General features: G+C 32.0%; 12 protein-coding genes and 1 long non-coding RNA gene across 31 annotated transcripts; 7 read left to right on the top strand and 6 right to left on the bottom strand.

The window, feature by feature from the left end:
- Positions 1 to 5,101: 5,101 nt before the first annotated feature.
- Positions 5,102 to 12,477, bottom strand: LOC100801366 (pentatricopeptide repeat-containing protein At1g74850, chloroplastic). Of its 2 annotated transcripts, none has more exons than XM_003525436.5 (4): positions 10,583 to 12,477; positions 6,473 to 6,787; positions 5,900 to 6,007; positions 5,102 to 5,632 (listed from the first exon to the last, which is right to left on the bottom strand). In XM_003525436.5, exons 1-4 carry the CDS (start codon positions 12,394 to 12,396, stop codon positions 5,296 to 5,298), a joined length of 2,574 nt encoding a protein of 857 aa, XP_003525484.1. In that variant the 5' UTR covers positions 12,397 to 12,477; the 3' UTR covers positions 5,102 to 5,295. The 2 variants fall into 2 exon arrangements, with proteins under 2 accessions (XP_003525484.1, XP_006579551.1); XM_006579488.4 differs by having other exon boundaries at positions 5,102 to 5,635.
- A 9,105-nt stretch (positions 12,478 to 21,582) lies between these two features.
- LOC100783348 (uncharacterized) lies at positions 21,583 to 27,408 on the top strand. Its single transcript, XM_003525068.4, has 4 exons — positions 21,583 to 21,798; positions 22,004 to 22,180; positions 23,367 to 24,710; positions 27,078 to 27,408. The coding sequence occupies exons 1-4, from the start codon at positions 21,784 to 21,786 to the stop codon at positions 27,111 to 27,113; spliced, it is 1,572 nt and encodes a 523-aa protein (XP_003525116.1). The 5' UTR covers positions 21,583 to 21,783; the 3' UTR covers positions 27,114 to 27,408.
- Positions 27,409 to 34,975: 7,567 nt separating this feature from the next.
- On the bottom strand, positions 34,976 to 38,480 carry LOC100789197 (TORTIFOLIA1-like protein 3). 5 transcript variants are annotated; one of them, XM_006579490.4, is made up of 5 exons: positions 37,304 to 38,480; positions 37,089 to 37,197; positions 36,069 to 36,619; positions 35,486 to 35,884; positions 34,976 to 35,314 (listed from the first exon to the last, which is right to left on the bottom strand). In XM_006579490.4, the coding sequence occupies exons 1-4, from the start codon at positions 38,084 to 38,086 to the stop codon at positions 35,492 to 35,494; spliced, it is 1,836 nt and encodes a 611-aa protein (XP_006579553.1). In that variant the 5' UTR covers positions 38,087 to 38,480; the 3' UTR covers positions 34,976 to 35,314; positions 35,486 to 35,491. The 5 variants fall into 5 exon arrangements, with proteins under 5 accessions (XP_006579553.1, XP_003525126.1, XP_006579552.1 ...); XM_003525078.5 differs by having other exon boundaries at positions 34,976 to 35,365; XM_006579489.4 differs by having other exon boundaries at positions 34,976 to 35,368.
- A 12,669-nt stretch (positions 38,481 to 51,149) lies between these two features.
- LOC100792365 (histone-lysine N-methyltransferase SETD1A) lies at positions 51,150 to 56,078 on the top strand. Of its 8 annotated transcripts, none has more exons than XR_005891716.1 (6): positions 51,150 to 51,386; positions 51,497 to 51,563; positions 51,651 to 52,514; positions 53,682 to 53,737; positions 54,525 to 54,578; positions 55,774 to 56,078. XR_005891716.1 is itself a non-coding variant. In XM_041015893.1 (4 exons), exons 1-3 carry the CDS (start codon positions 51,312 to 51,314, stop codon positions 52,505 to 52,507), a joined length of 999 nt encoding a protein of 332 aa, XP_040871827.1. In that variant the 5' UTR covers positions 51,150 to 51,311; the 3' UTR covers positions 52,508 to 52,514; positions 54,525 to 55,275. The 8 variants fall into 8 exon arrangements, 2 of the variants coding, with proteins under 2 accessions (XP_040871827.1, XP_003525132.1); XR_005891715.1 differs by lacking the exon at positions 55,774 to 56,078 and adding an exon at positions 53,175 to 53,297 and having other exon boundaries at positions 54,525 to 55,275; XR_005891712.1 differs by lacking the exon at positions 55,774 to 56,078 and adding an exon at positions 55,039 to 55,275.
- Positions 56,079 to 58,781: 2,703 nt separating this feature from the next.
- LOC121174944 (uncharacterized) lies at positions 58,782 to 67,229 on the top strand. Of its 5 annotated transcripts, none has more exons than XR_005891718.1 (4): positions 58,782 to 60,064; positions 60,549 to 60,666; positions 63,826 to 64,057; positions 66,753 to 67,220. XR_005891718.1 is itself a non-coding variant. In XM_041015895.1 (3 exons), exons 1-3 carry the CDS (start codon positions 59,984 to 59,986, stop codon positions 66,755 to 66,757), a joined length of 321 nt encoding a protein of 106 aa, XP_040871829.1. In that variant the 5' UTR covers positions 58,782 to 59,983; the 3' UTR covers positions 66,758 to 67,214. The 5 variants fall into 5 exon arrangements, 2 of the variants coding, with proteins under 2 accessions (XP_040871829.1, XP_040871828.1); XR_005891717.1 differs by having other exon boundaries at positions 58,782 to 60,067; positions 66,753 to 67,212; XM_041015895.1 differs by lacking the exon at positions 60,549 to 60,666 and having other exon boundaries at positions 58,782 to 60,067; positions 66,753 to 67,214.
- A 1,096-nt stretch (positions 67,230 to 68,325) lies between these two features.
- Positions 68,326 to 70,866, bottom strand: LOC100527518 (uncharacterized). Of its 2 annotated transcripts, none has more exons than XM_006579317.4 (5): positions 70,492 to 70,866; positions 70,329 to 70,405; positions 70,161 to 70,238; positions 69,845 to 69,915; positions 68,326 to 68,807 (listed from the first exon to the last, which is right to left on the bottom strand). In XM_006579317.4, exons 1-5 carry the CDS (start codon positions 70,643 to 70,645, stop codon positions 68,555 to 68,557), a joined length of 633 nt encoding a protein of 210 aa, XP_006579380.1. In that variant the 5' UTR covers positions 70,646 to 70,866; the 3' UTR covers positions 68,326 to 68,554.
- A 9,405-nt stretch (positions 70,867 to 80,271) lies between these two features.
- Positions 80,272 to 83,568, top strand: LOC100798704 (splicing regulatory glutamine/lysine-rich protein 1-like). The gene is made up of 6 exons (NM_001289377.2): positions 80,272 to 80,879; positions 81,446 to 81,497; positions 81,960 to 82,043; positions 82,554 to 82,618; positions 82,719 to 82,874; positions 82,954 to 83,568. The coding sequence occupies exons 1-6, from the start codon at positions 80,376 to 80,378 to the stop codon at positions 83,002 to 83,004; spliced, it is 912 nt and encodes a 303-aa protein (NP_001276306.2). The 5' UTR covers positions 80,272 to 80,375; the 3' UTR covers positions 83,005 to 83,568.
- Positions 83,569 to 85,305: 1,737 nt separating this feature from the next.
- LOC121174945 (uncharacterized) lies at positions 85,306 to 88,204 on the top strand. Its single transcript, XR_005891720.1, has 3 exons — positions 85,306 to 85,854; positions 86,032 to 86,123; positions 86,505 to 88,204. It is a non-coding gene; the product is annotated as an uncharacterized lncRNA (long non-coding RNA).
- Positions 88,205 to 90,012: 1,808 nt separating this feature from the next.
- On the top strand, positions 90,013 to 93,649 carry LOC100806151 (E2F transcription factor-like E2FE). Of its 2 annotated transcripts, XR_414175.3 has the most exons (12): positions 90,013 to 90,301; positions 90,383 to 90,450; positions 90,533 to 90,585; positions 90,665 to 90,742; positions 90,824 to 90,883; positions 90,996 to 91,104; positions 91,772 to 91,839; positions 91,948 to 92,020; positions 92,115 to 92,176; positions 92,292 to 92,697; positions 93,115 to 93,203; positions 93,291 to 93,646. XR_414175.3 is itself a non-coding variant. In XM_003525109.5 (11 exons), exons 1-11 carry the CDS (start codon positions 90,222 to 90,224, stop codon positions 93,377 to 93,379), a joined length of 1,146 nt encoding a protein of 381 aa, XP_003525157.1. In that variant the 5' UTR covers positions 90,016 to 90,221; the 3' UTR covers positions 93,380 to 93,649. The 2 variants fall into 2 exon arrangements, 1 of the variants encoding a protein (XP_003525157.1); XM_003525109.5 differs by lacking the exon at positions 93,115 to 93,203 and having other exon boundaries at positions 90,016 to 90,301; positions 93,291 to 93,649.
- Positions 93,650 to 94,462: 813 nt separating this feature from the next.
- ALDH10A1 (betaine aldehyde dehydrogenase) lies at positions 94,463 to 98,785 on the bottom strand. The gene is made up of 15 exons (NM_001251498.2): positions 98,598 to 98,785; positions 98,376 to 98,518; positions 98,221 to 98,301; positions 97,988 to 98,136; positions 97,775 to 97,867; positions 97,535 to 97,658; positions 97,174 to 97,239; positions 96,926 to 96,992; positions 96,692 to 96,768; positions 96,471 to 96,584; positions 96,003 to 96,080; positions 95,746 to 95,897; positions 95,578 to 95,638; positions 95,386 to 95,492; positions 94,463 to 94,837 (listed from the first exon to the last, which is right to left on the bottom strand). Exons 1-15 carry the CDS (start codon positions 98,704 to 98,706, stop codon positions 94,747 to 94,749), a joined length of 1,512 nt encoding a protein of 503 aa, NP_001238427.1. The 5' UTR covers positions 98,707 to 98,785; the 3' UTR covers positions 94,463 to 94,746.
- A 5,666-nt stretch (positions 98,786 to 104,451) lies between these two features.
- On the bottom strand, positions 104,452 to 105,102 carry LOC100813287 (uncharacterized). Its single transcript, XM_003525123.5, has one exon. It carries the CDS (start codon positions 104,888 to 104,890, stop codon positions 104,648 to 104,650), a length of 243 nt encoding a protein of 80 aa, XP_003525171.1. The 5' UTR covers positions 104,891 to 105,102; the 3' UTR covers positions 104,452 to 104,647.
- A 9,188-nt stretch (positions 105,103 to 114,290) lies between these two features.
- Positions 114,291 to 115,761, top strand: LOC100801906 (protein JINGUBANG). Its single transcript, XM_003525437.5, has one exon. The coding sequence runs from the start codon at positions 114,382 to 114,384 to the stop codon at positions 115,564 to 115,566; it is 1,185 nt and encodes a 394-aa protein (XP_003525485.3). The 5' UTR covers positions 114,291 to 114,381; the 3' UTR covers positions 115,567 to 115,761.
- A 3,742-nt stretch (positions 115,762 to 119,503) lies between these two features.
- On the bottom strand, positions 119,504 to 125,518 carry LOC100818428 (ribosomal RNA small subunit methyltransferase G). The gene is made up of 7 exons (XM_003525133.5): positions 125,155 to 125,518; positions 124,885 to 125,077; positions 124,683 to 124,792; positions 124,203 to 124,281; positions 124,044 to 124,111; positions 123,079 to 123,145; positions 119,504 to 119,868 (listed from the first exon to the last, which is right to left on the bottom strand). The coding sequence occupies exons 1-7, from the start codon at positions 125,347 to 125,349 to the stop codon at positions 119,756 to 119,758; spliced, it is 825 nt and encodes a 274-aa protein (XP_003525181.1). The 5' UTR covers positions 125,350 to 125,518; the 3' UTR covers positions 119,504 to 119,755.
- Positions 125,519 to 138,449: the final 12,931 nt, after the last annotated feature.

Consider the following 138,449-nt stretch of genomic DNA (forward strand, 5'->3'; position numbering starts at 1 on the left):
ATTTCTTATCGCCATGGAAAATTATTAAATATTGAATTAGTTTGTTTAAATTTTTTAAAAAAATTAAAAAATATTTTTAAAAATTTATTTTTTAAGAAGGAGAAAGAAATTATTTCTTTCAAAAAAAGCAACATTGATTTTTTTTAAAAAAATTGTTTATACAAACGCATAAAAAATAGATTTTTTAATTTATTATTTTGTAAAAAAAATAAGTTTTTTTGGTACATGAAAAAAATATATTTTTTAATTAAGTTTAATTAATTTATAAGAAAATTAAGTTTAATCACACTTTGGCATTTTCCATTTAGTTGGATTCACTTATTTTTTTGTTAGAGCTTTGTGCTTTTAATTAATTAATTAATATAGGGATATAAAATTGATTATCGAAGACAAATAAGATATATATAGGTCACGCAAATTAATATCTTAAAAGGTATTGTTAACAAATTAACAAAAAAAATAATCAAATACAATAAAAAAATATTAATAATTTTTAATAAATATATATCATTTTCAATTCTTTAATCAGCCTCTTTAAAACACTAGCTCGTTAGTACTTATCGTAATTTATACTGAAATTAGTCACGTGACTATAAAATTTTGTAAATTGCTTTTAATGTACAATATTGATAAAAAAAATAGTTGAAGTTTATATATCTAGCGAAAATTTTGTTCAATGATATAGTGTACACAAATTGATATAAAAAATGTGGTGGAAATAAAAAAATGTTAAAAATAGTTAACTCTATCGTATTGTAAATATTGTAAATTTAATACCACTTTCTCATACAGCAAATGTGTTTGAATTCCTTATTATTTTTAGTTATAAAAACATTTTTAAAACTTTTTCATATGGTAAATATGTTCGAATTCCTTATTATTTTTAGTTATAAAAAACATTTTTAAAATAATTTTATATTACTCAATAATTTTTATCCAAAATATATCAAGCTTTGAAAATTATTTTCAAAACAATTGTTTTAAAACTTAAAATAAATAATTATGAGATATTTTCCTATAATAATCTTTTACTATTTTATAGTCAATTATCGAGTGTGTGAATTAATTAATATAAAATTATTTTAATTTAATCGGTGATTTCAGATTGAAGTTTTAAGCATGAATTTTAAATATTTTGAAAATTTTTCTGTTCAGAGTTTTTTCTTACTTGAACATCTTGAACATGACTTCTTCTAAATTATGATAAAAGAAATCTATGGTTTGTATAAAAAAAATTGAACATGATTGCTTCTAAATTATGATAAAAGAAATCTATGGTTTGTATAAAAAAAAATTGTGGCAAGTTAAGAATGTGTGTGAAACTTGATCATAAATACATCAGAGTTGATTTTGCAAGATGTATTCATAATTAATTTCAAATTTTGAAAATAGAAATCAAACACAATATTTTTTTTTTGTATATTCACGCTAGAAATTAGAGAATGCATGCCGCTACTAAAAATGTTCGCATATGAATAATTGTTCAGTTAGAGTTTAATTTCTTGAATCCCTCTTAAGCCTTAACCTTGGTTTGATTGTGAAGAAAGAATTACTATTCAAAGAAAATTTTTCAAAAAATAATATAGATCTCACACCTTTATTATATTATTTTAATTTAAATATTTGTTCTTAATTCTCTTCCATTTTTATTTTTTTTCATACTACCAAACTCATCCTAAAACTTCTCGATGGATGATACTCTATCTCTAGCGTGAATGTTTTGAGTTATCACACAAAGTCCCATTGAAGCCAACGACCAAAAGCATGTCGCTACCACCCTTTTCAGGCTGCTTCGCAGACTTTAGCATGAAACTTGTTCTTCTTTTTTGTATTATGGATTATGAATGATGAATCTACCCGGTAGTATCCGTCAATCAAAAGTGGTTTCTTAATTGCAAAGAAAATGAGTTACGTCCACATTTTGACCACAGTACGTAGTATGCACCATGCACTTCCAAATTAATATATCACCTCATTTACATATTGAATCCAAACACATTGTAATTTGCAACCTGCTTCATAAGAAATCACATTTAACTTTTGTTCAATACCTAATTAATGCAATGAACTTTTCAAGATTGAGTCGGCCAATTTGATGTTTTGGACAATGGTTCAATCCAATTAATAGCTTCTTATGTATGCGTTTGCAGCTTGCAGAGGCAAGACCAGAGGGACTGGTTGTTGTTTTTAAAAGCAATGGAATGTTTTTTTTGTTAGGATGGAACTTTTTGGCTGTTTTTGAACTTATATTAGCAGTTTCATTATTTTTTTTGTTTGAATAAAGCAGTTTCAAAATTTGAATATAAAAATAATATTATCTATGATGCAGTATATAATTATTTTTATTTCACGTTTTTATCTTCTGCGCATATGTGTATTTTAAAAACAAATTCTAAAATTAAAAGAACAATTTTTTATTGTCTATTTTCATTATTCATAAAACATTTTTATTATATCATGATTTCTGTCTTTTTTCCATTTTATTTTTTAAATGAACTCCTCCACCAGGAGCAGAAAGATTATTCTTTTTTTGTTTAACATTTAAAGAAAAAGGTAAAAAATAAAATGTACTATCGTGGGTATCACGTAGCCTTAATCACTTTGTTTCCCTTTTTAGTTGCCTGAATCAAACTTAGTTGAAGAAAAGCTAAAGCCTAAAGCGGGTCAATGACAGACACGATCTCAGTTCCTCACTCTCTAAAGTCTAAACAACTATTTTTAAAGCGTCCTACACGTTCACGAGTCACGACGACAAATTTACTTTGCAACATTAACTTATTGCCCAAACAAATGTTACTTTTGGTTGGGTAAAAATTAATTAAAACTCAAAAGGAAGAAAAATATAGATAATGATGTTTTCTTTATTTGGTTAGAAAGAAACTAAAAGTGGTTAGATCATCTATTGTGCGCAATGAGTTTTAAATTTGATTCACTTGATCATGACACTCAATTTTAATTTAAACATAAAATTACAACTAAAAATATTATTTTATTCTCAGTAGGTATGTGAAAAGAAGATTAATTGAGTATCAAATAAAAGTTTTACATACCTCAATTACATCAAAAACAATAAAATTAGAGATAAAATTTTGATAATTTATTTTTACATTTTTTTTTCTTTTATTTAATTTCTTTTCTTTGTTTTACATCTACTCAGTCAAACAAACTTTAATTTGGAAAAACAGAAATAAGGTGGAGAGGAGAGAAAGAGATAGAAAATTAAAAGGTAATTATGTTTGGTTAAACAGAAATAATAAAGGAGAAAAATAAAAAGACGTGAGAATGAAACTCATTAGATATTTTTATTTTATTTCTTATTTATTTTATGTACTTATTTATCTCAAAAATAAATTATAAGAAATAAGATTCTTTTTAAAGAGAAAAGAAAAGCTTCCCGTCGCAGGGGGAAAGTGTAAGACGGAAGTCTTTTTAAAAAAATAGCCTTTTTAACAATAAATAATAAATAATTTTATATTATGTAAGAATGATATAATATAAAGTTTCAAAATTTTCAAGTTAAACTTTTTAATAAGTATTAATATTTTAGTATAATTTAATTATTTGTTTTTACTATCTTTTCTATTCATATAAATAAATATAAAAAATCTGTATTTCATTCCTACTTATTTTTGTCCATGCAAATAATATATTTTCTGTTATTCCTCTTTTTTTTATTTTTCTTATTTCACTCTTAATCAATGGAAGTGGAAATGTCTTTATGGGCTCGACGAATCCCATTTTTCAATGAACGAAGAACAACTTATATAAGCTAGTGAATTTCACATGGTTGCACACAAGACAACTCCCAACAGGCCACCCATGGACACCCTGGCCTCCACCACTTTTAGAACAAATATCTAAAGATCCAAGTTTAAATTCAAATCGATGTAAAATAAAAATAAAAATCAACTAAAAAATTGAAAACTGAATCAAATTAATATATTTTGGATTTGTTTGGATGATTGTATGCTCAAACCAATCGATTGTTGTTTGTGACTTTGAAATCAATCTAATCCATAATACTTATATTGTTTTATTGTTAAGTGTGTTTTATATCATGTATTTTACTTGCATTTTACAATATTATGTATAATATAATGTGTATTATTTTCTTTTTCACATATGTTTGATTTAAAATTGATAAAAATGTAAAAGACTTTAATTATAGAATTTTTATTAACTAATTTTGTAGATTGTTATTAGTAATTACTTTTAATATGATTTGATATAAAAGATGAAAAGAAAGTAAAAAAATTTAATGAAATAAATATTTTAATAAAAATTGCATTTCTAGCATTTTTTCCCCCGCATCTTACTAAAAACTGTTATAGCAGGTAGCGGGTCACGCATCTTAACCGTCCGTTATTATATAAATATATCCAACGGACAAGAAAAACTGGTGCAAAATGGACCACATTTTTCAATGGTCCACGCTAGAATCGGCCATAATTTTAATATATTAAAATTTAAGAATGTTTATATATTCACTTGCTTTAAAATAAACTCAATTTAAAAAATATTTTCTTAAGTAAAATCATCTTCAGTAAAAAGTAAAAAATCATTCTCATATCCAGATCTCTCTGGTATGGTGTACATGAAACATATGGAAAGAAAAGGAAATAAAAACTTTTATTTGCAAGATTATGGGAAGGTTTAAAAGAATTTCTTAAAAAAATATTTTTGAATTATGAAAATAAATTAATATTTAATTATTTTAATAATTTTCTATAAATTTATTTAAACATTTTTTATAATTAAATTTATAACATAAATAATTACATAATGAGCTTATTGAACAAACGCTGTTTACTTCATCTCTGGCAATATTCAGGCTGGTTTGAATAGAAAGTCATAACAGGAGCAATCCCTCTCCTCCTATACCGAACATGTGAAAACTCATTTCATCAGAATTTGTCATGAAGAAACTTGTAAAAATGTTTTTATGCGTTCTTAATGTTAAAAATGTAATTTGTTGCAAGTTTGTCACAGATGTATAATAGGAGCAAATAAATATCCCCAAAAAGAAAAACTAGTATTTTTCGTGGTGTCCCCTATGCTATGCAGAATCAGGAAATCAAATACACAGGTAAAAAAATATTGGTGACGATAGACAACTGTTCAGATAGATTATACCTTGAGAATATATATACCAAAATTTCGGCGACCTGAAAAAGCCAGTCCCACTTGGGAATATTTCGTGGAAGTGTAACAAATAAGCCCCAATCTTAATTTCAAATAGACCAAAACAGGGCATGGGAAAGTGATGAATGTAAATTCTATACTTTCTAATCTAATCTAAATTGCACTCGTTAGAAGCTCTGTTCTTGTACTATCGGTTCTAGAATCAACACCATTAGCTTTACCACTTTGCGCATCAGATTTGGATGTTATGGCTCCTGCAGTAGTCAATGGGGTATTACTTAAAGATATTAATTTATCCATTTTTTTTCTACTAGATGATGATTCAGTGCCCGACAGAATTCGTCTCAGTTGTGACTGCTGACAAACAATGCGACCTTTGTTCCATCCAGGGAAAGCAAAGGACGATGGTACATTATCCTGCAAGAATGAAATGGCAGCCTTTGCGATAGGGAAATCTTGGGCATCTGTGGTTTTCTCCATGTGACCCCGGCTGCTTAAATGGGAAAAACACATCAATGTTAGAAGAAAGCACTAACCGGTGATCTAAATTCAGGTACAGGATATAGCCCCCATTTTTTCTGATAAAAAGAAATGCAGATCAATGTACCTTCGACCCACATTCATAACCAAGGTGGATCAGATGCGAATCTATTATGCACCATTTTTTAGCACCTTATTTCTAACTACAATGGTTAAACTAAGGTGTGTGGTGCAAAAAATAAATAAGATCAAGTTTTTAGAGGCAAAAGCAACTTACACCACAACAACTGTTGCAACCTCGGGAAGATCATCGCCGGTCATGGACATTTCATGCACATTGTTCAGCCAAACTGACAGTGCTGTTAATGCACCACCTTCCGACATCCTGCAAGACAATTAAGTCTTAGATTTTACATAATTCATTGAAGATAAAAATGCATATAACGTCAATTTGGAGGCTAAGAAAATTAGAGTTCTCAATTTTCAATTTCAATGACTCTGCCCCTTGAAAATTGAAAAAGGCTTCAATAGTCCCATTCACCCATCTTTTTAGTCATTTCATCTGCATTATCGTACTCAAGCTTAAATTTCTTCAACTAACAATTCGTCTATTGGTGCTTTAGAGAAAATGATAATTCAGTACTAAAATCTGCAAATGTTGATCATTCTACATTAACATAAATTAGCTATGAAGTATGGAGACCTCAGAAATTAAAAAGGCTAATTACAGAATCGCCTGAATTGAAAGCTGAGGACTCTTATTTGTCAATGACTCAACACTGAGGGGGGTTTGTATATGTTTTCCTTTATTAAATAATAAATGTTTTAAAAAAATTGATTGCCACTATACCTGTGTACATCCACAGACCACACAAGTTTACTTTTACGAAAAAGTTCAGGGAACAGCCCTCGCTTTGATGCTTCGTTGAGCACTCTAGCAGCCCTTTCTCTCTGGAACATGCACCAAAGAGCTTCTAACAGTGCATTGTAGAACCTCATTCCCAATCCACACCCTTCAGAATTGAGTTTGTCAAAGACATACTCCACAATCTGCCAATTAGACTCATCATCAAAATCTCCCTTGATCATTTGTCCAATTACTTGATGAATATCTGACACCCTCATCGTGATCATCGCATCAATCAAATTATAGGCATCATTTAACCTGAAACCAACAAATTAGGGAGGTAAGCTCAAATAGAAGTAAAATGCAATTGATAGGTGATAAAGTCAAACCAAAGGTTCAGAGTTTGGCCTTTACTTGACACAAGAATGAGATAGCAAATTGAAAAAATAATTAAATAAAAAAGATTTCGCCCTAAAATGGAATGTTTTAAATTATAGGGATTGAAAGGAAAAGTTGTTGCAAGTTTGCAACTATAGGGACCAAAAGGATAATTAAACCTTAATTTTATTTACTTATTTATTTATTTTGGTTACAAAGGTACGACCTAGTATGGAGAGAGAGATGATAGGCTAATGTGAAGTAAATGGCTTGGCTAGGATTCATCCAAGGATCTAGTAGTCCCCAAAAGGGACTTGGTGCCACTGAGCTAAGGCTCTTAGGATATTTTAAATTTTAGACTGTCAAAACAAATTCTAGCACACTAACTCACATTACTAGGACAGCATTACTCATTAAGAGCACGCTGGAAGTGTTCCTGCAGAGCTGATCTTATCATATAAGCAATTTATAGGTTTTTTATTAAGATTATAAAAATGACTTACAACACTCCTATAAGCTTTTTTAGCTTATTTCAATAGGCATCAACATGAAGTCTATCAACATAAGTTAATTAAATAAGTGCTTAATCGAGATTTTTGAACTAAATGTGCCCTAACATGAGTTCAGTGATACAAGCACACTAGAAAATGATGTCATAACATGTATCAATTGAATGTTTGAATGCAAAACCAATTTTTTCCATGAAGTTCTCCAGTACCATCATTTTCAGGGGACCCGCTGCCACAATTTAATTTCAAAATTGCCAATCGGTAAATCACATCATCTATACTAAGCTACGTAAAATTCATATACAATTAACACCACTAATAGAACAATGCATGAAAATCCCCTACCATGTAAAGATGCTGAATAATAATGTACAAATCACTGCAGAAACATTGAGTTTGCTATACATAACAAAGCAAAAAAGTTAATTGTAGAGGTACAATGTATTGGGATGTGGAGGAAGAACTTACTACGATGATAGGTAAGCCCCATAGTTAGTAGAATAATTAGTTAGTTAGCTACAAGGACAACTGAAGAAATAAGGCATGTTGCCAATAATAAGAAAAGGGGTTGAGAGGATGATTTTATCTTGTGATTTGAGAAGAAATCATATTGTTGTGGGAGAGTCCAGGCCTCTTGAAGGTCCTGGGAATCATTTGTACTCTTCTCTAGTAATAGAAACTTTTCTTTCTATGATTCTGATCCAGGTTATATCAACTGGTAGTATCAAAGCTCTCTGATCCAGAGGGAGCAGTATGGTGTAGACAAGAATGGAAGCAAGAATGAAGATCCCTGTGTTCTCAGGTGAGTACACCTATGGGTGGGCCACCAGAACGAAAAGATATTTTCAGATTGAAGTAATAGACCAAGAAGAAACAATGCAATGGGTGGAAGCAGCTATAGAGAGGGGCAAACTTTGAATTGGTTTTAACGGTGGAACTCCTACACCCCCAAGGCCACATGGGGCAGTATTCAAGATTGTTAAAATTAGGAGGTTTCAACCATCCATGATCCAGAACCTTGATGAAATCTTTTTGGATTTGACTGAGGAAGAGGTGAGGACAAGGCTGAAGCTGCCCTCTAGTGGATCACTATCAGCAGTGACAGACTTGGTGCAACTCATAGATGAAGGACCTTTGATGCAAGAAGACAAAAGGTAAGATGAAATTTTGAAGGAAGGGGGAGGAACCAAACTAGAGAAAAAAATGGAAGAGGCAAATGGGCTAATCAATGGAGACAAGAATGGAAGGGAAAATGATCCAAGCAGGTGGCTGCATAAACAAGCAGAGGTCGAAAGAACAAGTGACAGCAGCGGAGGTTAGGGGTTTAATGATCAACACATCATCACTGATAGAGCCACAATATTCAGGTTCTGCCATGGAGAGAGATGGGTCATCAACAATGACTAAATTCTGGAACTCGCGCATCTAAGCTTCCCCTGACAGAACCACCATACCTTGGGGCTTGGACAGTGGCTGATGTTATGTTGGAGTTAGAGACAAGAATGAAAATTGGTATTGTACCTCAATTCTAGAACTGCAACAAGCATAGGTAAAAGTCAAGATGTGGAGATGAGGTAGAACTATTGGGCCCAACACAAAGGCAGATCAGGCCAGCTGCAAAAGGAAAGGGAGGCCAAGATCCGAACACTGTGGGTGAGGAAAGGGAAAGGGCTGGAATTACAGAAGGCAGGTCAATATTTTGACAAAATTGACCAGTCCAAGACCATTAAAGTTGTTGGAGATCCCACATTGATTAGTGATATGGCCAAATTAAAGTACATAAGTGGGGGGCAACCCCTCACCTTACAAGCCGGTTTTGTAGGTCCAAACCCTGAATTCTAATATGATATCAGAGGCTATTTTTAGCTATTGTTGTTGGACCTATTGTCCCACTCGCTATTGAGCCATAACAAATTCTCTCCCACCACTAATGGGATAGGCCCAATGAAAAGAGGCCAGGAAATGGGTCTTGGAGATGGAGGAAAAGAGAAATTGGTAAATGCTAAATTCTTTTTCTTATCTAACAATTCTAACCCAACTAAGGAAGGGGAGGGCAACACAAATAATCAGCTGCTAACCTGCTACAACTTACAATCATACAATTTGCAATGGGGGCCATGGGATCTCAGCACAAATTCAGAGGCATAAGCACTGTTTCAAGGTCAAAAGGGCAGCAGAAAACAGAGCACCTGAAGAGAACAAGCGCATTTACATTTTTGTGTTTGACCCAGGAGGAATCAGAGCTATTTTCAGTATTTTGGGATGACAGTGGTAGAATAAACACGCTTACATATTGTGTTTGATCCAGTTGGAACCAAAGCTATTTTGGGACTGCAATGGTGGGGTTGGCTTGCTTCCAACTGTTGGGACCCCAATGGCACATGGTTTCAAATTCCAAAGTCTATTCATCAAGAGGACAAGGTGAAACTTTAGGGGAGAGTATTCATAGGTAATCCCCATAGTTAGTAGAATAATTAGTTAGAGAGACAGAATTTGGGGCAGGGATAATTAGAGAAATAAGGAATGTTGTCTATAAATAAGTAAAGGGGTTGAGAGGGAGATGTTATCTTGGGAATTGAGAGAAAATTCAGATTACTATGGGAGAGTCCAGGTCTCTCAAAAGTCCTGGGAATCACTTGTAATCAGATTACTAGGAATCATTAATGGAAACTTTTCTTCCTATAATGCTGTTCCAGTTTGACAGTTTCTATCAGAAGAGATGCAAACTGTAGCTAAATAAAAATCTATAAAGATTGTGGTATAAATGAACCATACTAGAAAATTGTAAGGAACTTCAAGATCTGAAATTCATAATTTAGCAAAGGTTAATAGATCTAATCGTGTGAATTCATATCAGTTGCATCTGGTATTGGTCACATGGGTTTATTCAATATTCCTATGTTCAAAAACAGAGAAAAAGCAGTCATGCTTCAAATAATGAGCCAAAAAAATCCTTGCACTTGCACTGATAATTTGTTTCTTTTTAGTCCAATCTCAGTCTCAGACTCTCACAAACAAATAACACAATGTACTGGAGTTGGGTTTTTTTTTTTTTCTTTTGCCGAATAATGTACTGGAGTTGGTATCATTACTACTCAGCTGTTATTTTATCCTATGTTGAATTCAGTTATTTTCACAATTCTATTAGTGTAAAATGCTTGAGGTCATTATAACTTCAAACTCAGATCAGAAAGTAGCACAGCAATAACTTTAAAATAATGCTGACCTGTCATTCTTTGCGTAAAGAGCTAGCATCATGCAGTAGCACATGACACTGGGCAGTATTCCTGAAGCTTTAATTTCTTGGAACTGCTCCTCGCCCTCATCAACAAGACCAGCGGAGCAGTATATGCTTAACACCGCTTCAAGTGTCAGCTCATTAGGTTCACAATTTGCTTTTTCCATTTCAACATAAGATTTTACAGCCTCTTCATACTGACCTCCTTGCCTAAAAGCTTCAATCACACCATTGAACGAATGTACATCCCGTTTTAAACCAGACTCATTCATCCTGGATAAAATTGCTTCTGCTTCTTTGTACAGTCCCCCCCTTGCAAATGCATGAATTAACGAATTGTAGGTCTCAACAGTTGGGTTGCTTCCAACTTCATTCATAGTGTTAAACATGACAAGAGCCTCTTCATACAAAGCAGCCTGCCCAAACGCTTCAATCACCCCAGTATAAGCCTTGGAACTCGGCACTACTCCTTTCTCATTCATATGCAGTAAAATTTTCTTGGCATCTTCATAGAGCCCTCCCTTCCCACAGGCAAATATCAAGCCCTCATAAGTCTGCATGTTCGGCTCAACATTCTCCTCCGCCATGTCATGAAACAAAGTGACCACCTCCTTAAAGTACCCACCCTCCCCAAAGACCTGTATGAGAATGTTGTAAGTCCCCGCATCAGGATCCGTGTTGCTCACTTTCATCTCAAGAAAAAGATCGCGAACATCATCATACCTCCCATGCTTCCCATATAAATTCAACAAAACACTATAAGTGGCCGCGTTCGCCACACACCCCGCAGCCTGCATCTGCCTAAACACACCCATCGCCTCTTTGATAGACCCCAACTCAGCATAAGCCTCTAACAACACATTATAAGAAGTAATATCCGGCAAATTACCCCCGCACTCCATCTCCCTAAGAAGCTCCGAAACCTTCTCAAGCCTATTCAACTTCCCAAACGTCTGAACAAGATAACTATAAGTATTAATATCAGGAACAATCCCACTTTCATTCATGGTCCTAAACACCATTTCAGCCTCATCACCTAACCCCCTATGAGCACAAGCACCAAGCAAAGTATTGTAAGTAATAACATCAGGCTGAATCCCTTCATGCCTCATTTCAGCAAACAACCCTAGCAACCCTTCCCAATCCAACCCACCCCTAGCACAAGCATTAATCACAGTGTTGTAAGTCAAAATACTCGGCGAAACCCTCTCCTGCTTCATTCCGTTGAGGAGTTCGAGCGAGGCGTGGAACTGGCCGTTGCGGCCGTAGGCGTTGATGATGGCGGTGTAGGAGTAGACGGTGCGGACGACGCCGTTGGAGGGCATTTCGTCGAACACCTCGCGGCACTTGTCGAGAAGACCCTCTCTGCCCAATAGCGTGATCATGATGGTGTGTATGTGCTCGTTGGGCTTGCACCATATCTGGCGCTGCATGTACTTGAAGAGGCGCAGGGAGCGCTGCCAGTCGCCACGCTGCGCGAACTCCTTGAAGACGAGGGCGAAGTCGTTGAGGGAGAGCTTGTTCTTGAAGGGGTCAAGGCAGCGCGCGATGCTGCCACGTGGCGGAAGCGCGGTGAGGCGGTTGATTAGGGTTTCCACGTCGTAGCTGTACTTTCCTTTCTCCACCGTCACCGAGGGGTTTATGGGGATGAGGACATTGGGCTTCGCCGCACGTGCTTGGAGTAGGAGCCTGCGTTTCGGAGACGGTGTGAAGTTAGTGAAGAGGAGTTGGCGGAGGGTGGTGGCCGGAGTGAGGAGCGTGGGGGAGAAAGGTGAAAGCGTAAGTGTCATTTTAAGCGGCATGTTCTTCTTGAATGGAAAATGGACTCTGGAGACTGAGGTTCGTAATTGGTAATTGAGGAAAGGCCACGTGCTGTTCTTTCTGGATAAAGATCTGTTTGATTTAAAGGAGTTTCATATTCTCATGAAAAATACATGAGATGATGGAATAATGTAAAATGATTATTATGGAAGTCTAATTCAATTTATTAAGAAAGATATATAAATGTTATAAATTTTTTAATACTGTGTTTGATAATTATATATTAAAAAGAAGACATATAAAATGATCAAATTCATTGTTGGGTAAAACTAATTTCTAAATGAAAATAGTTATTTAGTCAAACTAATCATTGGTGATTGGATCTCATATATATTCTTAATATTTACAATTTGAATTACACCATTCCATTTTTTTTTTGTTCTACCTAGCTAATATTTCATATTCATGTGGAAATTTAACTCCTTTTTTCATTTTTCAAATGGATAATTATAATTCAAAAAATTGATAATAAGTTTGAAAGGAAATTTACGGAAATATGAACTATATAACTTTCTAGGCAAACATAAGTGTATTCAGAATGCATGCATTGGTGAAAGCACTACAATAAAATGCTTAAAATAATTTGTCAAAGGATTGAACAGAATATTTGTGATTGAGTACTTGAGTAACATGGAAGGCATGTTAATATTTACCAAAAGTATAGGGTGCAAATAGGTTTCTGGACATGTTAGGCATCAAGAATGGAAAGATTGTCTTATAAAGTGAAAGTGTCAATTTTGTCAAAGTGATTATAGCAAATCAACTATTATCGTATAAGCACAACAACATCACAAGACTTTATGTGCCTTGCATGCATTATTTGAATGATGATTTTAAATATCTTATTATAGTTTTAAAAATATTATTTCAAATAATTGAAGATACTAACAAGTTTATTTAATTGTATAATTAATTGAAAAGAAATACTTAATTTATCACTTTTATGAGAATGAGGTGTTGATAACAGTAATTATTTAAATTCATAATAAAAATTTCATTTGTTTATTTTATTTTATTTTCTATGCCTTTAGAGTAATAGTTAGGAAAATATATTTTCTATATATTCAATAAAACATATTTGATATTTTACATGAATTGATAGCAACATGGTATCTTTCAAGAGAAATGTTGGGATATTTTTTCTTTGAGATTCTTTTTTAACATTATTCATTGATTAAAATTTATTGAAAATCATCAATTTTAGTATGTTTCACACTAGAATCATTAAATGAGAAATAATATGTATCAAAATGAGTGATTTTTAATAAATTATAAAAAAATTATTAAAAAATGTTAAAGAAAATACATTTTCCAATTCATTCAAATACAATTAACTAGATAAAAAAATATTAAATTTACATATATAGCATTTTATCATGGATTATGTGATTTGGAGTGTTAGTATAATTGTGTTACTTTTGATTTAGTGTGTTTGAAAAACGGTTGAATTAACGTAAATTGACTTTTAGACGAAAATTACAACATAATTATTTTAAAAAAATTACATTAAAAGATATATTTTCTGGATTGAAGGTGATTTCAATTCTAATCCAAAGCACACCTTTAGTCATGTAAGTATTTACTATGTGGTTGAAAGAGTGGACTAAAGAATGAAGATACTATTGCATTGTAGGCTTGTAGCAATGGACCACACTTTTTCTCTTTCTCTCAAATGAAAATAATTTTTCTTACAGAAAAAGAGAAGATTAACCTCTGTGGCCCCAAATACCACCGCCAACTGTCAATTACTTTTCCCAACGCACCACTTCACTTTCATAATGAATATACTACTAACACGTTGAATTATTTTTTAAGAATATTTATAATAATTTATTATAAATATAATATTATCGTTGTAATAATAAGTTTCATGTTTATCTACTACAGTAGCTAAAAAGCAATTTTAAGACAGTTTATTTATTTAAATTTTCTAAATTAATCAATTTGTGCAGTCAAGTTAATGTTATAATTTGTTTTTATAAACAATACATATTTTTATCACATAACTAAATTTATATTAAATAATTATTCTTTAAAATATAAATTGTTTTATAATTAAATTTACAATAAATAAATATCTTTGAATACATAGATTAAATTTTAATTTTATAATTAAAAAATTAAATCCTAGTGAGATATTATTTTAACTATTACAATTTTACTTTGAAAAAATAATGAATAATTTAGAAACAAAAAATAAAAAATAATGGAATGAGATATATAAGTCATTAAGAATATAAGGTATACAAATAAATATAAATATAAAATACAAAAAGAGGATGAGGAGAGGTGATTTTTTCTTTTGCTAGTTACCTATGTGAAATGCACATCAAAATGAGAGAATAAAAAGAATTGAATGATGAGAATACCTAATTAAGAGAGTAAAGAAAGTGAGAAAATTATTAAAAAAAGACATTACATTATTTGTAATAGTCAAAATTGTATTCAAAATAGTTAAATTTTTAGAAATAAAATGAGAATTTTTTTTCTTTTCTAAAGGGTCTAATTCAATTAGTTGAACAAGATATATATATTTTATTATGAAATTTTCTAATATTGTCTTGAACTCTTATCGATAAAAAAATAAAATAAGAAAATAAAAATAATTATTTGTTACAGATAAATTATTAACTTTTGGTATGTTTGGGTGAAAATATATAATTATTAAAGATAGTTTAGGTATGATTTTTTAAATAATTATTATTAAACTCAACAAATTGATCATGTATAAAAATATATAATTAAATGTCAATATATTTAATTTTAATTTTTATACGTTAATATTTATTAAGAAATATGATAAAAAAAAATAAAATTAATTATCTCAAATTCGATCAAAATGCATAACTTTTTTATAATATATATTTTTTTAATGCAAAAAAAAGTAAAATGTAATTTTATTGGAATTTTTCTAAAATTTTATTAAGTTTGACCCAGCTCGAATGTACCCGTTGATATGAATTTAACTTTAGTAAATGTCAAAAAAAAAATCTCTACAAAACTTGTAAACTTAATTTTGCTGGAATTTTTTACCTAGATTTAGTAGTATATATCCATGATCACTCCTATTAAACATTGTTGAATCATGGGACTAAAAACACTGGAGACAATATTCCTTATTATATACTCAGCATGTTGGGTCAAGTTTGGTTTCAAGGAAGGGATCATCTCTAGTGAAACAAAATAAAATCAAAATGGTCAGGTGTAATAATTTTACTATTTATTCTTTTTTAGCGTATACTTTTTATTCTTTTAAACTTTCACGTTACAATAGAAACATATGATATTAATAAGATTTATTAAGGGTTATAATCTCATGCTAATGTCACAAAAGAAAAAATTCATTTTCCTTATTTTTTATGACAAAGAAGTGTTTGCAATATATTCTTTATTGTTTATTAAAAAATTTTGAAATAAGAAATTATGAGTAAGACTCATTAAATAATAAGTGAGAATTATTTTTTATTTTCAATAATTTTATTTTTTGTGTGCAAAGGTGAAATATTTGACTTCTTAATTGATATCTAACTCTTGTCTTTTTACTAGTCGATTCATCTTTTTTTAATAAAATAATACTTTCATTGAAACTCCATTAAACTCCAAACATTAGCCAAAGGTAGGAACACAAGTGTCAAACCACTTGTGTCAACTAATTTTGATAATTTCAACTAATAATAAAGAGTGTATTAGAAAGTATATAATTAACATTTTTCTCTAGTCAGCATCATTCGATTTTTTCAATCTCATTTAAAAAATAATTTTTTTTCTAAACTATTCTACCTTGAAACTCACACTAATAATAAAAAAAATATTAAAAATAAAACTCTAATTAAATGAAAAGTGTTTTAGAGAATGTCTCATCAAATAAGATAAAATTAAAATTAGTAAACATTTACTTATATACGAGATTAACAACATATATATATATATATATATATATATATGTGTGTGTGTGTGTGCGCGCGCGCGTGCGAGTGCGTGCGTGCGCGCGTGTGCTTATATTTGAAATTGGAAGGAATAATTAAGTTTGAGATAATTATTTTCGTCAGAAGACTTAGTCATTTTTAGTGAAATTTTCTCTTTTAACTATATTTTTTTCATCTATAAAATTCAACATTACTTAAAAAATAATCAAATTCTAATCAAACAAATGACATATTGATAATTTAAGGAGACATCTGTTTCGTGATTTGATATTACATTTTTTTAAGGATGTGGTGCGTTACACTCTAAAAAATATAATGATGGAATGATATTTTAAAATATTTAAAGAAAATATTTTTAGTTAATTACTAAAATTGTTGGGAATTCTTTAATATTTTCTAAGAATAATACAAGTTAATGAAACTAAACAATGAGGATATATATAATTTTCACAATAGAACTTATCTCCACTACATCAGAATATAACATTCTTATCATGTTCACTGGAATAAAAAGTTGGTCAAATACAAAAATGTGACTTTCTTAAAACTAAAATATACCTAAAAATATTTGTTCATAACCGTCTAGTAAATATGAAAATAATTATTTTCTCCTTATACATCACAGTCATAAATAATGAGTCATTTTATTTAGAATCATAAAATGTGATTTTAAAATAAGAACTTTTAGAAAATATTTTTTTTAATAAGTAGAGATGATCTTATCTGCTTATTAAAATAAATAAAGTTTTCTTAGTAGAAGCAATTTAGACAAACACATTTTTTATTGTTCGTAAAACCTTAAATCATCCCTAAAAAGGAGGCGGTTATAGAATTAAGGGAAAAACAAGAAGAAAAAAGGCCTTAGGAGGATCTAACATCACAATTGGGCATGACATAGGTAGGCATGAGAATAAATCAAGTAAAACCAGACATAAATAAATCTGATATGTTTTTTTTTTTAAATGAGGACATAGGCCTTGCTTACCTGACTTCTTTAAAAACTCGATCTAACCTATTAGTTTGTTTAAAAGCCTACTTTGTATAAAATTGTTTTTTTTAATTACTTGATTAAAAAAATTGTTCATTCCATGTTATTAAAATACAAAATCCCAACCTACCAAAACTTTGCAAGATTCATCTAACGTACTCGTAGAGGAACTACCAGTAGCAACTACCAAGCGTATTTGGCCCTTTAATTTTTCTTCTCATGCAAATAGTTTAGGCTCATGTAATAATAAATTGCCTCATTTAAGTGACAATCAAATCCCAATTCACAACATCTTGTATTATCCAATAACTATATAAAAAGCTATCAATTAAAATTACACTGAGAACCGAGATGGCGAAGCAACCAAAGATGTGTTTGTGTGTTTCTAACTTGGTGATCAATGATTACACTATCAATAGTAGACCACTAGTTTGACTATAATAAATTTTATCTTGATCTTATAAATTTATTTAATTGATAATATTATTATTAGTGTAATGTGTATTTTTATTTTTATAATATTATTTAGATAAATATGTTGACTTATCAAGCTTAATATATATATTTTTTTATAATTTTAAGCGTAATTTATTTAAGTTAGACTAAACTTTAAATATGTCATGTCATGGGCCCTTATTTAAAGCCCAGCCTATTCCCATCATTGGGCAAGACATGGGTTACACAATTAGTTTATCTATCATCAAACTTAAAAGAAGTAAACTAATCACAACCAATGTAGTCGAAGACTTTGAGGGCAACATGTAAATGAGTTGTTCGGCAAAAGGAGATTTTGAAAAATTTGAACTAAGGAAAGATTATCCATTTCACACCCAATGTGATTGAAGCATTTCTTCCATGCCTTTTGAAGACCATGAAGAACAACCATGATTTCAAACTTAATGGCCTCCCTACAACCATTAAAGGAGTAAAAGCCTGCACATGAGATCCCTATTGATGATAGCATAAGACCAAATCATCATTCAACAACTTATCTTGATCAAAGTTCTTGTTACTCATCCATTTCTAAATCCACACAACGAAAGCGACAAACAGGAATCCTCTATCACTCAGCAGTTGCTCCTTGAGCCACTTCTTGACACAGAGATGAGAAACCTTGGTTAAGAAAGGAACCCTAACCGCAACCACACTCCAATATAGCGTGAGGGCAACTACGAAGACAGTGCAAGGCTGACTCGCTAAGCTCAAAACAGTGAGGGCAAGCAACATTGGGAACCGTGTTTTTTGTGGTATCTAGTAGCATTAGTAGGCAAAGCATTATAGATGACCAACCAAAGAAAGATTTTGATTTTCTCCAGGATCCTAAGTTTCCATGGCCATTTGAAGTGAGCAAAAGGGATATAGGTGCCAATAGTCACTTGAGAAGTCAGCCATTTATATGTTGAAGAAGGATAGTAGTTGCAATCACTGATCAGGAACTGTAGGTGCGAGAACAAGATCCACCTTCCGTAAGGCTTGAAGAATATTATAGGGAAAGATAGTATAAACCTGCTTAATATTTCACGAGTCATTGTAGATAATGTCTCTCATACGCATATCCACTTCTAAGAAGTGCACAAAAGAAATTTTATGACAAAGAGGACCATCTCTTAACCAAGAATCATACCATAAGGAGGCGTCACCCTGACCAATTACGAAATTGAACCCTAGGACTAGTTTATCCTTGGTTGCAATAATACCTTGCCAAATGTATGGATCCTAATGTTTAAAAGAAACATCAACCATGTGACCCTTGTTAAGATATTTATGAGTGAGAAGCTTGACCCACAAAGCATCACAATCATCAACAAACTATCCACATTAATTTTCCTAAAAGGGAAATACTAGTTTAATGAGCCTTTCTAATCCCAAGCCCACCCTGAGCCTTGGGTGCAAATATCCCAATTAACAATGTGCCAACCACGTTTCCTAGGTTGACTAGGCCAAAGAAAATTTCGAGCCACTCTATCAATATGCTTAGAAATGGACTTTGGGAGAAGAGAAAGCTGGATAAGATAGACGAGGAGGGAAAATAACACATATTTAATAAGACATAATCTACCTCCCTATTAAGTATTTTTCCTTTCTAAGAAGCTAATCTTCTCCATAATGGGTTCAAAGGTCTCTCTAGTAACCTTTCCCTTTAAGAAAGGAAACCTAAGATACTTGCTCAAGTGATGAACTTCCTTAACACGAGGTTGAGACATATATTCTTAATAGCTCGCTGATCCTCGAAAACATAAGTTTTGACTTAAGGGGGTTGACTTTAAGCTCAGGCTCCATGCAAAATAGATCCAAGGTGGAGTTAATCATCTCGAATTGAGGCTCCTTGGCCTTAGCGGATAGGAGAATATCATCTGCAAAAAGCATATGGGATATTTGAGGATCACCTCTAGAAATAGACATTGGTTCCCAAACGTCATCCTTTACAAGTTGTTGGATATAAAGTGACAATCTCTCCATACAAATGATAAAGAGGTGGGGTGAGAGGGGATTTCCCTGGCGCAAACCTCTAGTCGAGCTAAAAGGCTCAGTTTTAGAACCACTCCAAACAAGACAGATGGAACAAGATTTGGTACACCACATAATGAGAGAAACGATAATAGGGGAAAACCAAAGCCCAAAAGACCCCTCTTCAAAAAATCCCAGCTAAGCCTATCATAGGTTTTCTCTAAATCAATCTTGAAAGCAACATGACCCTTCTTAGATTTGGAACGATTCATAAAATGGATGAGCTCCTAAGCAACAATAGCATTGTCAGTTGTGCACCTCTTAGGCAAAAAATCCCCTGAAGAGGACTGATAATCTCCTCCAGAAAAGGTCTGAGACGATGCACTAGGACTTTAGTAATAATCTTGTGGGTAACATTACAAAGGCTAATTGGCTTGAAGCCCTTAAATTGTTTAGGATGATAAATTTTCAAAATCAGGGCAATAAGCACTTCCACAATACTAGCTTCATAAAACCCATTCACAAAGGCACCACGAACCAACCTCCATAAATCCTTTTTAATGATGTCCCAGTATTTCTTAAAGGAGAAAAGGTTGAAAACCATTTGGGCTACGAGATTTAAGGATTTCATAATCATAAGTGCCTCTTGATCTCTTCCAAAGTAACCTTAGTTGTAAGTAACCGTGTAGCTTCCTTAGGGAGAGAAGGGATATTGCAGTTAGGAAGTTAACTACCATGGTGATAACAAGGCAAGAAAAACAACTTACGAAAATAATCCCTAGACTCAGTCTAAACTAAAAAATATCACTGCACCATATTCCAAACGTAAGCTGAATAGTGTGGATGGTGTTGTGCCTTCACCTCACCACAGTCTGGGTATGGAAAAACTTGGTGTTGCGATCCCCTGACTTGATCCACTCCTCTCTAAACTTTTGAAACCATAGGATCTCTTCCCGCTTCAAGACATCCTTATACTCAGTCTAAAGATCAACCTCCAAGGCTAGCATGTCAGAGGAATGGTTGTGGTCCAACTCCCTTTGAATACCCCTAACTTTAGCTTCCACTATTTTCTTCCTGCGAAGATATCACCAAAAATGTGATCATTAAACCATTTAGATTTGAGCCTCATCCTATCAAGCTTTCTGCACACTTGATGGTCAGAAACATTCCAAGCTTCTTGCACAATAGCTTGGTAGTCCTTATGCCTGGACCAAGAAGCTAGAAACCTGCAGGGACGTTGAAAGATATGAGCAACACTCAAACAAACACATTAAAAAAAAAATAGAAAACTACTTATTTTATTAAAATAAACATTTTTTAACAAATAACTTTAAGCAAATTGGACCAATAAGTGATAAGTGAGACGGCTTTGAGATATATAATAACTTTATTTGAGTCAAATAGTGTTGAAACTCCAAAGTAGAAGATACATGTGTTTGTTGATGTGTTGGCAACTATGACTACTAGTATTGAGGATGAGTTTGTGATGTATGGTTTGAGGCATATAGCTTAGGGTCTCTTTTCCTCGTTTAGTTATTTTGTAATTCTTTCCTTTTCGATAGGATAAAACATGGATTTTGCGTTGAAGCGGGGGCTAAAAGCAAAAACGTGGGCGTTTAAGTCCCCTAGTTTGATGGATGGATCCACGTTAGCAATCTGAGATGGAGGTGGTGGAGCATAGCAGAGCAGGGGGGTCCACTCTGGAAAAATATAAAGCAGGAGAAGCGAACAGCGGGCCCCGCTCCCGTGTTACAGTTTGTGATTGCGACATGGTAAAATGTATTGTTATTACGCGGAGGGCAATCTGGTCATTCCCCTTCACTTCCTAACAGACACATACAGCTCCCTCCCACACTGTGAGAAGACGAAGAAAGAAAAAACAGAAACAAACTCCCATCATTTCTTCACTTCTTTCTGTTGTTGTTGTTGTTGTTGTCCGTGTTCTTCTTCTGGTTGGTCTCACAACTGAACCACCCAAAACTCACTCTCGGATGCATTAGACAACAATGGAGGATTCCGAGGTAAACTGTTCAGTTCCGTTCCTTTTCAACTGCTTCTCCCGCCGCCAACCGCGGTTTTTGTTTTCTTTTTCTGTTGTTGTTTTTGTTTTGTATGAGGAACATCATCGATTCCGTTTCTTTTCTCTGGGGAATGGGGATGCGTTGTTTGTGATTGGCGCGTTTGGTGTTTTGGGTTTTCATTCCGTGTTTTTGCGTTTTTTATCAGAAATTGACGGCGTTGAAGAAGGCCTACGCCGATATCATCCTGAACACGGCGAAGGAGGCGGCGGCGCGAATCATGGTGTCGGAGCGGAAAGTCACGCGCTTTCAGCAGGAACTTGTTTCCACTAAGGAAGAGGCGCTTCGGATGCTTCTCAGACTCAAACAAATGTTCGATTCTAAGGTTTGACAATCACTGTCTCCCAAAGGGGTCTTTTTTTTCCTTTTTTTTTTTGCCCCTTTTCGCTTCGTTTTTGTTTTTCTTGGAGTTGTTCTGTGTTTGATTCTGAGTTTATTACCCCACTTGTGCTTTGTGACGTTGGTTTCGTGTGTGTTCTTTCTTACTTAATTAAGAATGTTTCGAGATTTCCGTTTCACTGGGTTGATTCAGATTGCTGGCTAATTGCTTGCATCATTATGTGGAGTTCAATGTAAAATTCTTAGCAAATAGGTGGGAGGAAAATAAAAGAATTTTTCAGATAATGGAGATAGATTATTTCTTTGTGGAGTACTTGAAACACCTTACAATTGATTAAATGTGAGCTGCCTTTGTAATGGTTATGCTTGAATGACAGTATTATTTAAGTTTAACTTGTGATTCCATTGATATCGTCAGTGTTAGAAATTTTGGATATCGCTGATCAAGAGTTCTTCAGAATTGTCACACTGTTGTGGTCTTTTAAGTTTTCAATCATTAATTCTTACTGTTTTTTTCATCTTTGAAACAAAGGGCTGTTTAATTCTTGTTAAGAATTAAAAGGACTGAATGTATTTTTTATGTGACATTTGTTGTGGTCATTAAAGGAATGCAATCAAATATATGTTTGAGAAAGTATGTGATATAGTTGTGACTTGGTGTCAGAGGGATCAACTGGCACTTCTGCAATTGCCTAACTCTCCAACTTACATGTACATCTGGTTTGAGAATGAAGCTAAGTTGTTTGTGACTGTAGGCAAAAGATTATTGCTGGATACTTTTCATGTTTGCATATTTTTGCATGCTAAACTTGTTCCATAGCTGTAGAATCCTGTAAAGAAATATACATTGTATAATTGTTTCAGTTTTTTAATCGGCATCCTCAGTCCGTATGGTAATTGTCTTACAATTAGTCCATAACGGACTGGGTTTGATCCTGCTAAAAGAGCATGCGAAAAAAATTTGTTTCAGTTTTGTAGCCAAAATTCAACTCTCTTATAGCAATGCAATATTGCAATTGCTTTTCAACCTTGGGAGATTACTACCATTATAACACATGTCACATGCTCACATAACAGTTATTAATATGCCACCCAAGCAATGGAGTGCTATAAGTAAATCATTTGTCTTGTCTCTTATCTCCTACTGTGTCTGATTAATGGCTATTTTACAGGTCAGTGAAGCGGAGCTGATGTCATTGAATCAGCAGAAGAAGATTGAGGAGCTTGAAGCTCAGCTCCAGGAAGCTGAGGAAATAGTTAGAGATCTAAGGGCAGAGTTGAGAGAAACCCAGGCTGAGCTGGAGAATGTGACAAAACACCAAATGCAACCCCTAGTTGAACAAAACACAGAGGCTGAAGTTGCAGCTCAGGAAAGTTTTCTGCAAAAGAACAGACTTGATCCTTATGATGGATCTATATATTCTGCACCTGGTTTACAGTTTGAATCTGTCTCTATTTCTGAAAATAGGAATCCGATTGTAAATGGATCAAATGATAGCAGTAAGTTCTGTGGGTCACATGATCATACAAACAACTGCTACATTCATAATCCAGATTTTGCATCCATAGTCATTAGGAGGAAAGAGCCCAAGCTCTACAGAAATGGTTGCACTCAGAGAATACATGCATTTGAAAGGAGCCTTTTTGATGGAAATATGTCTGTTTCAGGAAACTTAGATAATGTACAGAATGAAAATTTAGTCAGTGTACATGAAGAAGGTAAAACAATGACTGTATCAACTAATGCCAAAGCTGATATTATTTCTGAAAAGGAGAAACCAGATGAACTTAAAGTGGTGAAAGCAGTTGCTGACCTTGTCAAAGTTCCAGTTCAAAGAAAAAAGAGAAAATTTGGGAAAAGGAAGGCTATTATTAAATCCATATTACATTCTAACCAGGTTAAGGAAACAAATAAAGAATCACATCTGTCTTGTGCCAAAGATTCTACACTTGTATTGGATAACGATGACCCCTCAAGGGTGAGTTCTTCTATGGCATGTGAAAATGAAGCTCAGAAGGATCTAATGTCTCCTTTTGCTGATGTACCGACAGACACAACTGCAACAAATGAGAAATCAGGACCTCATAGCAATGCTGAAAATGGGGAAGTATTTGTTAAAGCTGGCAGTGCTTGGAACATAACTAAAGATGACAAGGAATCGTTGGATAAATCAGATTTAACAAGACAAGAGAGTTTGTCTGCTGAAAGTGTGGAGGTTCCGGCTTGTAAAGATGTTGAGGCATCTAATGGGTCACTGGATAAAATGGATTCAAAAGTATCTGATTTAGATGAGAAGGTTTCTAATCGATCTACAGGCGATAAGTTTAAGTTCACATTCTGTAGAAAGCGTAAGAAGGAGGCCATTAGCTGTGATGATGTAGATTGCTCTCAAGATAATACCAGTTCAAAGAAAAAGTGTGGAGAGAAGCAAGATGATCATGTGGAGCCTCAGAAATCTTGCACAATGACTGAATCATCTCGGGACAGCCGACGACTAGCACAAGTTGCTCGCCAGGTAGGTGATTTGTTAATGGTTGTTTCTATCTTTCACTGTTTTGAGCATGCAATTATGCATGTTTCTCTTTGCCTATCCATGTGTGTACAAACTATGTGATTGTGTATCAGTGTTAAATAAACTACTTCTCTTTTTCAAACATGGTCATAGCATTGTAGAAGTTATGTTGCTAGTTGCTGACAAGGGTGATTACCTTGACTGATCTTATAAATTTTTGGAATACCTAATTAGAAATATACACATGTTTCTATAAGTGGTAATTTTGTAAGACTCTTATTATACTCCTATGTTTGGTTAAGAAAACTCTTGAGCTGATGATTGATGATCGTAACTTTATTCAAGTTCTTTTTGAACTACTGTTGAATTCCCTAGTTATTCCTCAAGTCCTTCCCATTCTCTCTTTCACTAGCCACTGATCTCATTTTTTATGATTAGTGTGGCATTCCAATACACAGGCTAAGAATCGTGAATTATGGTAGTATGTATAACTAGAATTTTTTTACATTATGATGGTTGAATCACTTGAACCTAGCTGTATACAAATGTCATTGCAATGTTGTGCTCATCATGTCATATTTTGTTGGAGTGGCCATTACAGCCCACTGTTGCTGCAAATCACAGCTCAACTCCAATGACAATAACCCCACCTCAACTCTAGCTTCGCGTTCTTGCTTGTGACCATTTGTACTTCCACCTCCTTCTCTCTGAGCCGACATGCCACCACCTCCTCTGCCATGTTCAATGCCCGCTGCAGTTGCTCTCCCTGATATTCTCACACAACAGTCATCATTCCTTTCACTCCTAAAATAACTAAAATTTCTATTGCAAAAATTAAAATAAAATCCCCTTTTTTTATTTCACTCTTTCTTCATTTTATTAAATTTAAATTGAAATCTGAAAGGAGGAAGATTTGGTACATGGGCTTGGAGTAATTGATCAATTTCATCACATAGAGTGAGACCCATGTTGCTTTTGCTGCTATTTTGAGATTGATTTTGATGAAGTTGTAGTCTTTGTTGTTGTTGTTGTTGAAACTGTTGGTATGATTTTGTGCTTCAATTATTTTGATTTGGTATGATTTTGTTTTTCATTTTTTCTGATTTGGTAAAATTTTTGTTTAGAATGGTTTTCTTTTAACATGAATTCTGATGTGTGGTATGAATTCTGGTTTAAGAGAATCTGGTGCTTGGTTTCAGCAGTAACTTGAAGAGAAGGGGGTGGAGAAAAAGGGGTTTAGTTTAGGAGTGTAAACCCCAGGAGAGATCTGTGTAATTTACTCTATAATGTATTATCTTACCTAAGCTGACCTTGGCACCTTGCTCTTCAATATTTGTTAGTGAAGATTGGGTTTTCCCCAAGGGTTTCCAGAAGTTCCTGTGTTAACTTTAAAGGTTTTGACACCAATAGAGATGCTAAGAGGCTTTAGCTTTATTCCCTATTTGCAGTTGTTTGGTGTATATTGTTGGGAAGAAATTCTAGAGTGACTCACTATGGTGTTGCTGCTCAAGTTCATTTTTGGACTGAGTAGCCCACTTAGCTTCTTTGTGTTGTCCTGCCAGTGAAATTTTCAGGAGGTGTCTTTGGTAGATTTACAGAGATCAGCGTGCTATGTTACATGTATATCATGTTCTTAATCTTTTTGTTTCCCCCCATTTCATTCTTTGTTTAGTTTTTAAGGATTTCTTATCCTCTAGCATATGTATCTCTCCTTTTTGTTTATTACAAAAAAATTCTGTCCACCATTTTGCTTTGAATTCCTAGCATTGTTTAATGCTAGCAATGATTTGGGTTCATTCTATTTCTATGTTTCTAGCAATCTATTCATTTTTTATTATTACTTTTGTGTGAAGTATGGACCTCCAAATGCACTAACCTTCTTTATAGTTAAAGTAGTCGTAGATTCTCTAGAGTAGCATTGAAATTTCCACTTTACGTATTTTTGCATTTTCTTCCCCAAAATGACCTTGGCATTTGGTTCTACATTATATTCCCATATAATTGCAATTAAAATAGAAACTCTGCTATCAGGCTAGAGATTGAGATTGTTTGTGCTAATCATTCTTGTAGCGAACTACCATAAAAATCAAATACTTGTCTCTGATTCTGACATATCTGATTGTTGAAATTTTTATGATGGGTCCCTTATTTTGCGGAAGCAAGCTTCTCATTGACTTTGAATTAAGTTCATCTAACTACTAAAGAGTGAATTGGAATAATTCTATTTAAAATCAATTTTGTCAACGTTCATCCAAACACATTCTAAATGACATCACAAAACAAGGTTTGCTTGGTACTACTAGAAAGATATTTTGTCTTCTGAAAAACTATTGGGATAAAGCTAACATATTTTTTCAATGTTGTTGGCAGCTCATATCTTTGTCTGAGAAGAAATGGTGGCAGTAGATTCATCTATTTACTGTGATGAGTTGGTTGGATGGGAAGAGACTCAAAGCACAGTCCAATGCGCTATTGTTTCCGGAGGTGGCGCTTTTTAAGGATGCTTTACGTTGATGGAGCGTGTGTTAATAGTAAATTATTACTATTATTACTATAACTATAATGTATATCAACTTTTCTTTCATCCTTAGCTTAGAAATTTCTAGCATTATATCATATAAAACATAAATTATATATACTATTGCTACCCTTTTCTGGGGGTCTTGTTTGCAATACAAATTTTGCTGATGATAATATTTTATATTGCTTGCTTTTTCATTATTTTGCCTTACAAGAGTAGGTGCCCTTTCATTTTCCTTTTTTCTTTGTTTGGCTATTTTGCTTTAAAGTAGTACTGTACAATCAGGCTGTGTTTTGCTGATCGTTGCTTATAACAAGAGAATCAATAACAAGGTAGAGAACGGGGTCTGAAATATTTACTCGAGTTGGGGTGAGATTTCAGCAGGTTTGAATCTGTTCATTTTTTTGTTTTTATGAAAGTAATTGTGATAATAATGACACCCGTGAGTAAAAGTAGAAATGAATCGAGTATCTCCTGTAAAATTTTACTGTGTCAATTGAAGAAAAGAAAATGGGAGAAAACAAAATTTTAAAATTTGAATTGAAAATAAAATAAGAGGAAAGAAAATTTTAAATTTTTGTCTCTACAAGTCAAACAATTTTCTTCTTTTTCTTTTATTTTTCTCTTCAACCAAATAAAAGAAAATGCATTGATATTCATGTTTTTTTTTCTTTCTTCCAAACACAACAGTAGACTCTTGCAAGTAAAGTTTAAACTTTTGAAATACATCGAATTAGCTTTTGAACTTGTCAGTACTAGACAGTTTAATCTTTAAAATTATAAAGAGTAAATTTATTTTCTAAAATTATTAAATATTGATCATTTTAATCTTTATATTTGTAATTTAGGTATTAAACACCAATAGCTAAGATGATGTTAATTTTAAAAATCTAAATGATACTTTTGTAGTTAATAAAATTAAATTTAGCAGTACTCATAGTCTTAAAGACCAACCTACTTTATTGTTTAAACTTTAAACAATTTATACTAGATATCGATTTATTCATTTTATTTTTTTAATGCTTTTAATGGATTAGGAGTGAAATGTGTGAAGGAAAGAAATAGAAAAACAAAAAGAGATAAATAGAATAAAGAAAAAGTGTTGTTTGAATCATAGTTGTCAATCTTAAATAGCAAAATGTAACTAACTCTGGAAATTCTATAGTGGGATGACTACTGTTTTGAATATTATAATATAAATATACATGCAAATACTAAAAAAAAATACAAAACAAAAAAAATCCAAAATTAAAGAAATTCACGATAAATAACAGGTCATAGTTTTACACACACAATCGCCATTGATCTAGGAATAATAAGAACATAATATGAAGTCAAAAAATGAAAAATGATGGCAAAATTAATAAAAAGAAGAACATAACAATTATATAAAAAGTAGGAAAATGTGAATTGGGAAGTCAGTCAATAAGAAGAAAAAACAAACCAGGGATAGAAAATAGTCATGTGAAGTTTGAAGGAATAGAAGTCAAAACAAATGCAACTTTTTGTAGAATACTTAATCCAAAAAAACCCAAACAATCATGTTTCAGGGGCACAAATAGGTTTTTAAAGTCTATATTTTGGCAATGTCATTATACAACTATATAAAGTCTTATTTCATTGGATGAGGTTAGTTACATAGACACATATTCAATTGCTCCTCTCACTTTGAATCCCATAGCAACCTAGGGATGCTACACTATCGTGCTATAGAGCTACTATTTATGACTTGGACGGATAGAGTAAGAAAAGAAATGAAAAAAAAAATCCTCACTTATTTGAATGAGTCAAAAAAGAGTGAATAAAAATTATACAAAATATTTTATCACTACATTATTTTTCTTGATATAAAATCATCCATTTATTTATTATTATTATTATCATTATTAGTATTATGTTATAAAACCATTTATCTTTTAAAAATAAAACAAAAGCATTTGACTTTGAGTGAAATAAGAAAAAAATTGCTCAAAAACACATAGAGAGAGATAGGACAAGAGGAAATATAAGTGATTAATATAATTGATGATTTAACGCGCAAGAAGAGATATATAAATAATAATAACAGGTATTAAGTAGTTGTTTTTTTTAATTATTTAAGTGTTCAAATATCAGATCCAATGAATTTTTTTTTGAAGGCAAAGAACAAAAGGCCAAGAGAAAGAGATTACACAGACTCAATTAAGGTAAGAACATCAACCCTTGAAGAGTCCAACACAAAGGGAGGAGGGGAATTGTAAAAACAATTTTGTTGCTTAAAGACATCCCATGTTTGGCCAATACATCTGCATGACAGTTGTTTTCCCTAAGAATATGCTTGAAAACAAAACCCATTTGAGCTTGAGAGATATCGTGAATAGCTTTTACAATTGGATAGCATGCATTCTGAGTTCCACATTCTGTATTAATAAGCTGAATTACTTTGCACTTCAATCTGCATGTATCCATGTTCCCTTGCTAACCTGACCTCATTCAAAATATTACTCTTTACTCTTCAAGGATGACTTTCACGAAGAATTAAGATTTAGGAAGGAACCTATTTCCTTGCCGGTATTACTGTAAATATCCTATTTTCCTTTCCTTTCATATTTAAACAAATAAAAAAAGTTAATAACTTTTATCTTACTTCCATCTTTCCTATTTCTTTCATCTTAATTCTTTTTAAACAGAGTGTTGAAGTGTAAAGAAAAGGGGGCCTCATTAAAATAAGCCCATGGCACACGTGTTTTAACTTATAGTCAAAGATGACTTGCAGAGAAAAAAAAACCCTGTGCTAACCCACTTTGATCATTATTTGTAGCTAAACAATTCCCTTTTGGCTACCTATACCTGCCTAATTTGAATTTCAGCTGAGAGTTAAATAAAATTTGATGAAAAATTATTTTCACCGAATTCAGATATTATTAAATAAATTCAATCTTAACTTGATTGTATTAGTCTCTAATCATTTGATTATTTGTTTGTTTATCCATTTGCTAACGAATATTTATGCCTTCAAAATGTGTGCTTTGATCATCCAGGTCCAAGCCACGCCCTTGGCCTCAGCTATACTACTACAATCTAAAACAGATCCAGTTTCTTTGTAGTTAAATTTTAACACGTTTAATGCATTTAATAATTGGACGCAACATGGCTGTACATTTATTTAACAGTTTACCATTCGTCACATCATTTACTACAACAAATACTATGAATAATGATAATTTTTATAACAAACAATACTCAAGTTTATGTTAATTAAAAAGTTAGAGTTGGAAAGTTGAATTTTGACACAACAAATAGTTTTATTTAGTAGTTATTTGAATTACTTTGTTTTAAAAATATTTTACATTTTTATTAATTATTAAATTATAAAAATATTACCTTATATCTAATTTGAAAAACTTTGCACATATAGAATACTTTAGGGTATTACTACTTACTAGTTATTATTATATATATATTTTTGCAAAAAAAAAAAAAAACACAATTTTAGGGTATAGAAATACGCAGAGAATAGAATAGAGGGGGAAGTGCGGAAACCCTAGTGGTAGTGGAGTTGGGTGAGAATGGGAATAGCAGGTAAGGTTGGGGATTATGCTTTCAAGGCATTCACCGCCACTCTTGGAGTCGCCACTATTTACCTCACTGCAACCTTCTCTGTCAACGTTTACAGAGGCCTCTCTTGGCACAATGCTCAAACCGTACTCCTCTCTCTCTCTCTCTCTTACTCTGCTTATTTACAATTACTTGCTTCGATCAATCTAATTTGGTTCTGTTTGTTGAATACCTTTCGATTCAATCCATCATTGTGTCCAATCAATAGCACTCCCTGCTTCAATTCGTTGCTTCCTATGCGCTGTTTGAATGAGTGTTGGTAAAATTAATTTTGAATGAAATTGATTTTGGTTAAAATTGATTTTGAAGTTTTGTGTTTATGCTTAGATTTTTCATTATAAAAATAAGTTAGGAGTAAAAATCAGTGTAAAATCTTTTATTCAATGCAAAAGTTACCAAAGTTACTTAAGCTCAGAATCAATTATAATGTCAGATTCAATTATTGATTCGAAATTTATCTAAAATCAATTTTGAACTCAAAATCAATTCTCCAACTAGCATCGCGTTGTGTTAATGTGTTCGCTTTTCCTCGATTGTTCTTGTTTTATGCGATTCCTGTTTATTCAATTTCTGAAACGTATTTTGTAGCCTTTTGAGAGTATGGAGTCGCATAAATTATTTGTTGCTTCCTATTGTATAATGCTGTTGTCTATTCAGATTAATCGTTAATTGATTTTTTTACATTTGTCTCTGCAATGCGTCGTGTAATGATTGTTGTGGTTGAAATCTTGAATCTCGTTTCAAGTCTGCGCTATTTTGCTTTGTTTGGCTGTGTTTTTATCGAATGTTGGCATTGACAAAGTGTAGAATAAGGTCTTTGTGTTGGTTTGATATTATGGATTTTGTTATAATGTCTTTGTGTTGGCATTGGCAAAGTGTAGAATAATGCAATGTGTTGTGTTTATATTATGAATTTTGTTATGGTGCCGTGATCTTACTGTCCAATGTACTCGAGCAGATATATCTTTACGACTTCACTTAATGTTTGATGACTTTGTTGCTTTTGTGCAGAAACTTGACAAACAAGATGCTGATGAGCAAGCACCGTGACTTGATCTCATAAGCCCACCATCTTAAATTTCAAATCATGTTGTGTAGAAATATAATGTGAGTTTCTTTCTTACAATTTTTCACTTAATTAGCCAATAATTAAATGGAAAATCACGAGTAATAACCTAGTAAATTGGCAAAAGTAGATTGTGGTTTTTGATAGATTGTACTTATACATTATTATTTGTTTACGTGTTATATGGACTTCCTGGAATCGACTTCTGATCATATACGACATACGATGGTAGACAATGAAGTTATATTAAGTAGGGGGTGTCAATCACCCTAGTTACTGGTGAATTATTTGAGTTCAGCTCATTAATACCTCATTATAAACAAATAAACTAAAGCTTTTAATTAGGTTTGATAGTTTAAATGAGTATAATCTGAACTTTGTAGATTTTATATTTATATAACTCTCGTGCGCGCGCGCACATATATATATATAGAGAGAGAGAGACTATTAGATCATATTTGAATGATCAAGATTACAGGAAAAATGAACATGACTTTTATAAGTGTTTAGCTCACCACTAACTAAATTTTAATTTTTACTATTCATGTATGAGTCAAATTCAATTATTCAAGTTTTGAAATTTTTAACTAAATTATTTAAACTTTAATTTGGTTCAGTTAAATAATTGAGTCGAATTTGAGTATTTCTTTTACAAGTGAAGCTTAAATAAGTGTCTTGCTTGATTTATTAATGGTGTGTTTTTGAAGAGGTTATGTGTATCTTATTTGAGTTTATAACGAACACTTGTGAAAGTGTTTAGGGGAGTTTATAAAAATAGCTTATGATATATTCGGAAGCTGCTTTTAGCTTATTTTAGTAAGTTATCCAAGATAAGTTGTAAATAAAACTTACAACTTATATAAAAATAGTTTAACATAATTTCTTTTTCAATTATAGAAACAACTTTATCCATAAATATTTATATGATAAAGTTTAATTAAGATCCAACACACTAGTATAAAGAATGTTTCTTTTTTATATATAAAAAAGTATTAAGAATGTTGATCGGCTATTTTGTAGTCTAGTTTATTGGAGATGGAAAAAAAGTTGTCTTTCTTGTTAAGCTCTTGTGACTTTTCTCTCATGGATTTGTTGCTTTAAATTTTTTTGGACAAAATTTATATAAAGCTTTTTTGCATTTTTACCATCAACTTTTATGATTATATGATATGATGACACATTTTTTTATTCAAAATTGTTACATATATTTAGTGTAAGTTATTTATTATTGAAAAAATATATCTGTATCATTATTTGAATGGAGGATTTGATAGTATGGATACATGGAACTTGATTTAAGTTTTGTCCAAACTTTTTTTTCATTGCAGTTAAAGTTGTATAATTCCATGTAATGAGCCGTTTCTCGGATTGACTTCAAATCACCGTTTATCTATTCCGGTTGTAACAGCTTTTCGTGGCAGCATTTAAATTTCAAATATTTTTTTATGCATTTTGTTAAACATACGCGTTGTATGAATCTGTTATGACTTATATGGGTCCATTTGTTCAAGTTTTTTTTATTTATTAAAAAGTCACTTCTTTTTTAAAAAAAATAATCATTTTTTATCTGCTTGTATATATTCTCCTAAAGTTAACTACTTTTAAGTAGAGTAATTATTTCTTATTGTAAACAAACATAAGTTAACTTCTGGCTTTTTTAAAATCTCTCAAAATATAATAATTAAATTATTTTATTCCAGAATTACTTAAACAAACTGGCCCATAATCTTTATGGCATGAACTCTCGACTTTTTTTTTTATTTTGATATCTAATCGATAATTATTCTGTTTTTCTTTTAAGTTAAAAATTTCAGCAATGTGTAACCTATTTAAATGGCAAAATGTAGTATAAAGTGTGAAATTATAACAGTTGATTAAAATATTAGAACAGTTAAGACTGAGATTGCAAGCACGGTAGAACAATTGGAATTCAAGCTAAAAGGCGCAAGCCGAGTAACTAAAGCAATGTAAGAAGTGTGGAAAGGGTCAGGTCGTCATGATGTATAGAAATATTATCTTGTTCCTGCCGTTGGAGCAAGGATCATCTTCAGGGAGAGTAAAAGAAACAACCTTGAACATTGGCATCATATCCCTTGTTCCTGCCTTGATATTCAATTCCATTGAATCCATCATGGAAGTAACATCGTCATCATCTTCTAATACAAGAGTTGATATTCATCTCGTTATATAAGACGATACACACGGACACGCCTGGCACATTTGCTTAGAGTTTGGATTCAGATTGAATTCTTGTTTTTTTTTTCCCGCAGAAGCTTGAAATTTGTAAACACGTTTGTTGGGTATGGATTGGTTGTCATCTCCTAGCCCAAGGCCCCTTGGTATGGTTGCTTCATGACTTATGAATGAAATGGGAAAAAAAATAAAATAAAAACTTAAATATATTTTTTAAAACCTATAATATATTCTCTTTTCAGTTTACTACCTAAAACATTTTTTTAATTTTACTGTCTAATAATTTTAAAATTTTACTTTTGATACCACATGATCTGTTAAGTGATAATATGATAAATTAATAAAATATTATGTCATCATTTAACAAATTTAGACTAACGACATATATTAAAAATAAAAAATTAGGTAATAAATTAAAAAAATATATTAAGAATATAAAAAACATACTTAAGTCAATAGTAAATATACATTTCAAGTATTTCCTATTTAAATATTTTTGTAATAAATAGGATATATATGTATGAAGTTATCTTTTCAAGTTAAATCTTTTTCAACTTTAAAGACTATACACCTTTACAGCATTTTAACATAACATGTAGAAATATTTGTCATTTAGTAATATTTCTCTTTTTTAAAAAAAAAAATTAAAAGTGTCAAAATATTAATTAGTAAAGTAAAATTATTCTTTTTGTCAAAGTTTAATTTTTAAACAAGTAGAATAATCTAGTAGGCCAAATGTGGAAGCGACAACCTAGAAAGCGCTAGATGGGGGTTTGCACATGACAAGAAGCTATTTTAGAGGCCTAATCGTGACTTACCGGAAAAGAAGCTAAACAAAATGCACAATAGACGGCACATGAAGAATAATAGACTAAAAGCATTGCTATCAAATGATGAAATGCCGATAGTGCATGCCAGTGTAGAGAACCTTTAACATAACTCGAATACATTATACAACGCAATACTTAAAAATAAAAAAATAAGCAGCCTCTCACTCCTCTGTACATATACAAATTCACCCTTATTTTAAAATAGTGTGGTATGTAGTCGCGAACTCACTCCAATGTGCTGTTCTTGTCCAAGATTTATCATGAATGTGCAAATGATGTTCTGCGCTGCAACGTATAATGTATTGTCTAGCCCCGCTTCATGCCTTCTTCACTTGGAACATGACTAAATGGAATTCTGATTGAATCGCAAAACCCATCAATGGGGGTCCTTCCATCAAAGCTGATATGAGAATCAAATGATCAAATTTGCATTCTAGATTGTGCAGCACATCTGCTAAAAATTAAGTAATACGGGAATTAGAAAAAAACGGGTATACGAGTTAGAGTGGCACCAATTGATATTATTAATCTAAAATTGCATGCCTTGTCTAGAGGCATTTGGAAAGTTAACCTTCTTTTAAGCTATCTCCGATGTTGCAAAATTCCTCGAGTTTGTATGAATCTCTGCCAGCGGATTAGTGATGAAGCCTCCATCAGGCCTGAATCTGTGGTTTGCCAACTTGGTTTCAGCATCCCTGTTGGCTTGGTAGTTCATGGCAGCAAGTGATGGGGTGCCACCTGATCTAGAGAATCGGGTGATTGAATCCCGGCCATGTGTTTTCCTCCAGAATTTGGAGCTCAAAAATTCTGCTCCAGGTAGCATGCAACATGTGTTACCATGAGGATCAGGTTTAGTCATCCTTCCACTTGATATAGCCAAATCATAAGAGATCTCATCCAATGCCAACTCAAGGCCATGCACACGAGTCTCTAAAGAACGCATTCCATTTTGTGAGCTTCCCATGAATTTCTGTCACAATATGGAGCATGTTGGAGATGATTGTCATTAAAGAATTGGCACAAATGCTACATTGACATAAAAAGAGAGAAAATTGAACACGATGACAGTATTAACTAGCCTTCGCTCCAGTAATTTGCAGAATTAAGCAGCAGAGATAAAATAATTTGATTGAGGGAATTTATTACTAACAAACCTGCAGAAGATCAAGTAGACTTGACTGCTGGTTCTCAATCTGATGTAACTGATCACGGATCAGCGATAAATCTTCACTCTCTTTGTCATTCCTTTGGAGATCTTTAGAGACGATACTGACAGGAACTGAGTCTTGGCTCTCATCTTCTTGATATGGAACCACACGAGATCCAGCTTTGGACCCACCATACTTTTGTATTTTATCCTCAGAACTTTTGTTTAGCAGTGCCCTTTTCGTTTCTGGCTTTGAAACTCCGCTTTTATCCATTTTGCTCCTTTCCGAAACAATTCCATCCCTCTCCTGAAGATCTCCCTGATCAGCCACGGCAATTTGAGCATCCCAATTCTTATGGTTCAATTTTCGGGAAACAGATGAACTCATTCTCTTGTTACTACTTGAAGCACTCGTATTCTTAGCATTGCTAGCAGAAGAACTATCTGCTGGACTGAATCTGCTAAAAGGAGTAGATTTCCTCCTCAAATTGGCCATCATTGAACGAGGACTACATGAATTTTGAGAGACCTGAGGATAGCGCCCATCACTTGCATTCTCTGAGCCAAAATCACAAATCCAGAAAGAAAACAGTTATGGGAAACAATCAAAGACAATTCACCACAACAAATCAATCATACAACCAAACAGAGACATCGGAAAATTGCCAAATGACGACCCAAATAATAGCATGTTTGTTTCCACATCCCAAATGTGATTTTTCACGTTTGAGAAGCTAATAGTAATAGCTTTCACATTTGAGACGTGATTTCTTATTTCTCAACAACTTTCCAAATACGCACTAAAATTTAGCATACAAAAATTCTGAATTCATCTAAAATTGATCAATGGCAAATTGACCATCACCTTTTTTCCCTTATCCTTACTTTAACTAATCATGCTTTATTTTTAAAGATACAACATCAAAGATAACACGATCAGTATTTCCATTACTGTAAAGAAATCTAACATCACCCATCATCTCAAATTCTCTGATCAAACACTAAACAACCAAAATCAAATAATTACCTTTGGATGAAGATTGCGATTTAGGAGGTGGAGAAACTTCATCCGAAACATCAGGAACTAGCTTCCACGCTTCCAACATCTGATTCATAACGTCCCGAACTAACTTCACCTAAACAAAACACCACACGCTCTCAATTCACTTTCGAATTACCATAAATAAACATTACCGCAAAAAAATAATAAAAAATACAAATATCTTCAGACTTCACACAAACCTTATCAAACCGTCGATTCTCGAAAACTCTCACACACTCACCCTTAAACTCCGATAAGAAATCCCTCTCCACGTCAGCAACCACCACGAGCGTCTCCGCCGCGGCCTTCCGCGTGGCCCAATCGTCGTTGCTCAACGCCTCCACCAAGCAGGGAACCAAACTCTTTAACTGAGCGTGGCCGGACGCGCCGCCGGCGGCGACGACGCTTCCGACGAGCGTCAACAGCGCTGGCTTCGCCTTGAAACCGTCGCGCTTCAGAAGCTTCTCGAACCTCGGCAGGAGCTTCGCCAGCCTGGCCGGGTCAGGATCCGGAGCTCCGTCGATCGCAGAGGCGAGACACAGCGCCGCGCTGGCCTGCGCGTTCTGGTCCTGCTCCGTGAACAGCGCCTCCGCCAACGGCTTCAGAAACGAATTCAGCGGTTGCTTGCTGACGTGGCCCGACAATGCCGCAATGGAATTCACGCACGCGGATCGCACCGACGAGTCCACGTCACGGAGCCGCCGCACGACGCTGCCGAGGATCTTCGACAGGTACGGCGCGAGCATGTTGCCGTGCGTCTGCGCGAGGAACCCTAGCAGGTGTACGCACTGCTTGCGCACCGGTGGTTTGTCGGAGGCATCGGTGGAGTACATGCACGAGAGGAACGCCGGCAAGGTGGTTGCGTCGAGGTTACGAGCGATGGACTCGAGTTCCGCGGCGGCGAGGGACTGCGTGTCGCGGTCAGAGAGTTTTGTCAGGCATGTGAAGACTCTCTGTTTTATGTTCTGCGGTGAAGACGACATTGTGGTTAATGTGATGGTTCCGGCGGAGGATCGGTTACTGTTGCGATGGTGGAGCCGGTGGAATCTCCGGCAACATCGCCGGTGAGTTTAGTTCGTTTGGCTTGGAAGTGGGAATGGGAGGAACAGACGGTTTTATCAATGTGCAATTGAGGAGAGTGAAGGTGAAGGTGAAGACAGAAACGACGTGTCGTTTTCTGGTTATTTAAGCGAGAACAGCTGCTGAACTACGGTGTCGTTTAGTTGATCGGGACGGGGTTTGGTTTGGGAAGTGCTTTTTTAAAATCTCTTTTATTAAGTTCTCCATTTTTTCACTCTACTCAAGAGCTGGTCAGGTTTGTTTGTTTGTTTCCATGGTGCTGACTTCTGATTTCTAAATAAGATAATGAATGCGACGTAACTGGAAATCCCCTATTTGTTGCTTAAGTGATCATATTACTCACCTATTCCCTCAAAATGAAGTTTTTTCAATGTTAAGTTTAAATGAATATAGTTTTGTTTCATTTAACATGTTAATAAATTGAGTGATATTTTAAGTTGACATCTTTAGTTTTTTTTTAAATGCAAGCTTGGTTAATGAAATTGAAAATGTCGACCTTCTTAATTAATTGTGCGTTTTTTTTTTCAAATTTTAACTCCACTATTAGGAGTTCTTTAATTAAAATTTGAACTTACTTATCAGGTTGAATCTTAATTACATGTTTCATTTAACATGTTAATAAATTATGTGATTTTTTAAGTTGACATTTTAGTTTTTTTAAATTCATGTTTGGTTAATTATATTGAAACTGTAGACCTTCTTAATTAATTGGGCCTTTTTTCAAATTTCAACTCGTGATATTAAAAGTTCTTCATTTAATTAATTTGAACTTATCAGTTTTTTTTTTACAGACTTACTTATCAGTTGAATCTTAAATTGTTTGTAATTGTGTTATCACTGTTATGAGATGTTTTTATTTATAATAGTAATAAATATGATATTTGTTTTATAATAAAAAAAATTATGTTAACAATTATTCAAATTTGACCTGTGGAGTTAAGTCGTTTGTGAGCTCATGAGCTCATATTCAATTCAATGAATATCTCTACATCTATATCCAATTTTATTAATCTTACTTTCGTTAAATAAAATATTTTAATATTTTTTTTTTATAAATTGATGTAATGAAAAAAATTTATATTAACATTATTTGTAAAAATTAATAAAATAAAAAGCCAATGAAAATATTACATTTAAATTAATTAAAATAAAATTCAAAATTATTTTAAATTTTAGTTATAATTAAGATATTATATTTAATATCTAATTAAATAATTAGTGCAGTATAGATAGGAAATAGTTAGATTTCTTAAATATGTTTATAAAGATTTTTTAATTGTGTATATTAAAAAAGTTTTATTGAGGATAACAGTATAGGTGTTTAACTTTTAGTGGGGTATATGTATATGAATATGCAACTCAGACACGTTTAATGAACAAAGAATCCACATAAGTAATTTTTAGTTTTTCACACACAACATTTGTCTTAAGGAAAAAATTACAATAAATAAATAAAAAAATGGCTTGTCATAATTAAAATGTGCTTCATTGCTAATGCAGTGTTAAAGACATCCGAATTTTACTCAACCATTCAAAAAGGCCCTTGCTAAAGGCGTCCACGTGTACATCTTAAATGTTCACACAATGATTATAATTAATGACCTAACACCACACTCCATAGTCCACACACAATAAAATGGATGGAGTCACTAAAAACGTGAATTGGCATAAAGGGACTGTTGTAATCAGGATTGTGTATTGCCGCAGAAAAGCAACATTGTGAGGAAATTAATGAGACACAAGATGGGTCTGGCCCTATGAGAAGGATCAATTATGTGTGGCAGGGAATAATCAATCATGGGTGATGAGTGTTGACGTTCAGGTCCAACATTGTTATTAAGGTGTCAGATTGTCATATGAAGCTGCCAGGCCATTATCATTCAACAGTTACTATATATATAGTACTCCCAACCTAGTTGCTGAAATTTTTTACTCCATATGGTTGCTTTTTTCAACACTATAATGTTTCTTAATATATATTCATGACACTAGGAGAGTGAATTATTTTCATCCAACTGATTCAACGCTTTTAGCACGGTACTTAATTGTAAGACTACATTTTGAGTCATAACATTACGTGCCAGAGTAATACACAAACATATAGTTCAAAATGATAGAGTTTTGTTTTAATTTGCTTTGGTTACATGCTATATAGTCTCGATAGAGATGACAATTTGATGGTATATGAATATCATTAGGTTGTGTAGTGTGTGTGACATTGAGTTATAGCTCCATAGTAAAAATCAGATAGGGTTAACGATCTTAATTAGTTTCAACATCATTAATCAAGCATGTAACTATACAAGTTGTAAGGTATATATATGTACGTACATATCATGAATTTGTATCACAACTAAAATAGTGTGTACCGGTTTAACTAATTTAGATAGTTAATGATGGCCATGACCATTACTCATTCAAGGTGTGTGAGAAGTTGCAGTAGGTAGGACCCATGCATGTCCTTTATCTGCATAACAATTGTCACAAGTAGGTCGTAATAACCAGGCATATCTAATCATAATAATCGCATGAAAATATTATGCTATATCTTGTACTTAATTAAGCACTACATAGTTATCAAGGGGCAAAGATGATTCAATGTTGAACCTATTCACAGGGTGGGTCTCAACCTCCACACCTACCTTTCTTCTATATACATACAAGAGTCGTAAATAGCGTTGACAGAAAAAACAGGCCCATCAAGGTTAGCCTAGTTTGCGTTAGTTGGAACTAATCATTTCATTACTCAGATCAAAATATTGAATTGAACTGCGTGGCATGCATATGCAATTCGTCATCTTCTACTTAAGAGGGGAAAGAAAAATGTAAAAACGATATATTATAGGCCAGTAATGGAGGAATTCCCCTTTGAAATTTCTTATTGAATCTCAAATTAACTTGGTTGGTTAATCTTATTTATGTGACATGCGTGCAGTTCAATTTGGCGTACCAACTAACAAGTCTAAGGTTTGAAAATTACTATAGCACTAGCTTAAAATGATCGCGTAGTTAGATTATCTAGACCAATCTCTCTTGACTCGAGACAGGTGACTAAGTGCATTATTGTTAATTTCCACATATTGACAATGAACTTGCAAGCAATAACTTGTAGCATTGGGTTAAAACTTAAAACCAAACACACTGATATTTCCCTCTACATATAAATTAGTGTTGAGTTATGTAAAAATTAATAAAAAAAAAAGTGAAAAATTTTAAAATTTGATTAGATCGTTGACTTTTACACTTTACTTTAATTTTAAAAAATTATCTCAATTTCATTCCACTCAACCTAAGGGTCATCGCAAACCATAATCACAATTCACAACTCTCGTCTTTAATTCCATCTAGCTAGGTCAATTTCCTCAGCATCATTTTTGGAACTAATTCCCCAACTATATCATACCTTCATTATAGGGGTGGTTATGCGTGCTTACATGAATAGTAATTAAAATGATTATGTAAAAGAAAGTTAATTTAATGATATTATATATAGAAAACTAGCTAGACCGCCATGAGATTCCTACGTACACTCTTCTAAAGGATTATAAATGTTAGACATGCAAATATTAGACCTACCTCCACATATGAAACATTTCCCTTATTATTACTCTACTAAAATACTGATCACTAACTTAAGTATTGCAGTGCTTTTTCGCTGTAACACCTTTCTCAGCCACTTGAAATACCATCAAGTTCTCACCACCAAGTAGTTACGGGCACATCAAATCCCCACCTGTATCAATAGATAAGAAAATTCAATTAGCAGAATCAAGTTGGTGAGTTATGTATATAAATTAAAATTAGTCTCCTAGTTTTAATTTAGGTGTGATGGTCAAACAAATAGTAACAGGTAATTAACACTGATTCAATTTAGTCACCCGTATATATAAAAACAAACTAAGCAACAGTAATATGATCCTTCGTCATATATTTAGTGGCGTAAGAACTTAACTTGATAATCATATCATTAGAACAAACCTTCTGATTTTCAAAGCATTTGATAATTTTGTTTTCTTCCCTGAAAGCAATGTTCTACCGTATGATGGATACGCACGTCTAACTTTCAAATAAAATAACGTATTAAGGTCCATTCGCAGCAAAGATCTTGGTACGAGCAACTTTGGCTAAGTGATATATTTGACGGTGTTATTTAAAATCAAATGCATATAAGATCATTGAAGGAAAAGGACTAGTCTCTACTCTTGAATTGGTGAGAAGTCATGGTTTGCATTATTGTCTGGTACAGATACATCTATATTAATTATATCCCCATCGTATAAGAAAACACCAGAAAATGGTTTTGTCGATTTTTGTCTTTATAATTGCGCCTATTATTTTTTGTTATTTATAAGTGTGCCTATAATTGATCTATATTATAACAAACCACACATCCAAGCATATATAGCTCTTTTGTTTCTTAACCACCAGGCAAAGGTAGCTTTTGCTAACTATTTCTTATATTTAAAATTGGGCAGTTAAAAATATTTGAAATATATTTTATGGACCGCTTGTACGTGTTTTGACGAAATATATTTCATAATAATAAATTATATATATATATATATAGAGAGAGAGAGAGAGAGAGAGAAAATTTTAACCATTAGGCTTCTCCTTTTCTCCTATATTAATATGATATTTGTGAAACAGATTGGTTTATTGATATTGTGGATTTCGTTGGCATAAGAAATTGCATATGGATGTCATAGGTGTATAATCTTATTAATATAGTCTCTATATTATTTAACAGATTAACTTCTTTTTTTTTTAACGAAGATTAACTTAATTTTCTTAGACAATACTATATTAACTAGACAAATCTAATGACTATTTTTTCCTATTATAGTGTGTGTTGCAATGAATATGGAATAATAAAGATTACATGATGTAGAAAATACACCAAAACCTTCACGTTAATTATCTGCTATTTTTTATACTTACTTTCATGTTATGCTTTATCAACAAAGAAATCAAATAAGCTGCATTTTCATCGAAGAAAAGACAAATTTTCTTGCAAGAAGACACAATTAATAGATGGCACGTATATGTACTTAATATAAAATTATACTAATATGTAGCTTTTCACTATTTTAGTCGACATATTTTTTTTATGAGTTAGTCTGCACAATTCGGAATAACAGCATTGATGGTAGCCATAAGTCACGTTTCTTACACTTAATTTGTACAATGAGTATGCTGATCCCTAAAGGCACCGCCGATGAAAATAATTGATCCAAGAGGAAAACAATATTGTCTCGCTCACATGGGAATGAAATAAATGAGTGAATTTAAAATTAAAAAACAAAAACAAAGAGATAAGAAACAAACAAAAAGTGATAAACCCCAACCCTTTCTCAAATGCGTATGTGTGTTCCCAAGTCATGCTTGTTCCAATCTTGAACCCATCATGCCACGTGCAATTTCCCAAGAAGTAAGAGGACATATAACATGAAGTGGGAGCCAAAATCTGCACATATATATCCTCTAATTGAGTTAGACATTCTCCATGTTAATCATGGATTTGTCTCCTTTGGGACCAAGACAGTCACGTATGTAATTATTCTCTAGAAATGGTCTAAACTAGAAGAATGTGAAGCGCATATATTGCATTGATGGATTATACAGAAGAACTCAAACTAGAAAATGAAAATAAAATAGTTTATATAATTTATCTGACTAATTATAAGGTTGTTTAACTTAAAAAAAAAGATTTGGTAAATAAAATTTATTTCAAACATTTTTTCACATGTCACTTAAAGTAACATTTGAGTTTATAGTTTTTTTTATTTACCACCTTCGTTAATATTAAATTATTTTGTGTGTGTAAGAGAGAGAGAGATTATTTTTCAAATATTAATAGTGTGTGTAAACATTTTTATACTTGAAAATAACTTTTAGATGTTAGCTGTTAGAGTTTTCATTTCTCATTCTTTACTCAAGATCTAAAGCACATGCACTATATTATTGCCAGATAATTTTTAACTTTAAAAAAATAATCTAAAAATTTATAAAATTACAGAATTTTAATTTTAATTTTTTTATTTTTAACTTTAATTCAAAAATAAATTCTAACATCTAAACAAAGTGAGACAAACATTATCCAAAATAATGCAATATATACTGAATGCCAAATTTCCGCTTGTTTAGAGAACGTTTTTGCTCTCCAAAACTCCAACATCACATTTGTAAATCACACACAAACCTAATTCAGAAAGATGATCGTGTTTACTTGAAATTTCTCATAATTAAATTTGTTCTTTAAAATACATTTGATTAAAACTAAAAAATAAAACTTTTTTATTAGATTAAAAAAATTATAATAAAATTAGTATGATTTTTTTTTTGCAATAATTTTTTAAAATATATTACTTCACTTGAACTCAATTTTAACTAAAATTATTTTCATTAAATTAAAACATTCAAAAGTAAGTCTACAAATACTCACATAAGATACATCATGCAGGTGATTCTTTTTCCCGTCTTAAATGAATCAGGTTGTTGTTTTTGTTTTGGGTAGCGAACGGGCCAGCTTGAACTAGAGACGAATAAGCCTTGAGTATTCTTAGGTGCACTCAACATTATTGCTGGTGCACCCAGCATTCTTTAAAAATAGTAAAATTGTTCTTGCTAATTTCTCCTCTTATGGATCAAGTTGATCCGTAAGTTGATTATTAAGACTTACGGATCAAGTTGATCCGTAAAATACTTATAAATCAAGTTGATCTGTAAGTCTTAAAAATTAACTTAGGGATCAACTTGATCCATAAGGGATATTTTTATCTTTTTATGGTTAGTGCTGCACCAACAATAATGCTAGGTGCACCTGGCAGCACTCATAAGCCTTGCAGGTGCAGTCCAAATTAATTTGGTTTTAGGTCAAAAGGGCTCAAACTGAAGGACCTACGATCTCACTCCATTGGCTCACTTTTCCGTGTACTTACTCATTCAGCCCAATGTTCTCTTTCCACTTACACCAGGCCTATAAATTAAGTTTATTTGAGATGGACACACATAGTGATAAGTAGTTCCATTTGCAACATTTTTGTTTGGGTTGATGGTGGGCTATGAGTCCTATAATTGAACTGCTTCACTTTCCTTAAACTCAACTGCCACTAAAACTTTCACAGCGTGCATGTACAGACATTAAATTATTTTATTAATTTCTTTTTTTAGTCTATAAATACTAATTTGTTAGTTTTATTAAAAATATTAATAAGGCATTTGAACCTATAACCTTTTCTCCCCTTCTCCCTTCAATCTTAAGCTTTTTCTTCTCAACCATCAAACCAATCATATATCTTGTTAATTTTTTATTATATGCATGAACAAATATTTTCTAAGTACTTCCTAAGTTCCTTAGACATGAGGAATGGGGTGTTAGTGCTTTTATTTTTTTAGATTATAATTAGAATGAGAATTTATTAGATGTTGCACTTAAACTTGACAATAACAAATTGGGGAAAATGAACATTGACGTCAGTATGTCTTAGTCTTTATAGTATAGATTTACTTTTTAAAAGAAAATTTTGTTTCAATTATTATTTTAGAGACTAAAGACAAAACTTCAAATTTAGAATGTTGTGTAAAGTGGGTAAACTACCCATTACTTCCATTTATGGCTGACTCTTAATAATGATATTCTAATTTTAATCTAACACCATGATCTAAAGTCTAAATTGTTATGTTATTGTGATAGAGATTTCAAGAGTTCAAATATTATCTTGTTTGTCATTGAAACTCGTAAAGTCTTTATAGATTAACTCGTGTTTAAAACTTATAAATAAGATAGTGAGAGGATTGAACGTATATACATGAGATTGAGTCACTTTGGCACTTGGCACTATTTATAATACAATTCTGATTAACCTCACCCTCACAATGTGTATATGATATTAGGACTTACAAGTTTTTGCTTAATTTTGTACTTAAATGTAATGGGAACTTAATCAAAATTGTATTATAAACAGAAAGGAAATAAATAAATAAGCTTTTATGTGCTTCTCATGATCTTTTGGGCTAATCTCCAAATGATATTAGAATCAAAGTAATGATGATGCTTAAGTAAAAGTTTATTATGAGGTGAATTGATGTGTACTAGAAAAGTATGATTTTGAATATTTTTTAGGTTTTTTTACTGATAATGTGAGTTGAAATATGATAATTATATTATTTTTTGTGCTCCAAATTGTTGCCTTGTTTTTATTAAGGGTTGTTATTGATTTCATTGGAAGTTACCTTGTGTCATTCAAGATCTATTGATATTTTTTGGCTCTGAATTGGTGGTATTAGGCCAATTCAGACATGCACTATACCAGGTACGAAGTTTGATGTGAGTTAGATATGATTAAAGCATAATAAACTTTCATATTATCAAATGTTTGATATGTATCAAATAATTTATTCGATAATATATGACAAATTATCATATATGTTTGAGGTATAGGATGCGTGTGCGTGTGTCCAATATCCCAACATAGCTTTAAAGTCATAAAATGTGCTTAATGGCCAACAGTTGAGTTTTCAACATATCACCAGTAGTAGTTTATGTGACTCGCAAATCCATGAATCCATGTGCCATGCGCATTCCGAATAACTCCGCCGATTCCCATGATATTCATACTCAGATTAAGGTTTAAAAAAATGTTATAACATATATTAAACGAGAGTTTTTATGGTGCTTTCAAAAATTGTGAGGATTTTGGTATTATTTTTTTAATCCAAAAAATTATCGTGTTATTTATCTTTTTTATTAATTAAAGAAGTTTTTTTTCAAATTAGTTTTTGATTAATTAAAATATTTTTAAAAAACTAAAATTATAACTATTTAATTAAAAATCTAATTAAATATAAATTAGAATGACTGTTACACTTCAGAAAAAGTAGAATTGTGATTTTATATTAATATTGGTGAAGGAGATTAAGGTTCATATTTATAAACTTATGTTTAATCAAATTTTTATAATTTAAAATAGTTCTAATTTTAATTCAAAAAAACTAATCAAGAATTAATTTGAAAAAAAAAATCTTTAATTAAGAAAACATATGACATGACAATTTCATTGGTTAAAGAATAACAGTACCAAAACTCTCAATTTTTGAGACACCATATAAACTCTCTCTGTATTAAATAATTCATATAACTTTTTGTTATAATATAATAATATCCTTTGATTTTATTTTTGAAAATTTTTATAAATATATAATACAATACAATATGTTAAATAGGGATGTTCATAAATTGAATCAATATAATAACAATCGAGAATGAATAAATAAAATATAGAACAAATAAAAATCGAATAAATTAAATATTTAATTAGATATGATCACATATTTAAATTTAGAATTGTATTTGAAAACAACTCTTTATCCAACCTAAACCAACAACATGCATACATTTATTTTTTATTTATAAATTTTATATATTACTCATGTTTATATTTTTATGTCTTATGTCTTATATACTTGTAAAATTATATATTTGAATTGATATGTAATAATAAAATGAATGGGAAAAAGTAGATATAACACTTTTAGAGTTGTATTGGTATAACTTAATCTTTTCTTATATTGTAATATAAATCTTTAGGTGGAGTTGCTAGAAATTAATGAAAAGAAGGGGACAATAAGGTTATTGGATGTGCTATAAAAATTCACCTATAAAAAATTGTTATATAAAATCAAATCATGTGGTTGTTTTGTTTGTATTTTTATTTAATTATATATGTTGTGGAAGCAATGACTTCCAAGATTATTTTGATGATGTCAAAGAATCAAGAGTTAACGGTTCTAAAGAATCATGAGTCAAAAAGCTTTAAGAATCAAGTTTCAAAGAATTAAGATTCAAGAATAATCAAAATCAAGATTCAAGACTCAAAATTCAAGAATCAAGAGAAAACTCTATCAAGATAAGTACTAAAAAAGTTTTTCAAAATATTGAGTAGCACAAGAATTTTTCACAAAATCTTTTACCAAAGAGTTTTACTCTCTGGTAATCGATTATCAGAAGGTAGTAATCGATTACCAGTAGTCATCATTGTTTTCAAAACTGATTTACAAAGCTATAATCGATTACCATAATCATGCAATCGATTACCAATATTTTAAAACGTTAGATTTCAAATTTCAAGAGTCACAACTAGTGATAAAACATTTTCAAATCATTTTAAACTTGTGTAATCGATTACACAATACTTGTAATCGATTACCAGTGTTTCTAAAAGTTTTGATTTTCAAATTTAAACATAAAGAGTTACATCTTTTGATGTGTAATCGATTACACTATAATGGTAATCGATTACCAGTGACTAATTTCGAAAAATAAATTTCCAAAACTCACAATTCTTAAAGTGACTTGTTTCTGAAGATTTTTTCAAAAGTCACAACTTTTTAAGAGACTAGTTTTCAAAAGAGTCACAATTTTTAAAAGGTGACTAGTTTAAAAGAAATTGTCAAAGAGTCACAAACTTTAACTTGAGTCATCAAATGATTATAAATATGTAACCATGACATGAATTTCAATAACATTTTTTTACAGAACTTTCTGATTCATTTCTCTTCATCTTTCTAAAAGTTTTTGTTCAATACTTTCTCTTTCAATAAAAGTTCATTGACCAAAAACTTGTGTTATTCTTTTTCTTCATTCCTTCTCCCTCTTGTCAAAAGAATCGAAGGACTAACCGCCTGAGTTCTTTTGTGTCTCCCTTCTCCCTCTTCCAAGAGAATTCAAAGGACTAACCGCTTGAGAATTCTTTTGATTATTTCCTTTCCCTTTATACAAAAGATTTCAAATGACTAACCGCCTGAGATATCTTTTGTATCCCCCTTACAAAGAATTCAAGGGACTAACCGCCTAAGCATTCTTTGTCCTAACACAGTGGAGGGTACATCCTTTGTGGCAGAAGTAGAGGGTACATCTACTTGGGTTGTTATACTGAGAACAAGAGAGGGTACATCTCTTGTGAATCAGTTTAAGTGGAAGATACATCCACTTGGTTGTTCAAAGAGAACAAGGGAGGGTACATCCCTTATAGATCTTTGGCTTGTAAAGGATTTTACAAGGTTGAAAGAAATCTCAAGAACTGTTGGTTGCTTGGGGACTGGATGTAGGCACGGGTTGTGGCCAAACCAGTATAAATCTTGTGTTTTCTCTTCTTTCCTACACTTTTTAATTTCCGCTGTGTACTTTTAATTGCCGCTTTTACTTTTGGTTAAGTTATTGTTTCTGTTCTTTACTTTCTTAACTTAGTAGTAAAAGCCTAATTGAATCTAGTAATATTAAGAAGAATAATTTTTAATTAGTCAAGACATATTAATAATTAATTCAACCCCCCCTTCTTAATTATTCTAAGGTCACTTGATCCAACATATGTGTGTGTGAAGAAATCATTATTGACATCCATGATCTTGAACCCTCTTGTTAAGCTCCATAATTTCTCCAACCTATTGCACATAATGTTGAAATCAATTGATTTCTCCAATAGCTTTATGATTAGAGTATCCTGCCATAGGCCACATAGTTCTTTTGAAACTTTCTCATCCAACAATTCTTTCAACACAAGTTTGTTGTTGTTTTCATATTTGATAATTTTTGAATGAAAAATGGTATTTCTCATGGTTAGGGGGCACTCTTTACTCCCTAGTACCTTATCATGAAAAGACACTTGAGGTTACACCAAAGGTGAAGATGTTGCATCGTATCGAGCATGTGCTGATCCTTCCAAATTTGTTAGCTTGCTTAGAAGAAGCAGTTACCCTACTGTTGTCTGAGGTGATTTCGTTCTTATTTTTTTTATTAATAGGAATTCATTACTAACAATCTAACCAACTTAAGGTAAAACACTAATTACATAAAAGAAATTATTATATGGAATGCAAAAACTAAAATAATAAAAGTTTAATATCCATGTGTCTAATAACAAATTATCATTTGAATATTTTAAAATAATTTTTTTAAAAAATTAATAAATTTATCATAGATGATAAATTATACTTAAATGATTGTATTTTATACGGTTAATATATAACTTTTTTTTTCTCCAATACTAATATAAAAAAATTATACATAAATATACTTTTATATTACAAATTATAATACAATTTTAAAATGTAATCTATCATTCTCTTCACTTTCTTTATTACACTTTTTAATATATTTTTTTCTCGTTTAGATGTGCACTTCACACATTCTTTTCTTTTGTATCCAGACAATAAATTTTTCTTTTTCCAATTATCTCAAATGGACTTTTTAACATTTATTTTTAAATTGAATTTTAATGTTTATTATAATCAAATGATTTATTATAGATATAAATTAATTTCATATAATAAAAATACTTTTTATAAAATTTAATTATAATATAATTGATATATACATTAAATAATTATTTATTATAATTTTTAATTATATTACTAATTATTTATTTAATACAAAACAATGACTATATATATTTCTTTCCTTAATGGAGGAACAAGCAAGACAAAATTGTTGTTGCGATTAATCTTAATATTTTTTGAAAAATTACCATTTGTATTATATTTAAATTATTTATTATAAATATTATTTAGTTTTATATAATAAAAAGTATTTGTTATAAAATTCAATTACAGTATAAATTAGTATGTTGGAAATAATTACTATCTATTATAAATTTAATTATATAATTAATATTTATTTAATATAAAAAATAATTATATATATTTCTTTTATTTTTCTAGGAACAAAAAGTCAAAATTTTTGTTGTAATTAAGTAAAGCGACAGTTTAGTTTAATGATAAATATCGGGTAAATAAATATGCTTACGTATACCATCAATTCCAACGACGTCGTGTTGCACTGCTTGTATTCCTTTTTACACATATAACCTTGTGTTAGCTTCAAATCTCCCCAAATCGCCACCCAGAGTCGCTAGAATTTAATAAAAGACAAGGGGTAGTAGGGTCATTGAGCGTGTTATAAAAATTCAAACCTGGACCTCTTCTGTTCCAAAAAGGGGCAAGAGGATCAGAGGAGTTACCGTGATACATTGTTTTCATTTCCTGTCTCTAGAATTTTCTATCCGCTCATCCCCCTCACAAATTAGGGTTTTTGCGAATCTTTTATCGTCTGAAATCGAATCCAACGTTTCAGCCATGGTTTCCGATTCAATCGCCGCCGTACCGATTCCCTCCGCCGCAAACACCAAGAACCCGGGGAAGAAGAAGAGGGTTCGATATTCAATTCGATTTCGATTTTTCATTTTTTCTCTCTCTTACATGCATTCCGTTCTCCGTTCTCCGTTCTTATTAATTTCATCGTAATCTTGTGCGTGTTTCAGACTAACAGGTCCGCGAAATTGAAGCAGTACAAAATCGATGCGCGCCGCGAGCAATGGTTATCTCAAGGTACGCGATGTTCGCACTATTTGTTTTCGTTGATCCATTCATTCGCTGATTCCGTTCCGTTTTCTGATTCGTATCTGTGAGTTTCAGGTGCGGTGAAGAGCAAGGGGTGCAAGGACGGAGTGGACGATGACGGCCACGCACCGCCGCCGTCTCCAGCGGTGGTGAAACACTCGTTGGAGCCGCTGAACACGAGGCGCAGAGGCGAAGAGGACGATGGATTGATCCATCATGACAGCGATTCGGAGTCTCCGAGCAACTGCCCCGCGGGCGTGTTGTGCGGCACCGATTCGGGGACGAATTTCACCGGCAGCAGTAGCGGCGGCAGCAGTAGCAGCAGTTCCAGCAGCGGCGGGTGCTGTTCCGGGAACGTCACCGAGGAGGAGGAAGAAGAGGAAGGTGATGACGATGATGATGATGGATGCTTGGATGATTGGGAGGCTATGGCAGATGCTCTAGCCGCCGATGACAAGCGCGAAAACCCTTGTCCGGATTCGCCTCCAGTGGTTTCGCCTTCAGAGGGTTCCAATTTAGGGTCTCCGAATTCGAAACCCGAGAGTGATGGATTGGTTCCTTGGGGCTCTGGTAATAGCAGAGCGTGGAGGGCAGATGATGCCTTTCGCCCTCAGAGTTTGCCCAATTTGTCTAAGCAGCACAGTATGCCAAACCCTGATCGGCGTGGGGTGCCTTGGGGTCGCGCCCCCACGCCATCCTCGTGTCCAATTTGCTGTGAAGATCTCGATTTGACTGACACGAGTTTCATGCCTTGTCTCTGTGGGTTTCGGCTTTGCCTCTTTTGCCACAAGAGGATTCTCGAGGAGGATGGGCGTTGCCCTGGGTGTAGGAAGCCCTATGAGTGTGAACCTGTTGAGACAGAGGCCAGTGTGCTTGGAGGCAGCCTCACTCTTCGGTTGGCACGTTCGTGCAGCATGATCGAGAGGTCCTGAGCCCGCGGTCTGTCCTTTTTTTGCTGCGTTGTTACATCATCGTCTGTACTTTTAGGGAAGTCTAATTTTCATAGATTTAGTTGGCCTAGTGTTATGAGGCTTTGGGCACCTTGAAATCAACTTGTTTCTCATTTGATCTTATGGTGCATGTGTTAATGTAGAGTACTCTTGTTGGTATGTGAATAGATAAGGTGGTATAGAAATTCAATACATTGAAAATGGTTAAATAATGCAGCTTATTTCTTTTCCTTTATACTTCTACAGTTCTACTTACTCATGTTTTGGATTCAGTTTCTCTACTCCAAATTCTAATACTTCTATTTTGAATTTCAGTTTTGATTGAACATGCTCATATTTCTGATTATGCAAATTCAATTTTTGGTGGTGTTGCAATGTGCTATGTTTATACTCTCTGTCTATCTCTTACAATTGCATTTATTGCACTCTGGGGCTACTGATGAAGCCATCCTGTTTCCTCTTCTCTCTCTATTTAAGATATTTTATAGGTATATATCAATGAATTGAAGGTATATGGGCTGATTAAAAAATAGAATTATAGGTATGTGCTAATAATGATCATTAGTCAAGTCATAAACTATGTTTTTCCTGTCTTTTTATCGTCTGTGAATGGTCTTTTGATTTATGGATTGTTTTTTGTTTAATGTAGGGGGATGGGGGGGAAAATAAAACCCACCCTTGGAGGGGAGTTGAGAGCAATGTTGCCCCTCTCATTTTCCTTTCCCTCTGCTAACCAAACAGAATATTAATGTTTCATTGTCTCTAGTGATAGGTAACTAAAGTTTTTTCAAAAGCAAATATTTAATCATTCAACTGGCCTGCGGATTGTTTCTGTCCATCAAGGATGGTTCAAAAAATCTCTGTTTGTTTGTTTTGTTTCCTTCTTCTCTTTCATTACATTTGACGGAATTTCATTAATGCAAAACTAGAATTTGTTAACATGGATGCATCTTTTTGTTGCTGGACCATCTTGCACAAACCACAAATCAGATATATGTCATTGTTAAAAGCTTGGTCCTTCTATGCCTATAACTGACATTCCCCATACTTGAAAGGGATCTGCGATATCCTGTTTTAATGTGAGTTAACATTGTAAATATATCTTCTTTCTTGACATTTGAACATTGTTTTTTGTTTCCCATTGATTCTCTTTTAGGAACCAATATACTGGTGTTTAGTGTAAATATGAAGACAATCATTAGGGTTTTCAAGGTATGGGAATATCTTTATGGCATTGTTGTATGTGAATCTTATGAGTTTGGTTCAGTCTTAGTCAAAGAATAATTTGTCCTTCCTTATTCCTTGGGGTTTTGATAATTGGCATTTGACTTACCTTTCATTTTAATCAACCTACCATCAGATCATTGTCCTGACTTTCAAATTGGTACTACTTTTAAATTTTGTTTGTATGAGTTATGAGTAGTTCTTGTGCAAAACAATCATTTATTATGTATACAACTGCTGACTTATTCTACATTGATATGATTTGTTTTTTGCTCCTTCCTTTTACTGTTTCCATCGATGATTAAGATACCCTCAGAATAAGTGAGCCCAATTCTAATCTCAACATAAAACAGGTGGATTATTTGTATAACTATCTAAATATTTATAGAAGTGACTTACTTTGAAAATTCTTTCTACAGTAGTAGTTTGGTTCTATAATATGAAAATTGGATCTTAGTTACTTAAAACAATCATTTTCTGATAGAACAGTAGGCTACTTTTATGAAAATGAATGACACTTGAGACAATGAATATCTTTATACTTTAGTCCGAGGGCCAGCTTGATTGAGAAGATAGAGTGTGGGAAGGTGGAAATTTGGGAATGAAAATCATTTTCACTTGCTTGTATATTGAAAGTATGAGAATTCTGAAGATTTAATTGGTTGACGGTTGCATGTTTTGTGCTTCTCTCATTGTTTATCATATTCTCATCTGTGGTCCTTTTCCATACTTGGTAGCATGCTTTTCACAACCTTTTTCTCTGTCTCTCCTGCAGTTACTGGTTTGGGGTTTTGTTGTAGTGTAAACAATGGAATCGATCACATGAAAGGTACTAAATTTGTCATTGCCTTGTTAGCTTTGGGTTATACAATCTGTACTTGCATTAATGTTACTGCTCATTTGAAGATGATTTGGTATGATTTTCATCCCCTATGAAAAGATAAAATTATTTATGATTTGTCTTTGGTTGTTGCCTTGTTAGCTTTGGGTTTATACAATCTGTACTGGCATATGTTAATTCTCATTTGAAAATGATTTGGTCTTATGAGAAATATAAGCCATTTACTCTCATCCTCTAAGAAAAGATAAATAATTATTATTACCAATAAATTTGATGCCAAACAAATGAGACACTATTGTTCAAGAATTTGTGATACTTAATAAGGTTTCTCTGCTAGTGGTAGGTCTATCTTTTTTGTTTGGTGATGTTTCGAAAAAAGCTATAGATTGGGAATCCCTTGGAAACTAAGATAATTTAGTTCGAATGTTACTGATGATTATTTAATTAGTGTGAAAAAGTAACTACAGTTGCTGGAACGTCGCATTGCAAACTGAAGGTCTTTGGGCTATTGGGAGTGGAAATATGTACAAGAAATTCGCTCTTGGAAATGTAATTGAACATGCTGCGCATGGGAGTAAATTAGATATGGGACGTACCCCTTTATAACTTTTCTGGTTGCCTGGTTGTTTTGTATTCTTAAACTTGTTGGTGTAAGGAAATGACACGAGACCTTTATTTCCTAAAATGTGCATGTTCTACACACCAAGAAACCAACTATAAGATATCCTTTTATTGTTATTGGTATTAGTTGTTGTGGTAAGAATAGGACGGTGGGTAAGATTTGATGAACTTTGATCTGGTTTGCTGCGTTTTTTTTAGCGTATGCTTGTGGTTTATAAATTGAAGATTTTTATGGACGTCCAACTAATATCTTGAGAGAGAACTTTTTGCTGTCTTTAGCCATTGTGTTTTCCCTTTGCTGGTATGTTTCGTTTGTAGTTTGTAAAATATGGTTTGGCACAATAGTAAACTAATTATTTTTACAATGCTTGAACGCAACTCAACTGTGATTTTTCAAACAAGATATTTAAGGATAAAATTCTGTTTACATTCTCCACGTTGAAAGTTTGAGCGGTGAAAGCTATAATCCTAACCTGCATTTAATATTTGAGTTGACATTGTGCATTTAATTCCCTTAATATCTTTGCTTGTTTTGCAATATTCTTGGTTGTTTTCTTTCCAGCTCAATAAAATTTTCTGTTGGCGGCTTGCTGTGATTAACAATCAATTGGTTGCTTATTTGGGTTGCTGCAATTCACGAGCATGCTAGCATACTGTAATTGGTATGTTGAAATTTAGTTTCGCAGCAGCCAGGCTTTTGTAACGCGTCTGTTCTTTGTTGAGCCATATAGTTCTTTTAGGATAAGATTCAAGTGCTGCAAGTAATTGCGTTGAAATTCATAGTTTATTTTCTTGCGTAAAAATCGAGTATTTTAAACAGGATCCGATAATGTATTCAATGTCAAGTTTTCAACTGTTTGCGATAAAGTGATCGTATCTAGTTATGCCCAATGTTCTTAGAATTAGAATCGGATAAACCGGTGAAGATATTATTTCAAGGATCAATAGTTGAATTTAAATCGAATTTGAATTGGTTTTAATAAAATATATTTTTTAATATTTTAATATAATATTATAGTAATATTAAATAAAAAAATAACACAATATAAATTAATAATAATAATAAAAAAGAAATTTCACTTAAAAGTGTTGTAAGTCATTGTATTAATTTTTTTTTTTTGAACGGACGCATAAATTTTATGAAACATTAGACACACACGTGATCGGTCCCGGTGAAATTGACCTGTGTAATCCAGATTTCAAAAGCATGGTTATGCCTTTCCCGTGATGGTCTGTTAAATGCATGTACTTCATTTCCTGGCTAGTTTCTGTTTATGTTAGGCGCATCTTACCCCTTTGAGTATTTAAAAAAGAGAGAGAGAGAGAAAAGAAAGGGACTATTTAGTTATCAATCTGAATTCTTAATTAAATTAACTTTTAGGATACGTTTCGCTTAAACAAGAATCGAATCTTTTAATTTTGTTAAATGAAGCTGGGTTGACCTTTTAAGCAGGGTTGTGCTTACAGACTTGTTATTTTATAAGTTTTGAGTAAATAATTCTAAAGAATTTTACATTTCATTATTAATATTAAATTGTATATGATAAAGTTAATTTTTATAATATTTATCTTAAAAGTCATATTTATCATTGGATAATTTTTTTATATTATTTATGCATACAAATTAGTTAACTCTCGAGCAGTTAAGTTTTGAGAGGGGGAAGAAGTAAAGGACGTAACTAACTTTTTGGTAGAACGAATGGATAGTGGAGTGGAAGTGCATGATGTATGCTGCACGAGTGTCTTGGAAAACAAATGTGTGAATAATAACAAAGAAAGAATAAATGACATGGTTACTTTCCATGAATTGATGCGTTTATTGAGGGAGTTAGTTCCAAACTTTGACTACTTCTATGCGTCCTTGCACATATACATCCATTATATTTGTCAGTTTCCTTCACTGCCATGGACCATGGCTAATAGCATGCAATGGAGGTGGCTTTGGCGCTTGCATCTCCCACAAAGGTGCAAGATCTTTCTATGGCTAGCCTTGAATGATAAACTCCCCACAGCAGTTCCTCACGTTGCAGATTTTGCATTTTCACCTTGTCCCTTTTGCCGCGGACACGAGACTCTCCTTCATGTGTTGCGTGATTGCCCTCGAGCCGCAAGCGTGTGGCTTCCTCTTGTTGCTCCCCAATACCAACGTGGTTTCTTCTCTTGCTCTCTATGCAATTGGATGGTGACTTATCTTCAGCAGCCTTGGTCCAGTGTTAACTCGGATGATGAGGATTGTGTTTTGTTCGCTGCCACAGTTTGGTTGCTGTGGAAGGATAGAAAAAGTTGGGTCTCTGATGGGTGTGGTTTTTCTTCTTCTGAAAGAGTGCTTCATCGTGTGGGTGCTCTAGCTGATGATTATGGGGGAGTTGTTGAGTTGGAACACTCTGCTCCTAGTGCTTCTGTACGCTATGTTTCATGGTGTTTCTACTGGAACCAACCTCCTTCGCAGCTTCAGTTGCGGTCGGTGGCAGATGGTTCAAATGTCGTGTCTCCCAAGTTGTAGATTTGCATGGCTTTCATTTGCCTCTTAGGTTGTAATAGTGAATTAGAAATTCAGAATAAAAATACTATTTTTATGTGTTGTCAGATTATGCCAAAGCTATTGATACAGTAATTCAAAAAGGATGAAAAATGATAAATTAACAGTCGGGGACAAGTGGGTAAGAGAAATAAATTCTAGTTCAGAAATGTTGTGTAATTTCTTTTTCTGAAATAGAACATGTATATTTTCTTCGAGCAGCAACTGTTTGATGTTGATTCCTGTACCCTTCATTAACTTTGAACCTTCTTTGGAATCTCGTATGTTTTACTTTGCTAGCTAGTCGAGCAATTAGTCGTTGCCTTCACTCTTTCTTTACAGAGATAGAAGACATTACTTTGCAAAGATTGGATATATTATGCCAAAAGAGAAATGCTAAGTACACATTCTCTCACACGTTTGAACACATGCTTTTTGATTGATTATAAGCACAAAATGTAACTTTTTTGTGTGTGTTCACTTGTCCATTGTCACTCTTTATATTTTCATTTTGACCAAACGCCATAGATAACAAAGGTCCCATTCAAATCGATAGTCACAATTCCATGCTTATCGTGCTTTGTTAGAAGCTATATATTAGCCGTTGGATATAGCATTACCCCAATAACATGTTGGTAAATATTTTGTTGTTAATTAATGTTCCTAAAAGAATTATCAACTCTACAAGGCTCATAACGTTAAAAAAATATATATATCTACTCAATATATAATCCCAACATAATAGGACTTAACGGATTAAAAAATATTGAGTTGGTGAACATAATTTTTTAGGAAGACTAATTAAGAAAAAGATATTTTATCTTTAAAATATTAAATTTCAAATAAAACATTTACCGGCATAATATCTTCCAACCTTTCACAATCACAATTGTTTTCTCCAAATTGTTAATCATCTCTGGCTGTAAATAGAAGACACAGACAAAACATTTACTTTCATTTTTTATATATTTTTCACTCCCACTTTGCTTTAATTAAGTTTTAATGCTTCTTTGGTTACGTTCATATTTCATCAAAGTGAAAGTTCTTATAAACCAAACTTTAGATCCAAGAGCCAACATGAACCCTCCAATCAACAATATGCATCAGCCAAATTGATACAAATACATAAAATATGGTTTTAAAAATCATCATCAGATTGGCTGAAAGATGTTGCTCCTGACATGCTTGGCAGAAATGTATAAATCGAAGTTTGATAATCTGAGTGGTGCCTTCTTTGATGGAGAAAGAGGTGGTGTTGATCAGCTTTTCCTCCTGCATTATTCCTTTCTAGCTTCTTTCTAAAATCTATGCAAACCTCATCTACCATGTCAACAAATTCTTTTACGGTAACAAACAGTTGAAAGGGGTCTGATATGTTATCTTTGGAACCTCCTATTAGATAGTACTCATTGGTTTTCTTCACAAGTTCCATGACTCTTATCTGTTCCTCTCTCACCACCTTAAGCTCCTCCTCACATTTCTCTAGAAACCCTTTCATTACCTTAATAAATCCATCTCTCTCACTGTTACCACAGCATTTTATTATCTGTCGAATTTCAGTAACATAAGCATTGGCAGTAGAGTACATACTAATGAAATTTTGATGCTCAATGATTGCTGCTTTCTTTACTTCACATAACTCATCCCTTAGACCTACCAACACTGGCAAATCTAGCATTAGATACTCTTTGACTTCCTCTTTTTGTACCAGGTTATCTGAATGTAGTTCACTGGTGTTGCTTGTTTCACCAATGCTAAGGTTGTGCTTTTGACTATTAGCTTGTTGTCTTCCTTCAAATGGAGCTAACTGCTCAATAATAAAGTGAAGCAAACTAGTCTTCCCATCTGTGCTTTTTACATCTGAGAGCTTTTTAAGAGCACTGAAGTTGAAACCATGAGCATTGCCTCTTGAAGTTCCAGCATTCATTCGATTGCCAGCTTTGAGAATGGCCTCAAGGAATTTAAAAAGCAGACCTAGTCTTCATCTCATTACAACCCATTTCAAGAGTTTTTGGGTGTTCTTTAAGCTGAATAACTTCGCAACCATAACTCGATCTTATAAGAAATGCTTTTAAACGAATGGATGCCATTGGAATAAGGTTAGCGCCATTCCCTCTTGAGCTCTCCCCAACCATAGCCTTTTTAGTGTTTTGTATGTTTGCTTTGTCTTTAGGTGGTGATGGTGGTTTTAACAATGAAACAAAACCACTGACCTTTGGTGGTGACACTGCACCTTCACTATTCATGATAGGAGATGAATGCAAAGGTGATGCTTTTGGAATTTCCATTCTTAGAGAAAATGGTAGCAGAGGAGAAGGAGGTGGCGGTGGCCGAGGTGGTATAGTTCTATTCTTAAAATAAGTCAATGCTTAATTTTCTTAAGAAATGAACCTACGAATCATAAAGATAGTTTCTCTTGTAACGAGTAATATTATTCATGTATTACAACATGCTTAATATCCCAAGTAGTATACTCAATGTGGTAATAAAACTTAATGAATAAATTCAATGTTTATTCTTGGTCCAAAACATTTTTTTCTCTCAAATAAATCAATGTTCACCTGAATATGAGAAAATATCATAATATAAAAGTTTCAACTTTAACTTGTATGTATACAATCATAAAGTGGAACCAAGTCTCATCCTCACTATATGATCCTTGAATTTAAAAGGCGGCATGCCCTTAGTCAAAGGATCAGTGATCATCAACTCAGTGCTTATATATTCAATGTCCACTTTCTTGTCTTTTACTCTTTTCTTAATGGCTAAGTACTTAATGTCGATGTGCTTACTTTGACTTCCATTTTTGTTATTCTTAGTCATCAAGACAACAACTGAGTTATCACAGAAAATTCTCAAAGGCATTGAAATAGTATCAACTATCTTCAGTCCAGAAATGAAACTCTTAAGTCATACACCATGTGATGTAGCCTCAAGGTAAGAGATAAACTCAGCTTTCATGGTAGAAGTAGTAGTCAAAGTCTGCTTAACACTCTTCCACGAAATAACTCCACCAGTCATCACGAAAATGTACCCAGATGTTTATTTGCGAGAATCAACACAACCAGCAAAGTCCTGAGTCTGAATAAGCAATCACATCTAGATTGTTTGTTTGTCTATACATAAGCATCTAATCTTTGGTCCCTTGAAGGTACCTCGTCACTTTCTTTGCAGCTCTCCAATGGTCAATACCTAAATTACTTTGATATCTTTCTAACATTTCAACTGCAAAAGCAATGTCAGGTCTTAAGCATAAATGAGGCTTCCAACAACTGAAGCATAAAGAATGTTTTTCATCTGTTCCCTCTCAAAATCATTCTTTGGGCATTGGTTCAAATTAAATCTATCACCCTTCACAATGGGAGCGATACCTGGTGAACAATCTTTCATCCAAAATTTCTCTAAAATTTTATTAATATAGGTTTCATGTGATAGACCTAAAATACCTCGAGGTCTATCTCCATGAATTTTATGCCAATGACATAAGATGCATCACTCATATCCTTTATGTCAAAATTCTTAAAGAGAAATTATTTTGCCTCATGTAACAAACCCCAATCATTGGTTGTAAGTAAAATATCATCTACATATAAAACAAGAAAACATATTTTACTCTCACTGACCTTGTGGTAATACATTGACCCATGGGGTTTCCATTAAAATCAAATGAAGAAATTATCCCATAAAACTTAAGTTACCACTGACAAGAGTCTTGATTTAAATCATATATAGATTTCTTAAGCTTGCAACCCAAATGCTCACGACTGCTAGAGGAAAAGCCTTAAGGTTGTTTCATATAAATCTCTTCCTCTAAATCACCATTAAGAAATGTTGTTTTCACATCCATTTGTTGAAACTCAAGGTCAAAATGAGCAACTAATGTCAAGATAATACGAAGATAATCTTTCTTAGATACAAGAGAAAATGTCTTTGTATAATCGATTCCTTCTTTTTAAGCAAATCCCTTAGCAACCAGTCTTGCTTTGTATCTCTCAATGTTGCTTAATGAATCCATTTTAGTCTTAACGACTCATTTATAGACAATGGCCTTTGCCCCATTAGGCAACTTTACAAGGTTTCAAACTTCATTACTCTGCATGGAATTCATTTCGTCCTTCATGGCATCATACCATAAATTTGACGCTTTACAACTCATGCTTGATCAAAAGTTTCAGGATCATGTTCAACTCCAATATTATTGTGAAATTCTTGCAAATGTATATTATAATCACTAGGAATAGTTGGTTTTCATACTCTAATAGATCTCCTTAATGTTGCATCAACATTTTCTTGGGGATCATGTTGTTCAGTTGGTTGTTCATCATTTTCAGGAATTTGATGATCTACTGAATTATCAGCAACAGGTTATGGAATGTCAATCATTTGTTGAGACTCTATATGAATTACAACTAATCTTTCACTTAACGTGGAAGGTTGAGACACTATATAATCAATTTCATAACCTAAGTCCCTCAATTGATCACTCCTACTGATCAAGTTATTTTCAAGAAACTTGAGATTTCTTGATTCCACAATCCTAATAATATGATAAGGATAGTAAAACCTATAACCTTTAGACCTTTTTGGCATATCCAGTGAAATATCCACTAATAGTCCTCGGGCAAGTTGCTTCTCTTATGGGTTATATTTTCTCACCTCAAACAAACAACCTCAAACACGCATATGTTTCAAACTCAGTTTCCAACCTTTAAACAACTCAAAAGGTGTCTTTTGGGACAACCTTGGTTGGAACATAATTTAATATATATACCGTCATTTTTAGTGCTTCAGCCCACAAGGATTTAGGAAGATTGGAGTTGCTAAGCATACCTCGTACCATGTCCAATAATGTTCGATTCCTTTTTTCTGCCCCACCATTCTGATTTAGAGAACTAGACATAGTGTACTAGGCAACAATCTCATGTTCTTGGAGAAATTTTGCAAAAGGAAAAGGTGTTTCTACATTCTCAGTATATCTGCCATAATATTTTTCAACTCTATCTTATCTCACTATTTTTATTTGCTTGTCACGTTGATTCTCAACTTCAACCTTAAATACTTTGAAGGCATCCAATGCTTCATTTTTGTTATGAAGCAAATAAGCATTCATATATTGTGCATAATCATCTATAAAGGTGATAAAATATTTCTGACCATGTGCATCCATATCTGGACAACAAATATCAGTCTGAATTATTTTTAATATGTTAGAACTCCTATTAGTACCTTTCTTAGACATGTTGGTCTGCTTACCGTTAATGCAGTCCCCACACAAGTCTTAAAGTCAACAAAATCTAGTGTATTGAGTACCCTATCTTTTACTAACCTTTTAATCCTCTCAGTAGAGATATGTCCTAATATCTGGTGCTATAACATAGAGGAATTCTCATTAATATTACATCTTTTAATACCAATTTGAACATGCATTGAACTATAAGTGACATCAGTTTGTATACCAAGAACATAAAGACCATCAAACAAGATATCATTCCCAACACATTCAAAATTATAAAGTAACTCAAACGATGTATCTTTAAAATTGAAGGAATATCCAAAAGGTACTAGTTTGGAGCCAGAAATCAAGTTTCAAGAAAAAAGTGGCACATAAAAGGTCTTTTCTAATTTCAAAATAAAGCCACTACTTAAAGTTAAAATGCAAGTTCTAATAGCCTCCACAGGTAAGCCTAGGTTATTGCCTGATAAAATGTTTTGTTCACTTTCCACTAGTTTCCTTAGGTTTTGCATACCCTGTAAAGAATATGAATTATAAATCTAGAATCAATCCACCAGGTGTTAATATTAACACTAGCCATATTAGATTCATAACATACTAATGAGATTGATTTACCTTTCTTCTCAAGTCATTTATGGAATCTGGGGCAATTTTTCTTTATTTGTCTCTTCTTCTTACAAAAGAAACCCTTTGTCACCTTCTTAATATCAACTTGAGGTGGTATTTTACCGTTCGCCTTCTGATTAGCTTGAGACTTAGTTAGCAATGCACTCTCACCCATCTCCATTACAAGCATTTCTTCTTCCTGAATGCACATGGTCATTAATTCATTGATAAGTCATTTGTCCTTATGTGTGTTGTAGGAAATCTTAAACGGCCTATATTCCGACGGAAGGGTGTTTAGAATGAAATGCACCAGGAAGGACTCAGACATATCAACCTCAAGTTTCTTAAGTAGAGTTGAAATATCGCGCATTTGCATTATGTACTCACGCACACCTTTCACACTGGTGAGCCAAAGAAAGGAGAACTTCATGATCAGGGTGTTTGCTAAAGTCTTATCTGAAGTGATGAACTGGTCATCAATAGCCTTAAGTAAGTCTTAGACCTTTTCATGTTGGTTGACAAAACCATGTATCCCTACTGAGATTTAGGTCTTAATGAGCATCACGTTGAGTCGGATGGATCATTCCTACCGCTCATATAGCGTAGCAGTAGCTGTGCTACTTTTATTATTGATTATAGGTGGTTCGTCTTTCCTTATAGCATAGTCTATGTCTATCCATCCCAATTGGAGAAAAATTCTCTCCTTCCATATCTTATAGTTATCTTCTTTGAGTTCGGGAGCATCATATTGAATATCAGAAAACCTAACAATTTAAGAAGCTACAAAAATTCAAAGGCCTATGTCAAAATTTGAGGCATATTAATCTTAATTGTATGTTTTACCAATGTAAACATACCAGAAAATCGAATATTGTGACATAAAAATTGTCTATGGGCTAAATTTTTAATTCAATAAGATACAATTAAACTTTATGATAGAATAATCAAATTACATATTCAAATTCATGTTTTACGAGTACAACATGAAAATAATTTGATTTTTTATCGCAAATATTTACTTTATGATAAAACTAACAAATTATACATACCTCATGATCCCTATGGATAAACCATGAAAAATAATATGACATTTTATCCTAATTAATAATACAAATATAATAAAAATTCCTATGGGATAAAATTCATTATATAAAGTATAATTAATCACAATATTATGTCTAATTCCTTATATGATCTATAAACAACTTAATATATAATTTTAATCAAATTATAAATGTTGTGACTAATCCATAATTACTCAAAATTATAAAGATCACTTACACATAAAACTTAATCATACGAGAATAAATCATATTATGCACTTCAAGATCAAGATATAATACAATGATAAATAAAATTCTCATATATATAATTGTATAATTAAAACATAATATTATGCATTTGATTTTATATATATATATATATAGAGAGAGAGAGAGAAAGAGAATAAACTTTTTCAGAATATATTCATACATAAAATAAATCAAAAACTGCACAAATTAAAAAAGTGAACAGAAATGCATAAGCATATAAGATACAGGAAAACAAATAAGTATTAAAGAACCTTAAATGGCAAGATGGCTCATGCAAATTTCCATAAATAGCAGAAAACAAGAAAATCAATCAAAATAATAATTTTTAATCTTATTTTTTAACAAATGAGGCTCCAAACACCAAAAACGAAATTAGATAAAAAAAACACCAAAAATCAAAAATGGAAAAGGTAGAGACTACTGCGGCTCCGATACCAAATGCAAAACTAAAATATCAAACTTTTGATGTTACAAAACAATAAAAATGAATACACATGTCATTAACATGATGGTGTATTAGACGAAAATGAAATATGTGAGCTAAGGTACCAAACACAAGTATTATATATAGACATTTTACCATTAAAAATGTATTTAATAGCGATTATCACAAATTAGTGGTATTTATCACCCATTAGTAATTATTTAATATTTGACTTTTCAACTTCAAAACCATGAAACACTTCACCTTCTAAAACATAGAGACCAATTTTAACAAAATTAGTATAGGCTGGTGTTGAGTTGGTGTCAAAGATGCTGAAACTGAATAAGGCACAGACGATTCTTCTGGTAATGGCTTAACTAGATTCTCGTGATCAATCAAACCTGGGCCTAGAGTTTCACATAACAGCGGAACTGTAACCTCCTGAAGCTTAATTCGTTTGGATCTTTGGACCACTAAATCTTTTCCCTTTTCTTCATCATCTTCATAACTAGGATTATATCATCTATTTGGGAATCTAGTTTTGAATTGACTACCTTCTGTTTCCTTCATATACAGAATATCAATGTCATTTTCTTCAACAAGTAATCCTTTCATATTGCCACCAACTTTCTTTATATCCTCATGGTTCATTCCTGCTTCTCTAAGAAAACCTTCTGCAACTATGTGCCTATGGGGATATCGAGCAAGAACAAATTTTTGGAAGAAGTAAAAAAATGTCACAGCAAAAAATAACATAGCCGCAGCAGTAGCTGCCACTACTATTGCAATTGTTTGACTTGGGGTCGACATTGATTAGTTTGGAGGTTGAATGATTCATGTGATTTGTGTTGAGGCTCTATTGGACCTTTAGGTGATCAAAGGCAAGAGACACATCAACAATGGATAGTAGGTTGAAACATTATAGAGAAAGAACTAAGTAGTACGAAAATAGAATAAGAACGGTTGGATGAAAAAAAAAAACGCATGATGGTAAAATTTAAAAGAAATGAACATAGTATGTTGTAGAATTTTGTAAAACATCTTTCATTTCAAATTTTCGATGTTTCTAACTAGTAAATAGGGAGAAATTATCAGGATAAATAATTTCTCCTAACTAGGACCGCCGATAATTTCAAAGTGACAGTTGTCAGCTTTGTATTAAGCTCTTTGTGAGGGCCTATGGCATGTCAATAGGGGCATAAATTGCCATCACAAATGTCAATTCATAATTGATGCCAAATGAGATCATACATAAGTCAGACAATTTTTTGATGGTGGAGTATAATTGTTCCTTTTGTTTGTTTATGGTGGGTGTGGGTGTAATGGTGGGACTGTACCACCTCGAGATCTATTGCCATTGGAAATTAGGTACAAAATTGATTACCTTACTGTTGATATATTATAATGCTTCTTTGAATGATAATATTTGTTATGCTTTGTTGGTCAGAATGATGCTGGTTCTGAAAATTGTAACTTGGAAGGTAACAATATTGCAGCAGCTGCTGCATTGGGTAATAAGCTTTTGAAGGACTTTGAGTGCTACTTGTTTGTCGTACTGACGGTCGGTTGTGCTCACTGAGATTCGATTGAAAACTCGCATCTTCAAAGTATTGTGGTGAGTCCTTTTTGGTAGGTTGCAAAATATTAATGAGAATTATTCCGTGTAACTGAGTTGAAAGCACTGAGTTTGTGGAAAAAGATTTGATTTAATTTTCACAATTGAGAAAGAATGAAAAGTTTAAGTGTGAATAAATTGACTCACTCAAACGGCTGAAACATGCGGAAATACCTCGAGATTTACAGAGAAGACAAAAATGCTAATTATGTAGTTAAAAAATATGCTAATGAGAATTCAATAATAATTAATGGAAAGTGCCATCCAGTTTGGACTCACTTGCGAGCTTATGAGCGGCAAGATTATTTAAATTACTTTGCAATAATGGGAATTGATTAATAACCCAGGCCTAGTTCTTCTCCTCTTTTTTATGTAATGAAAAGTTTTGGCCTTTTAAGAATAGGAAACAGCAAAAATACAAGGAAAACTTTCCCACTATCGGAAGGAGGGCGTTGATAAAATCTTTTCATTCAAGATTGTATCATCTTCCTCGTGATTTTCCCTAAAAACTTTCAAGACTGACTCCATTATTCTTCCAATTTTTTTAATGTTGAGCATGGCATGCATGATGCATTGCTCTAGTTTAGTTTTTTTTATTATTCAATTTTTACAAGATTCAGACACTTTAGAAAGTTAAAATAAAACCAAAACCGGTGAAGAACGAATAAAATAGAATGAGGTATTTATGTAAAATTGTTAGATGGATGGAGGTAAAAGAAAAAAAAATAGAATGAAAATTTAATAAGAATAAGATAATAATTTTTGAATTATTGGAGAAATAAATTTTTAAGAGATGAAAACAAGTATTATATTTTTTTTAGAAACAAATATTACATGTTAAAAACATCTTGTTTTTATTTATTATTTTTTAAAATTAGAATGAGTATATTTTCCTGTCTCAGTTGGAGAGATTTCTTTCTATATATAAACTTTACAGTATTTTTTTTTTAATTTTCTCCTGGTTTTAGGAATGTTTTTTATGTGTGTTTAATTTCATGTTATAGATTTGATTTTAAGTTTAAAATTAATTTTAGATAAATTTTCACGGATTTAGTTTTATGTTGAAAAATCGATCAGAATTCATTATGAATCTAAGCAATTTTGGATTATTTTTAAGTTGGATAAAAAATAATTTTTACTTCTAATTTATTTTTATAATAAAAATATTCAAACATAAAATTACATTATTTTAAACTCAATTTTAACTAAAATTAATTTTATAAAATAAATTCTAAACAAGACTAAGAGAAGCACTTTTAATTTTTGTTTTCTTTGTCTTAATCAAACAAAAAAAGATTTATTTATTAATTAGTTAAATTAATTATGAGTTAGATGTTCCTACTTTTGATTTTTAAGGTTATTACAAATAGATTAGGAAATATTTATTAGAACTAAAAATTGTTGGTCAAAATAACGCCCTATTTTATAAATTATTGATAAATTTCCTCTGTACATAATACATAGCAAGATCAGGAGACCAAGTAGAGGCCAAAAAATTAGTGATTCTGACATTAGCTTTTCTGATTCCTAAGGTATAGAGATTGGTGAACAAATGCAAAATACACTACATACTTTGATATGAACACTAGTGTAGGCAAAATTGGAGACATAGCACACTACTACTCAATCTCTGATCACAATCTAGCCTTCTTTGAGGATAATGGTGAGAGTAATGATGATGAGGATGATGATGGAGGATCGCATGGAAGAGACACTGGTGAGCATGTTGCAGTTAGAGGTGGACTGCAATCAATTGACCTCATTCTTTTGTTAGATATTTTCTCCCCTTCCTTCACTTTCCCTTTCATGATGAAATCTTTTAAGCGTCTTACATCAGACAATTTGACTGGCTTCAACAGAAAATCCTCTGCTCCTTCCTCCAGGCACCTGCCAATATGAATGAACTGTTAAGAAACATGCCTAGAGGAAATACTCGTTACCAAATAGAAGCACACATTATTGCTAGGTGTAGAATATGATAATATTTTAATAAAATTTGATATATTTCTTAGAATCTTAGCATGTGAATTTAGGCCTAACTCAATCCCCAAAAGGGGTAAGAGTTGTCCCTCATTTATATATTCTAATTTGATTTTATTTTTAGTCGATGTGAAACTTGAGTTTTTCCCAACAATATTACCAATAGGTTTATATCACCAAAAATGCTTAATATAACAATACAAATGCATATAATTTTTGGTAGAATGGCAAGTTTGGTTCACTAATTAGAACACTTACACATGATTGGCAACGAAACAGAGCATCAGAGAATTTATGACACAACCCTCCTTAACTTAGGTAAAGGATTTTGTCTGTGTTTTGTTGAGGGAAGGGGGACTTATTTTGGAAATTTTGATAAGAAATTTGGTTACTATTTAATATTGGAAAAGCACAATAATACGCAAACACTTCACGCTTGTATCCCTAATCCCTATTATGATTTATGATGGGTTAGTGGCTTCCTGCATGATTATTATCAATCATGGCATACCCAATCAAGGTGCCAGCTTATGCCCGAGTGGCTATCAAAGATTTCTAAGGAACAAAGCACTCTTGCCTCCATATTATGATTATTATCATTTCAATATTCCGGATCTACACAGAAGTTTATTTTCTGATTTGGCAAGGGACAGGTACATGTTTAGTGGTAACTATTTCGGTTAGAATAAGGCTAATAGACAGGACTCCTCAACCATGTCCAAATTCGCATCTTATTCAGATTGTATGCAATACGATGGTAGATCTCAACTTCCATGAGACATTTGATGCCTTAATCTAGTCGGTTAACAAACACGATCGACAAACAACATCCAAATTGTAATTGTTACCATAATTAAGAAATTATTTCAAGAGTTCTTAGAAAAACCAATGTTCTTCCTAAGATTCCATTAGATCCAACAAGTGTAAACTAATCAAGAGCATACCTATCAATTCGGGTCAAAACATTCTCCGATGACATGATCACCACCGGAATCTCTCTAAACACAGAAGACTCCTGCTGAAATTAACACAAGAAAGTATAATTAAGAATCAACTTCCTCCTAGTTCACAATTTAAATGGCAACTTCAAACCCAACCAAAAAGGCAGAAAAACACACTAGACCTCTGCCCAACTAATTAATTCAGGAAGCTCAACAACACAGACACTAGCAGTCATCAATCCTCACACAAAAAAAACTATCCTAATATCACTAAAACCCTTAAAAGATAAAAAGTAAAATCAAATACACAACTACACACCTTGATTTTCTTGAGTAATTCATATCCAGTCATCCCCGGCATGGAATAATCCGTCATTATGAGATTAACCTTAACACTCTGTAACCACAACCAAGCAAACAAACAAAATAAGCACCAATTTCAACAACCAACGACAAAACAAACTCAAAATCATAATAATGCACTTACATCAAACCCGAGAGAACTGTTCCCTCCGTCCAACCCCAGATACTGAAGAGCACGCGTTCCACTCTCCACAACCGTCACTGAAAAAAAACACACACAACACTTCATAAACAATCTCAATTTCCCAAACAAATTCACAGACATACAATTCGCAACGCCGGGTTACCTTTGCAGGAAGAAATCCTCAACAACCGCTCTATCACCTTCCGATCAACGAGGCTGTCGTCAACGGCGAGAACTTGAAGTTCCGGCGCACCGGAAGGAGACTCCTCAAGCATTTCCTTTATGCTCTGTCGGAAAATTTCGCCGGTAATAGCCATGAGAATAAGAACTCGAACTCTACAAAAGTGAGTTTTCTTCTTTCTTCTAAGAATAGAAAGTACACAGATACATGGAAATGGAAAATGGTGGGCTTTATTTACATGGTGAAAGGAGAGAGAAAGAAGGACGCGTAATAAATAATGAAAAAAATAAATGGGGAGATGAAAAGTAAAGGGTTACAGAAAATAATAAAGACGATAGATTCGGAGGATCCAAATCTGAGAGATCTTTGCAAATCCATGACAAGCGATTATGCCACCTCCACTTGTCTCTTCTCACGTCAATATCAAAATCTTATTTTTATTATGACATATTTTGTTTTAATTAATAAAGACTTAAATATGATTTTCATATTAAAAAATTATGTTGTTTTTAAGTTATTATTTAAAATTTATTTTTTCTCAATTATATATTAAAAAAAAAAGGTATTTTGTTGGTTTTGTTAAGTGATAACGTGATAAACAAAATGTTATATCATCAAGTCTAATCACTTAAATCTAAGAAGTCATGTTATTATTTTTCATTTAAAATCATTTTCACTACTCACTTCACCACTTCCTTTCGACTCTTTGAACCGATGATTAAATCCTATAATCTCCGATGAATCGAACGTAGTCATAGAGAGCTCCTCATTATAGTCACCATACATCTCCAATATGTTGGAATCACTTTGGTCGCCACCACTGCGATTCACCTCTATGACGACTCCTTTTCCTAAACTGAAATTCTCGAAACCATTGCCTGTGACAATAGAAGCAAAATAGAAATCGGAGAAATCTTGGAGGAGAGGGACATTGCGTGAGGGGTTCTGGTGCAGTCGACGTCACACGTGACAAGCATGCAAGCAGCAACAAGTCATGTGTAGAAGGAGAAAGTGGTGGTCGAAGCCATGAATGAAATCCAAGGGTGTGGTTGCAAGCAAGCGAGCAAGTGAGTCAATGAGTGAATGTGCCTAATCAACAACAACAACAAGTAGAAACGATGAGACACATCAAAGTGAAGTAATGCGTCGTTGTTTTGGTTTCAAAGAAGGGGGTTATTGAGATTTTGAGAAACCCCGACCTTCATTAATGCATTTTGTCTCTCTCTTTATACTCATTCTCCAACACGATGTTGTTGCGTGCCCATCACCGAGTTGGCGCTACAACGGATTTGTCTGAGCCCCGAACACGTAACGGAGAAAATAAATCCAATGAAACTGACCTCACCGTATAATAATTCAATTTTTAAAATAAATTGAATAATAAATAATGACATGATTTCAAATTGATTACATATTAAATGATTAGATTTGATGACGTGACATCAGTTAATAGAATGAGACTAAACATAAAAAAAAATCATATATATAATTAATCAAAAGTAAAATTAAGGTAATAACTTGAAAAAACCTATTTTTGAGATATGAAAATATTTAAGTCATTAATAAATAGTAACGTTGGTCACGGTCAAAGGAGGCGAAACGTATCTCGCTTGGGGTCAGTGTCCCTGTTCTTGTTGCAACTTCACAATGCTAAGTTTTGACTTGGTAATGCCAATGCCACTTTCTTTTATTTTATTGGGTAAATAGTCATTTTTGTCCCTAAATGTGTATTTCGCTAACAAATACATCCATGTAAGATGAAAATACAAAATTTAGTCCTTAAAGTGTAAAAAGTGAGACAAATATATCCGGTCGTTAACTTTTCTCTGGCGCCGTTAATAAAATAGCCTATGTGGTACAAAGAGACAAATTTGTCACTAAAATGATTGTCAACATACTGACTAGATTGGATAAAAATGTCAACAAGATATCATTTTTGGACTTAAATGTCAGTACGTTCCATTAGACTAAAATGTCAATAAGTTACCATTATTGGACGAAAATGTCAGTAATTTTTTATTGACTATATATCAGTATGTTTCTATTGGACTAATTTGTTAGACCTAAAATTTCATTTCATTTAAAGGTAAAATATAATTTAGGGTAAATTTTGACCATTTTTTATCATTATAAACATAACATTACAATAATCATTTAAAAAATATATTGGTAAACATAATCTAAAACAAACATAATAATAACAATAATATTGATTATCAACTATAATTTGTCTGTCATAATAAAAATTATCCAAAATAAACATTGTACCAGTTTACCAAAATAAATATTGTAACAGTGTACCAATCATTATAAAAATTTTCAAATTATAATTAGTCACAATCTACTATAAATAAAAGATAAATATATCATATATTTTAATTCTTTGAATCTTTTTATTTTATTAATGGTGACGGACATGAATTAACGTCCAGATATATTTGTCGCACTTTTGGGGACTAAATTTTGTATTTTCATATTTCAGGGACGCATTTGTCAATGGAATGAGAAGACGAAAAGTAAAAAAAAATATTATATGATAAATATGCCCTTGTGTTGCAATTAGAGATTACCACATTGAAAACCATTTCAGTGACAAATTCGTTCCTTTGTGCCACGTAGACTATTTAGTTAACGGTCGGATATATTTGTCGCATTTTTTACACTTTAGAGACTAAATTTTGTATTTTCATCCTTCAGTGACGCATTTGTCAATAAATTACACATTTAGAGACAAAAGTGACTATTTATCCTATTTTATTTTTTACAAATTAAAAATATTTTTTATAGCACAATTCTATTTGAGTTGCTATTTTTTATTCATAAAAATCATATGCAGCATCAAAAATTTATAATAATTCATATATTCAAAATTATTATAAACTTTATAAAAAAAGTAAAATATGTTTTGAATTTGAATCCTGTAAAATTTAAAAAACATTAATTCCATCTTAATAAAAAATTTCATATTAATTTGGTCTTTATTAAAATAAAATAGTTTTTCCTTAATGATAACTTTATTAGATAATATTTTAAAGCGTTTAACAAACTTACACGTGTAATTTGATTAGGAAACAATTTGTGGTGGTTAATCCCTTTAAAATAACAGTAAATTTTAATATTGAGAAGGTAAAATATATATATATATATATATATATATATATATATATTTAATTTTTACTAAGACAAAATTAATAAAAAATTATAAGAAAAAAATTAATATTTTTCAAAGATGTCAAACAAAATATTATTATAGAGAAAAAAATTCTAAATATTTAACATAATTATATATTTATTTAAAATCATCATACTAGAACAATATTTAATTAGTTGATAGATCTAATCAATAGCTAATGCCACTTGTTTGAAAGTTCAGCAAATCTAGATAGGGAAGAAAAAGAAGAAAAGAGGTTGAACGGTCTTTTTCGATCTTCAATTCTTGGTTTGATTTTTGGTGGGGCTTAATTGCACTGTTAGGATTGGAATTAGGGTGGTAACTGGGAAGAAACGGATAAACGAAGGACGCTTAGAATATTTTGTGATTTGTCTTAGTCACTGCATGTTAACTGCTAGATTTTTAGTCTTTCTTTTTTCTTTTTGCTTCTTCGTACATGGAGTCTTTAGGAAAGAGATGATAAAAGAAGAAGAAAAAAAAATAAAGCATTTTATAAATCCAATCACACGTGTCTTACTCTTGACAAGCCGGTTGAATTTTCAATATGAAAATGAATTTTAGGTTTCTTTAGTAGTATTAGTTAAATAATACCTAGTTTTTTTTTTTTACAAAAGTTAAATAATACTTTTAATATCATAAGATGTGTTATGTTCTACATTTCATTAAATAAGTAGAAGTATGAGGTAACACCTAAACTATAAGGCGTACAAAATTCTCTGGTGTTATAGTTTTTCAAGTTGGGTTCTTAAAACATTACCAAAACTCCTAAAGTTCTCATGCTTTTAAAAATAATTATCATATACATTAATAAATAAATAAATAAATATCAAACACATAAGTAAAGTGAAAAAATGAGATAGTGAATTCAAACACATAAAAATAAAATATGTACGTAAATATAAAAATTTAAGATAAATATTTATAATTTTATTAAAGTAAGGAATATTCATTTATTCTCACGTAAAAGTAGACTGAGTGTTCAAACATATAAGATTAAGGTGTGCAAGATATAAAATTATAAGATAAATATATACAAGTTTATTAAAATGAAAGGCGCATTTGCTCACCTTCAAATAAGTGTAGGTTCACCCTTCATAATAAGATTACTATAGGCAACATAATTATACATTTAAGATAATATTTAACATAATTAAATATTCAAGACTCAAACCTATTATTTTATTTTTTCATAAAATAATCAACTAAGAATGTGTTTAGATTTTCAGCAAAATATTTTAAAAGTATATTTGAATCTAAAATTTATTTAAGTTATATTCATTTTTAATTTTAAAAGTAAATTTGAGATTAAATATCATTAAAAGCACAATTTATAAAAAATAAGTTTAATTCAAATTTAAATTTATACTAAACTTTAATTCAACAATGCATTCAGATATTTCAGACGGTTGGCTATGAAATTGATTATGTTTTTCGTATTAATTTTGCTACGCTTGTTTGATGTTGTGAAGGCGGCGCAGCGTATGGGAATGAGCGATGGCGTTAGTTATAGTTATAAATCATACGTACAGGATCATATCTTAGGATGATACGATAGCAGGTGGAGCCCACACCTGATATTGTCCCCAAACCACAATCTATATTGAATAATCACATAATCAAAGATACATTATCTCATTCATCCATTCATTTCCTTCTTGGGATTCGCTGCTTTACGCTCCACCTGCCTTTTCATGCTCCATTCATCATATCTTAGGATGAGAGTAGGCACCTATATTTTTTATACTTATTTATATTAGTACAAGATTTGAAAGTTTCGGATTCTATAGCTTTATAAGATTTTGGATTTTTTTTCAATTACAACAGTGATATGATTCTCTTACACTGTGTTTGAGATTATTTTTTTAGTTAATTGGTAGGAGACAAAATGAAAAAAATAAATATTTTGTTTGATTAGTTTAAAATAAGAAAAAAGTACATTTATAAAATAATATCAACATCCTTAAATAAATATGGATATATGGTAGTATAATGAAAGGTTTTTTTTTTGTCCTTTCAATTTAAAGTGTCTGACTCCTCTTTCCAACTTTATTTTGTTTAGGTAAGAAAAGAAAAAGAAAATGAGTAAAAACTATATAAAAAAAAAGTGAGATGAATCATAGATTGTTTGGTACAAGAAAAATTGAAAGAAAGAAAAATATTTTCTCTCTTGTTTGATTGTAGATATGAATAATAAATTCCTATTTATGGGTATCGCTTGCACATCTTTTTTTTTTTTTTTTCTAACTTTGACGATAAATTTTTGCTTTGATTGGGTATAGAGGTAGGTAATTTTCGATACCTATACCTATATATAATTACTGGGTTTAATGTCAATTTTGATTTATTATATTTCACAGTTATTTCATTTTGGTATATTAAATTTTTAAAAGTTTCGTTATGAACTTATGATCCTTTATATTTTCAAGATGTATTATTTTGTTCATTTTTATAATTTTTGGTTAAAAATATTAGTGTTTTATTAACTTTTTAATTTTAAAATGATTTAATGTCACTTTTGATCAATTATGTTTCATAGTTGTTTCGCTTTGGTCAATTATGTTGTAAAAGTTTCATTCTCATCCTTTATATTTTCGAAATGTATCATTTTAATTATTTTTACAATTCTTTTTAGAAATGCTAGTGTTTGTCATTATTTTAAATTTTAAAATAGTTAAGTTAACATAGTGACACTTAAAAATCGTTACTATTTTTTTTATTTAAAAAATTAAAAATTACTAAGTAAATCAATAAAAGATGGATCTGAAATCACGAATAATAACCACTTTCACTCTCATATTATTATTATCATCATCTTCATTCAATTTAATCATTTAATAGTAATAATAATTTCATTCATAAATTATTTTCAATCACAATAGGTAAGGACCTTTTTTTCTTCTACTGCTTCGGCTCTTACCATCAACCAAAAAGAGCATTGCCCTACTCCTGCTTCCATCTCTGCCACAATCTCCCTACATGATCGGAATAGTCACCTCACCTAACAATAACCACCATCTCATCAACGTCACCCACAGTAGCGCATTGACGAAGGCAAAGAAGAATCCCTCTTTGTGTTGCTCCTATTCACCCGACCCAGTTGTAAATATTAGATGGAAAATCCTTTACTTGCTGGCCCAACCATGTGGGACAAAAGAGGTATTGCTTGTAGGCCTCAGCAATAGCAACATTATAACTTTCTCATCCAAATCTGGATTAATTTGCAAGTTAGGTTAATTTTTTGTCTTTTATCAAAGATAACTCTTGCTTTAATGTCTCTTGCTTCTATTTTCAATAGCATAGTTGTATGGAAGGTTTTGGTTTTCCAAGGAGGAATATACGGATTTTTGATAATTTCAATGAAATTATGTGATGACGATCTTTGAGCTACATTTGCTATCTTTTCAAATATGAAAAAAAAGTTGAAAGAGATGATAATATTTTTTGTTGTTTATTTTTAAAAACATAAATGAAAAACAGTGGAGATTTTTAACTGTCACTATGCAAAGGTTAATTATTTATTTAGCTGAATGTCATATTTTTTATTCATTATGTTTCGTAATTATTTCTATTTGATATATTAAATTTTAAAATTTTCATTATAGTCCTTTATGTTTTCAAAATGTATCCCTTGATATTTTTTAAAATTTAAAAATTAATAAAATATTAACGTTTCTAACAAAAAATTTTAAAATAATCAAAATAATATATTTCAAAAATATAGAAAATCATAATGAAATCTTTAAAACTTAATATATTAAAGTAATATATTAAAGTGAAATAATTATAATGCATAATAAATCAAAAGTGACATTAAACCTAATTACTAAATTACTATTATTTTATGTTATTCGTATTACTTAATTACTTTTATTATATCGTTATCTATTCTTTCTGTTATTTTAGTATGAGGTTTATACGATCTTAGGGTGATAATTTATAATTTGATGATTTTTTATACTATTAATGTATTTGAATTAAATTCTCAATTGTAAAATTACAGCTTAATAATTGTCATTACGTGTCAATCACGTTTTAATAAAATCCCATTCCTTTTAAAAGCTAAAGTATAGGTATAATTATTAATTTAAAAAATATAAGTGTGGTTTAAACTTCTCAAATTTTATTATATATGTTTATCGAAAATATTTATACATTAGAAAAAAAGTAAAAAAAAAATAGATATAAGAAATACATTTTTAATATTTATATTTTAAAACATTATTTTGGCTGAAAATATCATTAATTTGAACATATAACTTACGTATGAAAGAAAATTCACGCAATTTTTACTAATTAACAAAGAATATATAAAAATTGGAATATTAAAAATATGTTACTGATATTTCTCAATAACATCGCAACAACTCATTGTTGTTTTTTTTTTTTTTGTTAAGCATACTTTATTATCGTGGAGAAAACCAATAATTTTCAATGGCAAAACAAAATCAATCCAAATTCTTATAGATTTGATTTAGTTTGGTTAATTAAAATTTTTCATAAGCCTAACCAAATCGAATCCAGACCTAAATAGATTTGAACTTTGTTTTTATTTTACTCTGAAGTACAATTCAACTTCCTGGTTGCTGTCCTAGGTAAAATCACAAAAAGAAACATTATCTTAATCTCGTGGAAATCTACCACATACCACACAAGGAAAAAGTCGAATACAAACAGAATCTAATCTTGTTGATTGTGAATGTTTAGTTAGGTTTTTTTTTTTTTTATCTGTATGTGAATGTTTAGTTTAAATTTGATATAAAGGTGGGAGATAACTTTGTTTCCTCCCTAATTTTGGCTCACCTTATACTATTAGCCGTGCAGGTTTTTTAATTAATTATTTTAAAAGTAAATCACACTTACCTTTTTAAAATTTTGTAATATTATACAAAAAAATATTCTTCTATTTTTACACTAATTCTCTTTGAAACATCTATATTATTGAGTTGCTTATTAATTTACATAAGTTTTGGTGAGTCTTACACAACACCTCACATTTACGAATTTTTTTCTGTTTTTTTTTCTTTCTCCAAAATGATGAGTGATTTAAATCTGATGATGGACTAGAGATCACAGGTCTCTTGTATTTATGGAATAAAAAATAATTAATTTGACTTGTGATGCGTAATTATTTTTTATTTAAAAATATTTTATATGTAAGGATAATTTAAAAGTTACTTAAACATACTCAATTAAAAATATTTATTGAAAAAGTTATTTATTATTTAAAAAATTGTTAAACAACTTTACTAAAATAAGTAATGCCAACTCACTTCCTCCAATGCTAAAATCAATTAACCACTGTTGCTCAACACTAAGAATTTTACATAAGCAATCATGTTGGAGTTGCTTTAATTGTTTGAGAACATATATCGCCATCATTTATACATTACACTATCTTTCTTAATTATTTCAAAATATTATACGGTGTCTTCCTATAAAAGAGATTTTTTTTTTAAAAAAAAGAAAAATTGGTGTAATCTCACAATACTTAAAAATATTAGAGTAATTGCTCTTAATTTAATACTGTGTTTAATAGAAGGGACAATTTGGGAGCACACCCACCAAGGCGGGTTGCACCTACTTGAACTTTTCTAGACTATAAATTTATTGCTTTAGTCCAATCTTAATCTGGGGCACTAGTCATATTGATCTCAATAAAATAAATAGAAAAAAATTATATATTTCAAATATACAAATCCTAAGAAATATGTTTTTACGAAAAAAAATCAAGTCAAGTTAAATAGGTCAAATATTTTTAATATACAAATCCAAAAGATTGGGGTAATAGTATAAAATTTTATTAAGTGAAAATGATTTTTATAGTATTTTTTTACAGCAATATTTTTATAGTCCTTTTCCATTCAAATCTGGACAATTGATTATAAATTTATAATCCATGAAACACAGCAAACTCTTTTTCCATCCTTTAGTACACAATACACTCATAACAAAAAAAAAAAGGTTACGGTGGTGATGTATATTGTTTTTCTTCACCAAATCACCCGCTTAGTCATTTTTAATGAAATATTTTTATACATATTTTTAATTTTATAAAATTTAAGTTCAAGATCAAACTTAAAGAAATTTGGTAAACAAGTTACGAGAAATTTGTAAAATGTATTGAATTAACGTGCAAAAAGATTAAAATTTTACATAAATTTAACTTAATTATACTTATAAGATACTCAAGAAGCGCAAATCCATTGTATGAACGTCTAATTAGATGTCTAAGATTAATTTTTTATCATTATAATCAGATGGAAGAATTCAATTAAAAAAACAGGGATTCAATTAAAGAAAAAAGTGTCGACACCTAATGATAAATTCAGTTAAAAAAAAAAAGAGATCCGCGGGATAATTAACCTATAGTTAAAGTTTAATTTGTATGCACGACTAATGTAACAATTTTTGTATTTAATTAATTAAAAATTATGTCAGAAATGATTTTTAGAAATATTTATTATAAAATAAATAAATTGTTATATATAATAAGTTTATGATTAGTGGTGAATATAAATTATTTTATACATTAATGATTAACGCATATATTATCTATTCATATAATAATACATTTAATTTATTTTTATTTTACGTTTTCTGGGGTCTAATTCTATTGTGTTTTCTTACAATTCATGGAGAGTGAAGAGTTGTTGTGAGAAGGATGAAGAATGAAATTGAAAAGTGAAGTTTAGAGATGGAAGAAGAAAAAGCAGCGGCGTACTACGACGAGCTGGCCCGTAAGGGCGAGGGAGCTGCGAGGTTCAAGCAAGGTCTAGGCTTTTCCTCTTCAGCACCAAACGACGACGTTCCAAAACCCTCCTCCTCCTTCCTCTCCAAATTCGTCAAAGCCTCCTCCGAGTCGGAGAAGCAAGCGCAGCTCCAATCCATCCACGACAAGCTTAAGAAAAATCCCTCTTCCGAGTCTAGGGTTTCGAGCAGCGACAGAAGCAGGAGCAGAGAAAAACGTAGGAAAAGGAGCAGAAGCGGAGATAGATACAGGGAAACGCGGAGGCGAAGCAGGAGTAGAGAGAGACATAGGGATAGTGAAAGAGGGAGACGGAGGAGTAGAAGCGTTTCTCCTCGCAAGCAACGCAGGTCGGAGAAAGACGCGAATTATAGAGGGAAAGTCAGTGAAACGAAGAAAGGGAAGAATGCTGAGATTGATTATTCCAAGCTTATTCAAGGTTATGACCGCATGGTACGTTCAACCCTTTTAATTTCATTATTTTTTTTGTTCTCGTCGTTGGGCAGATGAAGATGATGTTTTAATGTTATGCCATAGGGCTAGTTGGTGCATGATTGATATGAGATTCAGGTGATTGGTTTTGAAGAATAAATTGAAACAGAATGATTTGTGCTGAAGCTGCATTCTCTAGGGACTCACCATAATGCTGAATAAAGGATTCACTACGCGTGATACTTTTGATTTTTATATTTCAATTCGAATGATTATGCCATGCCAAACTAATTGTCTGAACTCTGAATTTAGGATATGCCAAGCTAGTAGTGTCTTCAAAGTTGAAACCCTCTACTGGATCTCTAACTTGGTGACTTTAGGATATGTTAGTCAGTAAGAATTTGGAAGGAAAGGGATGAAACTCATGAAAGGATCAATTTTTCATTTCTAATGAATATTCTCTATTCCATAATTTGATGATATTTTATAGAAAAATGTCAGCAACATGCTTTTTTCTAAACTCTCTTTACTATTGGCTGAAATTTGTGTCAAGATTCATGGACATCTGTTGTTGCTATTGTCTACAGTCATCTGCTGAAAGAGTCAAAGCCAAGATGAAGCTTCAGCTTTCTGAAACTGGTAAGGCAATAAATAGATCTTCAGGGCAGAACTTGTTCATACCTCATAAATACATTTTCTTCATATGTTTTGAAATGAATTACTTTTCTTGCTGTATGTAACTCTGATATTAAATGTTCTCAAAATATTTTCTCTAGTGAACTAGTTTAAGAATGATTTTCAATAAATTATCATGTTAATCTACATGGAAAACTTAGTTTTTGACTTGAATGTGTTCTTTTCTTTCTCTGATCTTCTTGTAGTATTTGATCATTTGATATTAGAAACTGGGTTAGGTTGCTACTATCTAGTGATATATATGATTGAGACTTGGTATTATGAACCAAAATTTTAATATTTCATACTTGAAGTGTTGATATAAATTATAATTTATAAATATTTGCTTTCTAGCTTGCCAAATGAGATGGTTTATACATATGGTAGTTATTTCTTTTCTCAGATTCTTAATACTTTTAAATGCAGTTGCACAGGATTCAGAAAAGGGTGTGGGCTGGGAGCGATTTGAGTTTAACAAGGATGCCCCTCTTGATGATGAAGAAGTTGAAGGTCAGACTTTTTTCTTAATATTGCATTTCAAATTTATTTGTGGGATTTCTTTCCAGTGTGTACCTATGAATTCTTCAATTTAATCCTCTTTGTTTTTAATTCTTTTTTAAGGCTGTAATTACAATTTGCTTTGATTGGTGGTTGTTTTCCATTCTTGGTAAAAGTTACTAACATTCTTACATTTATCATTTCTATCTAGACAGACATTTTTTGGGTCTCCATGTGCTTCTCCTCAGCTCTCCTGTTAATGTAATTAATATGGTTTTAATATAGTGTGAATGTTTCATTCATTTTGTCAGTGGAAATTAAAGTAATGCCTTTCTCAATATTGATCACTTAATTGTATGCTTGTCAATCCTTATACTTCTAAATTATTGTGTTTTTAATTGTTTATAATTTTGCATCATTGGATGATGGTCTTTCTAGCTATATTTGTTTGTAATTGACAGTAGTAGTGATGGATTTGGGTTGAACTTAATAGAACTGATTGTACATGCCTTCCATCTGCAGTTGCTGAAGATGACGCATCCTTAGTCAAGCACATTGGCCAAAGTTTCAGATTTTCTGCAGTTGAGGTATCTTCCTTGTCTCTTATGCTCAAGCAGTCAATTTAGCTCCTTTTTATGTACATGCCTGATCTATGTTTGGAAGACTGAATCTCATTTTGTTATGTAGGCAAGAAGGGAGGAGCAAATACAAGCTGCTCATGAGGAAGCTATGTTTGGTGCTACAGCACTTCTGCCTCCCACCAGTACAGACAGTGAGCCTGAAAGGGAGAATGAGAAGGAGGCTGATAAAAAAGAACTGGTTGCAAGCCTTTTAAGTGAAACAGTAAGCATTTTTCTATGCCACAGTACACATGGATAATCATAACAAATAATTTAAGTAATCCCGCTATATTTGGTTTCAGGTGCTGGCCAAGCAAAAGGGGTCTTGGCGTGATCGGGTTCGTCAAGCTTAGAATTTGCACCCTTAAAGTTGATGCTGATGATAGAAAAGTTGGCTGAATGCTGCATGGAGTTGAGCTTTAACCATGTCTAAAGCATTCAATTTTGCATTGCTCGGTCTCTATATGGTGTGAGATGGGCTTTAACCATGTATACTACTTGTATCAGGTTCCTATGCAATTGCCATTATTGTCAAGCCTACAATATCACTAGTGAGGTAGGCTGTGTGTTACTGTTTATCGTCTTCAGAGAGGAAAGCAGGATGATGTGTGAAACGCCATTTGTCTTTTGTGTAATGTCAGTTTCATAATTAAATATTTAAAGGGAAAGCTTGCAAATGGATCTAGAATAATGTTATTCATCTCTGATCTTCACAGTTTTCATCATCTGATTACAGTTGGTCACTTGGTCTGATATTGGAACAGTTTTCTCAAGAATTTCATTTCAGACTGTCTGATATTGGAACATTTAAGGCAAGAACTATTTGTTTTCATTGAAAGTGTCGCTATCTTTAGATCAAAGCATGCAAGTAATTCAAATTTTATTGAACGTGTCAACATGGTATCAAATGTAGAAAATATGTAAACTTAGTTCAACTGCTTTTGGTTAATCACGTGTACTGTATGATATATCTTGATATGATGAGGTGCAGTTGGCTATGATCTAGTTACACAATTTTTTTATTTTATCATTTAGCAGAATAGCCGGCTCTGTTAGCATTTTGCACATCACAATTGTTTACACAGTATTTATTATATATTTTGTTTAATACTTATATTTATATACATGCGTGTGTGTTGGAATCTGTGTTTTTTGTAAACTAATTCTTAAAATAAAGTGATCTTACTTAATTTAGAAACCGGCAATTAGAGTAACTTAAAAAAAATAAAAATTAAATGGGTTTCTTAAATTACTTTTCCTGGTTTTCACATTATTTTTTCTGATCTCTAAAACGTCATATCATTATAAGAAATTTATACATAATTTTATCCTAATAATAAAAAACTCTTAAAATATTTCAAAAAATTCACATTTTTATATTTTTATTTTTACTTAATTATGATTTAATTATAATGTTGTTATATATCAGATAAATATTATTTTTATTATTATTTTTATTATTAAGAAACAGTTTCTCACATATGATACATATTTTATTTTTAAAGAAACTTTCTTTACTAGGTAAATCTACTCAAAGTTAAGAAATCCTTCAGTAAATCTCCATTGGAGATGCTGTTAGATACTTGCATAGACTATGAGAAAATTTTGAAGTACACGTTGGAAGGGCTGTAAGTGCATCTTTGAAAATCCGGTGCAAAATAAGTTTTGAGGCAAAAGTTATGCGAAAGATAATGATCCTTGATTTTGTTTTTACCCTTACTTTTACTTTTATTTTATATTTATCCGTTGAATTTCTATTAAAATATGTGTCATGGCATTAAAACGCGTAAGTCATAAGATGATTCAGTAATGAAGAGAAACAGAGAAAGTATCAAAGAATAAAACAGTGATGAATTTAGAAATTTTGGAATTTGGACTTAGTAAATAAAGTAATGCAGTAAAAATTACTGCGGTGATGAAGTAATACAGCGAATCAGTAATGACAAACATTTTCTGAAGTTAGCAAATTAAAATAAAATGAAAGATATGTCTATTATTGATCTGGATTAAATTACTTCTAAATTAATAATACTATATTTTTATTTTCTCGTTAAGAAAAACCGTTACAGAAAAAAAATTATTTTCTTATTTTACATATTTATTCACTTTAGACGTTAAATTTATATCTATATTTTTAAACATGGATTCATTCTTGAAGTAAAGAAAAGTGGATGAAGATATACACATAAATTTTGTAGACAAAGGTAACACATATACGATATCTTATGCTTCTTTTGGAGGTCAAGATAAGAGAAAATAAGATATCATAATTATTTTATTCTGTTAGTTATTTCTTGTGCCAATAGGATATATATGATAAGATTATTCTGTCACTCATCCTATTCTTTTGAGAGAGAGTTAAGTTATGACCAATAAAACAAGATTATTCTGTCACTCATCCTAATTTGTTTATAATTGTAAAAAATAATAAAATATAATTTTGTAGTTTAATTAAAATTATATCTTTTATAATTTTGATAGTTTATAAAAAAATTAAAATTTTATTTTTAGAAAATTATAGGTAATTTTAATGAAAAATAATATTTTTTAAATTTAAACATATCTAATGCACATCAAATATTGGATGGAATTAAAGTTTATCTTATTCTTATCATATTCTGTTCTCATCCTGATCATATATGTTATCCTATTCTATCCTCACCATCAATCGAACCCTCAAAGAATATATAATACACACTCTCTTCTTCTATGCTGTTTTGAAGTTTGTGTTAAATTAGTTAGTTTTATTTCAAAATATAAAAAAACATTTAAAAAATTTGATTCACCCCCACCCCCATAAAATGTTCTACAAAATTTTCGAACATAAAAGAAATTGTTATAGCAAAACAAGGTTCTGAATAAGCACAATATGTGATTTTCTCATTTTAAAATGCAACCTTGTATTTTTCATTGTTACGTTGTGCTTGGTAGTATTGATTTTAGGAAAAGCATACGATACAGTACATGCAATAAGCCTACAATATCTATGGACGGAATACCATGTCCACCAACCCTTGGGCATCCTTTCTTTTCGACGTTGTCACAGTTTCACGTAAAGTTTGTGCTCTAAGTCTACTCTTACCCACTAATTATCTTTGTCCATTGCAAATTTGCAATTTGCAAGCTCTATAACCTGTGTTCTCTCTCTCTCTCTTCCATTTGTAACGCTACCATAGATGGCCAATCGATGGCTTAGGCCTGAGGTATGTTAATGTTCCCACAGTTGATATATATTTCATCATTTTACATATTCCTTTGTGGCATTTACCTCATTTCAGCTGTCCTTTCTTGGTTTTCACTGATCCTAATCTGTCTTAATTTTATTCATGTTTATGAGAGTTATTGATTGTGTCTATGGATGCATTGCATTTGTATTGTAGGTATACCCTTGTTTGCAGCTGTTGGAGTTGCTGTTGGGATATGCGGTTTGCATGCAGTTGGTTCGCAATATCTGCATCAACCCCGATGTCAGGTCTCTGACTCTCTCTCTCTCTTTCTCTGCACTCTTGTGATTTCTAGCTGTGGTAACTTTTGATATTTGAAGCGGTTGATTTGATTTTTCATGTTTTTTTGGGACTCCATAATACATATATGTTTTATTGATAACCTTGAGTTGTCTATAATTTGAGAAAGAAAAGAAAAGGCGACAGATAAATTATCGATTTAGCTTGTAATGTGACAGGAAGAGAAAGAAAATAGAATTAACTTTGTGATGTTTAGAATTTTTGGTTGGCAAAATATAGTCACTTATTGAATTATTAGTGTTTGGGGGGTTCAAGAATATTATTTTACTGCTTCCAGTAAAAATTCTGACTTGGTTACTTTGCCCTTGTAATTCACACTGATTGAGCAGGAGAGAGGAGGATGAAGAGGAATTATTTCACATATTTTGAAGGATGTGTCTGATGGTTATGCAAGGGAAGGGTTACCATCACTGGGTTTATGTTTGTGCATCTGTTATTAGGAGAGTATTACACTGATTTAGTATAAAAACAAACACATGGTATAAACTATAAACTATAATGTATAAAACATGAGTAGATGTCATTTGATTAAATTTATAATATTATATAAAAAATTAAACATAAAATATGGATAGTTGAAAGTATTACCCTTAAACATTTATAAAGAGATTCAAGGATGTTACACAAAAATAGGGATCATTTGTAGTTGAAAAACAGTTACACTTCGATGTTATGCGCTTCACCCTTCTATGTTTTGCAAAGATGAATAAATGTGTGCATGTATATTAATTGTGGTTGAGATTTTGTAGAGTTTGAAGTTGTTGTGCATATCTGTTTGGTATTCAGAGCAACTTCACTGATTTTTAAAAATTAAAGCAATTAATAAATCGATGAAGTGATTAATTAATGTTAAAGTTGGGTTTAATTTCCTGTTAAGAAGTTTCAAATGGTCATTTAACTCAATGACACAAGATCTGTCCATTGGGAGCATGTAAACTGAAACTAAACGCGTAATATTTTAGTTAAGGGAACCAATGTGTGCATATTTTTTTGCTTCGGGTGGAAAAATAAAAACAAAGAGAACAGACTACCCTATGCCATCACCAAGCAGGGAAGCATACAAGGTAGCATGAGGTTGCTCCCTCCGATATTACCTAGGCTATGACCTATGAGCCACTCTATTGGCATCACGTCCCCAAAACCATCAAACGTGGAGAAACCACCTTCCAGTTTCCTAGTAAAAATAAACATAGAACGTATTAGACTTAGCTGAAAAATTAACTTAAAAAAAACATTTAAGAAATAAAATCATTTTCTCTTTAGATTTTTCCTATCAAACAATCAAATAATTTTCATCTTTCTTTCTTCTTCCAATTTCCTCTTTACCAAACAATTGGGATCTGCTTGTTGAAAGAAAAAAGAGAGAAATTTTGATGCAGAGGAGGAAAAGGAGAGTTTTTTTTTTATATAAAAAATATTACTAAACAATTATGTATGCTTGAGAGGAGAAAAAGTAGTCATTTTCTTGTTTGATTCACAAGATGAGTTTTAAAAATTAATTTACTTTTGTATATCCTTGTAATTTTAAATCTCAAACCATAAGGAAATTTTAATCCTGTTGAAATATTTTAAATTTCTTTCCCCAAAATGAGGAAGATTTTTGTTTCCCTCTTAACTCTTACAGTAAAAGAAAGAATTTTGTCCCCCCAGTAGTCTCCCTTTCATTTTCTTTCCTTCATTTTTCTTCCAACCAAATACTATTTTAGAGCTAATACATTTATAGATATAAATTTCTCTGCCTATGGTTTAATGAAGTTGAAAATTGCTATTAGATGAAGGACTTTCCTGTGAATATCATGTTTATGTATGCATCTGATGCACCAAATAAGTTCCCGTTAATAAAGGAAGGATAAATTTAAAGAGAGAAAAAAAGTGACAAAAATACTTACTTGATATTTGATTTTAGACTTATATTTTGAGTATTGTAAACATGACTTTTTCTACCTGTACTTACAAGTAAATTACAAATTACAAAAAGTAATGACCAAAATAGAAGAGATGAATTTTATAAGAATTATTTTAGTTTCAAAATGTTAATCTTTTCTTTCATTTTGTTTCTACGGCAAATTCAAGCCTCGAAGTCGAAGATTTGCAACAAATATAGGGGGTGGAAGCGACAATGGGTAAGGAACATGAGGAGGATATCTTCGAGATCATTATAGTCATCGTCATCAAGATCTCTTTAACACCAATGTTGTTCTTATACACAAGAAGTTGTCACTTGATATTTGTATTCCAATATTTCTTCCTCCTCCCCTTGGAACAATTTGGCTTTGGCTCTGGAGATGTAGACGTGATTCATGGCAAGGATGTTGATGAGGATTTAGAATAGATTTGTGGTGTCAAAGATGTGAGATCAGAGCGAAGTTGTGACGTCAGAGTTGCAACGTGGGAGTCACGACGTTGTGCCAAAACGCAGAGCCATGATGTCAGAGTTGGTATGGTGAGAGGGGGTGGTGACGGTGGTTTCTTAGGTTTGGGGTTTTCTTTTGTTTTGAGGAGTTATTTTGCGTTAGGAAGATGGAAGGGTGGAAAGGTCAAACATGCCAATGGTGTTGTCACCATGATGGGTTTGGGATGTCAAAAGATACCGCTGAAATGCCATCGAAAATCACCTCCAGCGATGATGAATAGTGGTTGGTGGCGATGAACAATTGTTGGGGTTGGGGAGAGAGTTGGAGGTGAAATAATCAGACATGTAAGACACATACTCTATTTAGATAGATTAATCTAATGTCTAAAATTTATCAAGGTGGTCCACCCCAACCTTTACCTGCAAAATAACTTCCACACATTTGAGAGAGAATTGATGACACATGTCACTTTTATCTACAAATTTGACACCGTTCATGTGTCTAATATGCAATTAACTTAGTTTTCCTTAGTTTAAACTAATAACAATAGTAATATATTTTAATTGAATATTTTTTTTCTTTTCTTGCCTATTAAACAATTTAAATCCAAAAGTTTTATTTTTCCTTTATTATATTCCTTTTTAACTAAACACCCTTTTTTCTACCATATCCATATTTTTTTTTATTTTCCTTCTCACCTATTTTCCTCTAATTCTTCATTTTACTTTCTCACAACCAAACACACGGGCACTTAGTGATCTAGGTTGTCTAAAAAAAACACTACAAAAACACCAATAGATTATTATAGGTGTTTTTATCAAACTCCATAACTCTCCGACATGTCAAGATGGATGTGGTTAAGTGGAATCCCGAATTTCATACGTCGATCGTGAGGGATGCCTTTGACAAGAGGGGTCCCGAATTTTAGACTTTGATTACATATTATTGCTCAATAACTTCTAGTCTTATAATCAAGGACTTTAATTACAATTCAATTTAGACGTGAGTTATGTGTCCTTTTATAACTTTTTTTTTTAACTTTCCTATTACGTTTCTACTCCATGAAATATTAAATATTTATTGTGATGAAGACTTTTAAAGAGGTTACCCGACCAGGCTTTTAAAAAGGTTAGGCCGAGCCAAAATAAAAGTCTTTGATAGGCTATAGGCCAGGATCAGGCCTCAAAGATTCATCGTAGGTTAGATTCGGGTCTTTCAAAGTCTGGCCGGACCTATTTTCACCCCTAGTCATGGACAATAATAATGATAAATAATCATTTTCGATCCTCACAAAATAGATTGTTGACAAATTCGTTCTTGAAGAATAAATTTTCAAATTTTAATCCTCAAGAATATAAAAGTAGGACAAATCTAATATGGGTAGGGTATTGTCATATCAGAATAATTATTTGAAAAATAATAATTATTTACCCTAATGGGAATAGTAACGGCAGCATGATGTAGCAGAATAAAACGGGGGAGCGTGGTGACTGGTGAGTGATCGCGGTTGATAAAAACAGATTCCCGCTTAATTGGTTGTTTTTATTTGAAAACGAAAAAAAGAACAAAACATCCCTCCGACTCCCCCGTTTGAGATCCAAACGCAACTTTCAAATTTTTGGCTCGGCTCCGCCAAAACACCTTTCCCATCCCTCACTTCTTCTGGTCTCATCTCGTTTGCCATCTTCATCTATGGCTTCTTCAGATCCTATCCCTTCCCGTCATTGCACTTACAACCGCAAGCAAAAATCCCTCGGCCTTCTCTGCACCAAGTAATTATTTATTCTTCTTCTCCTATCTTTTTCCTTCCTTAATTCAATTTCCGATTTCACTTTTCTCTCTCTTCAATGCAGTTTTTTGAGTTTATACGATCGAGGGTCTGTTCATCTGATCGGCCTCGACGATGCTGCCATCCGATTAGGTCTTTCTCTTCTCATCTTCCTTCTTTTTCCTTACTCTGCTTCGTCTATTGTCCCATCTACACTTTGTTTTCTTCTTCTCAGGCGTTGAGAGGAGGCGGATCTATGACATTGTTAATGTCCTCGAGAGTATTGGGGTATGCACATTTTTTCTTTAATCTTCCACTTATTTGTTTTACCTCGATTTATTCATTCTGATCCGTGCGCGTGTTACAGTTGCTATCAAGGAAGGCGAAAAATCAGTATATTTGGAGAGGTTTTGTCGCAATTCCTCACACTCTTCAGGAGCTCAAGGTAAATCTCGTTTGTTTTAACTCATGATTAGCAAGCTGCTTCAAAATCTAAGGGTGTAATCTTTTGCTTATGGTTTCTCAGGAAGAGGGGTTGAAGGATAATTCCAATTTCTTGCGTGGTTCTGGAAACGACAACGACAAAGTGAGTTTGAGTTATGCGCCAAATAGTGAAAGTGGCTGGTTTTAATATTTCGGAACAATTAGGTTATTATTTTAGTTTGGGAAGTTAATTTGTTGTTGACGGCGTGTTTTAGGTGTCCGACGACGAAGATGACGAGGAAACACTGTCTAATCCCGCTACTGGAAGTCAAAGCGACAAGTTGAACCCTAATTCTTCTACTCTTACTAAATCTCTGAAAAATGGCAAGTATATTCTAAACAAAGAATTAAAATTCAAGCTTTGTCTTTTGATGTCTGAAAATGCTTTACTGTATATCCTCATACTCTAATTCTAATTAAGATTATTTATGCGTTCGTTCCATATTATTTTCAAGAAACGATTTTTCGTTTTTAATAATTTTATATGTTTTCTAAAATGCACACATTTTTTTCCCCATTTATCAGTTTGCTCAAGGTTGAATATTTTTTTTGTTGGGAAATTACATAAACACCGGGAGCTAAGTTTTTAGACATTTCTAGATATAACATGCAACGATATGATGTGCAAGATTCAAAAGAAAATTGACATTCAATTGGACCGGCAATTTTATATTAAAACTGTTATTATTAATTTAATTATGATGGTATTTTCATTTTAGTTTTTCTTTGTTACTGGCAATTTCAATTATTATTATTATTATTATTATTATTATTTGGAAATCACTAGTTAAGAAAATTGCAAATCTGAAGTGTGGTTTATCTTTGTTGCTGGCAGCGGAACCAACTGTTGCATTTTGGTTAGTACTAATCCGTGCTTGTAACTTTTCTTTGTGAAATGGCTGTGATAATTACAAAAACATTCGGGAAAATGTAGTTTCCCAATTGTAGTTTTTGCAAATGTGGTTTATAGTGCTGCTTCAAAATTTTGCAGAAAATCGAAGGGAAAAATCTCTTGCTCTGCTTACCCAGAATTTTGTTAAGCTCTTTGTCTGCTCTAATGTGAGGGTTACCATAAGTTTCCTGGACATTCCAATTTCATGTATCTTTTTATTTGCCGTGTAACAAGCTGTTATGTTGAAAATTAACAATGATGACTCTACTCTACAGGTGGAGTTGATCTCCCTTGACGAGGCTGCAAAATTGTTACTTGGGGATGCCCATAATACTTCTGTAATGAGAAGTAATACAATGATTAATGTACCATGTTCTTTATCTGTTGACAAAGGTATAAACTACTTACATTTTTTCACTTACACTCCGATATGGCCTTGCAGCCAAAGTTAGACGCCTATATGACATCGCAAATGTGCTATCCTCCATGAATCTTATTGAGAAGGTGATGCTCGCCAATCTTTTAATTCTTATTTATGTGCATATATGCTTGTCTTTGTTTTGTTTAATATAAGTGTGTAACTAAGCATATTCGTTCTTCTGATTTTACAATTTGACAGACCCATACGACAGATACAAGAAAACCAGCATTCCGGTGGCTGGGTTCTGAAGGGAAGACATGGAATGAGACACTTCACAAATCAAACCTGAACGAGTCTAGGAAAAGGGCTTTTGGAAGTGATATCACAAACATCAGTTTTGAGAGGAATAACGTGGAATTGTTCACGAATGGCGACTCAAATCCGAATCCTAAGAAGCCAAGAATGGAATATGGCAGTGGGCTGGGTCAGGCAGATGAAAACAATTTAAAACAAGGCACAAAACAAGCTTCAAAGAACTATCAATTTGGTCCTTTCGCTCCGGCTTGTGTGCCCAAAGTTGGAGCCTCTGAGAATAATAATCTGAAGCAGGTGCATGGCTGGGACAGTCTTGCAACTGCAAATAGCCCTCAGTATCAAAATGAAGGTAATATATAATATCTAACCTTTCCATGACACAGGCAGATATAAAATGTTTGGCATTGGTTGTTAACCCATGTTTCTATTTTTACGTAAATGAATGTTTGGAAGTTTTTAGGAATTTGTTGATAAATTATCTTGTATTTTCATTTTTTTAATATTTATTTTGTTTCATCTCATTGTTCACCCGTCTTTCGCCCCCATACTACAAACTAACTTGCTAATTCCCCATCTTTCACCTCCGTTGTGCTTCTCTTGCATAAATTGATTGTTTGTATAGTTAGGCGTGCCTCCTTCGTGTGATTTTCAGAGCATTCTTATGCACATCTCTCTTCGAGCAAGCGATAGCCAGGTTGCATGCATTTATTGTTGCGTTTTCTGCATACGATTTTCGTACTGAATAGTAACACTGTTTTTGTCATAGCTGAGGGATAGGTCAGCTTCCTCCAACCGTTATCCTACGTAAAAAACTGGTTCTTAAACATACGAACCTCGTAAGAACTGGCGTTGGAGGTGCTCTAAGCCTCATTTGACCTCTATTATTCAGTATTTGGTGCAGAAAATTCAACCAATCTGATGTCCGTTTTACTTGTGAAACAGCCTTGAGAGAACTGTACTCGCATTACATGGAAGCATGGAAATCGTGGTACTCAGAAATTGCTGGGAAGAGGTCATTACAAATTTTGTAAATGTCTGCCAGTCGAACATGTTTAGGAAGATGGAGGATGAAGGAGAAGGAGGTAGGTGAATGGCTGGTGCCATGACGACTCAAAAGGAGATTCTCAATTTTTGATTTTTTTTCTTTAATTGAATTTGGTGGTTTCTAATTATCAAGGAATTGTAATTTTAAGTTTGAAACAAATATAAATAGTTTCTAAGTGGTAACAAATTGTATCATTAATAATTTAATGAACACATTATTAACTGATGATAAAAATCTAACTAAACTTTTCAAATGTTCAAATGTTAGGGAGCAAATGTTAAAAAAATTATTAGCAAACCAACACAAAATTTGACATTTGACTATATATTAAAAATAAAAAAACATATTTAAACCTTAATTTTATAAACCTACTTACAAGTAATTGGGGTTTTATAGAGGTGACATCAACAAGAGTTACATATTCCTTTTTTTTAATATTATAATTATAAATTTTATTGTAGCCTTGATAAAAACTTATTTGTTTTTGCCTTTTTTATCTTTACTTTTATTAATAAGATTATGTGTTTTTAGATTTTCATTAGGAATTAAAATGAAACAATAAATTTCATTATTTTTCCTAACATAAAAATTAAATGAAAAACCATTTTCTCCAACAAAAGCCAACATCTTTCTCATGAAAATCAATGTTTTTTTCCAAAGTAAACATCATTCCTTAAAGGGAAATTAATCATCCTTCTATTGAATGACTGGTGCTATCCCATTAAACACCCACACCTTGAGATTATTATTTAAACATGACAACACGCCGTACACTATAATGTAAAATACACACAAAATACTATTCATGATATTTATGGGAATCCTTATTGTGCAAGGAGCGTGTAAAATGGCATATCTTCATTGTTAGATAACTTACCGTTGTGTATTCTCTCATGCATAGAGTTTAATTGACATGTCCAAAATCCCCAATAAAATGACTTAGGTTGTACTATTCTTACATATTTTTGGGACTCGATTTGCATTTAAACCAGACAAGGGACTAAACCAGACAAGGGACACTTGCTAGTAAAAAACATTTCAGTTTGACTGAAGGGTTGGACATTTTTTTCAATTTTAAGTCAGATCTATTGATGCATGATTCGTAACTTAAGCGCAAGAAATGCTTCAATATAATGTAATGATGGAAGTCTTCCATGATGAAATTCAAACATTAGAAGCATGTGGTGGAGCCAACCATAAACAAATCAAATAAAAACACTACCAACATAATCTTGACTGCAAAGTGCAAACCATTTCAATGTTATACATAGACATCATGTCTTCTCGACTTTGGGGTCATAATCGTAATTTGATATTACCCACAACTTATTAATGTTAGCTTTTGGATACCTATCACAGCCTTGAAGGAGACTGGTACCAGCCCCACGGTTCATCAGAGATATATTGGGTCACTTGCTTCACACTCAAGTAATTATCAAGTCCCCTGAAAAAGTTAATAAGAAAAATTACTCAGAAGCTCAAATAAAAGCTTAAAAGTTTTTATTTTCCACACCATATCTGAGAATGATCGAGGTGAAGGTATGTTTTCTCTTTTGCAATTGTGCGTGAGTTTAATCTACTGTCTCTGTGACCCTATTCATTTTTTATGCTAGCTTCAAACCAAAGGAACGTGACAACTTAGAATAAATTCACTCAAATCGTAGGTGACTTTTTTATTATTAGTTTATTAATTTAAATGTGTCAATGCATCACAATCCCTATGATTTAAAATTACTCCAACTAAAAAGTGCAAAGCTGCACCAGTGCCACGATGTTACACAGCTTTATCGACCTTTTGATTAAATTTGGTTGTACAAAATCTGATGGTCAACAAACTGTCAACGGTTGAGTGGTACAGGAGCATTCAACAATCCATGGACTTCAACTTATAAATGTAAGTTTCTTTTGCATGTTAGACATGATATCCAGGCAAAGAGAAGAAAGGTATTTGAGGTTACTTGCATTTGTTAATTTAGGAAATAAGGACCATACCATTCTCCTAATTCACGACCAAAACCACTGCGTTTAATGCCTCCCCATGGGGCTTGAGTGAAGCATGGTTGAGAGCAATTAATCCACACAATTCCAGCCTTAAAAGCCTGCATTGAAGCAAGATGAACTATTTAGCTGCAGAAACAATCCAATCATTTTTTGTTTTCTGTGATAACCTAGGATTAGTCTCACCTTAGTAATGCGCTCACATCTTTCTAGATCATTTGATATTACAGCAGAACCCAAGCCATATCTGTGGAAGGTTAAAGTATATAACTTAGATATCAAACCAAAAATGAAGGGAAATTTTTTTTTACAGAGGAAGTTAATGTCGCCAGTTCACAGAAAACATCAGCTCACACAGTGTCATTTGCTAGATCAATAGCTTCTTCCTCAGTGCTAAATGTTTTTACACAGAGAACTGGTCCAAATACTTCTTCTCTCCAAATTTGCATGGAGGTAGTTACATCAGTTATGACAGTTGGTTCAACAAAGAATCCCTTCTTTAGATGCTGCCATTGAATTTCAGAAAGAAAAAAAAAATCAATTCTCACAACAATTGCAGAAGCACATAACCAAAACACACCTTCAAAGAAATTATAAATGTATAATCATACCTCTGGGCGAGACCCACCAGTCAAAATGGTTGCACCCTCACTCTTAGCATTTGAGATAAACTTCAATATCTTTTCATACTGAACCATATAATATAAATATTAGATAATCTTTGTTCAAGAAAAATATGCTTATATCAATAAGATGTTTTAAGTTATAAGAACAGAGAGAAAGCTAAATCATAGGAACATATACAACAACCAGGAGAAGGTTCCTTCTCTGACTCCTTCTCATAATATATATATAGCCAGCCAACCAATAATTCTTCTAAGGAAGCTTATGCATTATTCCATACTACATTAAGCTTGATCATAATTCATAATTAATGATGATATCATATTAATCACATTCTCATTTTGAATATTGAATAAGGGCATTTGAACATACCAAAGCATACCTGCCCTTTACTTTAGAAAGAGAGTAGGACGTAAATGCATAAGATATACAGAAATGAGAAACAGAAAATATACCTGTCCTTCACTAACAATAGGGCCTAGTCTGCAACCTTCTTCCAAGGGATCAGAAATTTTGATGTTTTTGACCCATTTCACAATCCTATTCAAAAATTCTGTTGCTATACTTTCCTGAAAAATGAGAGTATCTTAGTTTTTGAAGATAAATGCCAACATAATTTCTATCAAGGTGCTGAAAAAATTCAACCACAGTTGAAGTTAAAGAAGACAAAACTTGCATGTACAATAAGGCGGGAAGTTGCACTGCATATCTGACCATTTGTCCAGAAGCAACCAAATATGGTCCATTCAGCAGCTGTTTAAATCATGGAGAAAGGATCTAAATCATGCAATAGGAAATAGATGAAAAAAAATTACTCATCCTCACTCAGTATTTAAGGAAATGTGATTTTGTGATGCAAGTAGACAAGTGCTGTCCATAACTAAATCACTATACTTGCGAAGTCACTGACCCTTGTCAAGGTCAACATCCTCAAAAACAATGATTGGGCTTTTCCCACCAAGCTCTAGTGAAACAGGCTGCCAAGAAACCACACATTTTATGTTAGAGTGATTCATGAAGAAAACACAATTAAAACATGTAAGGGGAAAAAAAGGGGTTCCTATCTCTTTCTGAGCATGCCTTTATTTGTTCTTTGTTCTATCAAAACAAATGGAAACACGAACTGTTCATAACTTACAGATAACTGCTCAAAAATACCTTGATCAGCTGAGCTGCAGCTGTCATAATTTTGCTCCCAGTTGCAGAGCTTCCAGTAAAGGCAATCTATTGGAAAAATTACGGCCACAATGTCAAACTAGCATTGCAAACTCAAAGAAATCTCAGTAATGATACACGCAAACGAGGTTTTTCAAAAACAGCGCGTGGCCGCAATTTTGGCTGGGACATAAAGTTTTTTTTGGCTTTCCGCGACCACAATTGTGACCACATGCATCTGTTTGTAATTGAAGGATTGACAAAATTGCGACCGTGACTGCAATTTAAAACCTTGTGTGCAACAATGTGAGACATAAAAACAAGATATAGCCCCATACAGCTTCAATTCTTTTAAAAATTGAACCTTGTCTACATCGGGATGAGCTGCTAAAGGAGCACCCGCTTCAGGTCCTAATCCAGTGAGAATGTTCAACACGCCAGGAGGAAGCCCGACTTCTTTGCAAATTTCAGCGAGCTCCAAACATGTCCTAAAAATTGCACACAACAACACATGACAACATAGAATGAGAAGAAACCAAGCAACGAACAAAACAAAACAAAGAAGCAAGACAGCAACAGACAGTCATGGAGAACAAAAACATACACAGATGCCAACTCAGAGGGCTTCAATATTGCAGCACAGCCGGCCGCCAGAGCAGGAGCAACCTTCCACGTAGCCATCAACAGAGGATAATTCCTAAAACGCCATCAACAGAGGATGATGATTCACAAATGCAATGCAATGATTAAAGTAAAGCATCGGATTCAGTTAAAAAAGAGCAGAGAGAGAGAGAGAGAGAGAAGGAGAAGGTAGTACCAAGGAGTTATTAAAGCAACGACTCCAATCGGCTCCTTAAGAACATAACTCTTGAATGTGTCCATGGGAAGAGACACATGAGCCTTTTGCTGTGCGTCCAATTTTTCAGCAAGGTCAGCATAGAACTCAAAGCAACCAGCAACATCGTCCTACAGAAACAAATAACCGAACACACAGTGATACAACTTTAATCGGTGTTTCTTTGCTTGCAATTTAGGGATGTGAGAGATTACGATGTCCCAGGCGGCTTCATCGAGCGGTTTTCCACAGTCAATAGCTTCGAGTTTTGCTAGTTCAGGCTTTTTCTCGGTGATCTGCGAGGGAGGGAGGGAGAATAATGGAAATAAGGAAAAGAGCGAAAATAGAATAAAAGTGAAATAAGAGGAACCTTGGCAGCGATGGCGCGGAGGTAGCGAGCCCGAACGGAGCCGGAAGCGGAGGCCCAATCGGCGCCCTTGTTGCGGGAGAGGGCAGCTTTGGCGGCAGCGACAGCGAGATCAACGTCTTCCTTAGTAGCTGCTGGGATATCCCCTGCATTGAGAAGACAAGGAAGGAGATTGAGATTGAGATTGAGATCTGATGAGAGACAGAGAATGGGAAAGAAGAGAACCGATGATGTGTTGGGTGGAAGGGTTGATGATGGGAATCCGATTCTTGAGGACGGGGACTTTCCAGTCTCCGTCTATGAATAACTGCCGATGGGGAATTGGGATGCTCATCTTGTCGTCAAAGGAGAGATGACACTGCCTGCAACTCACCCTAACTCAGCTAGTCCAGTCTCTCCTTCTTTATCCTAAATAGAATAGTTTATCGTTAAGTTGCAAAGATAAAGTATGAATTTGTCTGCAAATTTAATTTTTATTTTTTTCATATTTAAAATATTAATTTTCAATTTTTTTTTATTTTTCAAGATTAATTTATCAATGTCTCACATGAGATGTAAGTAGGCATGAATCATCTCTGAACTCGAATTAATCCAGACAATTTGAATTGAATAATTTTTGAAATTATGTCATATTTAGACTAAACTAATCAAATACGTTGAATTTTGGATTAGATTACAGATTTTAACATTTAAATCCCACTGATTTAGTTCGTTGACTTGCTAATTTGTATTAAATTATTATTATTATTATTAATATATCTATATGTAATTATAATATATTTTCTAAAATTTTTAAAAAATCAAATAATATTGAGTATTTGATTACATAGACTTATTAACTTGAATTGAGTAAATATTAGTGCATTTTTAATCTTCAAGATCAAAATGATAAGAATTTTATTGATTAAAGCCATTTCAGATAGGTTTCTAAAAATATTTTAGGTTTATTTATAAATAGTAAGCATGACAATGTCTTATTAATTATGATAGAAAAAAGTGTTCATTCTCATTTATTGAAATTTTTTATCTTAAATATGATATGTTTAATTTTTTCTCTCGATAGATATGAGTAAGTAGAGTGAAATAGGGTGTGACAGTATCACAATTTTTTTAATAAAAAAATCTAATAAGAAATAATTGTTTTTGATTCATTTAATAAAAAATATAACTTATAAAGAATATTACATTTTATAAAAAATTGACAAAATTAAATGTTTTGATATGTTGACTTAACTCAACCCAATCTAAACTATTTACAAATGTTTGGATTGAGTTTATTTTTTCGTAGAAAATCAACTAAAATCAACCATTTAAATTTAACTGGGTTGAGTCACAGTTTTTACGTATCGAATCTAAACCAACTTGATTACACTTGCTAGTCTCATGTTTTAAGGATAAATTTAATTATTTTCTTAATAAATTAACTTTGTTGAAAAATAAATTAATTTATATTTTCCAAATACACTATATACACTAAGAGCCTGGAGTAGTTTTTAGTTCTAAGTTTTTAAAAATCAGTTTTGATTTTTTTTTTCTTTTAATTTATACTTTCAAAATAAACTTTTTTTAAAAATTCTGTATCCTTTAAATTTGAATAAGATATATTTGTTTGATTGTGGCAATCACTGAAATAGTAGTCACAATTATGATAACAATCACCATAATGAAAACAAAAATAATGGTTACAATGATATATTACGCTCTCAATAATGTGTTTTCCTAATATAAACATGTTCTATTTTAAAAGTTACATGTAAAATTATTGTAGAACAGATTATTAATTTTTTGATCAGGTACCTATTATATTTAAAACAAAGAAATTCGTTTAATGCTATTTCTTATATTTTTTTTATCGATCTACTTGTAAAAAATAAAATGTTTCTATTTACTTATTCATTTACAAGTTTAAGATAACATTATTTTTTCCTTTTATTTTTTATTTTTCTTTATAATTAATTTTAAATTATTTAAATAATTATCATAAACAAAAGATAATTTTTAATATGAATATTAAGAAAATAAAATGATTTTAATTTCAACAAAGTTATTAACTATATCTTTTAATTTGTGCATTACTATCTTTTAAAAGAAACGAAGAAGCTATTTTCATTTAAAAATTCATTTCTTCATAATAATTCCTCTTTGTCGTTGCATTCTTTTTCCTTAGCACAATTGACTAGTAAGATGAATAAAGAGTATTTTTTTTTTAAAGATGGTTCGGGTATTTACCACATATTTGTCCTCATTTACAAAGATAGATTTTTTTTTTCTTTCTAAAACAAAGATAGAAACATGTTTTTCTATAACACAGGATATGCTTGCCAGAGAGGATATTATAATTAATTTCTCGAGATACTAAAGTTTATATAAAAGAGTTATCATTTTTTAACGGATCTCTCTCTCTATATTGATTTCGAACCACGTATTTAAAAAACAACGCTATCTATGACTATGCACACTATCATAATGATAGAAATATGTTTAGTTTCGCAAATATACGCAACCAAGGAGTAGAAATGGACATATGAACTTATAATTTCATTGAAAAAAAGAGAGCATAGTTTGTTTCTGTGACTACTTACTTCTTTATCAAAAATTCATATATATCGTGAGGACTAGTTTTTCATCCTCTACGGAATTTCGACTGCAATGTGTCAGGGTTTAACCGTGAAACCTCAATCGACAATGATTCTGACATTTCTGTGATTCAATTTTATTTTTCTTAGCACATGGTAGATATGTGCATGATAACTGATAAGTTTGATAACGAAGTTAATGCCTTTCTTGCACTTTAATATATCAACTAGATGTACTGTAAAATTGAATAGCTAAGAAATGATATATCATATATGCCATTTTAATTGAGTAGTTATATATAGTAGACTTGCTCTAACACGCAGCAGTATCTATGTTGAATTAGTTTTGTTTGGCACAAGCACATGCAGGACGGCATCTCTGTCTCTCGCCTATATATAGATCTTGAACCTACTATACCCACCAATCTTTTTTCCAGAACGTGAAATACACTAATGGTCCCCATCATCTTTGTGGGTATAGACTGAACTTGAAAAAATCGATTTTAAATGAAATTAATTTTAATAGAATTAAATTTTATTTTTTCTTAGTTCAACTCTATCATAATTCTTATGTATCATATTTTATCATGATTTTAAAAACAATTTAAACATATAAAATTCCATTAAAATCAAAATTAACTCATCAATAATGATTTTGGAAACTATCCAAACACACTTTATCCTGCCTATAGCCTAGTATTATAAGTTCACTCACAGATTCCAACAGAGCTAGAGGACACATGGCTTTTCTTTTTCATATGTTTTTTCTTATTTGTTTTGATGCATCTGAGATGAACTGTTAAACTTTAATTACAGCCACATCATTTAGCAATTATGAAGTTAAGCAATACAGTATGTAATAGTAGGGACTAATTTTCTATTAATTATGGAAGTGAAAGCACTAAAACTCAGTTTTTTTTCCAGAAACTAATGGAAAAACAATGCCAACAATGGTGAAAGAGAGGTGGGTAATTAGTATTAATTACAATGATACTCTTATGTTTAAATTAGTGTATAATACAAGTTTGTGTACTAAGGAGTGCTTGTTTTAATGTATAATATTATATTTCTAGGAATCACATGCATTCTCAAAAATATTATATGAACATGTTTTATTGAAATTTAGTAATTTTAGAAAACAAATTAAAAATTGAAAAAATTAAAGTTGAAGAATAAGCTTGAAAAAATGAAGTAGAGACAGATAATTATTGTAAAAAAATGACTTCTATTCTCGTAAAAATATAAGATACTCGTCTTTTATTATGCAAATAAAAAGTTAGAAAATGATGAATATTCTACAGTACTGAAAATTAACAATTCATGAGAATGCTTTTGTTTTTTCAAGACTTATACAAATATAAAAATGCGATATTTTCAAGTTTAGTTTTATAGAATTTTTTTTATACCTTAAAACAAATGCAACCTTGGTGTTTCTGTCGTTAGTCTCATAATCAAGGTATTTGGGTGGTGCAGTCATGAGATAAAATTTGTGAGCGTAGATCCCTTTAACTACTGCATATTTTGGAACTCTTATATAGCATGTGCATACCGATGATGCTCTAATAGGCTACAGAGAGTAATTAGCGAAGTAGGCCTTTATAAAATTAGTAAAATATCATATGAAAATATTTCGAATCTATTTTTACAAAAATTTAAATATGTTTTTTTTTCTTATAAAATTAAAATGTTACTTTTTATTAAGAGTAAGGTTCAGATAATCGAACTTACGTGTATAACTTTTTTACATAATTATATGTCTGATGTAAAAAAATATCACATTTTACTTTGATTATATATATAATGATATAAAAAGTCATCATCGTAGGTTTGGATTTATTTGAATTTACATTTGAATAAAAAAACATACATTTTAATTTTGTGGGAGTAAAAAATGTACTAAAAATTTTACAAAAATAAATTTTGAACATTTTTATATTTATGAGGACAAAAAACATATTTTAACCTTATAAAAATAAACATTCTACAGGTTTTAGAGGCTAAAACTTTAGGGGAGTTGATATTAACCCCTTAAAAATTGTTTTTGGTCCTATTATCAATGCATAAATACCAAAATATCTTTTATTTTATTTCCTCCAATACTAATCCCTCTAAAAAATAAATATACAATCGAAACATAGTTTTATTGTGATCTTCGTTGATATACACAACATAATCATATTTTCGTCGTGTATTTTTTATTTTTTTAAAAAAATACACAATGGAAATACAATTACATTGTGCATTTCAACCAAGATCACAATAGGAGTGAGTTTTCTTTGTGTTTTTTTTTTGTTTTTACATTTTTTATTAATTATACATGCAAGTTACATTATTTAAAATAATTAATTTAATTGTGATATAATTTACTATTTTTAATAGTACTCAGTATCTTTTTTAATTAAAATTAAATTAATTAGATATAAGTTATCATTTATAAAGGTAATCAAATTAATTATTATAAGAATTACCTCTATGATATTAATTTATTATAGTTAAAAGAGTAATTTATGATATCACTAATTTAAATTTAAATAAGAAGGATAATTTATGTAACAATTAATTTAATTATTGTTAAAGAAATTAATATGTGTCGTTATTAATATAGTTTATAATAAAATTAATTAAGTAAAAAAGATAAATTATTTTTATAATTAATTTTTTCATGAAAAAATATCGGAACCATGATTTGCAAAATTTTTGGCACCCTCTTAGTACAAGAGAGTCATAATTCTGCTATCTTTGCAAGAAAAAGTATTTTTGGAATTTAAAAATATTAGTAGGGACCAAAAGTAATTTGGTTGGGACCAATAATAATCCCCGAACTTCTGATTACCCACGGCCCAACGTTTGGTATTGACTGTCGTGGGCTCTATTGGTGTTTGGGCACATGATGGAGCATACCACCTGTATGCCTCAAAACAAATTTCATGTAAACCTCTTCCTATTTGTTGATTTTGTTTTTATATGTTCGAAATTGAAAATAATATTAAAAATTTTATAATAAACATGTATCCTTGTTTAACTAATTAAACTAAACCCTTTTAGTTATTTGTTGAGTTTTATATGATTTTTACTTAATAAAAAAAATCGGTAACACATCTCTAATAACTTTTTTTTTGGGTTTCCTATAATATCTTCTCAATTGATAATCTTCTAGCTCTAGGACACCATTGGCGCTGAAACGAGAATTTCTCCCACAAGAATATCTTTTTTTTTTCCCATACAAATGAATGACCAATGATATGGGTTCTTTTACAAGGATGGTACCTCCGTTCTAGGACGCGCATTTTTGTCTTGCTCATATAACAAGTTGCATCGGTTCAATCACGTATACTATCAATTTATTTTAGACGACCATGACAAGGGTAAAGAACTTTGAAGAATTCAAACCATTCCCATTTGCAGAGTTTGGCTTATATATCCTTTATGAATTATGATTCATGATCCTTGTCAAAACACAAGCAAAATTAAATGCAATCTTTGAGTCTTAAAGACGGATGACGTAGAAAATAATGTGTAAGCTAACATATATAATTAAACTTAACATAACAACTATGAAACTAATACAGATACACCATATACATGGATCACATATACTTAATTACACACTACCAAGAATAAAGGAATTCAAAGGCCAAACTGAAGACATAGACACGAATAAAGAAAAACAAAAAACTGAAAGTAGCATGTAGTTTACAATCAATGTTTCTGTGTGGCTTTGGAATACTTGGTCTTGATCCAGTGGAGGCCAACGGAGGTACCATCCTTCAACTTCTTCACACCGGTGGAGGCCACTGCTTTGGTCTTGCCAAAACCCTCACCGAGCTTTTGCTTGTATTTGGCGGTGTTGTCGTTGCTGTTTTTGTTATTGGAACCAACCATCACAGGGTCTGGCCCATCATCCCACTGATCAGCCCAGGAATTGTAGTTGTTCCCATCCATTAGAATTTTGAGGGAAAGGAAGTGATGATCAATAAGATATAAGGGTGTTTAAGGCTATAGAGACCAAATTCAATGCTTTTTATAGTGATAGACGCTTCTACTAGTAGTTGATCATGAAATTAACCAACTATATATCCAAGTGCATTAAGGGTCTTAGGTTATGTAATCGTGTGCATTTTGGCGCGTGGAATCTCCTTTTTATTTGTTATATAAATTGCAATAATATTTCGAAGAAAACTAATAGTTTATGATCCATCGTAAAGGATTAACAGGGAAATTTCACGCGGTCATGTTCAACACTGACGCCTGGAAGGAACCTTCTCCTAAAGAAGTTTATTTGACCAAGTTAGAAAATAAAAATCTGCAAGTTTTGGATCAACTCCGTCCACGGCTGCGCTTACGTTGCAAATTATTTGTTTTTTTTGCATGGTTTTCTCACATGCAGAAGCTTCGAGGACCATCTGGGTGATTTAACTACGGTCATATTCAACAAAGAAGTCAAATAGCACCACCCAAATAAGAGAGAGAGGATAAACTATGATTACGTATACCATCTGGGTATATATTTTTCAATTAAGCTGATAACCGTTCCCACCAGAATGGATTTTTTTTTTAAACCAGCAAAAATAAATTTTATTTAAACGAGGGTGAAAAGATTACTCGCTCCAACCCAAATATTCCTCCAGAATGGATTAGTAGACCTGAGTTTAATTTGGTGGTAGCTAAAGATGCTTATGATATTGCGCCTTGTAGGTTGTAAGATATGGTGCATTACATTAATAATCTCAGTTAAATTTATTGATAATGAAGCTTTTTTTTTTTTTAATCTTTTCACTTTTTTATTCGGTTGCCATGCTGCTTAAACACAAATTCTATTTGACTTTTTCTTTCCTTATTATGTGATTTTGGTGGTGGGTGAAAATAAATTCGACTAAATCTATCCATTAAAATTGAAACTTCTAATTATTGTGACTTTTTTAAGTTGTTTTTTTGGATGATTTCGGTTGTGTTTTAAAGTAAAATTGATTAAATTTCTCCATTGACAACAATGTTTCTTTTGATCATTGTGCCTTTTTTATCTTTTTATGCGATTTTGTTGTTGCATGAAAACAAACTGGACGAAATCTCTCAATTGAAAATGAAGCTTCTTATTGTTGTAACTTTTTCACTTTTTTGGGTGATTTCAGTAATGGGTTGAAGTAAACTCAATCAAATTTCTTCCTTGGTAATGAAACTTCTTTTGATAGTTGGATTTTGAGTGGTTTCAATAGTGTGTTAAAATAAACTCAATTAAATTTCTCTATTGACAATGAAACTTTTCTTGATTGTTATGGCTTTTTTACCTTTTTACATAGTTTTAGTGGTGTGTGAAAATAAACTCGATTAAATTTTTTCATGTAGTGCATTAAAATAAATTTGATAAAATCTCTCCATTGACAATGATACTTTTTTTTCGATTTGACTTTTTCACCTTTTTACATAATTTTAGAGATTCCGGAGGAAAACAAACTGAATTAAAATTTTCAATTGATAATGAAGTTTATTTTAATCGTTATTTTTCTTGTTAACTTTTTTTACTCAATTTTGGTAGCACGTGAAAATAAATTCAATTGAATTCTCCATTACAAATGAAACTTCTTTTAGTATTGTGATTTTTTCACTTTTTTAAGCAGTCGAAGGAAACCCACCACACAACCAAACATGTGATTTTAGTTTATCATTAAAGTTTTAAAAATGTTGAGAATTAATGTTAGTTGATACATTAATATTAAAATGTGGATAAAATACTTTATACATTCTTTGAGATTATTTATAATTTTAAAAGAAAAAATTAAAACAAAATAGGAGTATAAAGTCCCAAATAAATGCACAAATCATTATCTAACTCTCAACACAGTTAGAACCAATCAACCAAATATCGCCTTTTGAAGCAAATATCTCCTATCGCAAGCAACAAATCAACAATCCAATTGTTTAAATTGGAGAATCACATGTTGTGAATCTGCTAACAAAAGGTTAATCTGATCCAATAGTTGATAAAATCGCAAATGTGATTACAAAGAATGCTTTCTAAACCGTGAGAATGACTTTCTCTCTTATTCTGTCTCTTTATGAATTTAGTTAATTGCTGGCCAACTGCCACAATACATGGTCATGGTGTCTGGGAAGAAACTTGGGCTGCGCAACTGCTACAATAATGCAGTCTAAGGTATAAAGAGTATGGGACAATCTAAAAAAAACATGGAGGCTTTTGTTTCCTACACATTCAAGTTGCTTCTTTAATGCCTTTTTTTGGCTTTCGGAATGACAAATATGAAAGGTAAAAAAAAATATTCTGGAAAGGATGCAAGAAAAACCTTAGAGGTGCAAGAAGCAACAACCAAACGTGGACTATAGTATGAATTAAGAAACTTGGGCTAAAAAAGAAAAAGGTACACCAACCAGCTTATATGTCGTCAAAAGCAAAAAGAAGAAAATCGTAGAATGCTTCTTCTTGGGCCACAAAATTTGTTTCTGGACCAAATACAATACTATTATACCAATCCTAAAAAATATATAATCTTGCAGTTCTTTTTTTTTTTTTAATAAACAAAAGTTAAAATTCAATTTTGGTTTTTCTACTTTACCCAATTAATAATTTTAATCTTCAATTTTGTCTCTATTTATTTTTTATATTTTAATTAATTAAATAACTTTTTTTGGTACCTTAAATGAACATGTCAGGACTAAGGTTTAATGGGACTAAAATAAAAAATAAAACTTATATAAAATTAAAGATTTGACCAAAATTAATGATTTTTAAAAAATTAAAGGACTAAATGTCTCTATTTTAAAATAAAAGGACAAAAATTACTAATTGAATAAAATAAAAGGACTAAAATTATATTTTAATCTAAAAGAATTAAAAAAATATTAAAGTTGACAGTGTTAGTTGGAGTAGAATAGAGCTCGAATCCGTTAAACAAGGTCTCAAGTTCGAGTTGAGTGAAAGTAAAAAAATTGGTTGAGGAAAAAGATGCTACTAACAATGGTTAACTAGATTTTTTGATGGATGGTGACATTGCTTCTTATACAAAATGGGATACTTTTGCACTAATACCAAAAAAATAAGAGGTAAAAACAAATTTCATATACAAAAATAGTGATAATAGAATGGTCATTTCAATAATAGAGTGTAAATAAAGTCATCAATTAATTTTTTATAAAATAATATTTTTTCTTAATTTTAAATCATTGATTTTTTTAAAAATATTTTCTAAATTCATATCTAATACCAAATTTTAATAAATCTCATAGAGGGATCAATTCCACTAACCATTCTAATTTTAAGGACTAAATTGGTAATTATATACATGAAAAGAAAGAAAAAAAACACTTTAGACATTTAAATAAAACTAATCAACCTAATTTAATACATACTTTCTATCATGTGAATTATTTTTTTGGTATAATATATCTTTGTTTGATTGAAGAGTATTTTCAATTTCTATAGTATGCATATACATAAAATACATTACACTACTAGAATATAAGAGAACCCTGAAATGCATATCTATTTTATATTTGAACTCAATTACTTAGTATAAATGAAATACTTTAATTCAATAGTTCAGAAATTAAAAAACCCAAGTAGAAAACAAAATGGATACTTTGATCCCTTAACTCAATTTTGAATATCCCTAGAGTCCACTTCTTCCCTGTACTAGGAGGGAAAGAGAAAATGAAAAAATTACCATCGAAGCAGCCCTAACAAGACTTATTATGTCCATGTAAATTTTGTCTCCTATCTCTAAAAATATGAAAGAATTATTTAATTATTATTCAAAAAAAATTCTTCTAATATTTTCTTTTGTATTATTCACTAAAAAGACTATAATAATAGTGGAATTGCTGTTAGTAAAAAAAAAAGATTATGGGCTAACACCATTGAAGAAAAACATGTGAATTTAGTACAACATGAAATACATACTTACTTTTTAAATTCTTTTTTTTGTCATTGTAGTGTGTGACTCAAAATCACAAATGGTACAAGCGAAAAGACTTTAAGAGGTGCTATCATAACTGAATTCAGTTATGATAACTGAATTGGTTTTGGCACCAAAGCATAGCTAGAGTGTTATACATATATATCCTTGATCATGTAATTGGGTGGGTGGTTTTTGAGAGTGGCTGAAAAATAGAGAAACTGAAAAAACTGCAGAAAAACAGAGAGTTCAATAGAGAAAGAGTTAGGAGATTGAGAGAGGTTTTGGAAAAGAGAAACCAAGAAAGATCAAAGCTATCTGCTGCTTGTATTGAACTTGTAATTTCATAATCAATGTGATGATGAGGAGTTGCACTTTCCCGTGAATGTAGGCACATTGTCGAACCACGTAAATCTTTGGTTCTTGCTTGCTGTGTTTTCTATTTTTTTTCTTTTTTTTTTATCTCGTGCAGGTTTAAGAGTTGCAAAACTGATTCAAAGAACCAACAGTTATGTTAATAATTGATGTAAAATATCTATTAATTTTGTTGATTATTAATCTTTGTTGGATAATTTGATTGAGTATTTTTAGTTTAATTTTCCTTCACAATCTCTTTTAAATACTTTTAACTACTTAAAAAGGATATTGATAATTTTCTAAATATAATAATTTTTAAATATTTTTTCAATGAATATTTTAAATACTTTGTTACATTTTACCTTAACAATTTATATCTACTTATAAATAGATTATGTTTTTTTCATTAAAATACGTTTTTATCTTATATTTTACTTCTTTTTTTTCGATGGCACCTTCTTTATTAAATTCATAAATACATATATTTAACTTATTTTATATTTTTATTTATTTAATTTTAATGTATATACACGGGTGATATACAAGTATTGCTTGAAGAACAAAATCAAATATAACACACCGACACACATTTCTTCCCCATTATGTCTGAAATTCATTGAACCCCTAGGGTGTGTATGCAGTGCTGTAATTAGGACAAATCAAGCACAAATAGAAGTTGCAAGTAAGATTCAACGTGTCAGACGAAAAATCGACCTTCACTTATAAATGGTGGGACATACAAATTGAATGGACGACCCCAATCAATATTGGATCTGTTCCAATGGGAGCAAAGGGCGTGGAAAACGGAAACTCCTAGTATGAGGGTCCAAATTAAATGAGTGTCCAGTGGTTATGACTTATGATTTATGAAGAAACTGACCATAAACTGCAAAGGATATGGGGCAAGAAAATTCAATGACCAGTTGAAAAAGAAAAACAACGAAAATGTTTGATAGAAATCCAATATATTATTCAACATTTAGAGAGGGAAAAAAAGATCAAATTATAGATATAATAAAAAGAGATAGATTGAGGGGAAACAATATTAATAAGATGTGTAAAATAAATGATAGTTTATGTATGATTGGTTAATAGCCAGGGTCGTGGGTTCCCATCAGAGGTCACTATTATTATTATTTAATTGATGCTTAGAATATCACTTAAGGAAATGAAAGTCATTTTATAAAAATAAGTGTTGTTAATATATTTTCATTATAGTTAATGTCTTATCCATTTCTACCACCAAGTACTGGCCAGTGAGATCCTTACTATTATTGCGGTATCACATGTTCTTAAGAAACTAGAACGTATACATATTTTTTTCTCAAGAAAAGTCACATATATGAAGGATTGAGTGAGACATAAATGAAGACAAGCAGACAAGCAGAGCATGCATGGATACATATGGGGCCAGGGGCTAGCCCAAGCCAAATGGATCGAGTTGACCTGTCCCGGCTAGGGTTCTGATTAATAAATTTTTTATATTCTTTTTTCTTTCTCTTTTCTTCTATGAAAAAGAAAAACAAGCCAGCACTTTTTCTTCGCAGTGTCAGCCGTAATCACCCCATCAACCAAGACACAAAAATGAAAGAAGAAAAACATTGATACGTATATGACTCCAATTGTAAGCATATTTAGATGATTTATTGATTTATTCTAAAATTATGCTTAACAGTAAAACCTAACATAAAATTTTATATATAGCGTAAAACGTTACCTAAATATACGTACAACATCTATTTAAAATTAGGAAAACAATAAGATTGTACTATTTAACACACTCTTTTAAACATATTTTGTTGAAATTTATTTGAAATCATAAAATTAAGTGGATCTCACATCTTATTTAATGTTTCTCTCTCATAATTTTATAGTTTTTAATACATTTTAATTAATAAAAAATAGTGTGTTAATGATGCTACTCTTAAAATTATATTAAATGTGGGTTTGTATTAGGGTTGACAAAATTAATTTAGAATTGAATTAATTTTATAAAATTAATTTTGGAGTGATATGATTTATGTATAAATATTTTTATTATAAAATTAAATTAAAAATAAAATTTAGTATAAAATTTTAGAACCAAAACAAAAATGTCACTCAAAGTTACTTCAATCCATAGTTAATTTTGTATCTAAAATTAATTTTGAATTCTTCTCTAATGTAAAATCAAACTTATAAAATATATTTAAAGTTAATTTTACACTCAAAATCAATTTTAGAAAGACAAATCACATGTGAACTTAATTTCGTTGTAAAATCTATTGGTAATAAGCCTTTTTCTTGTAGTGACACACATTAGTTGATATTTAACTGTGATGTAGATGATAATCCAATATGATTTGAAAAGGGTGTATCTTACTCATGTTGCCCAAAGTGTATGGGACCTGGACCATGAGTAAAATAAATGGTGTAATACTGGAAGAGACACAAAGACAAGTAGACTCGAAATCCTCCACTATTGGTGCAGCCATCACAAACCTGATGTCTTTGCTGTTCTTTTCCCATCTTTTCCGCTACAGGTCTGCTTAATTTGTTTGTACCTTACTCCATCAGTTTCATCATTAAGCTAGCCAAGTCTCTAAATACAAAAATATTGCTTAATAAATTAAACCAATGCCTACTTAATTAGCTTGGGACATCAAGAAATAATCAAAAGGGTGCCTTCATAGCTTTTCATTTTATTTTAATATTTTTTTCTCATTATGGCCGGATCACTATATGGTTGTTAGCTTATCTATCCTCAGACATATCGATCAGTCTCTGTCTATGATAACCGACAAATTTCTTTCATTCATTTTTTTAAAATCTGGAATATATATGGGAATTTAATACTTTATTTAAGGGATAAGATTATTGATGAATCAATGTAACACTATTTTGGTAACCTTTCTTTCGTTCATATGGACTAATTAATCCGGGCAATTGATTTCATGATTTGCTTTCCAGCACCAGCAGCTGCTAGAAAAGATGATGGTAATGGACACCTGATTCTAGTGCACAATGTATCCATATAGTCACTGACAGATCATTCTGCACAGATTATTTTATGCGGTTTGTTGCCAACTTGTCGAATTTCAAGTGGAATCACTTACTTGTACTTGGAAAATAACACAACCTGACACCAGCCGGACCTCAGTGTTGGATGAGAACTACTTTTGCTGAGATTAGCAACAAACAAGGCTAAAATAATTGAAGTTTTAATTAACTTAAAAGGGTTTGTAATATATATACATTTTCTTTTGTTGCAAATTCTCATTTCATCTGTTGCGCATTTTTTTTTTCTTTCCAAATTCTCGTGTCATCATTTTTACGCAATTATTGCGCGTTTTCGATTCAGACACGTGACTCCTTTATTATGGATGAACAAAAGTCTATTAAGGATTGACCCCAACTTTTAATGACGAAAGTAGGCCTTCCTTACCTAACAGTATGGAGCCCGTTAATAACTTCAAAGCTCGCCTCATGTTTCTCGACTTTCTTGTGTGTTATTGTTTTGCGAAGTATATATATACGTGGATACTTCAAACCCAACAAAGGTATTGATACTTGAATGAGGTTAAACCCCACTGTAACTCATTAGTGCAATTAATATATGTAATTAACTCTCTTGAAGTACATAAGAAATATAATATTTCATTATTTTTTGCTTTCACTTTTTCCTATATACCTTTTGAAAATCAATAAGACACAAAGAGTAAATAAAAAATATTTTCTCTAATCAGACAGTCCAATTAATTAATCATTAGTTAGAATCGATTGACTCAAGTTTTGTTCAAATGTGAAAAATAATCTATTTAACAAGAAAATCTATTTAAAATGTGTAAAATTTTCAATAATAATCTCTTACTATGACTAAAATTAGGTTTTAAATCATGAATTCAAATAAATTAACTTTGCAACCCCAAATCATTATTTTACTCTTTCTTTTTGTGAAAGTATATACTAGGTCATTATCAACTACACATTTATATATTAATATGTTGTTGATTCGAGTTAAATTTCTTAATCAAAAGATCTTGAATTTAATTTTATGTATGAAAAAATTGATTGAAAAAATACTCTACTGAAAATCGTGCATGGTCAGTCAAATTATTCAATCAAGATTAATAATCAATTATCTTTAGTTATGATGACTCAAAATAATACTATATACAAATTTATATAGGAAATCTAATTGGACACGCCGGATTTGGTTTATCTACAGACATGAAACACGTGCACATAATCCAAATGAAAATTATTATATTGCACTTTTTTTTTATCATAATTTTCATTATAAAACTAAAATTCAAATAATGACTATTGGATGAAACAACTGCACCTTGTGTATGTAGTTTAAAATTTTCGGCAGTAAAGAAGACTTTGATGTTTGAACACTCGTTTTAATCATGTATGCATTTCTGTAGAAATCATTGTCTTCTTTCCTATTTCTTCAATTGAATCATTTTTAACTCAGTCAGTGGTATAAATCTGAGGAGTATACATAATTGCAGTATGACAGTAATAAAATAATGAAACATGTCGATTTAATAAAAAAAACAGTTGACAGCAACAGAGAGTCTTACTCTGAGTTGAAAAAGTGGAAAATTTTACCAACTTATAATCAACAATTTATCACTACTGTTCAATTATTAAAAGGAGAAAAAAGAAAACATAAATGGATAATATATATATATATATATATATATATATATATATATATATATATGATTAAATTATATTTTTCTTCTTTATAAATATAAAATATTCATAACTTATTATTGTAAAAAATTTAATATATTTTTTATCATCATAAAATTAAAAGATTATTTTTTCAGAGATTTGGACGTTTGAACCTATGTCATTGTTTTTTTTATAATGATTATATGCACAACCAAGTAAGTTTTAATTTATTGGAAAAATGATACATTTTATGAGAAAATGAAATACATATTTTTTATAGCATAAATAGATTAATCTTCCCAACCCAAGGGTTAGGCTAGGTAGTAGCCATTTATATGGCTCCATGGCCCCCACTCAACAAGCTCTAATGGATATAATATAACCCTACACATGTTGGAGGGAATCTCTCTACGTACCCAATACCGCCAAATCAATTTTGTTCAGCATTTATATAAAGTCAATTACCCCCCAACCCTTTTGGCCACACCCTCATCTGATCTCTCCATGGAACACAGCGCATCCTTCAACAATAACAGCCTCTCTTCACAACGCAGCCTCGCTTCAGTCCCTTCCCTCAACTCACACTCTCACCTCTTCATTCCTTCCACTACCTCTCACTCGTGCCTCACCACTCTCAAACCCCACACTTCCTCCTCCGTATACATCTCCTGCCTTACCCTCGCCGGCAACTTGCTCTACACTGGCTCCTCCGACAGAGAAATCAGATCCTGGAACCACACTCATTTCATCCAAAAACCAACCACCACCAACAACAACGTTGTAATTGCAGGAAAAGGTGCTGTGAAGTCCATAGTGGTCCACTCCGACAAACTCTTCACCGCCCACCAAGACAACAAAATCCGCGTCTGGAGAGTCACAAACCTCGAACACGACCAGAACCAGAAGTACACACGTGTGGCCACACTCCCCACGCTCGGCGACCGCTTGACCAAACTCCTGCTCCCGAAAAACCAGGTGCGCATTCGCCGCCACAAGAAGTGCACCTGGGTTCACCATGTGGACACCGTCTCCTCCCTCGCACTGTCCAAAGACGGAACCTTTTTGTACTCCGTTTCATGGGACAGAACAATTAAGGTTTGGCGAACCAAAGACTTCGCGTGCTTGGAGTCCGTGCGCGACGCGCACGACGACGCCATCAACGCGGTCGCAGTCTCCTACGATGGGTACGTCTACACCGGATCCGCGGACAAGAGAATTAGGGTTTGGAAAAAACTCGAAGGGGAGAAGAAACATTCACTAGTGGACACGTTGGAGAAACACAACTCTGGGATTAACGCGTTGGCGCTTAGCGCCGATGGCTCTGTGTTGTATTCTGGTGCATGCGATAGGTCAATATTGGTTTCGGAGAAGGGTAAAAATGGTAAATTGTTAGTGGTTGGTGCTTTGAGGGGGCATACTAGGTCGATTTTGTGTTTGGCTGTGGTTTCGGATTTGGTGTGTAGTGGTTCGGAGGACAAAACGGTGCGTATTTGGAGAGGGGTTCAGAAGGAGTATTCGTGTTTAGCTGTTTTGGAAGGGCATAGGAGTCCGATTAAGAGCTTAACTGCTGCGGTTGATCGTAGTGAACAAGACCCTAATTCAGAAGAACCGTCTTTTCTTGTCTATAGTGCCAGTTTGGACTGTGATGTTAAGGTTTGGCAAGTTTTTGTTCCTCTTCTTTCAACTTAATTTTCTCTTATATATATATATAGTGATTTTATACGATATTTTTTTACATGTCAAAGTGAAAGATAGGAAGATTAGAGAGAAAGGGATAAGATAACATAAGGAATTGTAAAGAAAAAAAAAAACCAGAGTGTGTGATATGGGTTGTTGTATAAATGCAATATTTTTAGAAAAATGATATTTGAGCATTTCTTTTTATTTCTTCCTCTACTCTCTTACTTATGTGAATAATCTTAAATTTTAGGCCAGAATTCTTCATGGGGGTATTTACTGAAAGAAACATACAGATTTCGTAAAGAAATAACCCATATATTAATATTATTTGTATTTCTTTATTGTGAATGGATTGACAGTATTTCTACAAGGGTTAACGTATAATTTTGTTCAGAACCCTTTTTAGAAAAAGAAGTGACAAGATATTTTGTGGATAGATCCGTTAATGTAGTAAGTTGTAGCTAGGACTCCATTAATGGCGCAGGGAGGAGAAAGGGACAAGGTCATCTGTAGAGCATTTTTCTTCATTTTTTTTCTCTCTTTGATTAAGCAAAAAGAAAAAAAAAGAAATATATTTCTTTGATTCAAACATTCAAACATAATGTACAAACCAATCCCACTTAAGGTTCCGAAGAAAGGGGAAAGAAAAGCACATAACACGTGAATTCATGAAGCGGCTATATATAAATATAATAAAGTGATTACAGTAACTATTATAATAATTATACCTTAGTTTAAACATGTAATTGGTAGGAGTCAAATTTGATTTGGTCTCTTTAAGTAGTGATTTAAGTGAGAGTCTGTAGATGAAAAAAAATAAATATTATATTTTTTTTAAGTACACTCAAAATTTCATTCTTTTTTTTAAATTTTATTCTCTTTTCCACACCGTCACACACTTCTTTCCCCCCTGCGATAATACATTTCTTTCTTAGGCAGCAAAACACTCTCGTCTCTTTCATTAGAATTGTTCCTTTCTTTCACTCCCCTCATGACCTTCAATTCAATATTTTACTCCAGTTTTTCTTGCTTGCTTGGGATGTTTGTGCTCCCTTTTTTGTGATTTATACATAATTAAAAGAAATAAAATTATGAACAAAAAAAATTAAAAATTAAATTCGATAGTGATATTTTGAGCATTCATTTTAAAATTTTAAAAATTATTTTTCGGAAGTGTTTTATATTTTGTATTTCAAAAAGTAGGTTCCAAAATACTAAATGTAAAATAGTATTCTGATAAGTAATTTCCAGAATCTTACTCTTTATATATATATATAGTAGGTTTCAAATTTTTATTTTAGATTTTGTATGCTAGAAACTACTTTCTAGAATACAAAATATAAAACAATAGTCTGAAAACAATTTTCCAGAAGAATAACAATAGGATAGTTTGGGTATAAAAAATATTTATAATGTCATGTTGAAAGAAAAAAAATAGTGATATGTCTAAGATAATTGGTGTTGTATTGGACTCCTAAGAGTGTTGCCTCTAATATGCATGATACTCTTGGAGCAATTATATCCCACTTAATTTGGTGTTGCGACCGGCTAATTTTACTTTTGACTTAGATATAATTCATTTTTCAAGAGTGTAGACTAACTTTCCTACTAATAGTGTTTACTTAGGCCAAAACTTGTAGTTTCAAATTATCCCAATGTTGTTTAGGCATAATGGAGTCTTTATACATTATTAGGCTCAAGTCTAGTCCGCAACAGTTGATAAAATTATTTTTTAAGTTAATATTTTTTATCATAAAAATTTAAAATATAAAATAAATTAATTCAAATAGATACTTAATTTACATATTTAAAATTTAAAAGTTAATTTTGGGTTTTATCCAATAATTTAGAATTTTTAGATAATTATTCTTTTACATTATATCAAAATTTTACGTGATTAAATAATTAAGAAACCTATATCTTGTACATTTTCCATAATTTTACGCTTAAAAGATTTAAAATTTTCATCTCTAGTATTGATTGTTTTTTCTCTCCCGCTTTTCAATGACCCATATTCGCTTTATGAGGCTGCCCTGCAAGGCTGCAACAATCATTTTCTTATTATGAGAAGTGTCCTTTCAAGTTAAGCATAAGTAGACAAAACCAGATTTCCAAAAAGAAACAAAAAGCAATCAATTTGCCTTATCCGAATAAAACATCAACCATGCAAGTTGCAACAATCGCAACTAAGAAATCATCATTTGTTTTCCTATGTTATTTCTTTCATAACTTCATTTTACGAGAATTGTGGAAGTCACTTTAGCCTTATCCTTTTTTAGTGTAGTAATTTTGCCTTAATCTGAATAAAAGTAACGTAATTTTTGTATATGTTCAAATTAGAAATGCCAATTTTGCCATCTGCGTTGGATAAAGCTTTTATAGATCTTGTTGCTCATTCGGACTTCGGAGGATCGATAGACGATAGGGGTATGGATTGCTTATGGATAAGCAATTTGTTATGTCCCAAACCGAGCAAGAGTATTGTGCGAGTCACCCCCTTCCATGATAACGGGTTCTAAGTTGTTCAACGATTGTGGCTACTGGCTGCTTATTCATAACATTGGAGTTGGCCTCTTAGTGGTGCATGAGAGATGCCTTTGTACGTGTTAACCATCTTGTTAATGAGAAATTCACGGAGGAGAATTTATTTCTCACAAATGATGTCAATGTTTTGTCAAATTGAAAATGTTGGTTCCGTCAATGTAAGTCGAATGGAGCTTCAATGGTTTTGGACAGTTACTCGAATGGTGATCACGGTTGGACAAATGATAGTAGTGGAGACCTACAAGCACTCCAATACTCAAGGAATAATAGGTCCACTAAAGTTGTAACATTAGAGTCAAGAGAGCATACCGGGGGATGTGCATGCTTAGAATATTTAACTATTTATAATAAAGAGATTACGGGACATCTGTTTTGAGCATTAGCAGCCTCTATGTTGTTTTCTGAGCATAGAAGAATTGTCCATCCTATGTCAAGGGACAATTCTGTAAATTGTGGTGATGAATCTGTTCCTAAAAGAGGGAGAAAGATTGATGTCTGTGATGCAGGGCCATAGACCAATATGTCTTGTAAGGCGTGCCGATCACAAAAAAAAATGTCTTATAAGGCGAATCTCAATCAGTCATAGTACGAAGGGAGGCAAGAGAAGAGTCAAGGTATACCTTGATGGATTAAGCCATGTAATTGGGACCTTATTAAGTTTGAGACAGACCCAAAACAATAGATATGAATGAAGATCTTCGACAGTTCCTCATCCAATGATTCACATTTAGAAATTGTTTATTATTACTTTTCTAATGTATAGGTGCAAGAAGACAAAAAGCAACTTTCAAACTGAAGTATAGAGGACCAAATAGTTGGTTTGATCCATTATACACAGCTTAAAAAGTGGCATGCAAACTTTAATTGGATGGTTACAAGTTTAGTGCTTCATTATCATAACTATCCTAGATCCATTCGAAAGGACCACGCACCAAGCCCAAAGAGTACTGGGCGTGAGAGAGTGAATTAAAAAAAACCCAAGTCCCACATTGACTAGAGATAGTCTCAAGATAAAGTTTATAAGATGATGACAACCTCCACCCTATAAACTAGCTTTTAGGGTTGAGTTAGGCCCAGATTTTTTTTGGGTCTCAATCTAGAATCTTATTAATTACTTTTTATTAGATTTTTTAAAGAATTTTCGCAATTTAAATGCAGACAACATAGCAGTCATTTTTCCAATGCCTAGACATTTATACGCGGCATCTATAAATCATCATAGTTATGTTGTTTATTAGTATAAAATCTTTGACAATGGATGTGCGCAAACCATTTGCCTCCTGATTCCAACCATAGAGAAAGAGCAAAATGTGGAATGCATACATGAAACGCGAGGAGAGGAAGATAAAGACAGCTAGCAGTTTCCATGTCGTTATCTATACAATTATACAGAGGCAAAAAATATTGTAAAGCCTAACATATATGCAGGCAAAGTGGCATCATAGAAAGATAAATTCCGAATAATGTCGAATCAGTAGAAATTATCAAAGCTTAATATGAACTAAAAACCTAAACACTGGCGCACATTACATTGTTGTACACAGCTGGCCTCTCTTGGTAGCAAAATGTTTCAAGTTGGTTCAAGAATAGTGATAGGAATGGCAAGAAAAAATAAATAAAATAAAAGCAGCCAACACAATTAGCATCAACTTGGTTATAATGGCTCTTTAGCTGGTGTACCTGGATCACGGGGATATTTCATTGGGGTAGGACGATCCTTTGAACATACGACAGCAGTTCGTTGACCATATGGACTTTGCGATTCCACTGGACATGACAATATCAATTTAAAGTTACTTCTACAAGCTAAATCATCCACTTACGAAAACAGTAAACTGAAATGAAATTCATACTCTTTCAATAAAATAAAAATGTGTACCCAAAAGAAAGAGAAAAAATCAAGAATACAAGGACATAGCCAGAATTGAATATTTCTGGAAATATAAGAATTAGCTAGTACGCATGATAGGAAAGGCCCAATAGTAGAAGACTTGATCGTATAAAGCTAAATAAAAATTAAATATTATACGGTGTTTGGAATGGCATCAAATAAAACATTGCATTGGATAAGAGAATTTTCTTATATTTAGTGACGCGCATATAACGGGTGGATAGGATAAAACACTTTCGTTTTTGCAAAAAAATATTCACTTAAAATATACTATATTTATATAACTTATGTTATACAAATTTTTGGAGAAATAAAAGGAGTAAACCTCTAAATTAGTCCTCAAAAACACACCGATTAGGCATTTAGGTCCTTGAGATTTTAAAATTTCTTCATTAGTTGTACCTTTGCAAAAAATCATGCATTTTAGTTATTTTTCACTGTTGTTTAGCACTAAAAAAGACTAAAATTAATATCATTTTACAAAGTTGAGCACTAATAGAGTTTTTAAAATCTGAGGGACTATGCAGTAAAAAAAAAATCCGAGGGACTAAAATGTTAACGGTTAAAATTTTAAAATTAATTGTCACTTAAAAGGAATTTGATGGATAGGGCTGAAAAAAAAATCCAAATATATAAAATCAGTCCATATCCAATCCAATCTAATCCACTTTAAATTCATTTAAATGGTTTGGTTTCATATTCAAATCTAATTTTTGAATTTTAAATCCAATCCAATTAATTGGACATGGATTTGATATTTGATTGGATTTTAAAATCCAATCAATTTTTGGGACAATGATGGCTAGATTTTTTTGGTCAATCTCGTTTAAAATTATTTTGGACAACGCCAACTGATGATGTTTTAAAGCCGTAATCGATTGAGACTATTTTTTTGTTAATGTCGGTCAGGGTTTTATCGGCCAACATTGGTCGGAACTATATTTTGGTAGATGTCGTAAAAAATTTTTTTGGCCAACATCAATTGAGGTTATTTTTTGGTCGATGCTAGCTAGGATATTTTTTTTTTTGCCGATCTCTGTCATGATTATTTTTCTGTCAACGTCTGGTAGGTTTTTCGATCGACATCGACTAGGATTTTTTTGGTCGACGTCAGACAAAATTTTGCTGATGTCGGCTAGGATTTTTTTGGCCGACATCAACCAAAAATCATCATCGACCGACATCGGTAAAAAAAAACCTAGCTAACATCGGCCAAAATATTCCCCTAATTGACATTGATCGAAAAAACCCTAGTTGATGTCAACAAAACATATCTCTAGCTAGCACCAACCAAAAGAAATAGTCATGGTCGATATTGGCCAACAAACCCTAGCTGACGCCAACAAAAAATAGTTTCAACCAGTGTCAACAAAGAAACCTAGTCAACATCGACCAAAATATAGTCCCGACTAATGTTGGCCAAAAAATATCAATGACCATCATTGACAAAAAAAAACCTTACCGATGTCGGCCAGAAAATGCACTGATTGAAAACCAGTCACGGTTAATGCTGATTGAAAACCCCTAGCCGATGTTGGCCAAAAGATATTACCGACTGACATTGAGTAAAAACCCTAACTAACCTCAACAAAAAAAAATCTTACCTAAAATCGACCAAAAACATCCTTGACCAACATCAAATGAAAATACACTGCTGACGTCAACTAAAAAATAGTCTTGGTTGACATCGGTCTAAAAATGTTTGGGCCGATGCCAGTCCAAATTGCCTTAGTTGAGGTAGGTAAAAAATACTCCAACCAAGATTGATTGAAAATAGTCTTGACCAAGGTCAATTGAAAATAACTCTTAAATGAACAGGTGCTAAGTTTTAACTTTTTAGCGCTTAATTACCAAAATTTGTAAAAAATAAATAAAAAATCCTTATAACATTTAAGTGGATATGACCAAATCCATCTCCACTTAAATGAATTGGATCTTAAATCCAAATTGTTTTTGAAAAAAATGTGAATATAGATTTAAGATCCAATACATTTAAGTAGATATGAATTGGAAATAGATTAGATTCTTAAAAATCCAATCCATGTCCACCGCTACTCAAAAAATTGATCAAAGTCACAATATATTGTACAAGCACCCTATCATGTGTACTACGGCGAGATAAATCCCTAACAGAAGGAGAAAAGGAGGGAGGGAACAATGGTTGATGCTCTAGTCTAGGTGTGAAATAGCAATGTGTGAATTTAAGTTTATGGTCTCTTGGGCATAAGAATTGTGTATTTATGGTATATGGGTATCAAGTTTTTGTTTAAAGAAAAGCTTAGATCAAGTTCTTTGTATCCTTATTCCTTATCAAGTTCTCAAAACAAATGATGGCACAAGGATGTTCTTTCTCATAATAAACAACTTCCATTAAATATGTATTGCAGAATTTCAAATAAACATCTACATGTCATCATTTGATTGGAGAGCTAAATGACAAGGACATAAGAAACTTGATCTAAGTTTTGTCCGTTGTTGAATCTAGAATTACTTGTTAATATTTTGTAGCAACTTGGACTTTGTTTTGTTGTGAGGGATTAAGGACTATGAGTTGGTTTCCTTAAAGAGACAGATACATTTTGAACTCGCCTGTGAAATTAAATAGCTTATGTTAACTCCATTCTTCCTATCAAATTTCTGCAACAGTTCACTTCAATGCCAAAAGTTCACCTATGCACCTGGATACAGAAACGCTTTTTGTCGAACTTCTTCATTTTACTGGTGTGCCTCCACCAGTCATGGAACATCAGCAACCATAGCCACTAACATTTTCTTTAAGCTCTATCCCATTTCCAGTAGAAAAGAGTCATTACTTGCTTAGCTCCAGCATACTCAACCGAAGAGGGTGTGGGAAGGGGGTATCAAATTCTTATAAATCAGTGTTACAGCTTAAGCTTGTAATAAAACAAATCATTTTACATGATGGTTAGTGGCTTAGTGCTGTTGAGCAAGGAAACTATCAATGTGTCCCCTTCATTCAGAATATAAACTATATCCACAGGAATACAAATGTTATTTGAATTTTTTTAACTCGGTACAAAAGTCTACATTGCAAAAGCAAAGTTTAAAGGTTTAAAGCTGTGTACCTGAGCATACTTGCAATAGAGATGCACCCACCTTCTGGATGGCACTTTCAGCTTTCTTAATTTCATCCTATCCAGATTCATCATGTAGGAAATAGAAGAGAAATAGATGATTAACAACTTCAAAATCCTATCCAGATTCATCATGTAGGAAATCGATGAGAAATAGATGATTAACAACTTCAAAAGTTCAAAACCATGGGACATGAATAGAAAAGCTACACAATAATGCAGCTTGATTTACAATGTACTTCGTACCCCATTGCCCAGAGACTCTTCGCTATGCGAAGGTATGGGAGAGGGATATTGTACGCAGCCTTACCCTTGCATATGCAAAGAGGCTATTTCCGGATTCGAACCCATGACCAACAAGTCACCAAGGCACAACTTTACCGCTGCACCAGGGCTCGCCCTCCATTACAATGTACTTATTTTAAATAAATAAAAAATGGATTCAATTTAGATTACTAAAAGAGTTTGACCATCAAAACCACTATGCAGGAAGTCTAACTTCTTTAATGATGTGCCAACTGCCAACATATTATTAAATGACAGTGTAAAAACTTTGTGCTGACGGTAAATCATATTTAAACTCAAAGAAAATAAGCACAATTGAGATATAATTTATTTATATAGTCAGTAAAATGAAGTTCTTTTTTATTAACTTCCAAGTGTATAGACACATAAGTCATTTGTCAGTGTAGTTGGCTAGTTGCAATGAATGATTGAGTTGAATGTGTGTTTTATTTGGGTCAAAGAGGAAAGAAAAACAAATTCAATAGATTAAATAAATTATTTAAGGGGATAAAACCACTAAGGGCATTATCAAATCAGCACTACAGCACGAAAATGAACTCAAACCAGAGGAACAAGCTTCTCAATTTATGGGCATGGTGAATCAATACCAATTAAATACAAGTATTATTAATATAAGTCAGCAAAATAAATTTCTAATAGCTGTTACATACCTCAGGATCATGACCCTTGGCAGCAATAAACAACCCACCGACACGAACCAAAGGAAGACAATATTCAGCTGGAAATGCAACAAGAACAAACACTAAAGCCATAGCAAATCACGAAGTGTCAAAGCAATAAAGAATTAAATCAGGAACTCCTCAATTTACCTAATATTCTCATTTCAGCAACCGCCCTGGCCACTGCTATGTCAAATTGCTCTCTGAAGCAAGGATTCTGCCCTAAACTCTGCCCTATGCACAGAACAAGACATATTTTCAGCCAGTAGAAGGTATACGGCGATTGGCAGAAGTTGTGATGCCAAAAGTAAAACAAAACATAACAGCAAGGTGAATGTCTTTAATAATTGAAAGTATTTCAGTTTAAGAACCGCATTCAATGTTATTCCAAGCTAATAATCTCCACAGTGATTGTTTTCATAAGTATAATATACCATGGAAAACCATGTTAAGTTATTCTCTCTTTTTTTTTTTCATTTTTAACGGCATTAAATAAGAAAATTATCATGCAACACACTAAGGAAAAGAATTCAAATTTGCATAGAAAAATGCATCTAGATTGTAGACTTGAACAAAACTAAGAAACATTCAGATGGAAATGGCCATTAAAAGAACAAGAGTGAATGTTACCTCTGCTCTTCCTCTTACAATTTTAATGTTTGAGGAACCGATAACACCGACAACGTGCTCCAAGAAGACGCACCGCTTGTTCATAGACTCCATCAGCGTTACATCCCACTCTATTCCATTGAATCGCAATTTTCAAGTCACAACGAACAGCACCGAACAATTAACACAATTCAGATTGTAAATACATCACATAAGAACTCACCAGGGCGAGCTATGGCCAGAACTACTCCGGGAAGGCCAGCGCCGGTTCCGACATCGACGAGACTCAGCTTATCGCACGAAGCGCTGCAGTGCGAGCGGTAACAGTCGCTGAGCGGAGGCAAAATCGCGAGGGAATCCTCCACGTGCCTCTCCATCACTTCATTTACCTCTCTAACAGCGGTGAGATTCATGCGCTGCAGTTGCAATTGCGATGTGTGAGTGTTAAGGGAGAAGGTGCGTTTGTGACGTGTGAGTGGGAGAAATTGAATACCTTGTTCCATTGAAGAAGAGTTTCGACGTAGAGATGAATCTGGTCTTTCTGGCGGGAGGTTAGGATTCCGAAGTGAGAGAGAGTGGCTACGGATTTGTGCTGACAGAGTGGTGGAGCTAATTTGAATTTCCGTGGCGTAAGGTGTTTGAAGAAAGTCCACCGAGAAAACTGTAGGTTACTGGTACTCAGCAGCATTTCCTCCCGCGCGCTTTTGCGTTCCCGCGTTTTACAACTCGTGTTGCTTATGCTTAGCTAGCTGCCTTGGGTTCAGATTGAAGTTAAAGGCCAAACTCTATTTGTGACCCATAAGGCCTTATAGCCCTGAAGATGAAGATCACAAAAACTGAAAGATAGAGTTGGGTACAAAGGAAGTTTTTAATTTTTTTCCCAAAGAATTTGAAGTTGATAATGCTTGATTTATTATTTTTAAAAATATTCTCATGAAATATTGTTTTTCACAAAAAAATTGTTCTCACGATTGAAGTGAAAATCTAACTTTTGTAAAAATGTCACATTATCCTTTTTTTTTATATAGCAATTCCATGCTAACTATATTAGCTCATTTAATATAATTATATAAAGTTTTTGAAATAATTTCTTTGATCCCGAAAAACATCTGTAAACATTCTTAAAATGTGTATGACCAACCAAATATATTTTAATCATTCCTCTAAATCATAATTCTCAAGCATAAAAAAGTTTCTTTTCAACTAAATGTTCCTTGAGAGACATTGTGTTGCAATCTTTTTTTTTTCTCACTCATCATTTTCTCGTTTATTTTGCTAAAGGATTAATTCAAAGAATACTCCCATTCATTTTACTCAACATAGAATCTGTAGCATTGCAATATCTTTATATTCAGTATCAGTATTCAATAAAATAATTGTTATGACTTAAGCATAGAAGGGTAACTCAACCCAAAAGTTTTGTTTAGTAGGTGAGAGAGCATCTTATCTTAAGTAACATATTAATTAAGTTTCTTATTCTACGATCAATATAGGAATCATAAAACCCACCCTTTCAAAAATTAAATAAATAAACCCTATTTCCCTCACCTTACACCTTTTTGCCTCCCTCACACCCATCGCTCTCTTTCTTCTCCCACTTGTTCCACACACACTTTCTCCAGCAATTGGTGGCATAGGAACATCAACTATTTCCACCTCTCAGATAGGAAAATGACCAACACTCTAACGATGTCTCATCTTTCTTGCATTCATTGATATTTAGCGAGTTGTGTTAGATTCATCAATTCATTGATATTTCAAAATTTTATTGAAACAAACTAGAGTATTCGTCATCTCCCTATCTGTTTCCATATAATTGTCAGATATGTTAAATACTCATCTTTCTTACATTCATTGAAAACAAAAAGTATTTGATAAATGATTACATTTCATTAATTTTTAACATTTTTTTAAATTTTATTTGTTGTATTTGGATCCTTTTTTTCTTTTTACATTTGATCTTTATACTTTAATACAACTTTTCAATTATTATATTCTTTGATAAAAATACTGTTATTTTGATAAAAAAAATCTTCTTATAATATTATTATTCTATCTATTTTAAATATCATACTATTTGTATTATTTTATTTTATTTTTTTAATTTTTATTTATCTTTAAACAAAACATACGAGACTTAAAAATTAAATAAAAAGCATCAAATTATATTTTTTCTATAAAATATAAACAGATGGATCAAATAAACAAGTTTTTTGTATCATTTATATTTAATTACCTACAGTTCTACGAATTATTTTCTCAAATACTTTCAACTCAAAAAGTTAGCTTAATGGATTTAAACAAACAAAAAAACTTAATTTTTTAAACAAACTTATTAAATATTTTTGTCAAACAACAAAGCAACTATGTACAATTCATTATTGTGAAAATCAAATAAAATATCAAACTTTTATACAAAAAAAATCCTTTTAAAAAATACATTAAATTATTTTGGTCCCTATATTGTAGTAATTTTCAATTGAATAGTGTGACACTACAATTTTTATAAGCATTAGTATTGTTCTATCCCAATCTTGAGAAAAGTGGAATATTTGCGAAGAGTAGTTGAAATTTCAGTTGAAGTCTTCAAAATATCCTTCGAGGCAAGTCCATGTATGATCACCTGTATTGAATAACAATAATAGAGAATATTTGGCTTCTTTATTTCATAGTCTCAAGTGTGTATTGATTCTACAGAATCAATGCTATTTAATTCACAGAATCAATGCTATTTAATTCACATAAAGCTATTACTAAAAATATAATAGACAAGGAATATTACAAAGAATATTTTATATTCTAATACACCCCCGTAGTCGAAACGGGAGGAGGACGAATGTTGAGACTATCTCTGAAGTCGCTGAATAGCTGCAGCGGAAGGCCCTTTGTGAAAATGTCAGCTATTTGGTAGCGTGAAGGAACATGTAGAACGCGTATCTGGCCACGAGCAACCTTTTCACGCACAAAATGAATATCCATTTCAATGTGTTTAGTGCGTTGGTGTTGAATGGGATTTCCTGATAAGTAGACAACACTAACATTGTCACAATATACTAGTGTGGCTTTCGCAATAGGACACTGAAGTTCTAAGAGTAAATTTCGAAGCCAACAGGATTCAGAGACAACGTTAGCAACACCACGATACTCTGCCTCTGCACTAGAACGAGAAAGAGTTGGTTGACGTTTGGCAGACCATGAAACTAAATTATCTCCAAGATAAACACAATAACCGGACGTGGACCTGCGGGTGTCCGGACATCCCCCCCAGTCAGCATCAGTATATGTGGTGAGTTTGTCAGCTGAGGAGGGAGAGAGATGTAAACCGTGAGTGATGGTGCCTTTGATGTATCGAATGATTCGCTTCAAGGCATTCATGTGTTGTGTTCTTGGATCATGCATGAAAAGACATACTTGCTGAACGACATAAGAAATATCAGGTCTTGTGAAAGTAAGGTATTGCAAAGCACCAGCAAGACTTCTATATTCAGATGGATCATGATATGGGTTGCCAGAGGTTCCACTGAGTTTTGCTTTTGTATCCACTGGAGTTGAAACCGGTTTGCAGGAGGACATGGAAGCTCTCTCAATGATTTCTTCAGCATATTTATGTTGAGAGAGAAACATACCACTGGAATGCCTGGTAACTGAGATACCTAGAAAATAACTAAGAGGACCCAAATCTTTCATAGCAAATTCGGAACTCAGTTTAGACATGATAGATTGGCGTAGAGTGTCAGAGGATGCAGTGAGAATGATATCATCTACATAAAGAAGGATGTAGGCCGTGTCATTGCCATTGTGGTAGGTGAATAATGAGTTATCACATATACTATGAGAAAAGCCCAAGGTAGCAACAAAATCAGTGAAGCGTTGGTACCAAGCACGAGGTGCTTGTTTAAGACCATAGAGAGACTTCTTCAACAAGCATACATAATCAGGGTATTGCGGATTGCGGAAGCCAGCAGGTTGGTACATGTACACGGTTTCATTGAGATTACCATGTAGGAAAGCATTTTTGACATCCAACTGATGAAGACCCCATGATTTGGAAAGAGCAATACTGAGAACCGTTCGAATAGTTGCTGATTTAACTACGGGACTAAAGGTTTCTCCGCAATCGACACCAGTCTGTTGATTCGAACCATTACCTACTAGCCGAGCCTTGTACCTTTCAAATGAACCATCAGCTTTCTTTTTATGCCTGAAAAGCCACAAACTTCGGATAACATTAGCATCAGTTGGACGGGGCACTAAGTCCCACGTCTTATTTTCAATAAGAGCATTATATTCGTCGGTCATGGCCATTTTCCAATTAGGATCTTGTAATGCATTAATGGGATTGGTAGGCAAGGGAGAAATTGAGTGTGAAGCTGATGCGTGGAGATTGAAAAGTTTGCGAGGCTTAAAAATGCCATGTTGTGCTCTAGTGGTCATTTGAGGGGAAGGGGGTGATGGTGATGATGAGCTGATTGGTTCGGTAGTTTGTGTGGAGGAAGGGACAGAGGTTGATGATGGCATATGTTGGGAGGTGGGGGTTGTAGTAGTGTAATTGGGTAATGAGATAGGTGTTGGTAATGGGGTAGTATTTGGATGAGGGGAATGTTGGTTAGGCGTTGGTGTCATGAGGGGTGAAGAGGTTGGGTCGGTGTTAAGAAATGGTGTGTCGCTTGTATCCAAAAAATCATAACTAGAGGTTGGAGGAGCATTCAAGGCAGAAAACGGAAACGTATTTTCATCAAAAATAACATGCCTACAAAGAATAATTTTACGACTCGACAACTCATAACATTTATAACCTCGGTGATTTGAAGGATAACCTAAAAAGACGCATGGAGTTGAGCGAGGCTGTAATTTATTTCTAGTTACAGAGGGAATAAGAGGGTAACAGAGACAACCAAAAACTTTAAGGTGAGAATATGACGGATCTTTTTGGTAGAGAATTTTAGTAGGGGTTTGTAGGGCAAGCTTTTTGTTAGGGAGTATGTTGAGGAGGTAAGTAGCCATCTGTAGTGCATGATGCCAAAAATGAGATGGGAGAGAAGCATGGGCCAGGAGGGTGCGAATGATATTATTGATGGTGCGAATTTTTCTTTCGGCTTTTCCATTTTGGGGTGAGGTGTATGGACAAGAGAATCGAAACGTCATTCCATTTAGTTCACAAAATTTATGAAAATGTGCATTGTCATATTCTTTTCCATTATCACATTGAAAACATTTGATTTCTCTTTCAAATTGTGTTTTAATATGAGCACGGAACTGAATAAAGATGGAATGGACTTGAGATTTATTTGCAATTGGAAAAGTCCACAAAAAATTCGTGAAGTCATCTAGGAACAAAGCATAATAACGATGTCCACCTGAGCTGAGCACAGGGGACGTCCAAATATCACTGTGAACAATATCAAAAGGCATCATAGTATAAGAAGAAGATTCATAAAAAGGTAATTTTGTGTGTTTTCCAAGAGGACAGGAATGACAAAAATAATGCTTTGGAAGCTTATTACATAAAATAAAATTGTTTCTTTGTAGAGAATTAAAAACTGGAATGCCTGGATGTCCTAAATGATTGTGCCATAATTCTTTGGATAAAGCGACAAAATTGGATGGGTAGGTAGTGGTTGGTCTTGAGGTGAGTGGATATAGATCGCCTGAGCTATCACATCTCATTAAAATAATCCCTGTCTGAAAATCCTTCACAGAAAAACCAAATGGATCAAATTCAACAGAAATATCATTGTCAATGGTAAATTTTCTTACAGAAACAAGATTTTTAATTAACTGAGGTGCATGTAAGACATTATGTAGGGTTAAGGGGTGGTGAGAATTTGGGATTAATGCATTTCCTCGACCAATAACTGGAATATTATGACCACTACCAACGATAATATTATTGCTCATATTGGAATAAGAAGTGAGATTACCTCCATTTGCAGTCATGTGAGAGGTGGCCCCGGTATCCATGTACCACTGATCATCAGGAGGAGCCATAGAAAGAGTATGCATCGCAGCTTGAATGTCGGTTGATGCATATGATGGTTGAGCATTATTTGCTGATGTGGCTGCCATATGAGCTTGTGGAGGCTTTGGTCCAAGAATTCCTTGCTGGCGAGGAGTGGACTGATGTTGCCAATTTGGCGTAGTTGGGTACGGACATGGTGGCGTGGCCCATGGTTGCCACGGTGCAGCCCAAGGTGGAACAGCCCACTGTTGTTGTTGCGGATATTGGTAATATTGTGACCGATTATTGCGACCTCCGTTGCGACCTCTACCACGATTACCACGGCCACCACGGTTGCTACCACGACCGCGGTTAGAGGCTGTATTGTCGCTGCCACGACCTGATTGGTGCTGTTTGGTGTATTGTTATAATTCTGTTGAGAAGAATTATTAACAGTGCTGACATCTTGAGAAGCGAGAAACGCAGAATTGTCTGTAACGGTTGCAGCCTTTTGCGCCTTTGCTGTTTCCTCTAAAACAATCATTGAACGGGCTTTGTAGAAGGGCGGGAGAGTTTCTCCATGTCGAATCTGTGATCCGACGGCGGCATAGGCATCTGTTAGTCCAGAAATAAGTTGCAACACCAATCTTTCATTTGATACTGGCGCACCAACATTTGACAATTGATCAGATAGTGTTTTCAAATGTTGACAGTATGATGAAGCATTAGGGAATTGTTCCATCTGCACTCGCGAAAATTCTTGTTCGAGATAGAGTGCTCTGGAATGCTTATTATCAAAGAAGATTTCAAACAAGCGGTTCCACGCCATTTCTGCCGTCGTGTCATGTTCAATGATTGTGTTCAGCAAATCATCGAAAATAGTTCCGTAGATCCATTGGAGAACAACAGCATCAAGGCGTGACCAAAGCTTGGGGTCTGTTTGTTTGAGAGATATATCACGTGTATCATCAGCAGAGGAGGGAATAATGTGATCAATAACTTGGTAGGCTCTTGCATGGATTTTGAACAATTCTGACCAAGTGTTGTACTGACTCTTTTCTATATCTAACTTAACTTTGATAAAATTGGTAATGTTGGGGACTGTGAGTGCAGGATGTGTAACAGAAGATGGTGGAGAGGGAGGATTCGAGCCAGCCATGGATGAGGAAAGTTGAATTTGATTCAAGAGTTTTTGGGATTCAGTAACGAGAATGAGGGCGGCGCTAGAGATTAGGTTTGGAATGAGAGATCAGTACCAAACTTACTGATACCATATTGAATAACAATAATAGAGAATATTTGGCTTGCTTATTTCATAGTCTCAAGTGTGTATATATACAATAGTTTTGAATCAATTTGATTCTACAGAATCAATGCTATTTAATTCACATAAAGCTATTACTAAAAATATAATAACAGAATCAATGCTATTTAATTCACATAAAGCTATTACTAAAAATATAATAGACAAGGAATATTTTATATTCTAATATTCCTATTATAGTTAGGATACTCTTTCATTAAATAAATATTCAATTAAACATACCTTTTATTTTCTAATTTGAAACCTTTATTTTAATTAAAAAAACTTTTTTCTTTCATTTATTTAATTTTTAAAAACTCTATTAATTTTTTAAATAAAATTATTTTTATTTTTTACTAAAAACGAAAGGTTATATATCGTGAGTTGGAAGAAGTGTATTTCTCACGAATAAAAGTATTAAAAACATATTGTATTTTATATCCTGTCACTCACGTGGATACGCTATTAATACAACTATTAATACAAATGTTAATTGCACTAATAATTAGTAACAGTGTAGTTTGCGGTGTGAAACTAGAATCAGCTAGCAGAATTGCAGAAAAGTTTTGGAACAATAGTCAATGCTACTTTGTCTCTTTTTTGTATCTTGCTCTTATCATCTTCCTATCAACTTTTCGACGCGCACAAGTTCGTGCTTGCAACCCATGTGCTGCCATGAGAAACCTACCTAAAATTTACTTTGTAAATATATATGTCAGAGTTTGAAGTGAGTATAGCAGTCAATTAATTTTAATAAAATGAACATCTAAGTCATTATACATATGATTGTGTTCATCATCTAGTCAACTGCTAATATTTATATTCATTGTTTCATAATGAATTGGCAAACAAGCAACGTGAATTAAGAAAATCTAATTTAGTTGATTTAACATTACGTTAAGTGGTGGACCATTCACGATGACACAAATTGCCCACAATATGCGTATATAGTTATGATTTTATGTCATATGAGGCTATTGACTTATACAAAAAAGTGCATTAATTGTTAGTGGTAGGAAAAAAAACAATTTTTTCACACCTCCGGAAAGGTATAAAGGGAGAGAGATAATAACCAGAAAATAAGGAAAAAAATAGAAAAAGAAAAAAAAGAAGAGATCATCTTTGTGTAAAATTTTAATATGAAAATTAAATACAACTTCGTAATATTGTAGCAAACAGTCACAGTTTTGTAACAGGAAAATTTTCAATGGTGTTATTGGCATATAAGTAGAAGTAAGAGAAAATTTGAGAGAGAGAAAGAAGGAGAAAGTAAGAAATTGATAAATGTAATAAATAATGAATTAGAAGAGTAACTGAATGTATGAATATAACAATCATTATTACTCTTTATGAAACTTACAGCGGAGATGATCGTACACAGAACTCTAGTACCTCAATAATTAATGCATTGTTATAGTATCAACCTTTGGTCAGGAAGATTAACAATTTAGGAGTTCAAAACATGTTGGAAGATGGGATTGGGAAATAAAATAATAAAACAGGGGACAAATCTTAGACAAATAATCTTATTTCAGTAGAAACAGGTCAAGTTTTGTGCTGCAGCCAAGGACCCATTAAAACACATGTAAATGGTGGTATTTGATTATAAGTTATCGGCATATTGTGTTTGTTGTTACCCACGTATCTAATGCTTATTGTCATCCATGTCGGCCATTCTGCTCTACCTGTTTCACCTGCTGTTTGGACCCCTCTGTGAATCATTTATTTTTAGTTTGTCAAGTGGGTAAGGAGAAGAAAAAATCCTTATCTCTGTAAATGGTTTTGTGTTTCATGGTCTTTGCACACTCCCAATGGAAAGTGGTAGTGTATTATACGTGGAATCTATATGTATTCTCTGCTGCCAGGATACCTGGGAGCCTATTCTGCATATATTTTAAGAATAATGATAAATAAATCATTTTTATTTTAAGTATGAAAAATATAAATTTGATAGGATTTATAATGTGATAAAAAAAAAGATAAAAATATATGAAAGATATTAATAAAATATTTAAAATAAAATATAATTCATGGATCATTATTCACTATGTCTATCAAACATTTTTCAACTCCATGTTTTAATTAGTTAGGCAGCACGCAGCCACGCAATAGGAATCCAAAAGTAATAGTGTCAAATTGCATATTGGTTTTAAGTGTGCCAATAAAGTGACGTGTACGTAGTTGGTCATGCAAATTTTGTGTTCAATATGTATTGCAGGGTGTGACAGGGAGCTTTCTAATTTTGTTTTCTTGGGGTTATGCTTGTTGTAAATAGGCTCTAGGTTAGCAATTTAGCATTCCTTATTCTTTAACTTTTTAGCAAGAAATAAACACAGAATGCTATAGAAAGAGCATTACAACGGTGCACAACAAATAAACAACAATAAAACAGACACACGATTAGCCATTTAGCTACACATCTAGTTATTAATCGCGAAAAAACTTGCTAGAGTGTTGGACATTTATACATTTTTTTTCTTTATAATTCCTTTCGGATTGACACTTGTCTAACAGCGACCTAAAAAACCCTTTGAATCTAAGCAGAACAATGCTGTGCAACAGAACACGTAATAAAGCAACAACTCTGACTAGATATAGCATTGGTGTTTAATGACCAGCTATAGTATAGCTTTGTCGGTTCCTAACTAACTTTGAAAAGATATGTGCACAAATGTATAATGACCACTTATCATGGGTGAGTGGGAGGGTATCTATATAAGTTTTGGGTTTAATGTTTATGCTAATTTAATATTTATATTATTTATTTTATCAAATTTCAATGAAAGGTTATAAGTTCTATTTCAAAGTGAGAAACATTAAAAAGATACAAGATGAATGGGATGATTAAAAGAAAAAAAACAAAAAAAAAATTGTGGAATCAATTTTTTATACCAACAAAATTAATAACTAATATTTATTGATAAAAAAATAAGTCACATTAATATTATTAAATGATTTAGTGAGACATCTATAAATAATATAAAACAAACAGTTTTGGTAGAATTACGTATTTTTAGCGGATATTTTTAATTAATTAATAATCCATAAAAAAAAAATCAATACGATAAATTTTGGTTTTCTATGAGTGGGAACAAGTTTATTGACCAGTATGTAATATGTGGTTCAGTAAAAAACAACCATATAATTTTCCTATGAATGTGTGCCGTATATATTTATACCAATCATGACTCAGCTCTTCTTGCTTCTGTCAAACTGGCATGTTGTCCAGCACTGGACTTCTTCTTCTCTTTAATGCAATGTCATTCTCTGGAATCCTGTACAGTAGGGTCATTTTATGATAATTGTCTCATTTCTTGGCTGTGGAAGATTATCTTGTCTTCTATTTTTATTTGAAAATGTTTTGTTTGATACAGAGAGAAAAAGAGAAACAGGGAAAATTAATTTTCTTATTCTCTTAACTTTTTTCATTTCAGTAATTTATTAATTTTTAACCATCCAACATATTAGAACATGTTTAAATTCTCGTTTAGAATGCTCCAAACTCGGTTTGGAGAGTAAACTTGGTTTCATATATATTTAACTATGAAAATGCTAAACAATATGAAGAGCAAATTCGTCAAATTAACTAAATTCATCATTGTCATTATTATAAAATACACTCATGGGAGAAGTGAGAAATTAATTATGACTAAGTCTTGAACAGAAGAATAGTTATATAGTCCATCCAGATGATCAAAGTTGAGCCAAAGGCTCTAATTAGGGTGATTAAAAAAAACATTTCATTACCGCAATCCCTTGTCCATGGTTCTTCATATTTCTTTTCACAAGAAAAGTTATTTGGTTTGGGCCATTTAGCCTTGTTTCAGATCCAATGAACTGATAAAAATAAGAAGTTAATAGGTTAGGGAACTTACTATTTTACTATGTACACCCTGAATCCCCCATTTTGTTTTTTAAATACCGATAATACCCTTTTAAGGCTATCACTCTGTTACATGCCCTTTCCTTAACCCCACCCCCTTTCCTCTTCCATAAACCCCACCCCAAAGTCTCTGCACGTTGTCCACCCCCTAACACTTAACAATTTAGGCTAACACTTAATAATTATGCATCTTATTCAACTAATTAAGTTCTCTTGATGATTAAAAAATTAATTAGAATAAACCAATAATTTCATTTTTTATGTTATCATTTAATTATAAATTATTATATATGATAAAATTATTAATTTTAATAAAAAAATTTACTTAAAAGTCATATGTTTCATGGTTTCTACTTGATTGGTAATGTAAAAAATTTAATATATGAAAATTAAACTCTAGTAAAAAAAAACTAAGATGTTATTATTGTTGCAAGCGAAAAGAATATAAAAAAAAATTGTAAAAATTGAGATGTATTTGAGGTAGGTACAGTCTTTCAATTTTTAGTTAACTACAAATTAAAAAAATGTTCAATTAGAATGACGTTGAATGAACTTTTAACTCAAATTCAAAACACTTTGAACATAGTTTTAAATTTAAAAAAGTGGTTTTATTTTTGTATTTATATTTTTAAGAAAAAATCTTTAATTTCATTATCTCTCTTATCATACTCATATTATTATTGTCAATATTATCACCAGCTATGAGCACCATTGCTATCAATCGTAACATGTTATCCCTGTTGTGTATATTATTAATTTATTTTCATTATCTTATCACTATTGTTATCATACCAAAATCATTATTATCATTAATATTATTGATACCATCACAATCAATGTTATTTTCATGATTATCAGTATTATTTTAATTGAATTGTTGTTATTACCATTGACATCATAATTGATAATATTATTATGTCATTATTAATTTGTAATGCACGATCCTTTTTTTATTGATAGATTTTTCTTCCTTTTTTATTAGGCTTAAATACAATTATGATCCTTTTTTTTTAATCTAATTTTAGTTTTTCTATTTTAAAATTAAGACATTTAGCCTTTTCATTTTAAAAAAATCATAATTTTGATCCTCCCATTTTAAAAGAGAGATATTTAGTTCTCCTATTTTAAAAAATTTGTAATGTTGGTTAAATTCTCAATTTTAAGTACATTTTATTTTTTTTATTTTGATTCAATTGAATCCTAAAATTAACATATTTATTTAAGATATCATAAAAAATGATTTAATTAATTATAAAATAAGAAATAAAATGAATAAAATGTTGAAAAATTAAATATTAAACCAAAATTATGAATTATTTAAAATTCGAGACCCAAATTATGGAATTTCTAGAATATGGAAACCAAATATTAGTATTTTAAAGTAAGGGACCAAAATTTTGAATTTTTAAAAAATATAAAAATCAAATATTTCAATTTTAAAATAAAAGAATTAAATTTACGAATTAAATAAAATGAAGGAAATAAAATTATACTGAACTCTTTACTGTGACACTACTACTGCCAATATACCATTCGAGAAATTGACACCCTTTCCAAACTATTATATTTTTACTATTTTATTTGTGCTCCCTACACTCCATACTACTTATACCTTTGAGTTTCCCTTATCCCTGTGCATTGAATCGTCATTTGTAGCAATGGAGAACATAACTGAATACAGTAATGAGAGTAAAAGAAAATTAATGGTTAGTTATGTTTGGAAGGTAGTGCATGTGGATTGTTTTATTAGGATTTTGTAAGGCTAATCTTGAGTAGACATGGATGGTGGTGCATGTTCCGTGATGCAAAGTGCAACAATTGATTCTCAAGAGGAAAGATGGAACCATTATATTCAACCGCTCCATTATTCTACTTCCTTGTCAACTTGTCATATATGATATATGACTCTAATTTGATCTTTGAGTAATATATTCAGATACTCATAAGTTATATGTTATAAATATCTTATTAATATTTCTAATTTTTTTATCTAAATTTTTTATCATATTACTTCACCAATTAAATTAATCATTTATCTTTTTTCTTTTTTTATTTCTCTCAAGGTGTGTAAACCTAAACACCTAAGGGTGTCCAAAAATTAATTATTTTCTTATATATAATTATAAAAAGATTAAATGATTTATTTAATCTTTTATCTTATATTTTTTATTCATTTTAGTCTTTTATCTCTTTAAAAAGTTCATTTGATCCTTTATATTATTTTTTGATTTAGTTTGATCTTTTTTATCTTATTTTCTTTTCGGTGTAATCCTTTAATCTATTTAAGATTAATATCATTAAATATTTAAAAATATTTTTTTTTAACAAAAAATTCATTCTTAAAAGATTAACATTGTCAATCTTAAATGGATAGAAAGATTAAATTAGACAAAAAAAATTAATAATATGAATAAAATAAACTTTTTAAAAGATAAAAAATTAAATTTAACTTTTTAAAAGATAAAAGAATAAATTAAATAAAAAAATAAGATAAATAATTTAATTGTTATAAAACACCACTTATCTTTTATTGTTTCCGGATTTTTTTTAAATTTGATAAAAAAAATATTTTTACTATTACAAATTTTTAAAAATGAAATAAGAGAAGTATACTTTTTAAACATATAATAAAAAATGAATTAATAATAATAAAATCAGTATAAA

Source organism: Glycine max, chromosome 5 (genome assembly GCF_000004515.6).
Source record: "Glycine max cultivar Williams 82 chromosome 5, Glycine_max_v4.0, whole genome shotgun sequence".
Taxonomy (NCBI): Eukaryota; Viridiplantae; Streptophyta; class Magnoliopsida; order Fabales; family Fabaceae; genus Glycine; species Glycine max.

What these genes read in the sequence shown, in the direction of transcription:
- LOC100806151 (XM_003525109.5), top strand. Translation starts at nt 90,222, where the DNA reads ATGGCTTCTTCAGATCCTATCCCTTCCCGTCATTGCACTTACAACCGC. An exon ending in CTCGGCCTTCTCTGCACCAA is followed by an intron (nt 90,302 to 90,382) that starts GTAATTATTTAT and finishes TCTTCAATGCAG; the next exon opens with TTTTTTGAGTTTATACGATC. An exon ending in ACACTCTTCAGGAGCTCAAG is followed by an intron (nt 90,743 to 90,823) that starts GTAAATCTCGTT and finishes ATGGTTTCTCAG; the next exon opens with GAAGAGGGGTTGAAGGATAA.
- LOC100801366 (XM_006579488.4), bottom strand. Translation starts at nt 12,396, where the DNA reads ATGCCGCTTAAAATGACACTTACGCTTTCACCTTTCTCCCCCACGCTC. An exon ending in TGGTCTGTGGATGTACACAG is followed by an intron (nt 6,008 to 6,472) that starts GTATAGTGGCAA and finishes ATTGTCTTGCAG; the next exon opens with GATGTCGGAAGGTGGTGCAT. An exon ending in GTTGCAACAGTTGTTGTGGT is followed by an intron (nt 5,636 to 5,899) that starts GTAAGTTGCTTT and finishes TTCCCATTTAAG; the next exon opens with CAGCCGGGGTCACATGGAGA.
- LOC100792365 (XM_041015893.1), top strand. Translation starts at nt 51,312, where the DNA reads ATGGTTTCCGATTCAATCGCCGCCGTACCGATTCCCTCCGCCGCAAAC. An exon ending in ACCCGGGGAAGAAGAAGAGG is followed by an intron (nt 51,387 to 51,496) that starts GTTCGATATTCA and finishes TGCGTGTTTCAG; the next exon opens with ACTAACAGGTCCGCGAAATT. An exon ending in CGAGCAATGGTTATCTCAAG is followed by an intron (nt 51,564 to 51,650) that starts GTACGCGATGTT and finishes TGTGAGTTTCAG; the next exon opens with GTGCGGTGAAGAGCAAGGGG.
- LOC121174944 (XM_041015894.1), top strand. Translation starts at nt 59,809, where the DNA reads ATGGATGCCATTGGAATAAGGTTAGCGCCATTCCCTCTTGAGCTCTCC. An exon ending in AGGTGGCGGTGGCCGAGGTG is followed by an intron (nt 60,068 to 60,548) that starts GTATAGTTCTAT and finishes TGTTATTCTTAG; the next exon opens with TCATCAAGACAACAACTGAG.
- LOC100789197 (XM_006579490.4), bottom strand. Translation starts at nt 38,086, where the DNA reads ATGTCGTCTTCACCGCAGAACATAAAACAGAGAGTCTTCACATGCCTG. An exon ending in ATCGCAATCTTCATCCAAAG is followed by an intron (nt 36,620 to 37,088) that starts GTAATTATTTGA and finishes ATTTTGGCTCAG; the next exon opens with AGAATGCAAGTGATGGGCGC. An exon ending in GTCTACTTGATCTTCTGCAG is followed by an intron (nt 35,885 to 36,068) that starts GTTTGTTAGTAA and finishes ATATTGTGACAG; the next exon opens with AAATTCATGGGAAGCTCACA.
- ALDH10A1 (NM_001251498.2), bottom strand. Translation starts at nt 98,706, where the DNA reads ATGAGCATCCCAATTCCCCATCGGCAGTTATTCATAGACGGAGACTGG. An exon ending in TTCCACCCAACACATCATCG is followed by an intron (nt 98,519 to 98,597) that starts GTTCTCTTCTTT and finishes TTCTCAATGCAG; the next exon opens with GGGATATCCCAGCAGCTACT. An exon ending in CTATTGTTAGTGAAGGACAG is followed by an intron (nt 96,081 to 96,470) that starts GTATATTTTCTG and finishes TATATGGTTCAG; the next exon opens with TATGAAAAGATATTGAAGTT.
- LOC100801906 (XM_003525437.5), top strand. Translation starts at nt 114,382, where the DNA reads ATGGAACACAGCGCATCCTTCAACAATAACAGCCTCTCTTCACAACGC.
- LOC100818428 (XM_003525133.5), bottom strand. Translation starts at nt 125,349, where the DNA reads ATGCTGCTGAGTACCAGTAACCTACAGTTTTCTCGGTGGACTTTCTTC. An exon ending in TCTGGCCATAGCTCGCCCTG is followed by an intron (nt 124,793 to 124,884) that starts GTGAGTTCTTAT and finishes TCAATGGAATAG; the next exon opens with AGTGGGATGTAACGCTGATG. An exon ending in CCAAGGGTCATGATCCTGAG is followed by an intron (nt 123,146 to 124,043) that starts GTATGTAACAGC and finishes GAATCTGGATAG; the next exon opens with GATGAAATTAAGAAAGCTGA.
- LOC100527518 (XM_006579317.4), bottom strand. Translation starts at nt 70,645, where the DNA reads ATGGCTATTACCGGCGAAATTTTCCGACAGAGCATAAAGGAAATGCTT. An exon ending in GAGGATTTCTTCCTGCAAAG is followed by an intron (nt 70,406 to 70,491) that starts GTAACCCGGCGT and finishes GTTTTTTTTCAG; the next exon opens with TGACGGTTGTGGAGAGTGGA. An exon ending in ACAGTTCTCTCGGGTTTGAT is followed by an intron (nt 70,239 to 70,328) that starts GTAAGTGCATTA and finishes TTGTGGTTACAG; the next exon opens with AGTGTTAAGGTTAATCTCAT.
- LOC100783348 (XM_003525068.4), top strand. An exon ending in AACAAATGTTCGATTCTAAG is followed by an intron (nt 22,181 to 23,366) that starts GTTTGACAATCA and finishes GCTATTTTACAG; the next exon opens with GTCAGTGAAGCGGAGCTGAT. An exon ending in TAGCACAAGTTGCTCGCCAG is followed by an intron (nt 24,711 to 27,077) that starts GTAGGTGATTTG and finishes TGTTGTTGGCAG; the next exon opens with CTCATATCTTTGTCTGAGAA.
- LOC100813287 (XM_003525123.5), bottom strand. Translation starts at nt 104,890, where the DNA reads ATGGATGGGAACAACTACAATTCCTGGGCTGATCAGTGGGATGATGGG.
- LOC100798704 (NM_001289377.2), top strand. Translation starts at nt 80,376, where the DNA reads ATGGAAGAAGAAAAAGCAGCGGCGTACTACGACGAGCTGGCCCGTAAG. An exon ending in TTCAAGGTTATGACCGCATG is followed by an intron (nt 80,880 to 81,445) that starts GTACGTTCAACC and finishes TATTGTCTACAG; the next exon opens with TCATCTGCTGAAAGAGTCAA. An exon ending in TGATGATGAAGAAGTTGAAG is followed by an intron (nt 82,044 to 82,553) that starts GTCAGACTTTTT and finishes TTCCATCTGCAG; the next exon opens with TTGCTGAAGATGACGCATCC.